At 31.2% G+C, this 144,179-nt stretch overlaps 13 protein-coding genes, 1 long non-coding RNA gene and 1 other non-coding gene across 25 annotated transcripts; 6 read left to right on the forward strand and 9 right to left on the reverse strand.

Annotated features, from left to right (window-relative positions):
• The first annotated feature begins 727 nt into the window (after positions 1-727).
• LOC109798932 (chaperone protein dnaJ A6, chloroplastic) lies at positions 728-5,784 on the forward strand. Of its 4 annotated transcripts, none has more exons than XM_020359380.3 (8): positions 728-928; positions 1,555-1,691; positions 2,037-2,178; positions 2,335-2,392; positions 4,051-4,093; positions 4,425-4,473; positions 4,558-4,638; positions 4,726-5,784. In XM_020359380.3, the coding sequence occupies exons 2-8, from the start codon at positions 1,585-1,587 to the stop codon at positions 5,566-5,568; spliced, it is 1,323 nt and encodes a 440-aa protein (XP_020214969.1). In that variant the 5' UTR covers positions 728-928; positions 1,555-1,584; the 3' UTR covers positions 5,569-5,784. The 4 variants fall into 4 exon arrangements, with proteins under 4 accessions (XP_020214969.1, XP_020214978.1, XP_029125327.1 ...); XM_020359389.3 differs by having other exon boundaries at positions 728-913; positions 1,584-1,691; XM_020359372.3 differs by having other exon boundaries at positions 730-928; positions 1,584-1,691.
• Positions 5,785-6,984: 1,200 nt separating this feature from the next.
• On the reverse strand, positions 6,985-7,069 carry TRNAM-CAU (transfer RNA methionine (anticodon CAU)). Its single transcript is given in 2 exon segments — positions 6,985-7,020; positions 7,032-7,069. It is a non-coding gene; the product is annotated as a tRNA-Met (tRNA).
• A 2,309-nt stretch (positions 7,070-9,378) lies between these two features.
• Positions 9,379-19,285, reverse strand: LOC109793717 (ATP synthase subunit B). Of its 4 annotated transcripts, none has more exons than XM_020354399.3 (14): positions 19,047-19,285; positions 18,896-18,962; positions 18,423-18,565; positions 17,988-18,089; positions 16,751-16,822; positions 16,560-16,651; positions 16,385-16,466; positions 16,183-16,275; positions 15,900-15,964; positions 15,200-15,212; positions 15,036-15,116; positions 14,031-14,139; positions 13,808-13,938; positions 9,379-9,518 (listed from the first exon to the last, which is right to left on the reverse strand). In XM_020354399.3, exons 1-13 carry the CDS (start codon positions 19,275-19,277, stop codon positions 13,838-13,840), a joined length of 1,251 nt encoding a protein of 416 aa, XP_020209988.2. In that variant the 5' UTR covers positions 19,278-19,285; the 3' UTR covers positions 9,379-9,518; positions 13,808-13,837. The 4 variants fall into 4 exon arrangements, with proteins under 4 accessions (XP_020209988.2, XP_020209044.2, XP_020209557.2 ...); XM_020353455.3 differs by having other exon boundaries at positions 15,900-15,967; positions 19,047-19,284; XM_020353968.2 differs by lacking the exon at positions 9,379-9,518 and adding an exon at positions 9,647-9,783 and having other exon boundaries at positions 15,900-15,967.
• A 1,379-nt stretch (positions 19,286-20,664) lies between these two features.
• On the reverse strand, positions 20,665-25,486 carry LOC109797720 (polyadenylate-binding protein 2). 2 transcript variants are annotated; one of them, XM_020357843.3, is made up of 6 exons: positions 25,289-25,486; positions 25,096-25,198; positions 24,097-24,167; positions 21,404-21,595; positions 21,147-21,274; positions 20,665-21,031 (listed from the first exon to the last, which is right to left on the reverse strand). In XM_020357843.3, the coding sequence occupies exons 1-6, from the start codon at positions 25,415-25,417 to the stop codon at positions 20,983-20,985; spliced, it is 672 nt and encodes a 223-aa protein (XP_020213432.1). In that variant the 5' UTR covers positions 25,418-25,486; the 3' UTR covers positions 20,665-20,982. The 2 variants fall into 2 exon arrangements, with proteins under 2 accessions (XP_020213432.1, XP_020213441.1); XM_020357852.3 differs by lacking the exons at positions 25,096-25,198; positions 25,289-25,486 and adding exons at positions 22,722-23,266; positions 24,248-24,399.
• Positions 25,487-32,164: 6,678 nt separating this feature from the next.
• LOC109813183 (ras-related protein Rab11A) lies at positions 32,165-36,530 on the forward strand. Its single transcript, XM_020377354.3, has 2 exons — positions 32,165-32,551; positions 35,829-36,530. Exons 1-2 carry the CDS (start codon positions 32,319-32,321, stop codon positions 36,268-36,270), a joined length of 675 nt encoding a protein of 224 aa, XP_020232943.1. The 5' UTR covers positions 32,165-32,318; the 3' UTR covers positions 36,271-36,530.
• Positions 36,531-38,140: 1,610 nt separating this feature from the next.
• On the reverse strand, positions 38,141-45,963 carry LOC109798068 (uncharacterized). Of its 2 annotated transcripts, XM_020358278.3 has the most exons (15): positions 45,696-45,963; positions 45,524-45,612; positions 45,057-45,123; positions 44,859-44,974; positions 44,218-44,284; positions 44,013-44,061; positions 43,805-43,890; positions 43,410-43,657; positions 43,253-43,308; positions 42,662-42,747; positions 41,857-41,949; positions 40,286-40,601; positions 39,580-40,094; positions 38,674-38,908; positions 38,141-38,589 (listed from the first exon to the last, which is right to left on the reverse strand). In XM_020358278.3, exons 1-15 carry the CDS (start codon positions 45,861-45,863, stop codon positions 38,339-38,341), a joined length of 2,442 nt encoding a protein of 813 aa, XP_020213867.1. In that variant the 5' UTR covers positions 45,864-45,963; the 3' UTR covers positions 38,141-38,338. The 2 variants fall into 2 exon arrangements, with proteins under 2 accessions (XP_020213867.1, XP_082927555.1); XM_083071429.1 differs by lacking the exons at positions 44,218-44,284; positions 44,859-44,974; positions 45,057-45,123; positions 45,524-45,612; positions 45,696-45,963 and adding an exon at positions 44,172-44,193.
• On the forward strand, positions 39,848-40,816 carry LOC114915139 (uncharacterized). Its single transcript, XR_003803045.2, has 2 exons — positions 39,848-39,989; positions 40,080-40,816. It is a non-coding gene; the product is annotated as an uncharacterized LOC114915139 (long non-coding RNA).
• Positions 45,964-49,712: 3,749 nt separating the features above from the next.
• Positions 49,713-55,184, reverse strand: GCL1 (GCR2-like 1). Its single transcript, XM_020356854.3, has 5 exons — positions 54,867-55,184; positions 54,609-54,787; positions 52,829-52,940; positions 51,417-51,887; positions 49,713-50,197 (listed from the first exon to the last, which is right to left on the reverse strand). Exons 1-5 carry the CDS (start codon positions 55,011-55,013, stop codon positions 49,877-49,879), a joined length of 1,230 nt encoding a protein of 409 aa, XP_020212443.1. The 5' UTR covers positions 55,014-55,184; the 3' UTR covers positions 49,713-49,876.
• Positions 55,185-57,795: 2,611 nt separating this feature from the next.
• LOC145956482 (uncharacterized) lies at positions 57,796-61,776 on the forward strand. Its single transcript, XM_083072088.1, has one exon. It carries the CDS (start codon positions 57,796-57,798, stop codon positions 61,774-61,776), a length of 3,981 nt encoding a protein of 1,326 aa, XP_082928214.1.
• A 9,304-nt stretch (positions 61,777-71,080) lies between these two features.
• On the reverse strand, positions 71,081-74,254 carry LOC109819063 (uncharacterized). 2 transcript variants are annotated; one of them, XM_029272927.2, is made up of 3 exons: positions 73,409-74,254; positions 72,682-73,257; positions 71,081-72,494 (listed from the first exon to the last, which is right to left on the reverse strand). In XM_029272927.2, the coding sequence occupies exons 2-3, from the start codon at positions 73,223-73,225 to the stop codon at positions 71,245-71,247; spliced, it is 1,794 nt and encodes a 597-aa protein (XP_029128760.1). In that variant the 5' UTR covers positions 73,226-73,257; positions 73,409-74,254; the 3' UTR covers positions 71,081-71,244. The 2 variants fall into 2 exon arrangements, with proteins under 2 accessions (XP_029128760.1, XP_029128544.1); XM_029272711.2 differs by having other exon boundaries at positions 72,682-73,263; positions 73,409-74,253.
• Positions 74,255-76,482: 2,228 nt separating this feature from the next.
• LOC109795204 (histone H3.3) lies at positions 76,483-78,144 on the reverse strand. Its single transcript, XM_020354646.3, has 5 exons — positions 77,996-78,144; positions 77,422-77,493; positions 77,255-77,331; positions 77,063-77,153; positions 76,483-76,973 (listed from the first exon to the last, which is right to left on the reverse strand). The coding sequence occupies exons 2-5, from the start codon at positions 77,491-77,493 to the stop codon at positions 76,803-76,805; spliced, it is 411 nt and encodes a 136-aa protein (XP_020210235.1). The 5' UTR covers positions 77,996-78,144; the 3' UTR covers positions 76,483-76,802.
• Positions 78,145-81,799: 3,655 nt separating this feature from the next.
• Positions 81,800-83,449, reverse strand: LOC109795194 (histone H3.3). Its single transcript, XM_020354634.3, has 5 exons — positions 83,299-83,449; positions 82,709-82,780; positions 82,546-82,622; positions 82,354-82,444; positions 81,800-82,263 (listed from the first exon to the last, which is right to left on the reverse strand). The coding sequence occupies exons 2-5, from the start codon at positions 82,778-82,780 to the stop codon at positions 82,093-82,095; spliced, it is 411 nt and encodes a 136-aa protein (XP_020210223.1). The 5' UTR covers positions 83,299-83,449; the 3' UTR covers positions 81,800-82,092.
• Positions 83,450-88,544: 5,095 nt separating this feature from the next.
• On the forward strand, positions 88,545-98,259 carry LOC109807313 (uncharacterized). Of its 2 annotated transcripts, none has more exons than XM_020369856.3 (14): positions 88,545-89,074; positions 90,224-90,303; positions 90,951-91,109; positions 92,131-92,344; positions 93,339-93,425; positions 93,500-93,639; positions 94,349-94,429; positions 94,538-94,602; positions 95,183-95,355; positions 96,063-96,193; positions 96,310-96,397; positions 96,894-97,107; positions 97,237-97,337; positions 97,449-98,259. In XM_020369856.3, exons 1-14 carry the CDS (start codon positions 88,907-88,909, stop codon positions 97,908-97,910), a joined length of 2,163 nt encoding a protein of 720 aa, XP_020225445.1. In that variant the 5' UTR covers positions 88,545-88,906; the 3' UTR covers positions 97,911-98,259. The 2 variants fall into 2 exon arrangements, with proteins under 2 accessions (XP_020225445.1, XP_020225495.1); XM_020369906.3 differs by having other exon boundaries at positions 89,057-89,074; positions 90,973-91,109.
• Positions 98,260-124,926: 26,667 nt separating this feature from the next.
• On the reverse strand, positions 124,927-127,787 carry LOC109800510 (homeobox-leucine zipper protein ATHB-6). Its single transcript, XM_020361292.3, has 3 exons — positions 127,198-127,787; positions 126,433-126,809; positions 124,927-125,815 (listed from the first exon to the last, which is right to left on the reverse strand). Exons 1-3 carry the CDS (start codon positions 127,256-127,258, stop codon positions 125,279-125,281), a joined length of 975 nt encoding a protein of 324 aa, XP_020216881.1. The 5' UTR covers positions 127,259-127,787; the 3' UTR covers positions 124,927-125,278.
• Positions 127,788-137,910: 10,123 nt separating this feature from the next.
• Positions 137,911-139,016, forward strand: LOC145956483 (uncharacterized). Its single transcript, XM_083072089.1, has 2 exons — positions 137,911-138,103; positions 138,349-139,016. The coding sequence occupies exons 1-2, from the start codon at positions 137,911-137,913 to the stop codon at positions 139,014-139,016; spliced, it is 861 nt and encodes a 286-aa protein (XP_082928215.1).
• Positions 139,017-144,179: the final 5,163 nt, after the last annotated feature.

The following is a 144,179-nucleotide window of genomic DNA, read 5'->3' on the forward strand; positions in this document are numbered from 1 at the left end:
ATTTTGTAAAAAAATACATAAAAAAATTACATGTTAAACAGTATATTAATACAAATTAAAAATATAAATAATATGTACATATATAATATACTTGCAATTAATATCACAAAATAATATATGTAATATTTACATAGATATTGCATTATTAAATATATAATTTAAAATTAATAATATACTATAAAAGTTATTTAAGTTGTATATATTACAAACAAATATATTAGAACAAGTAGTCATTGTTATATTTAATAAGACTCCTTGCTTTTTCATTAAGAGATTCAATTTTCATTATTATTTTTGTGATTTATGGTCCCTTAAAAAAAAATTTTTTTAAAAAAAAGTGGTTGAACCGGTTTGACCCACCGGTTCACCGGTTGAACCGGAAAATTGACGGTTCAATCCGGTTTGAAACGGGTTGACTGCATAACCGATTCAACTTCAGATTCGGACCGGCTGGACCACTGGTTCCCGGTCCAACCGGTCCGACCGGCTGGGTCGGTCCGGTTTTAAAACACTGATAAGAAGTATATAATAAATAATTAAACCATGTAAGTATATAAAAAAAACCACATATAAAAAAGAAATCTTTTAAAATTTAAATTAAATCAATAATACAAAAAAAAAAAGAATAAAATAACTTTAATTTTTAGTATCTAAACTTCACTGTCAAAAGCATTTCGAAACCAATCCAAAATATCTCATTAGGTATCTAGAGTAGAAGCAAGAAGTAGAGAGGCCAACGTTGTGCTAATGCCAAACGAAAATAAAAGGGTAAAAGAAAACTCCTAAACGAGGTTCTTTGTCATCCATCCAATAAGAGAGCCTCATTTCCAACACAACAAGACTACTACCCCATTCCAACTCGTTCCCCATTACACTGCCAAAAACGTTATCCCCTTCACTCCGATAGAACTAGGTTAAGCGCCAACAGGTTTCTCTTTCTTTTCCATTGTTGCCTGTCTCAGAATTATGACAATTTTTATCCATTCTTTCATTGTAGCTAGAGTATTCTTGTCGCTTTTGCTCCCTGTTTTAATTGCTTAACTACACAAAAATGTATATATAAGCCACATATTCCTTCTTCTTTATTCCCTACGTCTCTATTCGTGAAATTTCAAGTGTTGTTAATTACAGTATATTTTTTCCCTCATTCTTTTGGTTTCTGGTATATTAAATTTAACTAGCTAGTAATTCATTACTTGTTAGAAGGTTCACCGAACATCAGCAAAGTGTTTTTTATGCTTTGGATTAAATATGTTTTTAGTTCCAGATTTTTTTTTTCAACAAGTTTTTCAACAATTTTTTTTTTTGGTTTTTCGCCCCTAAAATTTTTCTCCATAAACAAAAAAATCTTGACTCGAAGACCAAAACTGAAGAAAAGTTCGTGGACTAAAAAGTTAAAATGAAAAAAATTCAGGGGCTAAAACTAGTAAAAATTTATTCAGGAGCTAAATGTGAAAACCGATAATAGTTCCAAGAATAAAAATATATTTAATCAATTTCATTATTGAGTTTTTTTATGCAAGCAGAATTTTCATTGAGAAATTTTGTATTTAGTGGGATATTGTCTTGCTGAAAATATATAGGATGGCCATTGCAAGTTTTGGTAGTACAACAGCTACTCAATGGGGAATTCGTCCTCAAATATTCGTGGGATCGACTGGGATGGGGAAGATTGCATCATCCAGGCACAAGTTAGTCCTACAATTAAATATTTCTTGACTGAATTTGTTGGCTTGTTGCTCTTGCATATGGAAAGGATATAAATCACTTTTAATATAGTTTTATCTATCACAATATCCATGTGATATAACCATTAGCTAGGTATAAAATGTGGTTTTTTACAATAATTGCCAGCCATATTAGTCTTCTTGTTTGGATATAGACTCAGATTCTCAGAATCTTGGGGTTGTTTATTATCCTACCTGTCATTGAATATTAATCTTCAGCCGTGGCTTATTCGGTGGGTGCCCCACAATTTTTTCAGCATAGTTCATTGTGCTAAAGAGTGTAATTAAATTAAATCAATTTCCTTGCAGTGTTACAAGCAGGATAAGCTTTCTGGCTACCCCAAGTTCGAGCTTTTCTTTTCGAGATTCCTTGCAGGTACTTTTTGACAAAGGTTCATCGCAAACTTTGCATCGTCGCAGGGGATCAAGGTTGATGGTTAGGGCAGCTGCAGTAAGTTTTAATTACTCGTGCATTTCTAAGCAACGATGATTTCCTTGGATTTTTCCTTACAATTGTGCCTTATGATAGCCTTCCTCCTTAAATTATATGACTCATGAACATTCAACATTCAATATGTTGACTCATCCAATGTGTGCCAATGTGCAGGATTATTATTCTGTCCTCGGGGTGTCAAAAAATTCTAGTAAATCTGAAATTAAGACTGGTATTTTTTCTGTCGTCCTTTCCCTTTTTGACTGATATGATATGATTATGCCTCTAATCTATCATCATCAATTGATATGTTCAAATATATTGTTTTTATTTACTTCACGAATTGCCATTTTTTAGTGTAGCAATGTGAAGGAAAATCAATCACCCTAATAGGACCAGTCCATAATCTAATAAATGATTATCTCTTTTCATATAGGTCTTGCTGCTTCCTTTAACCTTGACAAATTAAATTTACCTAAAATGCATGTGAAGTATGCAAGATAAGTACTGAAAACAAAATCTAAAACTTAATTTTCTCTTTTAATATGGCAAAAGGGTCTGTTTAGGCTGGTTGCAATTTTCGATTTTTAAATGTAAATTTCAAAACACAAGACATGTTTGTCTTAAATGTTGTTAAGATGGTTTTTAACTCAATTTTAAATCACTTTTACATCAAATTTTAAAATAGAAAAAAGTATTTGTGATTATGGCTTTTAGTTTTAAAAAGCATCTACTACCCCCCAACAGCACTATCATTGCTTGACACTCTCCACGTCTACTGAGGACATCTGCTATGTTGCTTCCTCAGCAGCATCTCCAACGATGTTGCTGTCACCACCATCAATCCCACTTGTGCGCAATATAGAGAAAACAATTTAGGGCCTATTAGGTTGTCATTCATTAGAGATCTGACAACTATGATTCGTTCAAAATTATAATGACATAGTCCATGTACTTTGTCATTCATCAGAATTTTATACAATACTGTTTCATATGCAAACACTTCCCAATGAATTTTCTCATTCACTATAATTCATTAATTTGGTTGGGGGGATGTACCCATGCACAATGTGTTACTCTGTGTTCTGCTAATGTTTCACGTGTTTGGGTTGATGGTAATTTCTTTACACACAACTTCAGAGGGGTAATGCAGTGATTCACTGAAAGGTTTGAGTTCATAGTGGTTTTGAAGATGATGAAAAGTATAGGGTGATGGCGTGAGACATTTGTGGGTTGTGCCTCCTATTATTTTTGATCTGGCTAAACACAGTTTGTAAAACTTGAAACTACAAAAAATACTAAAACTGCCAAACTTAGGTTGGGGACTAGAGTAATTATATTACTCAAATTAGTAGGATTTATTTTTGATTTATATAAGAAGAGCTTATGCTTGTTGGTAATACCTGAGGGCTTATTTTTTGGATGGTTGTTTATTTTCCTTTATACAAAAAATAAAAATAAAAATCATGGGTGTTAGCTTTCCAAAATCGAATATATAAATTTTCAAATTCAGTTGCTTTTTGTTGCCTTTATTGCTCTTTGGTGTTTATGGTGTGATAGGACTTTTCTGTAAACCAATAAAACAAATGCCAACTAGAAATCTGGTTTAAGATCCTCTAGGAAACTTGCCACCAAAACTTAACATTCAAATTATGCATCTTTTTCTTTTCAGTTTTTTGTAACGTAGAATAGATTTGCAGAAGAAGTTTAAACTTTAAAATTAGTAGATGGGAAGCATCAGTGATTAGGATAATGATAGATGGTTGTGATTAAGAAGTTATTACTAAGCAGTTCTTGTGTATGATTTACTTGACTATGCACAATTTTTGTGTGCGGATTTTCTATTGTATTATTTCAATGAGAAATTTCTCTATACTTTGGATATTTCAGCTTATCGGAAGCTTGCCCGGACTTATCATCCTGATGTGAACAAGTGAGTTCTTTTTGTCTCTTTCATATTGAACATCATCTACTTTGTGATACACTTCCCTTGCCTTGTTTCCCACTTTATTTTTTGTCTTTTAATGTTTTTAATTATTGTATGTGACTGTTGTTATGGACAAAGTGGTTTGGATGTCTTTGATGAAAAAGCGTGTGGCTTGTTCTTTTTTAAAATTATATTTTTCTGAACTGCTTATTGGATAAAATATTTTGACCTAGCACCTCTTCTCACATCAATTTTGCTAGGTGCACAATTTTCTCTTTCTTCATATTCGTTTGATTAATCTTGCTTGAACTATTTTGGATGTTCACTTATGCTGCAGAGAACCTGATGCAGAACAGAAATTTAAGGAAATTAGTAATGTATATGAGGTAAAACTACAACTTGTTGAACACATCTGGCCCTTGTGCATGTGTACTTGTAATTGATCTTTTGTAATTCAAATTCTTTTGCAGGTCTTGTCAGATGATGAGAAACGATCCATATATGACACATATGGAGAGGCTGGCCTCAAAGATTCAGGAATGGGCATGGGGGTAAGTTACCTCTAAGACGATGAGTTGACTTTGTTATCATATTATATACTCTTGTTTCTCAAAGACAGATCATCTTTGTGATTTTAGGATTTTAGCAGTCCTTTTGACCTATTTGAGTCGCTGTTTGAGGGCATGGGTGGCATGGGGGGCAGCAGAGCTTCGAGGAATGGAGCAGTTGATGGTGAAGATGAGTATTACAGTCTTGTTTTAAACTTCAAAGAAGCTGTTTTTGGGGTGGAAAAGGAGGTAGAGGTTCGACGATTAGAGAGCTGTGGAACCTGCAATGGTTCAGGGGCTAAACCAGGGACTAAATCATCCAAGTGTAGCACCTGTGGTGGTCAGGGTCGGGTTGTGTCATCGACAAGGACTCCATTAGGCATCTTTCAACAGTCTATGACTTGCTATTCTTGCAATGGGACTGGAGAATTTTCAACACCTTGCAATACATGTTCTGGGGAAGGTCGAGTGAGGAAGACAAAGCAGGTAAGTCTCAAGGTTCCTGCTGGTGTGGATTCTGGTAGCCGTTTAAGGGTCCGAAACGAAGGTAATGCTGGAAGGCGTGGGGGTTCTTCTGGTGATCTCTTTGTTGTTCTTGAAGTTATCCCTGACCCCGTGCTTAAGCGATATGACACAGATATTTTATACACATGTAAGGTGTCTTATATTGATGCAATCTTGGGGACTAAAGTTAAGGTACCTACTGTAGATGGCATGGTGGATTTGAAAATCCCAGCTGGGACTCAACCAAGCTCAACACTTGTTATGGCCAAGAAAGGGGTTCCCCTGCTGAATAAAAAGAATATGAGGGGTGATCAATTGGTAAAGGTGCAAGTTGAAATCCCCAAAAAACTGAGCAAAGATGAGAGAAAACTTATTGAGGAACTTGCTGATTTAAGCAAAGGCAAGACTGTTGCCACCAATAAGAGATAACTTGTTGAAGAACCTTTAAGTCTACATATTTGTAGCCTCATTTCCTTTTATGGATGTTAAATTATTGACCTTGAGATTCACAGAACTCGGGACATCTATTCATTTTTGAATTGTGGGATGGGTGAGCATATGTTGGTACATGTAGGTTACTACTGCTTATAGATAGGAAGATATGAAAGAGCAGAAGAAACGAAAATTTTTTATTTTTGGATTTTATATGCCTTTTGCAATTTTATTGGCTTTTTAAGGGTTAGGAGTTGAAGGACTATAGCTCAGGTGCAATGCCATCTTCATTTTGTTAAATGTTGCTTTTAAAGAAAATTGAAAATATATACTATATTATTTAAAGTTATTTATAAAGCAAAAACAATTTGTTAACATATTTTGTTTGCGTCTCTTAATTTTTGCTGATGTCAACTTCTGTTCTGGCGTTAGCAGTGATGATAACTTGATATGTGGAGGCCCATGACTGAAGGTCACATTGATTTACCGTTTTAGCAGTTTTTTTTCTTCTTCTTTTTTTCCCGCTTACATGATGGTACAACCAAACCAAGATAATCCTGAACCAACGATAACTGCATGTAGGGGTAGAAATATATCAAGAGTATGGTTCATATCATATTAATCGTGGAGGTAGAAATATCAGATACTATGTTTGATTAATTGTGGTTCATTTCATATCTAAATTTAGGTTCAATTATTAAATAATTTTTTTAAAAGCTTGTTTAATTAAAAGACTAGGTACTTCTCTTAATAGGTTTTTTTTAGTGAAGTTAAACAAGTTACTCTATTTAAATAATAGTAATAATAACAGCGACATATAAACTTGTAATAATTATTATTGTATTAAATTTATACAGTATCATTTCAAAGTTATACTCGTAGATTTAACTAAAGTCTTAAACCCATTAACTTAAATATAAGTTTAAGCATATTGCCTTCGATAATCTTCATGGTTCTTAAAAAACTGGAATCATGCGGAATTACAATTGCTTCTGTAAGCAACTACGTGAAACTTGGTGAGATAAACAATTTTACAATAAAAATTGGAGAGAATGTGTTATTTTGAGAAATGATAGCTACACCCTCTTTAACACTTTCTTACTAATAATTTTTTCATCAAATAATAAAGAGTGTTTTGAGATAATATCATTAGCATTTCTTGTTACTTTTGGGTGCAAATGGTTGCACTGTTAAAGGTGCTCTTGTTTAGAAAATATATATTTTTTAACGTAATTAAAAATATTTATTAGCAAGTAGGCTTTTAAATAAACTTTTAGATTGTGTTAGACCTTTAAAAAAAATGTATCAAGAAAATAAGTTAGAGAAAATGCTGGGTCATTGTGATCAGAGAACAACTTTGTAATGGATATAGAGCAAAGGATAGAGGAAAAATTATAATAAAAAAGAAGCAAATGGGGTGAGAGAGGCTCGAACTCTCGACCTCAGGATTACTCGAAAGCTATGAGACCTACGCGCTAGCCAACTGCGCCACCACCCCAATTGATATTTACTCAGCCCTATTAGGTTGAAAAATCAAAGCACAGTTATTATAATTGTCAATTTTGTTTCATGGATTTTTTTCAGATTAGGACAAGCGCTCTTAGTAAAATTTATTTTTGAGGAAAAAAAAAAGCACCGTTTAATTTATTTTTACTAAGTCCAAAATGACAAAGAAGCTGATTTTTTTTTTCAAATAAAGTTTGTTTTAAGTTTTGTGAAAAAAATATTAATTTTTTTTCCTTTCTTAAATGGGTGGGTGTATCAGTTATCAAATTTGACTAGATTTACGAGTTTTTAGTATAGTTTTTTAACATTTGATACCAGAAGCAACATTATATGATTTATGATCTAATTATTAGGTATAATAATTATTAGATATTATTATACTGATTTTTATAAAATTTCCTTTTAACGTGCATTTTACAATGTTAAAATTTCAATTGAATTCCAATTATTATTAATTTTTTATTTCAACAATTTAATGTGCTTATTCCGGCACGAGTTTTGCCATTATGAATGATAAGAATTCATTGTGTGGGTCTAATTTGCAATCGTTACAATTTGTTTGTGCAATCTTTATTAATTTAATGATTTACACTTGTTAAAATCCTTTTTAATTCATTCAATTGTTATTGTTCACGCAATAGTCATTGTTTGAAGCTATTTCATCTATTCTTGGATATGCTTATTTTATAACTCACATTATTATAATTATTGGCTGGATTAGTTATGAAAAGAAATTTTACAATAAGAGTGATAAAACTTTCACTAATATGCTTAGAATCCTAAATCCCAGGTTAGTGTTAGAATGTTTATTCACTCCATCAATTCCAGTTATTTTGATATAAGTATACTGTATATGAACTGTGATTAAGAATGTATATCTTTTAAGATTTTGATAATTTGTTTATTTTTATTTTTATTCTTTTTGTTATTGTGAATTTATAGTAGATATTTGTTTATTAATTTTTTGATATATTCTTTTTTTTTTTGGTATATATTTGTTTATTAATATGATGCTATATAAATATAAAAAGAAATGTTTATGAAAAAAAATTTTAACTTGAATTAACGGAAACTTTAACGTGAGTGTTAGAGACTCAACGTGACTTGTTTTTTTGTGTTTTTTTGTGCTCAACGTGACTTTGTCCTTAACTCCTTATATATCAAACTTTTATACAGAGAAAAAAAAAATACTTTTTAAATTTCTTTTATGCTTATTTTATGAAAAATTTGAAAACAGTTTTTGTCAAAGACGAACTTAGTAGTCTAGTACTCTTGTCAGTGAGTATTAAAAAATTATGGTTCGGTGAAAGTTTTTGCAGCTATAAGTACTTGTATGCTTTGAAATTTCTTTAAAGGAAAATGAAATGGAATAACAGAAACATTTTCTATGAACAACTATGAATTTTTCTAATAAAAAATAAAAAAATGGCGCAGACAATTTTTATAATATTTGCACAAGTTAACATGCACGTAAATTTAAATTACTAATTAATAATATATTTTGATTCCATTACCTACTTAACCATAAACATCAAAGTGAGTTTAAATTATAATTAAAAAATTAAATTAAATTAAACTTAACTTTTTAAATCAAGTTTCAAAAAATATCAACACTCTTCTAATTTTTGATCCAACTAAGATTTGCATGTAATTTATACTTAATGGAATGAGAAAAAAATTATTAAACATATAGACACTACATTTGAAACTAACCAACTAAGATTAATATAGACAATGTTAGCAAATTAGTCTCGATTGACTTGAAGAGACAGATATAAAGTGAGATTTCAGGTCTTTTAACAAATTCTGTACAATTGTTTCAAACTGCGACATTCAATGCTCAAATGATCAAATTCAAGCAAATCTCATTCACCTTTAAGAAAATTATAAGAAATAATTTAAAGAAAAAACTTACATTTGCACATATAAGTTTTCTCAGTCATATGTTATTATCTGATTACTCTAAAATTAAAGTTTCATTTCAATAATTCATGCAATCTTTTTTATATAATAATTTTATTTTACTTCATAATTTTATGTGAAATTTTAATTTTGATCTAAAACCAAAACAATAATACTCAATAAACCATAAGTAAGTTTTGTCCATAATATAGACCCAAAAAGAAAATGAAAAGAAGAGGTGCAATTTCCATTTTACATCTAAAGATGAAGATAATCATAATCTCCAACATGAGAATATGTTACCATTTCTAAGGGTTGAAAAAGTGGTCACCACAATGACATTTCCAACTCAATGGCTTGTAATTGGAGTACCTGTTACCTTGAAGAGAGAATTTTTTTGGGGCAAGACATGGCTGAACTCGGTTATGGCTACGCACTGATGGAACTTGAACTGCCATGCATGGATGACACTGGTTGCACTTGTTGTGACATGTTGGAGGACTTGAACCTATTCTGTTTTTCTTTGCACATAAAGGCTCCTGCACATAACATAACAGTACCACACAACTGAGTCATTTTCAAACCACACACACTCACAAAACCATGACTTTAATTAAAGTCTACCGGTGCATGTTGTGGTTGATTGAAACAAGAAACTGGACACAGCACATGGTGGAGTAGAAATGTAATAACAATAATAAGCAAGATAGTGAGGGTAGTGGAGTTCTGAATTGAATTGAGTGAAGCCATGATGAATGTCTATCATGTCATCTCTTGATGTCATTCCCAATCTAAAACCAGACACTAACAGGGACAAAATTCAATGTTAACTGAGTAGTGAGATTATGATATATACTATTTATACTTTGTATACCAAACAGTGATATGATTAAAATAGACCGTATAATTAGAATAATCTTTTTTATATAAATTAATTTTATAAAATTGAATTAGACTCAAATTTATATTTTTAACATGTTATTAAAATTTATTATAGGGGTTAGACTTATAAAGACTATCCACGTGTGTTTAATCTCACAAATTTACACACTAAAAAATTTGAGATAAGAATAGTACAACCGAAAACGAGATGAAAAAAACAAATGGTTTTAAAAAGTTATTTTTAGTGTTAGAGTGATGAATGACTTTTATTCTTGTGACCAATAGGTAGAAGAAAGAGGGGCTGTGGCGAGTGAGAGGGTGCAGTGAGCGACAGAAAAAGTGAAAGTAACAGTTCAATAGGGTAAACAAAATGGGAGAATCCACATCAGTATCAAGGACCCCTTGGCCAGTGTTCTATTAGTAGTTTGAGACTGATTAGAAGTGGCAGGTTTGAAAGCGAAAGGATTTTTGTGTGTCTCAGTGGGTAAAATTAAAAAACACTCAATGACAGGTGGTGGTTAAAATTGACATTTATTATGCTATCTAATTTTCGCCCCACTTCTTGGACAGAGTCATTGGTTTGACTGTGTTTCACTACAAGTTTTGTTCACGAGAGTCATTGGTTTGACTGTGTTTCATTAGAGTTTTGTTTACAAACCAAAATTGATAGTAAAAGTGATTATGTATTTGTGTGTTCTTTAATTTAGTAGAGTTTAATTCTATTATAGGAATGAAATCGTAATTAGAAGCATTATTTTATTTTGTGGACTAATGGAACATATGAGAGTTAGACTTCTTTATTATTAAAAAAAAGTTTTATTTAGATAAATTTTGTGTATGAAATAAAATAAATTGATTTTTTTAATAAATTAATATATATATATATATATATTAACTTTTGAAAAAATTAAATAATTTTTCTTATAAAAATTAGGTGTATAAGTTAATTTATTTCATGAAATAAAAACTCAATTTATTTTTATTTTTTATAAGAATTTATGAGAAATTTATTCAAACTGTGTCTTCATTACTTACATTTTATAATTAGGAGTTTCCGCCATATTATGACTAGTTATGCAAGCAAAGAGGTACTGTCGGCCAACCGAAACAAGAGTGTAGCATTATCATGGTGTAGAAAATTAATCTACTTGACCTAAAAGACAAAAAGAACTCAACTTTCTATATAAACAGAGTCGTATGAAAGTTGAAGAAACTAATAATGACCAAGAACCGACAACCATTCATTAATTTGCTCTCATAAATAGTACTCATACAAATCTAAGTCTCACTTGTGATATTTAGTTTTAATATTTTATGAAATTTTAGATCTTAATCAAGAATAATGGTTATACATTTTTGGAACAATCTATTTAATAAAAAATTTATATCTAATCTTTGTTGTGTAGGAAACTCATCAAAAATAATCATAGGATTACGAGTCAAATTCATCTTTGATTTAATAGGTTCAAGAATATTTGCAACAAAACTAGAAGAAGAAAAAAACTCGGACTTACATAAAATAATGTCAAAATTAAAGTAGTTAATATTTATAACTTTTTTTTTAAAGGAAAAGCTAATATTTATAACTTAAAGTAGAGTTTAGTGAAATTTGTTATAAAAGAATATATATATAAGATTTAAGCAAAATAAGTTTTTAAAGGTACATAGAACTGTCTTGTTTTTTAGATTCTTTTTTGAGGTTTCGAGATTCTTTACTCACTGTGACTCCACAACTTGCAATTAGCCAAAGCTGTCATTGGATCATTAACATGACATTGAGAAACAGAGAGATAGTGACAGTATGCTGAGAAGATAAAAAAGATGCATATGCTAAGAATGGAAAATATTTTCACTTTTTTCTACGGGATAGTGTCTTTCTTCTTAATTCTTACTGTCACTAAAAGAGTGCTGATGATCATCAAAAACAAGTAAAATAATATTTTGTTTCCGAGAATTTCCAATCGGGAATCAATTATTTGTAATTGACAGACCAAAAATGTCAAGGAAAACACAGGGACAATCATGTTGTCTCTGGCCTGTACCTTCTGAATCTTAAAATTAAGGAAACATGTTAGTTGTATATTTTTTATACAACTTAATATGCTATTTTAGGAAATGTGATCCAATCTTAAATTAATTAATAAAATCAATTATAATAATTTAATAATATATATATATATATATATATATATATATATATTAATACAAAATCATGCTGTAGATATGTGAGTAAATCTTTCTTCTTTTAAAAGAAAAAGGATATTTGACCCATTGTTCTTGTTATCTCAAAAATGAAAATACTGAGACATTCACACACCAACAATTCCGAATTCAACTGTGATTATAGACAGCAATTTGAATAATTGCATTATAATTAAAACAATGTTATGTATTTTGAATTTAATTACGATTTATTTGCTTCATGTTCTAGTCATGCATACTTAAATTTTGTCATATGATACAGGTGTGGACAGACGAAAAAAAAAAAAGGTGTGACATGCATTGGGCTTTATTCTGGCTTTTAGCTGCCAAACCTATTCGGTACTGAGTTTTCAACTTCTTCAGTTTCACGTGAATTTTCACACAGTTCAATTCAACGCTTGAAAGAATTTTAAAACATTAATTTAATATAATATTTTTTTTACAAGAATAGGTGAATAAGTTTAGATACTATTTAGAAGAACTGTTTAAATAAGTCTCAATAAAATTGATTTTGGTTAAAATTAAATTTGAAATAAAACATTATGTTTGAATGTTTTCATTCTAAATGCAAGTTACTAGTTATATTCAGTTACCTGATGTAAAAAGCTACTTAAAAGTTGTAAAAAAAAAAACTGATATAAAAAGTTACTTAAAAGTTATTTCAACTCGATTGATTTTAAACTGAAAATCATTCAATGTGAAAGTAAATATGTAAATATTTACCTAAAATCTTGTTAGTTGGTATTTCAACACAATTCTTAATAACTAGCAAGTATAGACACTCCTGCACTGTATAAAAAAATTATTTTTATGAATTATTATTTATAAGTAATTTCAGAATAAAATAAATAAATAAATAAGGGATATTGATGTAGGATAAGGAAGTTTTAGAAAGTTTAGCAAATAAACAAGGGTTAAAATAGTTTGTATTAAAATAAAAACAAAAATAACTATCAAAATGAATATTCTCTTTATATATCAAGGGATATTCCTTTTATATAATGTTATAAGATTCAATATAAAACTAAACATTGAATTAATCTAATGTAATAAACAATTTGTTAAGATCAATCTTTGAAAAACCATATATATTTTAAATGAAAGAAAGTATTTGAAGTTAGTTTAAATGTTTTTAATTCTTATAAATATGATTTTATTTATTTATTTTCATCTATTTTATTAGTTTTAATTTTTATAAATTTAAAAACCTTTGAAAACAATCTCTCTCACCACTTAACTGTGATGTGATATATATATATATATATATATATATATATATATATATATATATATATATATATATATATATTTGTTACATAGAAATATCGTTGTTCATTGCATTTCTCCTAATTTATTACCTTGAACTAATTGTTTAGGCAAAAGTATCTAACTTGGAAAAAAAAGAAAGAAAACAAAGAATACAAAAATACTAACTTTCTAGATATTTCTCATTGCTATACGGTATGAAATCTTTTTACAAGAAAATTGTTATGATTACCTGAATCAAACATAACTGAGCGAGAACAAAAAAGATTTGAAAAATAAATAGCTAATGGATAAAACATAACATACGTTTTTTATGTTTATCTTTTTGTGTCCTTTAATGATTGTGTGCGTGTATCCTTTTTCCCCTTCTAAATTCAACATTTCAACTTGAACTCGTCTTGTTACACTAACCTTCGTTTCATTAGGAGGACAAGGACACTGGGGTGAAAAAATTAGAATTGGATTGATTATTGATTACCTCATAGAGACACAGTTCAAGTTTTTATATTCACGAAGCATCTGACTTCAACTTTAATCTATACAATTCCTCATCTTGAATCACGGTTGGAATATTCCACGTGCCAAGAGGGTGCTCTGATACCTTTCCACCTAAAGGTTGCCAATAGATAATGGTACCGCACAGTTATCGACTAAATATATAACATACTGCTATAACAACTTGATTGGCTACAGCAAATTACCTTCTTTAGTGGCTTCTGCACATCTTTTCTGGTAGCTTAGAGAGAGTTGCGGGTCGAGTGATTTCAGTAAAGATTCATACTTATCTTCGGCCTCACTAATACACTTCGCCTGGAATTTAGAATTTGACACAATAATTTTTTAAATATATTAAATAAGCATATCTTTTATAGCTATTATGATTACACCAATTGTAAAATAGCACAGGAATAAAACAAACTCATTCATACATGCAAATAAACAATACTGATTTGTGTAAAAAGGTGATGTTATCGAAATTAGATTGATAGAAGTTTTCTTATTTCTCAAGATACAAGATGAGATATGACAGGGACATCCAAGGCTCAAACAAAAATAATTTTATTCCACTACTTATCCACAGATGCATTGTCAATGAGGTTCGAGTTCAAACTCTAATTGCACCTCCTCTCCCTTTAAAAGTGGGAGGAAGGAGAAATCCTAAAATTGATACTTCTTCACTCAATGCTTGCAACTTGAGGTTATGCATCATACTAAAAAGTAAAACGTTACTTTAATTCAGGTACTGAGTTTAACAATCCCGTAAGAAAATATGTAAGCTGAGAATGTGAAATACTGGTGGTTTATACTAAAACTATTCGACTGTAGATCAGCAAATAAAAGAGGATATATTTTAAGAAAAATGCTAGTAGCGGGCACTATTTTTAACACAAATCTCTGATGCTATTCCCCTTAAATAATTTTGAGCCCACTCTCTATTAGTAGGATTAGAGCATGGGATTTCACCTAGAAAATAGTGTCTAAAAATAAAGTGCCAAAAAGTGTGTGACGACATTTTTATTATTTTAGTAAGTGGGTATTGATCTCCCCTGTATACAAAATGAAAATGATGGTGGTTCAATTAATACATTTGAAATTGTTACTAGAAAGTTATCAGCTAACCAACAAATTTCAGCAGAGCATATTGACATTATATAAGCAAACGTAAAAATTCGCAACACCATTTGTAAACAGATCAACATACTCACCAGCATAGCTGGGGCAGTTGAAGCTCCATATATTCGGATAAACATGCGCAAAATATTGAAATTATTCTCTAAAACATCATCCTGCATGAGGACATTTAATCAAATTATGAATCAGACAACAGTATAGCAGATGGTGGTTGCAAATTTTGGATTGTTCAACTCACCTCATAATCATACCTGCAACATTATCAGGACAGGAAAATTATGTTGAATAAAATTATAAAATTGAAAAAAAAAACTAGGATAAAGCTGAAATCTATATATGCACACGTAACTACAGAAATGAAACTTGAACAACAGCAAAGGAACTACAAAAAAAAAATCAGGGTTTGGTCTCATCAGAAAATGGTGATGGGAAACAGCTTTCAAAAGTTTCAGTAATAAAAAAATGATGTCTAACAACTACATACACAAAATTGTGATGTCTGATATATTTTTTTTTTTTTGTATTGGACCTAATTTTTTGGAACCAATTGGTCTTATATTTTTATTTTTTTCGGTTTGACAGATTTTTATTACTCCTAGAGTAGAAAGGATGCCTTTAGAATCAAAAGAATGAAAAACAAAAAAAATTATTAAAATGTAATCATTTTCAGTGGGGCAAATATAATGCAACCATTTATTCCATCTAATTGCATTTTTTAATACACATATATATACATGGCAAAAAAGGGAACAAGAAGCAATTGCTGATGATTTTGCTGAATACCTATAACCAAATTCTTAAAACAATATAAAAGAAAAAGAACAAGAAAGGGCAGCATGTTTAGAGCAATTACAAAATTTTGTTTATGTATGAAATATGAATACATATATGAGATATTATGTTATCTGGCATCAACTGAAACAAAAGATAGTACTTACAGATCATCAGAAACTTCCACCAGGAACTCTGAAATTGAGAGAAACTCCATATGCAACTCCTCAACCTTCTAAACAAATTTAGAAGTACACAATTATCCTAAAGTCATATATTTAGCTAATATTTATGTCATCAGATGTAGAAATTTATGTTGCCAGCAATATTTCAGAACAAAATCAATTTGCAGCTCACAAACTGTGTTTGCATGTGTGCACACACATGTCAAGTGTTAGATGAATAATGCAGTATCACTCAATATTTTTTGCTTATCAGTTGTACTTGTACCTTTGCCCCTCGCAGTTGATAGAGAAGAAGATTCAGCACTCGGTAATCAAAAGACTTTAAACGAATAGCCTTCATCACATCTTCAACAAGAATCTGAATAGCAAATAATTTAGTAGATTACAAATAAGGAACTTTGATAAGGATTTGGTTGAATGTGTACCCATTCTCTGAATAGAAAGAAAAGTGCACAAATTATGTATACCTCCTCTTTGTTTATTAGTGCATAACAGAGCTTTCTTTCAAGAGCCCAGTACTCTTCTCCATGTCTAAATTCCTCTCTTATCCTAATCTCATCAAGCAAATAGAACATAGAACCAAATTAAGCTCAACCTAACTACTTCGCTGGAAATGTAAGGTATAAAATGCAGAATACACACCTGTCAGTCAAAAGGCCTTTGTGTTCAAGAATAGTCATAAGTGGTCTAACTGGGTCATTTGAGATGTAAGAAGCTGAAACATGAGTTCCTCTCTATGTGGAAAATTAAATTATATAAGAAAAATGAAAGCTATTACTTAAAAAATGAACAGTCAAATTTCCACTGCATAATTCCCTAATGCAATCAATCACCTCATCTTTTTCTCCAAATACAGACTTTCCATTGTTTGGTGTTTGCAGCAATTTCTCATTCATTTTATCCAGCTGCATCATAACAGCAACAGATTCTCAGCACAACTAGTAGCTTTTGCATATTGCATACTTACTATTTGAATTTATGTCCCTAATTCTCAAATAGTAACGGTAACAAAAAAAATTGTCAAAACATATGCTACCTAGTAGCAAAATAAGAAGAGCCCACTTCACCCTCATGTATTAGCTGTATGTAATATTGCATCAAGAATCTCACCTCTACAAACTCAAAGGCCGAGTAACCCACTGAGACACTGAGGTATATCCATAAAATTTGGAGAGTCTTAATGTAAGAAACAGCCATTGCAAGGCTGTGCAGGGTACTGAAGTCTAAGCAACAAAAAATTTAATTGCTTTTGCTGGAGGTGTGTATTTTCTGATTAATAGTATTCATGTGTAAAGTGCATTACATGACCTTTGACTTTGTTGAGATGAGATACTTGACAAAAAAAAAAGTTACAGACAAGATCATAAACTGGAGTTCAGTGCTTCTACCACCTAGGTAAACATCAAACATGAGCATACTGGAAACGGGAAGCATTATGTGCGCATTACAACTGTTCAGGGATGTTGACTGATGTCATTTTGACAGTTGAAATGATGGACCTTATATAGGCCAAACCCAAAACAACGAAGAGTCAAATGAATCAATGCCAATTATTGCCAAAATTACTTCACAATCAAGATATGCCTTGACCAAGTCACTCCGTAATAACAATAAATATTCATCATTTTCTCAATTTCCATAATGACGTTAATCTTAAACAGATGCCATGTTGAGTGCCTCTCAAGTCTCAACAGACAAAACTTATTGGTGTTGTTCTCTAATTAGAATTAGAGTTTTGCTTCAATTATACACGTTGACATTTAATGGATTCCTTTATTATGCATATTATCGAGGTAAAACTCCAATTCTGATCGAAAAACAACACCTATGGTACTGCATTTAAGTTTTATCCCTCTTTAGCAAGGTCAATCAATTCATGACCTGCCTTGCCTTTCATCAGGCTTAAGGTGTTCTATCTATTTTGCCTCCTAGCCACATGAACTTTTGCTCTTATTGATTAGCTCCACACGTGAGGTGGAACCCCATTTATGAATCTCACGCTTTCAAAACAATAATTTACTTGAAAAACTAAAAGACAGCTGATTTTAATAACATCAATCTAGCATCTACCTGATAAATATAACTCTCCGTGAATGAAAGAATAGGTAAGTATTTGAAGATTGACTGTGGCTTGCTTACATCCAATCCATGAAACATAAAATAAGATCTGCACTGAAAAAAATAAAAACTTCAAATTAATATCATAATCACAAAGCATTTTTTTATGGGGAGGCTCATATATTAAATAGTATCAAGCCTTCCACTGAATTACTCTCTTCAATTGTCTGTAGTGTAGAAAACTGCAATGCAGACCTGATATATGTACTTTATTCATCTATTAATCAATGTAGTAATTGATGGCATGAACCGGGTATTATTCAGATACCAACAAAGTTTGTTTAAATGTTACAAGATTGTCACATTTCCAAATTAATCAAGCATTATAAGTTTGTAGCAGAATACCATGATCACAGCAAAAAGGTTAATTTTTGAATATATACTTACAAAATCCTCAAGAGTAGAATTGGCCATTTGCATGGAATCCAGCTCGACCATGGCAGTGCTTTCATTACAACTTTGCAACAAACTGTACTCTTTCGTCTGATTGCAACTACGCAAAGCACTTCCAACAAGACTTTGTTGAAAATCTAATTGAAAGTAAAAAAATAAAAATAAAAAAAAATCATAAAACTAGAAATAAAACATCAAACAAAACATATGAAGGGAAAACCTGAAAAGTATTAATAAACCAATTTCACCTAGTGACTAGTGTCCTTTCCATTGTCCTTTCCATTTAAGAGAAATCACGAAATGGGAAAGAAAACTAAAAATGAATATCATAGTAACTGCTATAGTTACAACTACTCTTTTAACAGGAATCAAATAAACGAGACAGAAAATTCGATAATAATGTGGAAATAAATAGTAAACCTAATAAAAAATAAATACATATGAATATGATAGTAGCAACGAAGTACCGGAATCTTCTTGTTTGGTGGCGACAAGGTGGTGTTGATACGCGTCGTCGAGGAAAGCGGGTGAGAGCTGCAAAAGGAAAGTGAAACGATTTCAGTGGCCATGATGCAAATGCAAATTCAAATGCAAATGAAATGTGGAAGTGGAACTGACAGTGGGAATAAACTGAGAAAGCAAGCAGCACTTGTCGTTCATGGCAAGGTCTCCGCAGGGTTCGATTAAGAAGAGAATAAAATTAGCGAGAAAACGGTTAGAGCGGTGATCGTCTGAGTTTGAAACGCGCCGTGATTCCATGAATTCCAGCATACTCTGTACCTTTTCAAGTTTCCGTAACTCTTCCATGCCTTCGGACCCAACAAGTGCTTGTGTTGTGTGGTAAATCATAAATGTTATAATAGAATTATTCTTATTTCTTGGTTAAATGCCAAAAATAATTTGTCTGTGAATTCAAATTGAAATTAATTTATATGTATATGAGTATATCTTACTTTTGTTTGACAATTTAAATGTTAATTATATCAAAATTATTATTTTTTGGGTACACATATCAAAAGTTTTTTTAATAACTTTAAAATAAACAAGCACAAATTATCACTTTTCATCTCGTATACCTTAAACTTGTTTCAAAACTGAGTAAATATCTTGATTGTCGGTGTAGATCGGACAATTTTATAATTTAGAGAATAAAATAAGTAATTTATTTTGCAGAGTATATTAGGTGATTTCAATGGTTAATGAAAAACATAATCGATATTACATGTGCAGAATTTTTTACTGAAATATTTTTTTTTTAAAATATCCAAATAATACTTGTACCAATTTATTTACCTAAGTATATCCTTTTATTATTCATGTTCAGAATTCAATTCCTGAGAAACCAAATTCTGAGCAGTATTTTATATTTTTCTTCTTTTTTTTTGCATTTTTGAGTTTAAGCATGTGTAAATTCTGCATCTAGAACAGGCCGTTCCAGATACAGAATTTACACATGCCCTAAACCCAAAAATTCTACATGAACAATAAACAGGTTTACTTGGGTAAATAAATTAATACAAGTGTTATTTGGGTACTTTTTGTAAAAAAAAATAATATTTTAGTCAAAAATTCTACATGTGCATACATGATTTTTTTTAATAATAAAAATTAAATTTAAATCGTCGTATATTTTTTTTCAATCTCACCACTAAGTCAACGTTCATAATTTATGAATATGCTAATATAATTTATATTAAATAAAGTGAACATATTTATTAACAAAATCTAACTTAGTTTTTTTTTAATGATCTAACTTAGTTGATTAAAAAATTATTATAAATTCTTGAAATCAAGTTAGATTTTGATTCATAAATAATTAAGAATAAATAAATTATGAATATGTTAATATCATTTGTTAATTCAAGTGAAGACATTCATAATCAATTCACTCTTATGTATAATCAATCTATTCTTATGTATTAAACATGAGAACTTTCATTAAATAAGAAAATTTGTAGACATTTTTCTTTAATAAAAAGAGTCTTTAAAAAATTAACTTATTATCTAATACAAATTTTTACATATTTATTTATAAATTAAAATTAAATATTTTTTTAAAATAAATTATCAATAATTAAAAAAAAAAATCTCAAGTCACAATATAAATTATTTATCATAACTTAAAAATAATTATATTTCTTAAAATATTTATTTATACTAACTTTAAGTATAATTTATAAGTAATAATTTATATGCAATGCAAGAGTTAAAATACTGTTTGAAGGTAAATCAAGAGTAAATGAACGAGGTCATATTGTTTCATTCATAAGCGTGAATTGATCATATATACCAACACTTTATTGGATAAATTACACAGCAAAACATAATACATTTGAAGGCAATACTCTAAACCATATTCCCATAACTTGGGGGGGAAACATACAAGGCCATTAACGAAGCTTGATGATAATTGGGTAATAGATACTCCTCAGTCCTTAATCACATAGAACTCAACAACACGACGCGGCGTCACTAGATGCTACCTCAAGCAATCGAAGCAAAATTTATTGTTTCAGTACGCTCCCATCCTCGTCCGTATAAACATAACATCATTCTAATAGTACGGCATGTACCGACCTGGCCTTCTAAACCTGGGAACCTTTCTGCAGTTTGTATGTTAAATGAAAATAAAAAGTTAAGAAAACATGAATCAAGATAACTTGGCTTCACTTACGTAGATGCAAATGATGGGCATATAGCCATATAAGAAGTATATACCCGTATCCATAAGGGGAGTAAAAGTAAGGGGGAGGATATGGCCTCCTGAAGCGATACCCCATATAAGGATTAAAGCGCCTAGGACGATGTTGTTTCATTCCAGGAACATTGGTCCTCTTAGGCATAACCTGAAAATACATAAATTAAAATAAAATAAAATAAAATAAAACTACTAATTTAGTAGAATGGCCTCATGCCTAATTGAAACCCAATGTTTTGCAAGCATTTCATAGATAATAGCAATTAAAACAACGTGCCTTCAATTGACGGCCATGCAATTCAGATTCATTCAACAGGAGAGCCTCCTGAACTGCATCAGTTTCAAGGAATTCCACATAAGCAAAACCTTTAGGCTGGCCAAACTTGTCTGTCAAGATCGTAACCCTGTTCACTGTACCACAAGATTGGAAGTGTTGCTGTACTTCTTCTGGTGTGCATGCATAATCAACCTGCACAGCATAAATCAATTCCAAGGGATTTGGACGCCAACAATGAATAATATAACATACTAGTCTGGAAAGTGTTCACATCTGAATAACTAATCATAAAAGGAACTGCACTCATGGAGCACAATGTCAAGATAAAATGTGTATATTCAAGACTCTCGTTCTAGTAAATATATTACCTCAATATTTTTGGTTAAAACCCTTTTAAAATGCAAAATACAAAAAGGTTAAAACATAAAATTATAGATGCATTTTAGCTGTATTTAACATAAAATCATGTAAATGACTCGGGATAGTTTACATGAAATTCCAATTTTCTTAAATTACTATTTTGTCCCTAAATGAAGGAAAAGAATCATTGGCAGGCCTTCAAGTGTAGCAGAAAATAACTTGTCTCCCCTACAAACAAAGTTGATGATTTTTTATCTCTAAAAGGAGGCCAGGCCACCGTCTTAGCATTCTAATACATGAATGGCAGTTATTGTCTTCCACAAACTAAACACAAGTCCACATTTTCCCAGCTTCTTGGGAAATATCTTAACTTGTAATATAATCACCAGTTCTGTCTTCAATCCACCAAATCAGGTCAGTACATGGTATCCCAATCCCAAAACGATAACCAGACCAGCTCATGCATCCCATAAAAATTGCTTATTACAACTTACTAGTGTTTATACTATTTTTTTGGGCTCTTCTCAATCACCAGGGAAACCTTTTCATGCCTTCCACTATTTATTTTCCTCCTTAAAGCAAATTTTGATAACACAACCCTTTCCTGGTCTACAAATTAGCATGCAACAATAAGCAGATTTGATACACATTTCACAAAAAAAATTTGAAGCATTGCAACATCAATTTAAATAAATAAATAAAAGAAGCTTTAATAAATGCTCTATTCCAACTCTCTCTGTAAAAAGATGCAGTATGTGAATTTTTTCAGATAAGATAGAAGAGGGGAAAAGATTAAAAAAATAGATCATCATAAACAAAGCATAAAAGAGAACCTAATGTTGAACAAAAAGACTTGAAATGTGGAAGAAAAAGCCTTAGCCAAATACCAGGTGGTCTAATTCACAGAATAGAAAAAAGTTATTGAGATAAAGACCATAGAGAAACAGCAGTTGCCTACCCATTGGCACATCTGCTAAATGACACAACACATGCACCATCAACCTGATTGCATTCAGTAACAGGCCCTATGACTAGGCTTGCATGCCTAACACATACAGAGTGTTCTTCACCTCTTCCAAATAACCACAAGCTATCTCCTCTGGTAGGGAAGATGAAGCATCTTTAACACATTCTACCTCCAGCTGTACCAGGTTCATCCATCCCCATGAGATGTCAACAATTTCTTCAACATATGCTATACTTTTCCTTCTTTCATATTTCATTTCTTTCTTTTTTCTCAGCTTGATTCTATTTTTTTTATTCTGAGATGTTTTTCATTTTCTTCAGAAATTTTCATGCTTTTCCCCTCATTCTCTTTTGACTTTTTATCCCCTCTTTTGATATGTTATTAAACTTCATAAGTACACCATGCATTCTCTTTCCTCTCTATTACAAATTTACAAGCCTAAAAGAACACCAATTGCATAGGTCCAACCACATAATACAATGTAAGCATCCCAGCGCTAATTATAGAACTTGAGTAATAAGAAAGACCCTCCAAATCTGCGATCATAGTGAGACATGAAGTCAAACATTATCTCTGAGTCTGAGGGAGAACAGTACTCACACCAAAAGAAAATGTGTACAATTTTAAATATATAATAATAATAATAATAATAATAATGAATAAATAAATAAATAATACAAAAAATAAAAGAATCCAACATAAATGCACCTATAGTGTTTCGCTTGAGACCCAATGCTGTTGACAATGGAGATATCCAATTTAAACATTCATAACAAGGATAGTATATATAAGGATAAAAGGAAAAGTTTCATAAAAGTTAATATTTGACATTCCCAAAAATAAAAAATGTTCAGACACCTCTACTAAGTGCGTGCTTGTTTTAGCGTTTCATAATATATTTTCACGTCAATTCTGTCCGAAACGTGAAAGTTAAAACTACTTGCTTCCAATTTGACGTGAAAAATCAAGTTATTAACACCGAATCAAACACGCCATAAGTATCCTACATAGTAGAAGCAATGAATAAATATATAAGAGAACAAGCAGATTGTACGAGGGCATCTACATAGTACTTTGGTGAGATTTTTTATGAAAGTCAACCACCAACTTAACACGCTGATTTGCAATGTTGTTGGAACACAACCTTCATATGTACAGTGTAAAACTTGGCCTTCAACTTAACAACCTAATTTTCTATATTTACAATTTTGTGAAAGGAGCAGGTAACAATATTTCAAAAGGAAAACTGTCAATTAAGTGAATGGGAAAATTCACACATTTTCTATATATACAATTTTGTGAAAGAAGCAGGTAACAATATTTCAAAAGGAAAAACTGTCAATTAAGTTAATGGGAAAATTCATACATTGCCAACAAAAACAGAACGAGAATCTGTCTCCTCCTTGTTGGCCTGTGAAGCATCTGAACTGGCAGTATCTGCATAAGAGATTTAAATCAAGATGAAAAACAAACAAAATTGGAAGTAAATAAAGTAAACATGCAGGACAGGCTTTTACATTAAATATCAGTCAGATCAGATGATTTGGTAAGTTAATTGCCTGACTCTGCACCGTGTATTGTCGTACTTGTATTCTCTCAAAAGTTTAATCATTGCTTGAAAATATAGCAGTAAAGATTAACGAATATTTCAGAAATCACAGTAAATATCACGATTACAAGCAACACCTTAGCCCCAAAGTCACTCTGTCAGGTGAACAACCTAAAAAACGAATGAAATCTCTTAAGTCAATAAATTCACACACTACAAAAAAAGATGAAGGCTGTTAATTGCGAAACACAGGTAGCAGCAATAGGTTGCTAAGATGCAGCCATCATAGTAGGTAAACACAATCCCGCCACAATTAAATTATGGAATAATAATTCACATACAAAACATCATTTTTTATGTGTATCTCTCCATCATTAATAAACGTAACAAATAATGTGACAGAGAAGTAGACACAAAAACACTGATGACATTTTTGTACAAGTATCATTTCCCTAAATAATATCAGCATCTAGTAGTTGAATATTATTTGGGGAGGTAAATTTGAATGTAACCTAAACCTAAAACACCTGAGATCTAACTTTGAATAATAGCGAGTTTTGACTCACACAGTCAACATTCTACATATCACTAACCAGCCACAGTCATCGAGTCAAAAGGCCTAAACAAACATAGAAAACGCGATCGGCATGAATTATGGAAGGACGCGACGAACGAGAAAATCATTTTCATAAAATAGAGAGTCATTTCTCGAATTCATGCAGCATAACAAAATCAAATATCGTAATTATTTTTTCCGAAGCAAAACAATGAATCTAATCAAGCATAGAAAGCATTGAATGAGAAGAGAGAAGGTACCTTGAACAGCGCCCATCTCCTTCTCGACCTTGGCTTGCATTTCACGAAGAGCCGCAGATTCCTCTTCCATTTCCTTCAAGCGCTCCTTCATCTCGTCGAGCTCCTGAAACGAAACCAAAGCAATCAACACAACTTGTTCTTCTAATTGTGCAGAGGTGAAACTGAAAAGGGAGCTAACTAACTAGAGAGAGACCTTGACGGCGTCGTCGTCGGCAGCGGACATGTCAACGTCGGCGGAGCCACGGTGAGGCTCAGCGTCTCCGTCCATCTCTCCGACGTCGGGAATCTCACCACCGTACACCTCGTGCTCTTCCTCCTCCATTCTCACGCGCTGCGATGTGACGCGATGCCCACTTCCGATGAACTCTTAAATTGGGCCTGGCCTGGCCCCTTTCGCATGTATAATGCACGACGCAGCATCATTGTTTGGTTGATGATATATACACCTCCATTTTTTTATACATACACCCCCTTTTTAAAAAAAAAATATTAAATTCCTAAATTATTCTTAATATTATTTGAAATAAAAAAAAATTATTCTAAAAAGTATTTTTCAAACTTTTTCTTATAAGTATATCTTCTATTAAAAAAGATAATTAAAATTTTAAAATATTCTTAATTTTTTGCTTTTTTTTTTTAATTTTATATTTACAATATTTAATTTAGTACTTTTTTTTACAGATCTTTCTTTTTTTTTCTTTTTTTCTTTTTTCAAATTTTACATGCATCCTGTTATCTTTCCTTCACCCCACCTATTTTGGTAGCATGTAAAGATTGAAAGAGAAAAAAAAATGTGTGAAAAAAAAAAGTAGAAAATTGAAAGTTAAAGGTATAAAATTAAATATATATATATATATATATAATATTTTATAATTGTTTTAAAAAAATAAAGAAGGTGTACTTATAAAAAAAAAAAAATAGGAGGTGTATATATCATGAGCCTTCCGAAAAGAACTTTTCGTCAAAATAATTACGGAAAGTACTTTTCAGAATACTAAAATTATTATTCCGGAAATAACTTTCCGTCAAAATAATTATGGAAAATACTTTTCGTAACAATAGAATTACTATTACGAAAAATTCTTTCCAAAATATTAAGAGTGTGTGTATTTGTTACCATAATTCCGAAAAGAACTTTCCGCAATAGTAATTTTAGTGTTACGGAAAGTACTTTCTAAAATTATTCTGACGGAAAGTTATTTCCGGAATAATAATTTTAATATTCTAGAAAAAACTTTCCATAATTATGTACAAATATACCTCCGAAAAAAATTTTTCAGGATAATATTTTTTATTTCAAATAATATTAAGGATAATTTAAGAATTTAATAATTTTTTTTAAAAGAGGGTGTATGTATATATCATTAGCGTGATTGAACAAGAAAGTTAGATTTTGTTGGGTTGGCCCAAACCAAATATTGTTAATCTATTTTCTATTTTAAATATTTGATAGAAAATAACTTTTTATTTTTCTTTTTAACGTAACCATCATTCATACAATTATCTTAATTTATTATTGACTAGTATTTTAGTCTATATAAATTATTATTATATATAACTAAAATTTATAATAAATTATATATAAATAAATATTATATTTAAATATTTAAAATTTATATAATAGATATTTTTAAATATATAAATTATATTTTAAATTTATAAAAAATAATTTATATTATAACATAATAACAAAATCTACCATGACCGAACTTTCAATAACTATCATTGTGGTGCATGAAATTTAGCTAATTTGGCAGCTTTTTTTTTTCTTTTATTTTCTATTTTTTAAAATAACAAATTGTTAATGACTTTTTCATCCTTAATAAATTTAATCTTTACATTTTTATCTTTACTGAGTTAAAATAAAAAAAATCATGCTTGAAATATGTTGGATCCAACATATTTGATTCGGTTTTCAAACTTGAGCTTTTTCTAAACATTAGCCAAACCGCCTTGGGTGCAAAACACGCAGGTCACCATTTTAATAATGACCCATTCTTCACCAAATTGTCATTAACCTAAATTCTAAGGGACAAGTATGTTACTAATAACCTAAAATGGATATTATTTTTTTTAAAAAAGTCAAATAAACTTAAAACAAATCCAACATGTAACAATAATTACTTCTCAAATCTCTGTTATTGTTATATCCAATGATATTTATTATTTTAAACATGGTATATCACCTACTTGCTTAATCAAGTTAGCATAATATTATTTTTATTTATTGATATTTTTTTTTAAATTTTAATTTTAATTTATGAATAGTTATTATAAATAAAAAGTGAATTAGATAATAAGTTGAAAATTTTCCTAAAAAAACTTTTGTTAGAACAAAAATTCTTAAAACATTTTTTTACAACATAAATATTCATATTTAATATATAAAGGTTGATTTTATATCATAGTTTTCTTTATAATCATGATATTGGTACTATGTGTCAAAAATGTCCCACTTTCAACAAAAAAAGTAACAAAAAATAAACTTAGATTAATTTGACTAGGTCAGACTAATAATTTATAGGTTCAAGACCTATTGAATCAATTAATTTTTATATTATTTTTTAGTTTTTGTAATATATATATATATATATATAAACTTTTTAGGGGAATTGCTTTTACTTTATTTCTTGGTGTGTTTTAAAAAAAAATACATATTTGTTTTCATGTTTTTTTTTCACATGATCTTGCTTTTTTAATTATGTCCACCTTTTATATGGGTGATGTGGGTGTCATCTCATTGTTGTCCTGGCCCACGATAAACCATAACAACTCTAAGCCCTAGAGTCTCATCTGAACCCTAACCTTTCCCTTTTTTTACTAAAGACAATACTCCAATTTGACCTACGTAACATGCTAATTTGGATTACAAAATAGGTGACTTATAAAAAATTCAAGTTAAGGTGAACCAACTCATTTACAAGTTGCAACCGATCTCGACTCATTTAACACCTTTAATCAATACATTTCACATTGTCAATAAATAAGTAACTAATCTCCATAAAAAAAATAATTAAAAAAAAATACTTGACGAACAAAATGATAAATAATTGTTTAAAAATATATCATTACCAAAATTCAAGTTTTACACAAGTAATTAATTATATTCTTATTTTTCATTTTACACTTATCAAACTCAATAGTTAATTTTATTATATATTTTCAAATTTATTAAATAACTTTGAATTTGTTTCTATGCTTTCAACTAGTTTACCTATTAATTTTTAAAAACATACTTATAATTCTAAAATGACATTATTACATTAATTATGTGTTAAAATAAGTCAATTCACGTACTTTGATTGTTTTAGCACAGGTTATCATAAAAGTGAGTAATCTCAAATAGATTTATCTTTTTATAAGTTATCAAAATGGATTATTTAGTCTAACTCCCCAATAAATGAGTAAAGTGTAAAAAGTGAATGTCTGACTCAACTTAAATTATTTACAATCTATAGTTTTTATTGGTCAATGAGATTTGTTGATTTGTTAGGTTAAGCCAAATTGGTCCATCATTTTGTCTAAAATTATATAAATTTTTTTTTTTAAAATACATTATACTAATTTAGGAAGGTTAAGTTCTTTTGGGTTCTTTAATTTGAGAGTTTTTCCTATCCTTAACCCCTTTACTAATTTTTGATAACTTTATTTTTTTACAAGTTAAAACAAATATAATCCAAATTAATTTTATATTAGTTAGATTAGTTGGATCACGAGTTGTTCGATGTAATTTTAAAAATGATATAAAAGTTTGATAATACATTAATTCATAATAGAAAATTTTAAAACCAAGTGAATAAAAAATAAAAAATAAAAACATAGAAAAATTAAAAATAGGTTTGGGAGACTCATGAAAAATAAGCGAGAGTTATCATTCTCACAAATCATCATTATTCCAATGATTCATAAATTAGTATTTTTGTTTTGTTATCAATGAAAGTGAAAGGAAATATTCGATATGAAATGAAAAGTAACAAAAATTAATTGCTTTTGTTGTTTAGATGGAAATAGATTAAAATTTGAGTTGCACTGAACTTTATTACTCAATTTGGTTAGGTAATATTTAGCTCAACAAGTTTTATTTGAGTTTGACATAAATATTTTTTTAATTTAAACTCGACTTGATTCAAGTTTACGAACTACTTAGTTCAACTCATGAACTTGAATCGTATGAACCAAAAGTTAAAATATTTGAATCCTATATATTTTCAATTTTCAATTTGTTAATAATTTTAGATAAAATTATTATTTGAGTTTTGTTAGACAAAATATTAAGGTATGACAAAAAAAAACGTAATTACAACTAAAGCATGCATAAATAAAATTTACTCACTTTGCATAAAATAATAAATAACTCAATTTATAACCATAAAACGTCAGTGTTAATTAAGTTTGAAAAGTTCTTTCAAATTTTAATAACATGTAATTAAATAGAGAATTAATTAAATAAGTTATATATTTACATGTTGAACTGGTTCATAAATTAAATGAATTAAATTATACATAATTTAAGTTCAACTTATTTATTTTTCAAAATTAATTTTTAATTTAAATTTAACTTATTTAGCTCATGAATCAAGTTTGATTAGTTAATTAATTATCAAATTAAATTTTAAACTAACTTTAAATTAATTTGATTTATTATCACTCTTACTATGCATATAATAGTTAAAAAAATGAAAAATTATAATGAGTCTCACATTAAAAGTTAATCCATCAAAACAATAAAAAAAATTACTAAAAAATTAGCACACACATTTCAAAGCACAAAAGTGTTCATTACAAAATTATTTTACTAACATTTATAATTTAAATATCAACATTATAAATAAGATATTATTTATCAACTTAAAAAAGCATATTAAACTTTATTTTCTCTTCATTGTTTCTCCTGCCAAACAATCTAAACATCTTTTAACTCTATACTTCTTTTCTTTCATCCCTTTCATTTCCTTGTCTTTCACTTTTTTCTATAAACCAAACACAAACCAAGAAGTTGAAGGCAAATGAAGTTACAAGTTAATGCTCATTTTAACATTTTTAGATCTACGAATTAGGTTAGGATAAAAAAAAAGTACAAGTTAAAAAACTTTCGACCTATTATTTTCTAAAACAAATATTCAAATTATGCAAAAAAATAAATAAATAAAAGACCAAATTAGTTTGGGTTAATAAACAATTTTAAATTAAAATTATTAAAATATTTGATACTATAAATTATATTTAATTTTATAAAAAATTACAACTTATTTTTATTGAATTGGCTCTTATAAAAATAAGATGATATTTATATAGTTTCATGTTTAAAGTAAAAATCAACTTTCGATCATTATTTAAAGATTATAAGTATCAAATTACTTAATATAATAATTTTTTTATTTTATAAACTCTAATTTACAATATAATAACATGTAAATAAATGTATTGAGACGTTAGAATAATTATGCACTGTCAATTATTATGAACTAAAAAATTCAATTATTAGAATGACATAAACCAGTGCATTTTTAATAAGATGCAAATATGCAATCATATTTGTAATATTATTTTTAGTAAAATGTCCCTAGCAAGATAAAAAATTTAAAATATTATATTAAAAATACTTAAAAAAAGATAAACATATATCACTAAAGCATTAAATACAAATATTTAAGAATGCTTAAAAAAATGTTTAAAAAGTCATTGTACAAATAAATCAACAAACCACGGCGTTAAAAAATATTTTGAAATAAAAATAAAGATATATAGAATATTTCAAATATTATATCCAAAGAAGTACTCCAAAATTCAAAAGGTAATGGTTATATGTTTATTTTAATATATTATGTATTAAAAAGTCTTTCATGCAACTTAATTAAATTGATACAAACGAACACATGTGAATTTCTTTATAACATAGATCTCTATCAAAGAGGGAAAAAAATTGTATATACAAATACACACGTGTAGGTTCCTTGAAATGAATGGGTAACAAAATTAATTCTGCTTATGAGTTAAGAGACAATGTAACATTTTTATAACTTTTAAAAGATCTTTCTATAGGTTGAAACCATGAAAGAGTATCGAATGCAATCTAAAAAAAAAGAAAGAATGAGTGTAATTTATTGTTTATCTTATATAAATTGTGTAAAATCATAATAATATTATAGTCCAAATTCTCATGTTTGTTTACTTATAGGAATAGTTACATAATTATATAATTTTTCAAAAATAATAAAAACATTTCAAATAATTTGTCATATTTATGCACAGACAAACAATAATTTATTTAATATATGTCCGTTAATAATGTTTGAAAATTTATATTTTTCATACATTAAAAATCTGACAATTTAAAATATAATAAATAAATTTATTATAAAAGTTACTACCAAATATTCTCGTACATTACACTAGTAATCCAACTAAAAATAACTAATTAAATATATATACAAATAATTTTAAATATAACCTCTCAATAGATGATACTTTATAAATATTAAATTTAATTACTATTTTTTTAAAATAATCTCGTACATTTGGTGAACCAACTAGTTATTATGAACTAAAAAAAACTCAGTTAATAGAATCACAAAAACATGTGCATTTTAAACCAAAAAAAAGAAGAAAGAAAAGCAATTTCGTTTATAATATTAATTTTAGTAAAAATGTAGCAAGATAAGAATTTAAAAAAAATCATCATGTTAAAAATACTTAAATAGGTTAAATGTATATCACTAAAGTATTAAATACAAATATTTAAAAATACTTTAAAAAAACAAATGTTAATTTTTTTTTGTACAAATAAATCATCATCAGACAATAGCATTAAAAAATTATTTTATATTTGACAAACAAGTCGAATTGCCGTCAAAACGGTCAATGAGAGAACTCCGTCCAATGCCGAGACATTCGCTTTTTGACACCGCGATCACTGTAATAAAGCTGTTCCCAACTATCTTCCTTTCCCTTTCAAATTTTCAATACATATTATTTTCTTTTTTAATTCGAACAAATCAAGCGCATTGGGACCTTCACCCAATAGAATTCTGCCACGTGTCACACAAGGTCCACTCATGAGTCATAACAGTCCTCCTCCAAATTAAATCTGAACCAAAACCGTTTCTTAATTAATCCATCATTCATTATTGTTCAATTTCAATCCGAACCAAACCAGATTCAAAACTGAAAGAGCAGAGAAATTTTGGTGAGTGTGTGAAGAAGAAGTGGATTGGAGAAAAACAATGGCTAGCGGAGGAGGTTACGGAGACGCGAACCAGAAGGTAGATTACGTGTTCAAGGTGGTGCTAATAGGCGATTCCGCGGTGGGGAAGTCGCAGATTCTTGCGCGCTTCGCCAGAAACGAGTTCAGTTTGGACTCGAAGGCCACAATCGGCGTCGAGTTCCAAACGCGCACTCTGGTAATCCAGCACAAGAGCGTCAAGGCTCAGATCTGGGACACTGCGGGCCAAGAACGGTTCTCTATCTCTTCTTCTTTACTTCTACTTCTGTTCGACTATATATACTCTATCAATAGTATCATCCTTTATTTTCTGCTTATTTCGTTTCGCTGTTGTGCTTCTTTCTCTGAACAAAACCTAGAAAAAAATTAGTGCATGATGTTGATTTTGTAGATCTTAGCTATTTATTGTATCTGTGTGCGTTGCTGTTGCTTGATTTGTTTTTGAATTGACAATTATTTTGTTCGTGTTTGTCCGTGGTAGTTTCTGATCAGTGCATAGCTTCAGCGGAAGATTGCGTAGCTTAAATTTTAGTTAGATGATATAATGGTTTGGAGAGTTGATCTACTCGTCTGATCGAGTGATCGTGGCCTGCGGAAGTATTCTCGGTTCCGTGTTTATCGTGTCAACTTTATTCGTAGTAGTGAGTGGTCAAGCTTAGTTTGAATTTGAATGTTTTGCATGTGGAGACTAGGGAGGATGTTGAACAGCGGGGATTAGTTTTTTCTTGTGCTATAACCTAATTGCATGTTGAGTTTGTTGACGCATCCTTGAAATAGCTTCACTGATGATGACTGTAGAGGTCAGATTTAAGACCTAATTTCATTTGTGTCACTATCCTTGACAATCTTTTGCTCAAGTTGCCTTTGTGCCTCTGGTTTTGTCTAGGTTTGCCTTGAGATAAGGTTGTGCATGGTTAGTTTTTTTTATAAAAAAAAATAGAACCCAAACACAATGGTTCCGCTAACAGTTATTTTTTCTAAAGTGTATTGGTTGATTTTATTTTTTCCCTTTCGGAAAACTTTTTATTTATTTATTTAAATGAGTCGATTCAGTTTAATTCGTTATTCATTTTATGCTTATTAGTGGAGTTGAAACACTCCATGTTTTAATATTTTGTTTAAAAATTTAAAATAAAATACAAGAATTAATATTAAATAATAAAATAGGTGGTTCATAATTTGAGGATTTGAGTGGTTAAGTGTAATTAACTTATTTGAGTGGTAAGAATAAAAGTAAATTTCAATTTTATTTTTTATTATTTAAAGATTTATGGGTAAAGTCATTAAAAAATGTGGAGACAAAAAATAGTTACAATTCGATGTATTTCCTTTATATATGTGTATAGAGTATAGATTTTTTTAAAATTTAGAGATAAAATCATCTAAAAATGGAGTGATGAAAATGATTACTAACCGATGTATCTCCTTTATTATATATATATATATAAAGGATTATAATAATACTGGTGTAACTTTTACTAAGTATTACACTGCTCAATAACTTTATATTAAATATAAATTTTGTAAATTCAATCGCTAGATTAAAAGTTCTTTATTGTTAGGCCATATATTTAAAATTTTATATTAATCCAAAATGATTTGATATTTCATTTTTATAAAACAAAATTGATGTAATATATACATTTTAAGATATACTAAAATATGAACACTTTGATTACCTTAAAGTGTTATTTAATTTTAACAAAATTTGATATACACATATAAAGTGATATGAACTTTCAATTTATAGGTTGAATTTATAAAATTCACATTTAATATAAAGTTATTGAGCGGTGTAATACTTAGTAAAAATTACATCGGTGTTATTAGAACTCTCTCTCTCTATATATATAGATCATATATGGTTTGTTTTTTATAGAACCAAACCAAACAGTTTTATAAAGTGTTTCAGGTTTTTTTTCTCAAAACAGATTGGTTTTTATAATTCGGTTTGGTTCATTTTTTTTTGGCATACTTCTATGTTGAGTTGATTTGAGTTCCTATGTGCACTGTGATTAACACAGAACTAAAGCATGAAAAGGAATCAGAGATGATTCCTACGTATCAACCCTAGCATACTACTTAGCAGGTTAATGGAATTTATTTCGGAATAAAGAAAAATCTACGGAAAATTATTCACAAGTTAAAATATATGTGGTGTCCGACTGCCCTTACAGTTTGCACACCCTTTTGTAGGCATATTAGAACTTCACTGGCTAGTAACCATTCTTTTAGAACCTTCGTAGTCCGTATAGTATGCTAATAGAACTTTGATAGTGTAATAATTGCATTAAACTATTTACAATAACCTAATAAAATCCTTAGAAATGATTCCTATGTAATTTTTTTTTAATATTACTTTCAAATCAGAATATCATTATAGTTGCCCATACTTTTGTCGTGCACTGCATCATTTAAACTAGTTCCATCTTCCATGTCCTATGCATACATTATAAATAAGAAACATGTATTGACAAATTTTCCATTTCTTAATCTGTGAACTGAAATAATGGGAGAACCAAACATGCTCTTAGTAGGTAGGCCTATGCCTTTGATATGATTTTGGTTCACCATGATGGAGAACCAAACATGCTCTTAGTAGATATGCCTATGATTATAAGCATTTTTACTATGTTAAAAACCATGTTTTGCAATTTCTGACAATCTTTTTGTAAAGTGATCGCTGTTTATGGTTATGAATGCATAATTGCATGTGTAGTATAATCTGATTTCATTCTGTACATGGGAGAGAAATGAAATTTACAAACACAATTAGGAAGATGTTGAATCTTTTCTCCATTATTAATTAGATATCATCATTGCTCAATGAGATTAAGCTTTAAAAATGAATATTTTTTCAGTATGTTAGTAAAACAGAATCGTCGGTGGAACTAGTATGAATTGATTATCGATATATGCAAGAGGTTTGCACTTGAAGGAGTTGTGAGTAATATTGCTACATGTTTAAAATTAAAAAAGTATCACGTTATTAGTTCTTTGGCTTCCTACAAGCATCCTGTCCTCTATAAGAGACTCTTATTTGAAACATGGTTGGATACTAAATGTGGGTATCATTCTCAATGGGGTTTGAACCGTGGTTTGCTTCTTTGCTGAGTACCGGTCCCTTTTACAAGATCCAACCTCATATAGTTTATCACTTCATTAGTTCAATCCTGTAGAGACTCTGGTTATGAATAAATATTTGGCCATTATGATTGAGTATCTTTCTGTCCGGGGAAATCATTCATTAAGTCATGGGCATAATATTAGACTTGACATGTTTGTTTGTAAGGTTTTGATTTTTTTGTCCTGGTTAAATTGTAACGTAGTATGCACATGTTTCCCTAGTCATTTTAATCTGTTGGCTTTTGTGTCTATGCTTCAATCTTCACATTATTGTCATGTTTATTTCTGATCATATAATCATAGTACCCAATGCCCATGGTTAACGTACTAGTACACCGAATACTGCTTGTAGTTTGCCCTGATATATAAATGGTTTATTCTACAGATATAGAGCGGTCACAAGTGCATACTACAGGGGTGCTGTTGGGGCAATGTTGGTTTATGACATCACAAAACGTCAAAGCTTTGATCACATACCTCGTTGGTTAGAAGAACTGCGTAACCATGCTGATAAGAATATAGTTATCATTCTTATAGGAAACAAAAGTGATCTTGAGAACCAGCGTGCAGTATCCACAGAGGATGCAAAAGAATTTGCCGAGAAAGAAGGGTTATTTTTCTTAGAGACCTCAGCACTGGAAGCAACTAACGTTGAAACAGCCTTTATGACTGTTTTGACAGAAATATTCAACATTGTCAACAAAAAGAACCTAGCTGCTGATGATAATCAGGGAAATGGCAACTCAGCATCTCTGTCTGGTAAGAAGATTATTGTTCCTGGTCCTGCACAAGAAATCCCCAAGAGGAGCATGTGTTGTCAGTCCTGACTTTTCTTTATAATTTGTTTAAATTTACTAGATTTCATGGTTATTATCACCAATTTTTAATGGTTTGGTGCATTTCCTTTTGTATATTTTTACATTATTTAAAATTTATTTTGCATGAGTTGCTGATTAAGAGTTAAGACCAGCATAGGGAAGTACTTACAATTTGCTTGGTATAACGTACGTAAGAGATAAAACTTTAAGTGTGTTGTTTTAGGTATTTTTTTGTATTATTTTCAGTTAAATTTAAAACTTTCATCTCATTAGTTTTTTTTTTTTTTTTTTTTAAAGATAAGAAACATTATAAAGATGATCGTAATGAGAATTGAATCTAGTTCCTGATACTTCTAACTACCTTGACCCCTACCCTCTCAACCACTAGGTTAATCCTGAAATTTTAAAATAAAACTTTTGTTTGTTTGAAAATTAACACAAAATACTACGGGTACTGATTTAAGTTTTATCCTTTGATAGGTGTGGATTTGTGACTTGAAATATAGTTAGTTATAAAAAGTCATACCCATAGCCTAATATATCTCGATGCCTGTCTGTTAAAAGTAAGTTAAATTATACTTTTGTTTGTTTATCTTATTTATAGATTTATTTTCATCTTTTGTCTATTAAAGTGTTCATTTTAATTTATATTTTTTATATTTAAATTAATTTGATCATTTTAAAAGAATGATTATTTTCAATTTTTTGATATAATTTTAAATCAAAATATAAAATTTATAGCATTAGATTCATTTATATAAAAATTATAAATGCAATTGACTTTTGAATCCAAAAAGAGTACACTTAGTGAAAATTGTGTGAAAATCTATATATAATAAACAATTAAAAAATAATATAAAATTATATTTTTTGATTTTTTTATTTAATTTTCATCATGTTTATAACATATTTGATTTGAATTTAAATTGTATTTAATAATTTTCATATAATAGAATTTAAATCTATACTTATTATAAAAGAAATATCTTATTTTTTGTATACATGTTTTTTGGACTAACTTATTCTTAGATTTTTAAATAATAAAAAATAATATTAAAAATTAACTAAATTTAATATTTGAATCCAAGACCATGAGATTTAAAGACTAAATACAATATCAATTAATTTAACAAATATTAATAATTTTTAAACACTTTTAAATAAATATAAAGACAGAATGTCTCAATCTCACTAATCAGTTATAAAAGGATTTAAAAAGATTAAACTTATCTAAATTTAAGAGATAAATCATCAAAATAAATCCAAAAAATAAGATAAAGAATCAAAATAATTTAATCTAAAAGTACTATAATTAAGTAAAAAATCTTTTTTGAGAAAATCTTGGATCAAATAGCTCATCAGCACCAATTTTTCAACTGTTCTGAGATGCTCCAATCTTTGGGAGTACCAGTCATCAAGTTGATTTTTAGTTGTACTTGCCGGGGAGTCTGATACAAGTTTTAAAACAATGATTTCAAATTTATTTTTAAACAGGTTGTAGATGTGCTGAAAACTAATTTTCAGATTGTATAAAAATATTTAGAAACTAAATTTTGAGAAAGATTTTGTAAAGAAAAAAATACAAAAGTGCAGAGGGTTGCGGAGACATTAAAAAAAAAAAGGATGTATAAATAGAATCCCTAAAAGATAGAAGTAAACTGAGACCTCTGCCCATAACTAAAAATCTTGGGCTGCGTTTAGTTAATGTCCAGCCCATATCACGGATAACCTATATGCAACCTGGAGCAACTTTCTAATACTTTAAAATGTCATGCTGGTTTCAGGTAAACTTCCTAAACGTTATGGAATATGGAATATTGGTACAAATTTGAACAAAGCTTGCTAACTTGGCTATAAAAGAACAGGACGCACAAAAAAATGTACACAAGAAAAACTTGCAATTTTCACGGGTGATGCGAAAGCCTCAAATTCTATAAATGTTCTTATAAGTAGGATGGGAGTTAGGAGGTGGGAGCCATGACTAAAAAGTAAGAAGGATAGGAGATGTGAATAAAAAAGTAAAAAACCTAGATTCACTACTCATAGTAATAAATAATCAGTGATAAATTATGCACTTTTAACACCCAGTAACTTCCACCTCATCTTCATTTTTACCGTTTGCTTCATCTCCCTTGTCATCAGATGGTTTGTCCTCATGCATGGAGGAGTCCTTTTCTGTTACAGTGTCTAGTCGCATTAAAAGCCTTTCGAGCAGTTCTTGGCATTCCAATGCACCAACCATCACAGTCAAACTTCCTCTACCCTTCCAGCATCCAATGGCTATTGTTGACTCATCCACTTGGGGGGGGCCTGTAGCAGCTCTGTTCCCTTCAGAAAAAGGAGGAGAAGGTCAGATAGAGAATCAAGTTAATGGGCATTTACTCTCTGCAATTGCATCATGGTGGAGCATACCTTCACCCAAAACTACCACACAACAACCAGGCATTAGGTTTGTAGCCCTTTCACCAAACTCAGCATCCACAAAATCTGCAAATTTTACAGCTCTATACTGCAGAAGATGCTTGAAGTCTATAACCGATGCACTTAGTATCTGTTTGGAGATGTGAGGGAGAATAAGGGGCAATCCTTCAGAAGTGATCCGGAAAGCACATGGTGCAGACCTGCCTTCACATGACGATTGTCTTTCCTGTATGATCGGGGGAAGTATATTTCACTTATTCACATGAACAAAAACTAATCAAAGAACTCATTTCTGACTGACAGGCAAGGGCTGATTAATAATTATTTATTTCATTGCAAAGTAATTATTAGGTTTTCAAAAAATTCTGAACTATCTAGATTTTATTTTACAATGTCAATAATTGAATATCAATTCTCACGGCTAAACGAAATCACGTAGTGCAGTAGTTTACCGTGATTCATAGCCCATAAAATTCAACATGTATTCCAAACATAATCAAGAAAACCAGAAATAGAAACCATTAACTCTGTACTCAAAGTCATGCTTACTACTGCAATATCTGTGTTTTTATGCACTACCTTTACCCACACAAGTCTCAACCTGATCTGTCCTTAAAGGTTATTATTCTCTCTGCTGCATTGGAATTATTTAAAAGGATTTTGCTCTTCTGAAAAGAGAAAGTAAAGGCGTATCTATCTTTTGTTTGAATTAAAGTGCATATTAAATTTAATCCATTTTGAATTAAGGACAAAATACATTATTACTTTCTTAGTTTACACACGTTCCCACTTTAAAGGAGTCTAATTTTATTTGAAATAAGGACCTTATGTTATAAATAAATCAAATAAAAAAATTATAGTAACAAAACTTTTAAATCGAGAAGAAAATATACTTACAAAAATCTTCAGGCCAACAGAAGTTATTTTAAGTTGCTGCCCCACTGAGAAGTTCATCTCCAGAACATCCTTGACTGCCTTGGAGATATAGTAAATTCTTTTCACGTGGCTTGTATCATTGTTTCTTGTTACAAGGTGACCACTGACTGGAAACTGCTCATCAATACCATAAAATGCCTTTATGCTGTTAATGATTACTTCATCTTTGAAGAAGAACACAGGGTCAATGCCTCTCCATTTGCCCTGAAACTGTAGTTTTCTTTTGCCTGGAGTATTCTTTGTTATGTTTTCTACTTTGCAGGGATCTTGGGCTTCCTTGAAATCCACTTCTTCCCATGCAACAGAACTAACTTTCAAATCTGCTGCATTAGGTTCATTGTCATTTATATTAGCCTCCGATATTTCTTCAGGTATACTTTCCAATGGATTAATCTGCAATTCTTGTACATCCTCATTGCCCGGGTTTGCTGTGTCAACAGGTTTACCAACTTCTTTTCTAGGTTTTATCTGAATTGCTGCATAAAAGGACACACAATCAAAAACCTAATATGGAAAGCAAAGGCACGCATCAGAATACACATAAAATAGGTAAGACGTTAAAAAGGACTACAGCAGAGAGGAGTTATTCCCAATATTGGTTAGGATTCCCTGACTATCTCTGTCAGGATTGAGAGAGGAAAACAACTGAAATCAAATAAGAAATTACCTGGCAAAGGAGAAATTTTCTGTAATACAGCAATAAAGAAGGCTCCAGTATTCTGATCATGAGGCACTAACCTCATGCACCGCTCTAGTGGGAAATCAGAATCTTCCTCAATAAATTCATGCATCACAGGATTCTCCGCGGCTTGAACATCATCTTCAGAATTTCTATTAACATCATCAGTAATAATATCATCTCCAAGGCTATCAACAACATCCTGATAGCTTCCGCCATTTGGAAACATGCTGGGAAGAACTACACCTCTATGAGACTTAGGAACATCTTTGCAAGAGACTAACCACTTACCCTTGTCACATACCTGCACATATGTTAGAATTATGTTATGGTATTTGTCTTTGAGGGAATATATCTATCAAGAATAGAGGATTATATCTTTGTTGTTTTTGTCTTCACACACATCTTTACAATGGCAATATATTGTCCACTTTGGATTTTTACGCTCATAGTTTTACTTTAGATTATCACTCAAAAGGCCTCAGAACTAATGAAGTATGTGTGTTTTATAAACTCTTATTTCTCTTCTTGTTTTAACGATGTAGGACTTTATTTATATCCCAACAATCCTCCTCTCAAACAAAAGACTTAACCTCCCGATCTAGCAGAATTTGTCTTTGTATTGTATTTTTGTTAGTTATTTGTTTGTATGGATGGGTTATTAGTTGTCACCGAATCCAACTAGTAGCTCTAATATTACTGATAGGGTTTATGTTATGGAATTTATCTTTGAGGGGATATATTTATCAAGAGAATAATAAGGTTATATCTTTGTTGTTTTTACCTGATTATTTCACACACATCTCCACAATGATAAGATATTGTTCACTTTGGACCTAAATCCTCATGGTTTTGCTTTTAGTCATCATCCAAAAGGCCTCTCAACCTTAAACCTTAAACCCTTTTAGAGTACCACATTTGAATTAATTACACAATAATCTAACATCTTCTGCTGGAAATGCATGTTCAAGTTGGGTAAACATTTTTCTATTCAGAAAGTTTGAAACTCAATGTTTTAACATGAATGTAAAAATGGGTATAACTTGATGGACATAAGAATAATCAATTATAAAGAAATAACCACCAAACCACGATTAAAAAAATAAGCCAACCAGAACAATAACAGTCCAAAACACCTTTCACTGATGAAGCATACAATTCAACCAACCTGTGACGAGCTGTAAGGAGATATAACAGTCAAACCATATACTGTTTTCTACCCATAGCTGCAGTATGAGAAGTATACCATATTCAATAATACTAACATTGATTATAACCAGACAAAAAGTGGGGAGGGGAGACAGGAAATTCAGACAGCCCCACTCACACAGCTTTCCTTCAAAACCCTTCCAGATGACATAAGAATATTGAAATAGTTTAATTCATAATAAAAAAAAATGAAGGCATTATCGCCTCCTAAACTACAGAAAGAGGAGTCTTGCTCGACTTTGCCATGATTAAGCCAATCAATATAGCCATTTCCAGACATTACATGTTTTATCTTCAAAACTCCAATCCATAAGGCAATAAATAATTAAATAGTCACAGAAAACACAAACCTTCCATCTCTTGAGACCTGGGCGACGAATAAGTTGGGGAAGCTGACTAGAGACATCTACAAGTTCAATGGACCCTGCACATCTCCGCAAAACCTACAATTGGTGAGGGGAAAATAAATTAAGCCCAACCCCTCACTGTATAAAACACTAAAGGGCTGCAAGCAATGTTAATTCGATTAGATACCAAGACTGAAGCATTGAACATAAACCTTGTTCTAAATACGGAAAATCTCCGAGTATTTTTCCAATAAAAAAGAAAACTCTGTTGAATAAACAAAAAGCAAATTCTTATGTTATATACTAATTATAAACCGGAAACATTTCAGGTGGAATTTGTCCTTCATAATCACAAGCTACATTCACAACCACATAAATCTTTGTAGTAATAAAAAAGAATGGACATCAATTAGTAAATAACAAATAGGAATGAGGCATGTGCCACTAGAAGATAGATGCGAGTGTAAGTGAACTATTGATAGCTAGCTCCAGTCAGCTTTCATTAATTAAATTACACATTGCTATCAAATACTTTCTTCAAATCAAGGTCCATGTTTAATAAGAAAAAGTTAAAAACATGTTATCTATTAGATATCTAAGAAACCAACCAATTGATCCCTAATATTCCTAAACTATTTAGATGGGGCAGGGGGCTGCATCAATGGAAGAAACAAGTTTACATATAAAAGTACGAATTATTTACTTGATCTTTCGAAAATATAGCACTTTAATTAAACAGCCCACAACTGGACAGACTAGATAGCATGGTTGGCACCAATATAATTACAGAGCTTTCAAGGTTCATTACCTCTGCAACAACAGCTTCATTCTCAATAGGATTCATTGAGCACGTTGAATAAATCATTCTTCCACCAACTTTAAGTAAAGATACACCTAAGAACATCAAAAGAGTGGTTGAGTTTGTCAAAATCGTCTCACAAGCCAAATCTCAACTCCCATGCACCCTAATTCATGTATATTCAGCTATGATAATAAATAGCAGTTGATCCTAATATTATCTTTAAAACATTATGAACCAGGGCAACGAGAGGCAGTCTGTTTAAGCTACAAAAAAATACAAAATGATTTGGTTGTGTAAAATGAACAAGAATGCTTTTCATCTTCAATAGTCAATACAACTTCTCTGCTAAATCACCCACGAGTGTATCCTTATTATATCCATAGAGATAGCAATTGAGAAAATAAGTGTTTGTTTTACCCATAAATGAACTATTTATCAGCATGATACAAATTCCCTAATCCCTACCCAATAGACTAAAACATGATTATGATTTACCCAGCTTTTTTGTCTTACATCAATCACATCTAAGCACGAAACATCAAAACCAGCAAAAAAAAGCTAGATCCTAAAAACAGGTAGAAAATAATCAAAATATACCTCGCATAGCAATTAGAACTTGTAGGTTATGAAGCCCATTCCCTGTACCTGTGTTCCTTTATACAAGAAAATCACCCTTAAGAAATAAAAAGAAAATGGTGGTTGAAGAGAAAAGAAGAAATGAGAAGAATGTGGCCAAGTAAGGAATGAAAATTACCATTTCCTCCAAAGATCAGGTGCCTTACGAAGGGTGCCATCACCACTACATGGGACATCACACAGAACACGATCAAATAATAGCTGGTCTTGCCGATTTGGCTCCATTTTATCACAATTTCTATTTAAAAGACATCCTGGGAAGTGTTGAGCTTCATGATTGGTGACAATTAGGTTGGCTGTGCACATCCGTTTAGTTTGGTGAATGAGAAGATTGCATCTTTGGATATCTAGATCATTTGCTATAACCTAATTATCAAACAAAGAAAGAGGAACGGATATAGTTTGCATATGAAGCTTGATGAGAACAGGTCATATTTAGTAAACTATTAAGTATGGAAAATAAAATAAGGTTCACCAGTAAAATACATAATAACATTATATAAAGACACAAACCATTCCGTCAGGCAGAGATCCAACTTTAGTTGTTTGGTGTAAAATCTCAAGCAATTGGAATGTTTTTGAACCTGGTGCTGCACACACTGAACAAAAGCAACAAAGAAGGAAAATACTTAGAAGCACTGCAATTTGCATTGCAAACAAGCAAAACAGCAAAAGAGCTAGAAAAAATAACAAGTACTTCAGTGCAATACAAGTTGCTTACTATCAAGTACAAAATGGTTTGAATGTACATCCAAGAACAGGGGAGGTGCCTGCATAGCAAACAAACATTTGTGAGCACAAGTTAAATCTTGAAAGGTTAGTTCCTAAAGTAAACTACATGCATAAATCCATCGATATTTCTAAAACAAATGCTAATCACTTTGTGTGATCATGAAGAATGATAGACAGCACGTAAACTGGCCCACCATGCTGACAGCTTCCTGCCTTGTAATATTTCCAATTTCATTTTCTAGCTTTAAGAATTCATGAAACCTGAAAGATTAACACAATAAGAAGCAGTAATTGACATATTAGTCATAAAAAATAACTTGTACACATAATTAAATTCAAATAGTTAAGTGTTTGGCAGAATCATGCATTCTAATATAAGGCAAGATTGAAAGAATCACAATTAAATGCGACAAACCAGTCCTGCAAGAGTCATCAGCATATGGACATCATAGATTCATAGAAAAATAATTGACAGAACATCAAGTCATAATCATAGTTAACACAATAAGAAACAGGAATTGACGTGTTAGTCATAAGAACTAACTTACATGCATAATTAATTTTAATTAATTAATTGTTTGACAGAATCATGGATTCTGATATAAAGCGAAAAGCCGAAAACATAATTAAATGTGACCAATCAATCTGACAAGAGTCATCATAAGCATCGTCATCATAGTTAGGTAATCAACCAAACATCAAGTAATAAACATAACTTATCAATATGAACTGCTGGTTGTTGCATTGTTACTGAGAATTGAGATCTACATATCTAATCTAACACCAAACTTAAATTGGTTCAGTTCACGTCATTCATGTATGAAAACTTATTTACCTCCCAAGTGTTTGATTCTTCCTGAGCTGCTTACGGGAAAAATTCGAATGCCAAGCAAGATTCTCAGGATACCATGGCAAAGGTACAATAGCCTCCGTATTATCCCCTTCCGCAACCTATATATAACAACAATTCAGGACCAAAATGCAGAGATCGATAGACTTCAACCACCAAAAGGAATTGCTGTTGATGACTTACCTCGGCCTGAAGAGAATGCATAAAATCATTCTCCAGTTGGGACCGAATATCCACACAAAACCGGCTACTGGAATTGCCAAATAAAAATAATTACAGAACTGAAAATTGAAATATGCACCAATGTAAATTGAGAAAATAGTTTGTGCACTTACGGTGTAAAGAAATTTTACACCATCATATCCAATCACAAATTGTCACGCATGAAACGCTAGTTGACTTTTACATCATAATTTCTTATTGACAGTGTGAAATTAGAAATTGGATTCAAATGGATCTGAATATCATTACTACGCATGTGCAATTATTTTGTATTTTGAAATTCCGTTACAGTTGGTTAACTAGCTTCTTATTTAGTTCAAGTTAGTTACTAGACAATTGAGCGGTTGACACAAGTTCAAAATTCAATAGCACTTCAGATTAAAAAAAAAGAAGTGAAATCGATAGAATAGAAGCAAATAAATAATTACGTGGAATTGATTCTGAATGCTGCCGGCAAAGGAGTTCTGAGAACTTGTACGAAAGCATCCCATTCTTCTGAGGACACGATTCTCTGATCCTGAAAAAGAAAAATGAAAGAAATGAGCGAATGAAGGAGAAGAAGTTACTAAAGGAGGATGAGATGAAGGAAGCACTGGTTGCCTTGTAATAGTGATCGAAAGCGGGGTTTTGAGTTTCATAGGGGTTGCTGATAGGAATAGGATCTGAATATGAATCTGATTTAGGACGTTTCGACTTCCACACGTTCTCCCTGTTCTCCTGGAAATGCTTTCTTTGAGTGCGACTCTTCCCTCCTTTTCCTCTCCCCATCGCCTTGCACTTGCACTTGCAGTTTCACACCACTACACTGCTAGTGTTAGTGGCTTAGTGCTACCTCATTCAACTAGCGTTAAACACAATGGGCTTCGGTGGGTCTTTCTCTTTCAAACACAATAGGCCCATCCTCTACTTTTCAATACTACCCTTTTGTTTTTGTCTTTTTTTCTTTTCTTTTTTTAAGAATATCCTCTTGTCAAAATGGAAAGTAAAAGAATAATACAAAATATGAGGATTCAACGTATGCCTGAAAATATAGTTATATTTCTTTTTCTTCATTTCTTAAATAACCGTGAAATTAATAAATAAAAAAATTTACAATAAAAAATAATAATTTCACGAACGTACAAAGACGAATATTTTTTTTTTAACATTATACTTGGGAGGGAAATATCTATAATGTATGTATTCATAGTCCCCGACAAAATTTAACTTTCGTGACTATTTTGTATCAATAGCATGATTAAAAAAATATAGTTATATGTTAACTATATTACACTAATTAATACCAATTATTTGTGTTAATTAATTATTAATGGTTAAAAATTATAACATCAGTTTTTTTACACAAATTAGAAGTATTTTTCTAAAGCTTCTTTATTAAAAAGTTTTTTATTCTTAGTAAAAAAATTCTTTAAAATATTTTTAAATTTATATTCAAACATACTTAAAATATTAAATATTTATTCAAATGGACACTTCTATAATTCTTCTTGACTCGCAAGTTTATTTTTATCTGAAATCAAATTTGACAGGTTAATATATAATTATTTGAAATTATTGAGTAGCTAATACTAAAAAATTTGGTAGGAGTGAGAGTAATTAGTACTTTTCTTTTTCCTATTATTACACATTGAATATTTCATTCAACAATCTTGATATATGTAAAATGAAGAAGTTCTTTTATAATATTTTTTCGCCTTTTTCTTTTAAGTTACTGTCATTTATCTTTTTGACTCCTATCTATTTATTGCACATATATACACAATTGAGGCACTCCTATTAAGTATATACTCTCCATTTAAAATGAATTGTTACCTTCGAAAATTAATTCTACGCAATTTACTAAATATCCATTCCTCTTCCTTTTAAAATCATTCTGGGTTGATTTTCTAATTATAAATACAAATAGTTATGTAACCATACTATCATTCTTCATCTCACATATCTTATTAGTTAGAAAAATTATCCATACACACTTAATATTTGACAATAAAATTTGCGGTAACTATTTGCATGAGAAGGCTACTTCTTCCAAAAGTACATATTTTCTTAAAGGATAGTTTCTTTCACTCTTTGCAATTTATATGAAAGAATCAACTACTTCTATGTAAATAAGACTTGGAGTTGATTCCTTTCTAACTCATCAAGTCAACTTTGTTGTTGCTCCTTCCTCTATTGATTTTCTACATTTGATTTTCTACATTGTTACACTACCTCCTCCTCGTCAACTTGTGATGACCCTTTTAAGTTTAGAACTTCTTAGGCATTAAGCGTTTTATTTTATTTTGTTTTATTGTTAGACCTTTTTAATTCAATGCAATTGTTCTGCATGGTTTTGGAGAGAATCATATTTTTTTACCTTTCAAATTGTGACTTGATTGATGAAGCATGATTATTTTTTAAATTAAATTTATTAGTATCTTCTTATTAATATTTTTTTATTTAAATTTTGTTGAGATGGTTTGATTATGATCAACATTTAATCGTGAGGTCTAACATTACATTATTGATATTGAGACAAAGGTATCCATTAATTCATTCACTCTCAAATGTTGATTATCATCTAGTCAAAACTCATTCATTTAAGTTATTATAAGTCTTTGTTAAATTATAGTTTTTCTCAATACTTTTATTTTAATCAAGATAATTACCAATATATATATATATATATATATATATATGTGTGTGTGTGTGTGTGTATATGTATTTGTGTGTGTATGTATAAAGTGAAGAAGTTCAGCAACTTTTTTTTCTCGCTCAAATTGAAACACATTTCTCATTCAATAATTTATTATCTTATTAATTGCATGTCATTAATTGAATTTGAAATATAATCTAACTTAAACCCATTAAAATTATTAATGTTCTTGATATGTATTTAACTCACATTCACTCACATTATGCATATGTTAATGTTTCCAATGGAGCACTCAGCTAAAAAAAATGAGAAGACACATTTTGCATTTGTCCATATTTCAATGAAGCACTCATTCACATTTTGTAACTTTAACTCCTAAACTTCTTGCTCGTTCATCCTTTTCTATTTCCAATCAAACTATATATATTTTCCTACCATGAACAAACCAAAATTACCTTCGTTTAACCCCTCTTCATTGTTACTAAAACTACCGGTATTATTCTAGATTTTCCTATGTATTTCATCATATACTATTTGAGTGCAAATTTACATTATAAAAAGAGAAAATATGAGATGTCATTGACTTCAACCACTACAAGTCGTCATTACTTAAACTCCAAAGGCTAATAGAATGTGATTGCCTATTTATGGATGAGATCATAAGTAGTAGAAGATGAAGAAGCTAACAAACAGTGAAACGTGCGGGAGAGGACAACATAAATCATTTCATTGTGTAAAAAAATGCATTTCATTATTACCATTTTAAAGATTTTTGAGATTTGCTTTTGTTGAATTTCAAGTTGTAATTTTTTTGGTTATGCTATTGGATTTTTATGAATTGAGTGATTTAAGATCATATTCGAGGTTATCAAAATACTTTTACAATTTGATTTTGTGTGTATTAACATTAGTGATTATGGGTAATGAAATGAACATGATCATACTAAGATTATATTTTGGGAATGTAATTAAAGAGATGAAAAACATTCAGATTTTGAATAATTTTGTGATTAAAGGTTGTTGTTATGCTGTCTATGCATAATGAGTTGTGTTTGTTTCAGACCTTTTATTATTGAGAATAACAAGGAAAATTCAAGAGAAAAATTGTTGAGACTTCATTTTTTTTAGTCAAATAGTGCTTTTATTGAAAGGCATGTATAAGGTAAAAGGCAAATGTGATGGTAATAATTTGAAAATATGTTACTTTAAAAATTGCAATTTAAGAGCTTCATTAGATTCATGCAATTACAATCTATCTTTTTGTTGTAATGATATTCTCCATTGGATTTGTATAATATTTATTCATGGTTAAAAATAATAGTGAAACCTATTATTTGTAATATAAGGCATAATGAGTCATGTCATTTTTTTAAGAAATTACTTTCATAATAATTTATCTAGTTAGTTATCAGGTTGATTAATTATATATATATATTTTATCCATTTCAAAAGCATATTATTATTATTTGTTTCAAACCACTAATTTTTAAATTATATTTATTCATTATAACACAAAAAATAATTTATATATTTTAAAATAAGCATATATTAATTAATATATTAATATTTTTTACCACGACTCTACAAACTAGTTAATTTCTAATAATCTAAATCTAATTTAGTTCTATCAATTTAGAGAAGAAAAAAAAAAGATGAAGTAGAATTTTTATTTTTTCTATTTTAGTCAAGCAATTATGGTCACTATTTTAAAATAAAAATATGTAATTTTTTTATTTTAAAAGATAGAAAATATTTGTCCTGATTAATTGAATGTTTATTAATTATATAAAATAAGATCCAAAAATATATCATTTACTTAAATGGTGTAATATTTAATAATATAATATGTAAAGATAAAAATTATAAAAGATAAATATGTAAATAAAAATTATTAAATATATTATATAAAAGATATAAAAGATCTTCATTTTTATTTTAACGTATAATTAATTACTTTTATTTAATTAAAAGTGCAAGGTAAATTTTGTATCTGATGAAATATTAGATTGCAGAAAAAGGCAATCGGTACGCAATATCACCTAAATTCTTTACAGCAGCGGAACCCTATGGTGAGTTTGCTATATTCACGCCAGGTTCATGTTATGTTACACAATAATTCAGTACTATCTGTAGTGGAACGAAGCATCTATAATTCATAGCCTGGAAACCTTGAGTTTTCGGGTGCAAGCAGATCAAACCAGAGGCATGCTGTGCCAGCAAGTCCTTGGAAAAGTGAATAGCCATTTGCAGCAGCCAGAGATCTTGCATTGTCATACAAGAAGGAAGAGAATGATTTTGCTCTCTCTTCGTATATACTCTCTTTAGTGAGTCGATAGAGGGATAGGAAGGCATAGGCATTTCCAGATACCCCATCAGCAAGTCCCACCTTCTTCACCAATCCACTCTTCCACACAACTTCCCCTGCTTCTATTGCAGCATCTCGTAGTTCTCTGTCATTAGGAAATAACTGCAAAGGAAGACATACCCAAGTTTTGTTAATTGTCAACCATTCACATTCATTCTTAAAGCACCACTTCTACAATGTATCTAATTTAAACAGAAAAGTCAAGAACATCAGGACATGCAAAACTTATATAGATCCCGTAAATATGGACGACCTTTTTTAAAATTTCTCTAATAAATTTTTTTTTTTTTAATTTTCAGTAGAATAAAGTTTCAACTCGATAATTTATGTTGACTTTTAATATAGGCTCAAAGTGCATTAAAAAATTTCTCTACGGGAAAAAAAATTTCCTTGTTTTTAGAAGAATAAAGTTTTACTTTGAAGTTATTTATGTTGACTTTTAATAAAACGTGATTTATTTGAAGTAATCTATATTGACTCTTAATACAAATCTTTAAAATATTAAATAGATTGCAAAACTGAAACTCTAATTTCAATTAGAAAAGAAATATCTAAAGAAACTCCATGAACCTAATTGAAAAGAAACATCTAAAGAAACTATATGAAACTTTTGTTAGAAAAAAATTAGTAATACAATATAAAACTTTTGTTAGAAAAAACTTAGTAATACAATTTTAACTTGATGCTAGCGACTTCTTTATTATTAAAAGATGTTTATTACAAATCACAAATTTCGTAAAATTCGTATTAAGAGAAATTCTAAAGTATCCTTAAAAAGTTAAAGGATTTTGAAACTATTTTTGTTTCTTTTAAATATGTAAACATTCGAAATTTTAGAATAATTTGATTATAATTATTAATTTCTTAAAATTCTTAATATATATATATATATAAAATGAAACGTTTGAATTTGTCAAAAATATTTTTTATTTATTAGAAATATTATATATATATATATATATATATATATATATATATATATAAATCGAGATTTTTCATATTTGGACGTAAATTTTGAGAAACAAAGTGTTGTTAGAGTTTTTCTTTAATTTAGGATTTCACTTTGAGGACTTGACAAAGATCACCAATTCACCATTGAGCACCGGATATCTAGGTCAAACCTTGACCAGGTTATCATCAATCATTAAGTACTATATATTAAAGTAAATTTTTAATTTTAATAAGAGAATAACACCCCACACACACACACACAAAAAAAAAGTAATGAACCAAAATTGTCTTTTTTTTTTTTTTTTTTTAACCTTTTCAACACATGCCTTATGAAGAATATTAGAATAATTTGTTTTGGAAAGTAATTTACCTGTGCTGCTTTGGACAAAGTGATGGCCATGCCAGTTGCCCCATGACCCCACTGCACCAACTTATCCCTTGGATTCCCTTCACTTGAGGGGTAGTTTCCACTGTGAGGGAAACGCTTACTCATGAGGTACTTCAATGTTCCCTTGACATCCTCAGCATCCTCACTAGGAAGTGGAAAATGAAGCAGCACATGAAGAATACCAGCAAGGCCATTTGCTGCACCTAAGTATCTAGTTCCGTGCCATCTATACATCAATGGACAGTCTTTAATATCAGATGCTCCTGCTCTACCACCAGCCAACACAGCATCAATAATAGGCATCAGAATTTCTTTGGGCACAGCATCTTCTCCCAAGTGTTTGTTCACGAATAATGCACCCCATAAGAATCCAGCTCGCCCATACAGAAGATCATATGACATTCCAAAACCACCTTCCTCTGGTCCAACTGGGAGGGCTCTCTCTTTTCCCACCTACACATTAATCCCATCATATATAAATGGTAATGAAATTTGAACTTAAAATATTGTGTAAATTATTAAAAATTCCCAGGTAAGCCGACTCTAATGGATAAATAATAATGAATGAATGTTGCTATCAGTGGATGCCAGACAGTGTGAATGCTCAGATTTTTGAGGATGAAAACCAAGTTTGAAAAAATCCTGGTGTAGGGCATAGCCATACTTGGACATCCGTGTCCCTGATCTAAAGATTCCAACAAATATGAAAGCGCTATTCTTTCGCCTTGTAACATTTTTGAGCATTGGACCACGGATGACTACAAAAGCAGGTCCCATGACGTGTACAAACAAATTCGTCAAAATAGAAAAGAAAAAAAAAAGAAAAAAAGCAACGGGTACAAGGGAAATGAGTTTTTTTTTTTTTTTGCTATTAACGTTTGATTTCAAACATATGTTCGGGGGAAGAAAATAGATAGGGTAAAAAATATAGATATAGATAATGATACAATTTTTTTTATTTAATTGAAGAGAGAAGTTAACTGGAAAAATAAAAATTCAAATGTACTTTCACTTCATTTTCTTATTTAAATTTAAATTTTCCAATTTTTTTTCTTTCCGTCGAGAAGTTTTGAAATTTAAATCTCAATGGTATTAAAGAGTGAAAACTAAACAAATAAGTTTATAATTGTTTCACTAAAAATAAATTCAATAATAAATAATATGTAAGGCTCCGGTGGGAATCCAGAGACTGCTGAGCAAAAGAAAATTCTTCAATTTTATAGAATGCAAAACTAATTACTTGCTTGTTATGAATGTGACAATATATAGTCAACCGATGATGAATAAGAGTCAAAATATGTAAGGCAAAATGGTCCATTAAAAGACAAAATATCTTGCACATGAGCACAAATGAAATGTTGTGGACGTATTTTCATATTCTTGATTTTACTTACCTCAATGAATAGACCCAAAAACTGGTCACGCTTTGGAAGATCCTCCATGTAATAGGCAACGACAGCACCAAGCGCATAAACGCCTCCTCTACCGCACAAAAAAGTCACGTGTCTGTAACAGAACAAAACGTCAACAATAAGAAGACCATGCCCATGTGAATTGTGACTCGAAGAATGGTTCCTAAGTTTGTCTAAAAATATTAAAAAAAAACCTCTATGAAAAGGAACGCTAACTAACAAAATGCAAGAAACAATACGGCACATTTTCCCATTCTCGTAAACTACTAGAAAAATCATTGAGTTAACGTGTATATGCTAGGAATTCATGAGTTACCAATACAAAGTTATTTATGTTTTTTTTTTTTCAATTTAAAGGTTTAATGAATTAGTTTAATAATGATTTGATCAAATATTTTGTATGAAAATATCCAATTCATGTTCGAAATGCTAATAACATTCTTAATACATTTATATTATTTTACTAAATAAATTTTATACGAGACATCAAATAACACAAAATTTATTAAACCCATTATTTATTTAATAAAATTAAAAAACAGTTATAAAGAATTATAATCATATTATTAATATAAAATATCTATCTATTTCAAAATATATATATATATATATTAAAAGATTATAAAATGTCTATAAATTTTGTTTTATATGAGTTATAATTATGTTATTAATATAAATTTTTTTATCAATTTCATTCTTTTTTGTAAGGTCTTTTTTTTTTATTTTTTAAATCGTGTTTAAACTAAAAAAAAATAAACTTGAACATGAGAACTTATTCAAGGTCGGAATTTGGTAACATTGGGAACAAAACTTATTAGTGAATGAATGCTCTCACTTGAATTGAAGTGAAAAATTTCAGTCCAAAATATCTAAACTTGAGTATTAAAAGATGCGGCTAGAATTTCATGTGTGGCAATGTGTCACCCTGAAATGACTAGCCAGCTGTTTTACTTTTTACCAAACTGGACTGACACCAACAGCGCGACCCATTCGAATCACCGTAACACAATCGGAATCCATCAAGTTTGCCTCAAACTAACGCCACTCTTGGCATTGTAATCTCTCAAACTCTGAAGCTCCAATCCAAATATCAAATGAACCATTATAGTCATGTCTAAAAGAAATTTTACTATCCGACAATTCCTCCGATTATTTTACATTTTCAACTATCATGTCGGATTAATCATACTTTATTTTATTAACTTTGTACTCTGATTCTAAATCACGCCACCAATAATATTTGTTTAAAAGTAAACTGCACTAACCATTATTCGCCCAAAACACATAAAGCTAAATTACTAAAATCAAGTGTTGAACAAAATATAATAAAATAAATTGAAAAATTAAGGATAATTAGATAAAACATAATTATGCGGTCACTTTAAAAAACTATTCAATATGAAGATGATATATATAATTTATTTTATAAAATATAATAAAAGAAATTATTTCTTAAATTTTTAAATAATAAAAAATAATATTAAAAATTAATCATTAGATTCAAAGGGAAGATTTTTAAGTTTGATGTCAAATACAACATTGAAAATCTTTAGATTTTGATAATCAATGGATTTAAAAAATATTAATAATTTTTAAATATTTTTTTCTTCTCTTATACACTTCACGGTAACTAATTATTGTATTATTATTATTTTATTACAGTATATCTCTTTTAATTTTACTTTATTATTTTTAAAATAGAGAGACATGTCTCTTCTCTCTCTTTTTTCGAAATAATAAAACTAAAAATAGAGGAAAATACCTAAGGGAGTCACGTGCAGCCGTTACACACGTGTCAATAATCTCAGTGCACAATAGCAAGTCGTTCCGGCAACCGGTAATCTGGTACGAGCGGAAGCAAGTGAAGGCGGTGCCCAAGAGTCCCGTGTACACCGTCGGATCAACCACTTGATCTCGCCGATTCCAAGTCTCCTCCACCACCTGTCGTAATTTCACTACTTATTTTTTTATAAATAAAAAAAAATAATGAAAATGAAATGCAAAATTCTGCATCACATGCCTTGTCCTTGAGCGAAATCGCCGCTCTGAGAAACGTTTCAGCGGGAAGCGAAAGATTCGTGGCCGTCAGATTAATGGCTTCCGCGACCAAATCGGAGGGCTCGCGTTTGACCTCGTCGCGTCCACCCTCAAGCACCGAAGACGTCATTGCCAAATGCCAAATGAAAGAGCAAACTCAGCGAAGTGTTAATTTCTTATAAGTCGAAGCAGAGGATCGATTCAAGAGTCACGCGGCATTGATACGCTAACACGATCCTATTTATCATGGGTTGCCTTCACCTGCAAACAAACCAAACGTGTCGAGCAGTGGTTCCATGCGGTGGCGGTGTATGGAGACCCGGTGCGCCCGCTTGCCACGTTTGCACACCATGCGAATCATATGCTGTTATGGATAAGATTTTTTGCCCCTCTCTGTGGGCCACTGGGCCGCGGAAACGAAAGTACAAAACTGTGTCCCTGCCCAATTAAATAAAATTTAATCAAAAGTATAAATTTTTTTTATACTAATAATTAATTATATTTTTTAATTATATCATATTATTATTAAAAATATATATATATTTATAATAATATAATATTATTAAAAAAAGATAATTAATTATTAATATAAAAAAAATTTACATTAAGAATATATAAATGATTAACTCATTAAATAAATACTTCGGTAATTAAAACACTGAATTGCTAAGAAGGTTACTTACGAGTGATTTGGTCCGTTTTTCCCATGGTTTATTTAATTAATTCTGTGTCCTTTCTATTTGTGGTCGACATTTGAAAATTGAAAGTGTTAACGTGATTAATACCTAATTTCTGTCTAATCAAAGTGTGAGCATCACATGTTTCAAGATAGGACATACGAGTATTATAAAACAAGATAGAAAAGCTGACTAATATAATACTAATTAATACTGCGCATCGATTTTTAAGAAGAAATTTACTAATTTATTTTTTTTACTATTCTAACTCGCACTATTAAACCCAGAGTTTAACGTGCCGAGTTACGTGCCGAGTTATTGGCTTTGGGGGATGGTTTAACGTGTTGTTGGGAAGGTGGGTTTCGGAAGGTGAAATGCGAATGTGATTGTCTAGGAGCTGCTATGCTGTTTCAAGAGCGATCCATGGATAGGGATTACCTGCATAATTACTATGATGTGATTCGTCGAATTAAGCGCTTGCTAGCTAGGGACTGGGTTGTTTACGTGAGTCATATACCTCGAGAGATAAATTCAGTAGCACATACGCTGACTAATTGGAGTGTACGGAACATAGGTTCCAATGTATTTTGGAGGAGTCCTCCAGAGTTTGTCCTGTTACAGTTAGGGAAAGACTCTATGTCTTGAGTTGTTTGCTGTTTTTAGTTTTCATTCTTTACCAAAAAAAACAAAACCCAGAGTTTTTATTTACACCATTAAACCAATGATTGTTTATATATTTAATTTTTCTAATTCCATAAAAAAATTATATTCTTAAATTATCCTTCATTAAAATGTGACATAAAGAATACAAGAGACATTAAAAATATAATTTCAATTAAATAAAGGGTAATATAAATATTTTTAAAATATATAATTATTTATATGTCAATTTTAATATTACTCTCGATTTTAATTATAAGTAAATAGCACAAACTATCGAAACTAATAAAAATAATTAAATTATATATTTCTAATTAATTTTACTATAAATTTAAATTTTATTTCAAAAATATTTTTTACTCAATTATTAGACACTTGTTATATAGGGAATAAGTGAATCGTTAAAAATAAAGCTAACAATAAATTAACTTCATAAAATAAATTTATCCTTAAATAACTTTAAAAATGATTGATTGTTGTTTATAGAAAAATTAATTTATTATTTATAATTATAACTAGTAAAAGTGTAAAAAAAAAAAAAAAAGTTAATTATAACTATTATTTCCTTCCTTCCTGTTTAATTTTCAGGTTTTTTTAGTTAAATTTTGTTTTTATTTATCAGTCAAATAAATTTGCTATAAACTGATAATCATAAAGTTCATAACTTTGAAAAATAAAATACTGAAGTGATAATATATATATATAGAGAGAGAGAGGAGGGTTCAATTGACACCAATATAACTTTTACTAAGTGTTACACTGCTTAATAACTTTATATTAAATGTGAATTTTGAAAATTCAACCGTTAGATTGAAAGTTCATATCTCTTAGATCATATATGTCAAATTTTGTTAAAATTAAACAACAACTTGAAGATAATCAAAGTGTTCATATTTTAGTATATTTTGAAATACATATTGTACCGGAGAGACCGTATCGGTCACGTGGGCCAACACGTGCCATTTCGTCAGACACCCATGCATAGCCACGTACAAGCATCACCATCAACGTCGGCTCGGCATGAGGCCGAGAACCGACATCAGTCTGGTTAATGCAATATCGAGTCGGCTCGGTCAGGTACCGTTCCGACATAGAACATTCTGGAAGTATACAGGCTGCCGTATACGGACTAGACGGTTCGGTCATTTGCCGTTCCGACTAGTATTGATTAGCCGGCTCGGCCTCTTGCCGAAGGGTTAAGCAAGTCATTACAGTAATCACAATCAAGAAAGGTAAGTACATGATTAAAGCCTAACGACTAATTAGTACCGTATTACCTAATTTGGTAAATATCAGAGAGGGCCCATCACGCTCAGGCCCATGTCAGATGCTATAAATAGGTCACACGTAACAAGGTATGTCACTGTTCATTTTTACCCTAGATATTCGTGCATATACTGACTTGAGCGTCGGAGTACCCTTTGCAGGTACCTCCCCCATCCCTTGGAGATATCGTTGGAGCTCTTATTCGGTCCCCTTTCACCCAGAAGAAAAGGAGTGTGCCCTTAGACAGGTACATTTTGGCGCCCACCGTGGGGCCGAACCGAGAGCTATTCCGAGATTATTATTGAAAGAATGGTGAAGACGAGAAAGAATAACGTTGAAGAACACCAGTCCGAGGACGAGCATCAGTCAGGAGCCGAGACGACGGAAGAGACAAACTTGAACAGTATGATGCGACAGATGAAGGAGGAGATGGCCGCTATGAAGCAACAGCGGGAGAGAGATGCGGCCGAAATGGCTGCGCTACGGGCGGAAAATGCCGCCCTCAAGAACCAATACCACGATCCTACATGGAAGCCCTCCGAGACAACCCACACTCAAGGGTCGTTCCATTCGCATGGCCAGCACACCTCGGTCCCTTATACTTCTGTTGCCCCTGCCGCCCACGCCTCGGCCAGCCGACCAATACAACCCATGCCGGCAGGATCACACCGACATCCCTTTACACCCAATATCATGCAGTCCACCCTCCTTGACAATTGGAAGTCCTTGTCTCTCGACAAGTACGACGGAACCACCGATCCAGATGAACATGTTGACGTGTTCTTGACTCAGGTCACATTAAGCACAACCGATGACGCCGCCCTGTGCCGAATTTTCCCGACGTCGCTAAAAGGACGAGCGTTGAGCTGGTTCACTCGGCTCCCGGCCAATTCGATCGACTCATTCGGCACCTTAGCCTCTCAGTTTACCATCCAGTTCGCTACAAGCCGACCACACCAGTTGACTTCTCTATCACTAGTTAGCATCCGCCAGGAGAAAAAGGAGTCTCTCCGGGCGTTCATGAGCCGATTCAACAAAGCGGCATTAGAGATCAGGGACCTCAACCCAGCCGTCGCCTTACACCATCTAACCACCGCGTTGAAGCCAGGTCCCTTCGCCAACAGTATTTGTAAAAAGCCACCGGCAAACATGGATGACCTTCGGCGCAGGGCCGACAAGTATATGCAGATGGAAGAACTAGCCGAGTTTCGCAACCAGGCCAGGGCAGAAGTGGTGAGCAAGACAGAAAAGCCAATAGAAAACAATTTTTGCGGTCGTCCAAAAGAACTCGTACCCCGCGAGCGGCCACCCCGTGGTCCGAAGTATACACAGTACACACCACTGAACACCAGCCGGTCAGCAGTACTAGAACAAGCATTGGCTTCAGAAGTACTGACTATCCCGAAGAGAGCATCGACCCCTCCCCGAGCCGACACAACCAAATCCTGCAGATTTCACCGCAATCGTGGGCATTCAACTGACGAATGTTCAGCCTTGAAAGACAAAATTGAAGATTTGATCAAGCAAGGACAGTTGCAAGGTTTTGTGAACCGTCCCGACCGGCCCCGACACGGCGAACAATCACAGAGGCGTGACCATTCCGAACACCGCAGAGCAGAAACGCGCTCGTATAGAGAGCGCAGTCGGTCACGGGATAGGCATGAAGAACAACAAGCAACACAGCCACGGCGAGTTATTAACACCATTGCTGGCGGATTTGCTGGCGAGGGCTCATCTTCGTCGGCACAACGAAGACACCTGCGAGCTGTCCGACACGTGCATGCCGTGGAAACAAACCGTTGCCGTTTGCCAACCATTACCTTCACCGAGGCCGACTTCAAGGGAATCGACCCAGATCAGGACGATCCGATGGTGATCAGCGTTGAAATTCACAATTGCATCTTCCGTAAGACATTGGTTGATCAAGGAAGTTCAGCGGACATACTATATTGGAATACGTTCAAGCAGTTGGGAATTCCAGAGTCCGAACTGGTCCCTTACGATGAACCTTTGGTGGGATTCTCTGGTGAACGAGTAAAAACAAAAGGATATATGAAGTTATCAACACGATTTGGGTTCGAAGGGGCGGAATACCGAGACATCTCGGTTAAATACGTGGTCGTTCATGCAAGCACCTCCTATAACATTCTGCTCGGTCGGCCATCCTTGAATCGGCTCGGAGCAATCGTGTCTACTCCTCATTTAGCTATGAAGTTTCCGGCACAGTCAGGACGGGTTATCACGGTGCACGCCGATCAAAAAACTGCACGCGAATGCTACTTTGCCAGCTTGCGGCTACCGAAAGCGCAAGACGAAACGATCAAAGAGCCACAGAAAGTCCACTCGGTAACCCAACAGTCCTCCATAGACCTCGACCCCCGAATCGGGCACGACGAAAGGGTTGAGCCTATTGAAGAGAGGCAACCACTCCAAGTTGGAACCCTTGATACCCAACTGACTTATTTGGGAACTGTTCTGACGGAACAAGAGAAAGCAGCCATCGGACAGATAATACTTGATAATCGAGATCTATTTGCATGGCACCCCTCCGATATGCCGGGTATCGATCCAGAGTTTTTGTGCCATAAGCTCTCAATTAGTAGGGAGGCAAGGTCGATCGCCCAGCGGCGTCGGAAGACCGAAGAAGAGAAGAAGGCGGCAATCGATGCTGAGGTAGCCAAATTATTAGAAGCACAGTTTATACGGGAGATCCACTACACGACGTGGCTGGCTAATGTGGTCATGGTCCGAAAGCCGAACGGGAAATGGCGTATGTGTACCGATTACACGAACTTGAATAAAGCTTGCCCGAAAGACGCCTACCCGTTGCCCAATATTGATCGTCTCGTAGATGGGGCGTCTGGCCACCGGTTCCTATCCTTCTTAGACGCGTATTCGGGGTATAACCAAATTCGCATGCACCCTCACGATGAAGACAAAACAGCATTCATCACCGAGACAGCCAACTTTTGCTACCGTGTAATGTCGTTCGGTCTGAAGAACGCCGGTGCCACATACCAGCGCCTGATGAATAAAATTTTCCATAGTCAGATTGGTCAGTGCCTCGAAGTTTATGTTGATGACATGGTCGTCAAATCTGATGAAGTTTCTGCCCATGTACGCCACCTGGCCGAGGTATTCCAAGCACTCAGACAACACCAAATGAGGCTGAACCCCGAAAAATGTGTGTTCGGCGTATCGGGTGGAAAATTCTTGGGATTCATGTTGTCCAGCCGGGGCATCGAGGCAAACCCAGACAAGTGCCAAGCCATACTGGAGATGAAGAGTCCCACCACTCTCAAAGATGTACAAAAGTTGGCAGGGCGGCTGACTTCGCTTTCACGGTTTCTTCCCCGGCTTGCCGACATATCTCAACCTATCCTCGCCCTGCTGAAGAAAGCAAAGCAGTTTACATGGACTCATGAATGTGAAGAAGCGTTCCAACAGTTTAAGCATCGTCTTAGTTCACCTCCCATACTGTCCAAACCTACTGCCGGCTCCGACATGGTCATTTACCTTGCCGTGTCAGGGCATTCGGTCAGCGCTGTCTTAATACAAGAACAGAGGGATCAAAGGCCGATATACTTCACCAGTCGAACACTGCAAGAAGCCGAGAAGCGTTACCAGTTAATCGAAAAGGTAGCTCTAGCGCTCGTCTACACGGCTCGCAGGCTCAGGCAATACTTCCAGAGTCATAGAGTGGTTGTCCGAACCGACTGTCCGATTGCGAAAGTTCTTCGTAAACCGGAAGTCGCTGGCAGGATGATGGCCTGGTCGGTCGAACTCTCAGAGTTTGACATATCGTTCGAGCCGAGAGGACCCATCAAATCACAGCATTTGGCCGACTTCGTCAATGAGCTTACCCCAGCAGGTAGTTTTCACGACGAGCCGTGGACAATGCATGTCGACGGCTCATCCTGTGCACAGGGAAGCAGGGCGGGAATAATTCTAGCCAGCCCATCGGGCATCACGGTCGAACAGTCACTCCGATTCGGTTTTCGGGCATCTAATAACCAAGCCGAGTACGAAGCACTGCTGGCCGGTATGAGACTAGCAGCTGAGATGGGTGTGACAAAGGTCGTATGCTGTACCGATTCAAAGATCGTGGCCGAACAAGTCAACGACAATTTTCAAATTAAGGATGCTAATTTGTTGCAGTACTACCACCTCTTCCAGAAGCTCAAAGAGGATTTCACTGACGTACAAATCCGACACGTTCCCAGGAGCACCAACGAACGAGCCGATCAGTTGGCTCGGCTTGCTAGTAGTCGAAAACCAGGACAGCTGTGAACAACCATTCACCTGGAAGTCCCTGCCCCAAGTGTGGCGATTGAATGCATGGCGGCCGATACTGACACACCGAACTGGATGACTCCTATTCGGAACTACATCCTCCGACAAGAGTTGCCCACCGATCCGAAGGAGGCAAAAAAGCTTCGCACACAGGCCGCTCGGTACTCCATAGTGGCTAACGACCTCTACAGGCGAGGATTCTCCACTCCGTTGCTTAAATGCATTGATAACTCGCAGGCGGATTATGTGATGCCGGAAGTTCATGAAGGTATATGTGGGTCTCATTCCGGAGGCCGTACCCTAGCTGCAAAAGTGTCACGAGCTGGTTATTATTGGCCAACTCTGAAGGGGGATTGCGCTGAGTTCGTCAAACGTTGCATACAATGTCAGCGACATGGAAACCTCATCCATGCCTCCGCCGCCGAGCTGCACAACATCAGCTCTCCATGGCCGTTTGCCTTATGGGGCATTGACGTACTTGGCCCGTTCCCCGTGGCAAAGGGATAGGTTAAGTTCCTCCTCGTGGCAGTAGATTACTTCACAAAGTGGATTGAGGCCGAGCCGCTCGCCTGCATCTCCGCTGCTAACGTCCAAAAGTTTGTATGGAAGAACATCATCACCCGTTTTGGCATCCCATATGCCATCATCTCGGATAACGGCTTACAATTTACAGACAAAAAGTTCAACTCATTCCTCGAAAACCTTGGCATTCGGCATAGATTCACATCTGTGGAGCACCCTCAGTCAAACGGCCAAGCCGAAGCAGCTAACAAGGTTATCCTGACCGAATTAAAAAGAAGACTCGGCTCGGTAAAAGGAGTGTGGGCCGATGAATTGCCAGAGGTTCTCTGGGCGTACCGGTGTACACCACAATCCACTAATAGAGAAACACCCTTCCGCCTCACATACGGCACTGATGCGATGATCCCGGTTGAGGTTGGAGAACCATCTTTCCGGCGACAAAGCTTTCAGGAGGAATCTAACGACGACGCACTCCGAGCCGAACTCGATGTCCTCGAGGAAGTGCGGGACAAGGCACAGGTGGTGGCCGAGGCATGCAAACAGCGAATGACTCGGCGCTTTAATTCCAATCTAAAGCCGAGAACTTTTCACGAGGGCGACCTTGTGTGGCGAGCAACGGGGGCAGCCAGGCGTAACTCTTCTGAAGGAAAGCTCTCTGCCAATTGGGATGGACCATTCCGGATACGACATGCACTCCACAATGGGGCGTACAAGCTAGAAGAGCTGTCCGGCAAGGTTATTCCAAGAACCTGGAATTCTACCCACCTAAAGACATACTACAGTTAAATTCGAATTTGTAATACTCGAACTATGTAATTGTATCGCGGTGCACTCTTTTCCTTGACCAGTCTTTTTCCCTCTTAAAAAATAGTGAAAAGAGGTTTTGGCCGGCAAGGTTTTTAACGAGGCATCCATTTATCAATAACAACACGATTCAATCACTCATGCTTCAATTAGATTATTCAAGTCTTCCCTCCCGAGATATCTCTCGGCCAAGGATGTGGCTTTAATTAAATTATTCAAGTCTTCCCTCCCGAGATGTCTCTCGGCCAAGGATGTGACTTTAATTATTAGTCTTCCCTCCCGAGATATCTCTCGGCCAAGGATGTGGCTTTAATTAAATTATTCAAGTCTTCCCTCCCGAGATGTCTCTCGGCCAAGGATGTGACTTTAATTATTCGTCTTCCCTCCCGAGATGTCTCTCGGCCAAGGATGTGACTTTAATTATTCAAGTCTTCCCTCCCGAGATACCTCTCGGCCAAGGATGTGGCTTTAATTAAATTATTCAACTCTTCCCTCCCGAGATGTCTCTCGGCCAAGGATGTGACTTTAATTATTCAAGTCTTCCCTCCCGCGATATCTCTCGGCCAAGGATGTGGCTTTAATTTAATTATTCAAGTCTTCCCTCCCGAGATATCTCTCGGCCAAGGATGTGGCTTTAATTAAATTATTCAAGCCTTCCCTCCCGAGATGTCTCTCGGCCAAGGAGACGGCTCACGCAAATTAAGTTGTTAATCACCACAAAAGTTCACGCCAGTTATAACATAAAGAACGGAGAAATTTCATTAAAAGAGAAGGGTACATTATCAATAGGCGCTATCGGCCCCATAATACAAAAAAAAAAAAACATTTAAGACACTACTTCTGCCTCCCCCTGAACTGGACCATCCTCAGGCGCAACCTCCTCGTTCAGAGTCTCCTCCTCGTTCGGCCCAGCTGGCCGAGCCGGAGCCTCCTCGTCGGCTTCCCGATCAGGTGGAATGGAGGTCATATCCACCAACTTCCCTTGGAAAAAATCTTTTGTCATGTCCAGGTGGAAGTCAGGAGGAAAGTCGCCGAAGTAGCAAGCCTGCCGAGCAGCTTGAGCAAAACCGGCCTGATGCTGACTGAGAACCTTGGCGCGCGCCTTTTCCTGATAGGCACCAAAGGCAGCCTTTTCAGCATCCAACTCCTTGCTCAGAGCTGTCACCTTGTCAGTCTCGCCCTTCAGAGCAAGTTCGAGACGCTGTACCTTTAGGGCCAAGTCATCAGCGGTTCTTCCTCGGCGATCCACCTCGGCCTGGTACTTGCTACTAACCGTCTGGGCGTCGGTCAAAGCAGCCAGTGTCTCTTGAAGAGACTTCTCCTGCTCGGCTAACTGTTTGCGCAACTCGTCAGCCTCACCGTTCGGCTGCATGACAATACTCTGTGCCATGGCCACAGCGCGCACTTGGAACTCACAAAAGTAGCTCCATTTCTGCGCCGAACTCATTCGGCTCAGCAGCCCCTGGCCTACCTCGGAGGTCAGGTCTTGACTCAGAAAATCCTGAGCGTTAACATTGCCAGCCAAGAAACTTGGTGCCGACAAGCTTTCGGGAACAGGGGGGCTGGCCACTCGGCGTTGTTTTGCCCGGCGACTCTCCTCCTCGGCCCTAGAGTCAGGCCTTCTCTTTTCAGGTTGGGGCCGGGTGGTCTTCTTCGGCCGAGACGTGGGTCCGACCCCGCTACCTTGACCAGCTGGTTGATTCACGCGTGCGGCGGGCGCAGGCCTATTCGCGGTATTCGATGCAAGTTGGTTCCGAAGCAAGTTGCGGATATCCAAATCATCATGAGCCGCCATTATACCTGCACATCATTAGTCAAAATCAATGAGAACACTTGAATTCAAACAAGTAGGAAAAATACCATACCAATTAATTCTTCGACCACATCGGCCGAATCAAACAATCGGACAAGAGGACGGCATGGTAAGGGCCGAGGCAACTTGTTTAAAAAATCAAGACTTCCTCTCTCCTCTGGGGACATGCGTGACTTGGAAACCGTGTCATACTTGCGCGGCTTCCGGGTCCAGTAGAAGGGAAATAGCGGATTTCCCTCAGCGTCAAAGAAATACTTGTTCCCTGGTTCCGGCCGAATCATCACCTTCATAAATCTCACTTTAAATTTTTTGTAGGAGGTGGTGAAAGGTTGTAGTAGACAATCACTGTGGCGAATCAAAGACAGCCACTTGGCCTTCCTCGTCGGCCGAGAAGTATAGAAATGCAAAAATAGATGTGGAGTAGGAGAAAGACCGAGACCCAGACACAAATGCCTGAACCCTTGCATAGCGGCCCAGGTGTTCGGGTGAAGTTGACTCGGCGCCACATTCAACAGCCGAAGTATACCCATGAAGTAGTTGTCAAAGGGGAGAGATATCTTCAAATCCCGGAACATATAATCATACACATAGAAAAATGGGTATTTAGAAGTCCCCTGACTCAAATAAACAAAATCCGGATTTGACACCCCGTCGCCTCGGCATGGTTGAAAGAAGATGGCAGAAGGCTCCTCATCTTCAGGAAAGTCCAAAAACTTCACGGCCGATACAAAATCCACCAGAGATTTTTTACTTGTATACCGAGAGTATACACTACCAACCTCACCGTGCACCCATGAATATCCTGGAGTTGATATCGGAGGGAACACTCTTGATGATTCTCCACCCCGACTAGGTTGCTCATCGGAACCTACAGCTGATGCCGAATCACTCCCACTTTGAGAATGACCGGACCCAGAAGCCGACTCCACGAAATTGTCCCCATTAGATGCCGAAGCCGATGGTGCATCCCGGTTCGGCGTCGCCCTTAACCTAGATTCCCCTTCGTCCCCAGAAGAGTCAATGTTAACAACACCCAAATTAGCCATTACGTACCTGATGGTTGAGCTTTACCTATCGTTGATAATACTCAAAACGCTTCCAAACAACTTCGGCTCGGAGCAGCTAATGAATTCGCACGAAAGAACCATCACCTCCCTACCCTTATTTATAGGCATCTCTAATGAGCACCTGAAACGACACCCCCTCGTGCATACCGTTGGATCATCTAGATCCAACGGTTCAGGATACGCGACTCTTCGCATGCGTCATTAATGCCCAACGGACACAACCCTTCGCCTCCCGCCGCAACTTTGCATGCGTCATTAATGACCAACGGTTATATCCCTTCGCTTCCCACCATAACTTCTTGCATACGCCATCAAATACCCAACGGTTACAACCCTTCATACCCAACGGTTACAACCCTTCATACCCAACGGTTACAATCCTCTTTTTATTTCATTAACCTTTCGCGTCGCTTCGCTCCTCAAAGGCTGGGGGGCTTGTGTACCGGAGAGACCGTATCGGTCACGTGGGCCAACACGTGCCATTTCGTCAGACACCCATGCATAGCCACGTACAAGCATCACCATCAACGTCGGCTCGGCATGAGGCCGAGAACCGACATCAGTCTGGTTAATGCAATATCGAGTCGGCTCGGTCAGGTACCGTTCCGACATAGAACATACCGGAAGTATATAGGCTGCCGTATACGGACTAGACGGTTCGGTCATTTGCCGTTCCGACTAGTATTGATTAGCCGGCTCGGCCTCTTGCCGAAGGGTTAAGCAAGTCATTACAGTAATCACAATCAAGAAAGGTAAGTACATGATTAAAGCCTAACGACTAATTAGTACCGTATTACCTAATTTGGTAAATATCAGAGAGGGCCCATCACGCTCAGGCCCATGTCAGATGCTATAAATAGGTCACACGTAACAAAGTATGTCACTGTTCATTTTTACCCTAGATATTCGTGCATATACTGACTTGAGCGTCGGAGTACCCTTTGCAGGTACCTCCCCCATCCCTTGGAGATATCGTTGGAGCTCTTATTCGGTCCCCTTTCACCCAGAAGAAAAGGAGTGTGCCCTTAGACAGGTACAGATATATTACGTCAATTTTGTTTTATGAGAATGAAGTATCAAATCATCTTAGATTAATATAAAATTTGATATATATGATCTAAGAGATATAAACTTTCAATCTAACGGTTGAATTTTCAAAATTCAAATTTAATATAAAGTTATTCAGCAGTGTAACACTTAATAAAAGTTACACCAATATCATTTGAACTCTCCTCATATATATATATATATATATATATATATATATATATATATATATATATATATTAAAATTTAAAATGACATTATAGTTAAACTTAAGATTTACATGATATCTTGAAAGTTACTTAATATTTTTTTAATTTTAGAAACTAATATTACAATCATCACCATTTCAAAAAGACTAAAATAATTATATATTATATACTATTAATAACCTAACTTTTTTTACATTGAAATATGAAAATTAAATATTAAGAATCACTTTAAGTAACTAAAGTTTAAAGAAGTGCTTTATTTTTATTTATGATATGTTCTAGTAGATTCCTTATTGTATGTTTAAAGAACATAATTATTTAGATATCAATAAAGTAAATTTAATAGTCATCGTGAATTCACATAAATAATATAGGATTTGATTGAAAGTTTAACACCTCATGCAATTAATGCTAGTCTTGAGCATAAGCTGGTTGGACAACCACCAAAATCTCATTATTGGAGGGGCACCATAAAAAAATGTTATTTAGTCAATACAATATAAAAAAATCCCATAAATAAATTATATAAAAAGAATTAGAGAGTAAAATAAATAATTAATTAATTAATAATTATTCTTTTCACCAATCAACAAAAATTTGTCCATGATTTTAATAAAATAAGTCAATAATATTAAATGTAAAGATAAAAATGTGATGTATTATTAATATATTACCTTTTTTTTTCTTGATATGGACTTCTGTAGATATTAATGTAAAATCATAAATAGAGGTCAATGTAATGTATTATTAACTTATTTCTTCTATTTTTTCCCTCTATGTAAACTTTCACAAGTGTTAATATAAAATTGTAAATAAAGGTTGTCTTTAACTTTTTTTCTTTCATTATCTCTAATTTATTTAGTTCTCTTTCTATTTTTTAAAATCACTGTCTATCTTACTTCATTGAAATCTTAAAATCAAGTCATGGACTTCCATCTCTTAACTGAACTTTTTTGCGACATGTCACTATTATTGATCCATTTTTTAATACACAATGCCCTCATGGAATAACTTATAATCTTGTATGACTATAGTGTATGTTTAGTCATTTTATTTGACAATTGTATGTTTAATTACTTGTACATTTTACATTTTTAGGTCTAGGAACTGAAATCATAAGTAGTATCCAGATAATTATAAGAGTATTTATTTTTTCAATTTGCTTGGAGCACAAAAGAACTCAAGACTAGCCTTGCATACGAACATAAAATCTTATTTTTGATTGGTATACATATTCAAAGACCCTAAGTTCATCAAGTAAATTTTTTATTAGACTGGACATTATCAAACTTCGACTAACTATTAAATGAATAATTAATAATATTTAGTTTGACTTTTAAAAATTTTCAGCATTTCATTGTTTCTTTAGCCGGTTGTCATGGGAATATCATCCACTATTTATCATTGTATTAATAAAAAATAAATAAATAAACATTAAAATTTAGTTTTCTTTTTATAATTTTACTTTTAAAAGCTTTTTAAAAGAAAATTGAGTTTCTTACCGCCCTAAGCAACAGGTATTAATAAATGAAATAATTCAGCTCATTGTAAACCTGAACGTAAAACAAATTTCGCGAGTCTATTAAATATTTCGAGAAAATAATACGGTGGTTCCTATTCAACCAAAATAAAATAGAATAAGGTGGTCCCAAGATTCGCTTTCAATTTTCTTTTTTCATATTGTTATTTGTACATTTTTCTGTGTCCACTTAAAGACATCATCCATTGAAGAGTTTTAAAAACTGGTAAAGTGCAGAGAAATTGTGAAGAAAAGGAGTTTGCGTACAAATTACTTTATTGTTTCTCATACTTTTCCACGACACCATAAACCGGTAACTTCCTCTTTTTTTCGTTTATTTTTTAATCACATTACTCACTACATTAATCTTATAGCATTATAAATGTGGAAAAAAAATCATAATTCAACTTTCGTAACCAATGAGAAATGGTTTTAAGAAAGGAAAAAAATAGTGAAATTTAAAAAATTAGTATTTTAGCAAGTGTAATGTACAAGTTAAATAATTATTATATTTAATTAAAATTTCTAATAAATTATATATAAATAAATATAATATTTAAATATATAAATCATATTTAAAATTTGTATAAATAAATATTTTTAAATATATAAATTATATTTTAAATTTTGGATAAATAATTTATATTGTCAAATAATATTATTTTATTTATTGATAATTTATTTTAAAATTTTAAAATTTAATTCATAAATAATTATAATGAATAAATACCAAATTAGATATAAGAAGTTAAAATATTTATAAAAAATCTTGTTGAGAAAAATTATAAAATTATTTTATAGATGTTCATATTTAATATGTAAGAATTAATTAATAAAAATGTAATAACATATTTTTATTTTTATTTTCATAATCACATATTTTTATTTCTAACAACAATTAAACCCTTATCCTTTTAAGTGATATTAACTACACTCACACAATTCTATTGACTCGGTCAAAAATTAAATCTTTCATATTTCTCTAAACAATTTCGGATAATATTTATAATCTCTCTTTTTTCATAAATTATACTGAATAAGGAGATGTGCTTCGTATCACCCCTTTTATAGACTGGTGCAAAGCATCTCTTCTTTTAACTTGACGGGAGGAGGATTATCGTCACTCCATGTGTTTCATGAAACAAATCAAGTAGCAAATAAAATAGTCAATTTTTGGATTAACCTTTGAGTATAATATTGATGTTTTTATGTTGTTAAACCTTTTTTTGCTTTCATTGTTAGAGCTGATATTGGTCAAACTGTATATCATCGTGATTTTTAATTGATCATGGTTTTCACCCCTTATCTTAACCAAAAAAAAAAAAAACTACATTCACACAACTCTATTGACTCGATCGGTCAAAAACTAAATCTTCAAAAGTATTTCTCCAAACAATTTCAGATAATATTTATAGTCTCCCTTTTTCCATAAATTATATTGAATTATATTTTTGTGTCTCTATTTTTGTTAGTATGTAATTTTGATCTCTTTATTTTAATATAGAGACATTTAGTTTCCTAATTGTAAAAATATGAAGTTTTGTTTTTTCAAAAAAATTAAAATGTATTAATCGTTAAATTTTAATATTCATTTATATTTAAATGATATAATATTTAGTAATATAATATTTAGAAATTAAAAAATTAAAAAATTAGTCATGAAAATAAGATATATCAATAAAAATAAATATCAATAACTTTTTAAAATTAATACAAATAAATATCTTTTGTATGTTATTTTTTAATTCTTATTCTTGCATATTATGTTACTAAAATCACGTTACTTAAATAATGACAAATTGACTAAATGTCTCTATATTAAAATTGAATGACAAAAGTTGTAGATTATCCAAAATAAAGAGATCAAAATTATAATTTAATATATAAATTACTATTCACGGTATTTTTAATAGACTTTTAAGTATCAAAATAACTCTAAAGGAGTTCTTACATGTGGAAATGATTTTAATTGCTTTTATTTTTTTTATCTAAACTATTTGAAAAAACAAATTCCTTTCATTAACTATTTAAACAACATCGAAATTTTAGAGGATTTAAAGGGAAAAAAAAAGAGGTTAAACTTAAGCATTTTTCTATATATATATTAGACTAAGTTATTGTTGAATTGCATCATTAATCAATATTTCAAGATGTTGCTACTTTTATATCTTGTAAGTGATAGAAGGCATAAATACTTGTATCAACCTTGTGTATCCTGATTCCTGGTATCATGTTATGTACCCTTAGTTAGTCTATATCATATTTTACATAAGTCTCTTAGATGGAAATTATACTATACGTCACTTTTAGCACACTAGAATAGACAAAAACACAAAAGTGACCAACAAAATTATGGGTCTTGAATAGACCTTTGTAAAACTTCAGAAATTATCTAAATAACTCCAAAGCAAAAAAGAAACAAAAATAAAATTATAAACACAAAGTCTAATTAACATATGAATCAATTCTCACAAAGTTATGGTGTCACGTTTGTAAATGTTCCTCATTGGATGGTTCCTTTCGGTGATTATGGTAACCTTTTCTTCGAATAAGGTCCCCAAATCTTCTTAGCAAAGCTCTTCGTTTCCTTGAGTTTCTGTCACCCTCGGGATCATCAAAATGTGATTCATCTAGATGGTCAAAATCATCAGGGATTCCCATTTCTCCATCGTGACGTAATTCTGAATCCGATGAATCCACTTCATCAAATATTGAACCTCTTAATGTGTCATCATCTGTATCCTTGTTGGTCTCTTCGTTCCCCACCTTGTTGTTGTGTTGTTGCTTGTGGGGTGTTATCATATCCTTCAAATTAAGACTAAAAGTTTTGTTCAAACTCTTAGATTCTTTATGCTCCCTATGATCCATTGAGGGATGATGTGCCTTTGCTTTTCTCCCTGATTCCTTATCCTCCTTGCCACCTTCTTTTGGCTTCTCAACATCTTCGTGTTTGAACTCCTTCATGGATGATTCTGATAGCATACGTTTCAACTCTCTAATATTCTCAAATGACGCAGCTTCATGGATTTTCAGCATCTCATTCTCGTGGACAAGTAGGTTAAGACCATCTTGTAGTCGAGCATTTTCAGCCTTTGCAATTTCCGCAGCCTCTTTTGCGACATTAGCTTCATTCAAGGCTTGTTTTAGTATATCACGTAACTTTTGATTTTCATCCTTGGAAACTCTTATCTTGTTTTCCGCTTCATTTAGCATCTCAATAACTCTAGTGGTTTCTTTTTGTGAACGTAACCTTTCCTCTTCAGCTCTTCTAATGCAATTTACAAGCTCAGTTTCCTTCCCATTCCATGCCAAAAGGGACTCTTCAGCCTCTAATCTCAATCTCTCAGCTGTATTTTTGTATCTATCAGCTTCTTTCCTAGTTGCTTCTAGAAGTACCTTGTACTTTTCTTCTGTGCTTCCTAACATTGTCCTCCAACGCTCTGCATCCCCTTTGGTGTGTTCTAGTTCCACTTGGCTCAGGGTTAGTTTTGCCTTTACCTGGTTGGCTTCTGTTGCCACTTCTTTGAGTGCAAATGCCAAATCATCCATGGCCTTCTTGCTATTTTCCTCTGCTTCCATTGCTAACTTCAATTCATTTTTAAGTATATTTATCTCTTCAAGCGTGGTTTTGGCCTTCTTGGGTCGTCCTTCATCATTGAACAACTCATCTTCTAGCTCGGCTTCAATTTCCAAGCCCTTTACACTTTTTTTTCTAGAAAAGCTATGGTCCATCACTACAAAAAATCAAAGAATTAGATATCAAGTTTAATGACAAAATTTATTTTTTTCATCACCTATCTTAGGGTCATTAAAGTTAATTAGCGACGAAAATTCATTTTTCATCACCAATAGCAGGACTATAAAAACGCCAAAACGCCTAGTGATAATTTTATTATTAATTTGAGACCCATACATACTCACCAGGAGTTTTGATGGTTTGGGTGGCACTCACTTGAAGAGGCTTTAGTTTTTCTTCTAGAGAAGTGATTTCAAGCTTTGATTCTTCAAGCAAAATCTTATTTTGCTCTAACTGTTTTGTTTGCATTACCAATGTGTCAAACAAATTTGCTTCTGATTCTTTTCGCTTGTCTAGTTCAGCCTCCAACTTTTGAATTTTCCTTCTATAATCAGACAATATGGCCATTACATTAGCTTCAGATGATCTAAGATAATCCATCTCGTTCCTCATGTTGTCCAACAAAGCATCTTTTGCTGACAATCGTTGTTTTGATGGTTCAATGTTGTTGTCTTTAATACCCATGTGTTGTTTTATTACATGTGGATCTGAAATTGTTCTCTTAATGGATAACGCTTCATCAACCCTGACATTAGTCTCCTTAGCAACCTTTCTCATTTGTGTCAGCTCATTGAAGGCTCGACTTCTCTCTTCATCAGCTTTTCTCACTTGCTCTGCCATCAGATTCAATTTCTTTTCATATTGTTCCACGTAAAGTTGTTGTTGCATCTTCCAAACCTTTCCAATTTAATTTTCACAAGCTATACCTTCCAAAAACAACGACCATATTTAGAACAAATATCAATAAGCATGGTAATTTGTAGATTGAAAGAGTATATTTTTTAACCCTCATCATGATTACAATCACAAACAAATTAACAAGAAAAGAAATAGGTAAGTATTGACGATTACAATCAAAGAACGGGCAGGGATGTTGTTCCAAATTTAGTTATTCCAAACTGAATTTAGTGCATGAAACAAAGTTTGAGGTAATGATTGAAGAACTGCAAAATATCCTTTAAGAGCAATGCGAGGAAATGAGGTGAATGGAAATTAGGCATGTAGAATAACAAAGATGAATGTTTGACCCTAGATAACTTTACATTTAAGAAACTTCTATTATAAGATTATGGAGAAAACAACACGAAAAAGTCGCAAGATAAGAGCATACAAAAGAATTTAGTTAGAAATGTCCGAAGTTGACGGAGTTTCCTCTGAAACTGATGTCAACGTTGGATCATAAAATAATATGTTAGTTATGTGGTAAATGAAGATAAGAGAAAACTTTGAAATTTTTGGATATAGTCATTCAGCCGACATAAGACGTAATCTACGCTAAACCAATCAATGCTTTTTAACCTTAAAAAATGAAAATAATTTTTCATAATTTTCTTAATAAATTTCATCCCTCAACCGAACTAATATAATCTTAAGTAATGATGTGTTTAACATATTAGAAAGAAGAAGAAAAAATAATATCTTAGTAAAAAAAGGATATAGGTTATAGGCTATTTTTTATAATAATTTTTTATCCAACTTATATATTGATGATCGGTAAGAAGACATTAAATCTTGTGTAAAAGAGGATTAATTAATATAAACCATAATCAATGTGTACCTTATGAACAACCTTTCTTTCCTTACAAAATATTTTGGCCTAAATTTAATATATACAACCCATTCTAGGTTACAAGAAAATTCTACAGCGCCTCCTGCTTCATCATTCACCATCCTGTATATGGTATTAAGAGTTATATCAACACTTTTTTGACAGTATTTATTATTTTCTAGTTAAATTTTTTTCAAAATACAAAAAACATTAACTAGATTAGTTAGGTTTACAAAAAATATTATTTTCAATTGTTAATGTAAGCATTATTTCGACCGGTGTCAAAATAATATTTCACTTTTAGAAATATATGATGAAAAAAAAATTAAGGATTTATGCTTAGTTCTTGTATATGATTTGTACTTAGCGGATTACTATAACTGGTTAGCACACATAGCACTATATACTCCGTTGACATTAACCATATCCATAATACTACTGTAGAGAAATATTCCAGTTTTTAAATTGTTAGAGTTCGCCATAAATATTTATAAAGCGAAAGCGAAAGTGTACTATTAACGAGCAAAGTCAAAATATTAATTCGTTGGTTTTTTAAATATAAATTCGTTGTTAATATATAGAAGGAAATACCTGGCTGAGAGTACAAGACATGTCCCTCTTATATGATTATTAACTATTAAGTGCACGTTTGTCACAACCTTACAAGATCGGTAAATTCACCTTTATATAGGCCTTTTTACTACTAAATATCGTATGAAAAATGATATTTCATCAGAAACTTACTAAAAAATATTCTCCGAACGTTTAAAACTTTAGAATATTAAAATTAGAGAAACATTTTATCTAAAATTATTGAGAAGTGTAAATTATTGAATGGTTCAGGACATTTTTTCGAAATATATAGCAGTTGTCATATTGTATAGCCTTTTAGTCTTTTAGACGAGTGATATGAGGTAAGTCACAACCTTGGATTCTCTGTGGTTCTATCAGATCGACCTTGACCCAACAAAGGACTTGAATATACAGTCATACCAAGCAGACTATTGATAGATTGGACGTGGCTATACAGACTTAGAACTAGCAGCTTTGCCAAAATAAATAGTAACTTTGTTTGAAAAACTGTATTTTTATTGATAAAAATTACAGTCAGTACTAAAAGATTCACAATCAATCACTCGCACATTGATTAGATGAGCTAGACGCCAGTGTCTTTTTACCAGAAACAATCTCTCTTATATTTATTTATATATAAACTAAAATTTATAAGAAATTATATATAAAAATGTTGACCAAAAAAAAATATAAAAATAAATATTATATTTCAATATATAAATTATATTAAAATTTGTAAAAATAGATATTTTTAAACATAAATTATAATTTTTTTTATTATAAATATGTACAGTATCATTTTTATTTATTAATAATTCATTTTAAAAATATTAAAGTTTAATTGATAAATTATCATAATAAATAAAAATCAAATTAGATTAAAAAAATCAAAGAAAAATATTCTAATTAAAAAAATCCCTAAAAATGCTTTCATAAAAAAAATTTGTTTAATATATAGGAATTAAGTTCATATTTAATATATAAAAATTTATATATATATATATATATATATCATTTCTTTTATTATATGTTACATGTCTCCGTTTATTTTGACTCTCGAGACAATTATATAATTCAAGATCACTTATATAGCCTAAGCGTACATAGATAATCGGATTCGAGGGTAAAATAGTTTTAGTAAAGAAAACATAGAAGACTGGGTTTTTTATAAAAGCGATCACTATTCTCACGAAAAAATCTTGGAATAATCTACCCTCTTCTTCCCTTTTGGGCGTTTCTTACCTAATTTGCCAGAGCGACCAAAAGACAGTCGGTGGGGAGCAGATCAATAACAAGCAAACTGATAAAAAAGCTGGTGATCATTGCAAGCAAAACTGCATAATTAAGATACAAGTGACATTGTCAAACACACTATTCTTGCTGACTTGGTCTATCCGGCGTCATTCCACAAGACATGTAACTTCTTAATTTTTGCTTGATTATTAAGAAAATAATAATCCATTCATTGAATCATCATCCCCATTACCTATATGAGTAGTTCAATGTAACTCAGCTGCGTTTAACACAACGATATAGTTCTCAACCCTGCTAAATTCGACATTAGATCCTTTTCACTCATCTTTTTTCTTTACAGAAGAAACTTAATTTACATTTACGACAATCAAGGTCCATATATCAATAAACAAGACAAATTGGTTGATGTCATATATTAGATTTATATCCGACAGATTTCATTGACGCCCCACACGTTATACATACTTGTACATGCACGTATATTCTACAAATAAGTTACAGAAGACCGGTTATTATGAAACAAGGTGAACAATAATTACAAACCATCAACTTGGACCAGAACAAGCACAATAAGCTTAGCTTAAACCAAATTAGATGGCAACTTAATGTTGTCCAATACAATTCCAAAGTGGCTGCACATCCAGACAAAACATTTTCACAGACACGTCTCCAAAAATCAATTACATAACAATTTCTTGCAGAGAAGACAGTCACAAACCCTTAACAGTATTTGTCTATATAACAATTGATCGACTACCAGTAAAACACCTACTTCCCTACCAACCTATCCTTTGAATAAAGAAGAAATCTGAATAACAAAACACCATCACGAGCAGCCACATCTAAACAAACACCAACCCTACCATCTCCTCAAGCACGCTCCCCACGGATCCTCCTTGCTAGCTGGATATCCTTGGGCATAATAGTCACACGCTTGGCATGAATGGCACACAAGTTGGTGTCCTCAAAGAGCCCAACGAGGTATGCCTCGGCAGCCTCTTGCAACGCAAGCACAGCATGGCTCTGGAAACGAAGATCAGTCTGAAAAAACAGCAAAATCCCAAATTAGAGGCTATTAATCAAAAAGACAATGCTTTTAACACAGCAGCAACCAAAAAAATAGAGAATACCTTGAAATCCTGAGCAATTTCACGAACCAACCTCTGGAATGGGAGCTTCCTGATAAGAAGCTCAGTACTCTTCTGGTATTTCCTAATCTCACTGTTTCAATAACCAATTTCATCATTAGATACATATAATGTTAAAGAAAAGCAGACAAAGTCAACCCAAATGGCTCCTAGCAGATATATTTCAACACTGACCGAAGAGCAACAGTTCCGGGACGATATCGATGTGGCTTCTTCACACCCCCAGTTGTTGGTGCAGACTTACGCGCAGCCTAAAATATAACAGAGAAAACAACCTGTTATAAATCAATCTAAAAACCCAATATTAATTATTATTTAATCATCATGATTCAAAAACAAACCTTGGTTGCAAGCTGCTTCCTGGGAGCTTTTCCTCCAGTTGACTTACGAGCAGTTTGCTTTGTACGGGCCATCTGTATCAACGTCAATTCAGAAAATATTGATATAAAAAAACGTAAGAGAACACAAATTCTGGTAAATTAGAGATCAAAGATAACACTCAGAATCGGCCAAACAGATACATAAATATAGGACGTCTAATTCCCTCACACCCACATCGAATTGCTAACTTCTAGTTGAAAATCGTGCCGTATATGCCATTATAAACTAGATGACCAAATCAACGCAATGGAAGTCTAAAAACCCTAATTTAAACTATTAAAACGAGGGATACGGAATTTGAAACGAGAAAAATCCCAGCAATTACACATAGACATACGGTGTGAAAGAAAGCAGAAACAAAGAGAAAATCGATTCCATCGTCTTACAAACCCTAAACCAGACTCAAACGCTCATTCAAAAAATCCAATAAACCTATGACAAATTCGAACTATGATAAAACGACAACGCCGAGCAATTCTCCAGAACGAGCAAAAAAACGGAATATAATATACATAAGCGCGAAGGAGCACTAACCTCAAACGACTCTGGTCTCTTGTTCAGAAACTGAGTTGCAGAATCTAGAAGAAAAGAATGTAAAGGTTCAAATTGTTAGGAATGATAGGGCTATATATAGGGTGAAGATGGGGGCGTTGGAGATTGATCGGACGGATATAAAATGCCATCCGTGTGTTTTTGGCCGTAATTAATCGAACGGCTCCTGGTGTCAGGAACTGTGTTTTCTGAACTTGAATAGGCGGCTGCGATGCCATTTGGGACTCAAGACACGGATCGTGAAATCTAATTGCCTACTTTCTATTGGTTGCTTTCACTGACAATTGCAGCCACGTTGGATTATGTATTACGGAGTAGTCTTTTTTTCTTGCCCTTTCTTTTTGGGCTGAGGCCCATAAAGCTTCCGGAGGTCCTCTTTTAGGTGCACTTTTTTTTTTCTTAAAAAAAAACATAACGAGTATTTTCCTTTTTCTATTATCTTATCTTAATTAATTAATTAATATATATATATATATATATATATATTGCAAAGAAATTCTTTCATATCCTATCTTAATTAATATATATATATAACAAAGATATTCTTACATAATATTTTTCGTTCACTTTTTCAGTTATTTTTCTAATTATAAATAGGTATAATTATCTAATTAAATTGATATTTTTCTTCTCAAATAATTTTATTAGTTAGAAAAATTATTATATAATCAAATTATCATTATTTTTCTCAAATAATCTCACTTATTAGAAAAAAAATTATTCATAAATACTTTTTTTTGGTAAAGAAAAAAAAATACAGTTTCATAAATACTTGATATTTGATAATGAAATTTGTAATAAATTTTACTATTTTTCAAAAATACATTTTCTTAAAGAATTATCTCTTTCGTTACTGGAATTTATATGAAAGAGATTATTATTTCTATAAATAAGATTTAGAATGGATCTCATTCTAATTCATAGACAACTCTGTTGTCTCACCTTTCTTTGTTGATTTTCTATATCATGTATAGTCTCTTCCTCATCGACCCTTTTGAACTCAAAGTTTCTTTCTCACAAAAACTTCTCATTAAAACATATAAACATGAGTATTTTATGTTTAATAAATAAATAATTTGATAAAAAATATAAATTTAATATTTTTAATGTAATTAAATATTAATTAATGTTACATTGACGTTTCATTACTAATTATTAATATACTACTTGATTTTAAATTTAAATAAAAAGAAAAAAATAATTATAACTTATATAATATTATCATGATGAGAAAAGGTTTAAATATTATATCATACGGATTATAAAATAACTTGAGCCTACCACATGTAACGAAACTAATATAAATGTTTAACTTTTTTTAATTTCTTTCACCATTCATATATTTATTATCTTAATTATTATCGAATTGAATAGTTCAAATAAGATTTTAAAATTCTCTCATTACAGGTGCAAAACATTAATATATCCTACCTATTATTCATTGAGCACAAAGAAGAAAAACTCATAACTAAGGAGGTTTTCATGAAGAAAAAAATGTTGCAAAAAATATTTTAGATTATTATTGTAAAAAGCACCAAATCAAATTTCTATTTGATTTTTATAATGTTGTATTATATTGTATTATTAATTTATAATATCTATTAATTTTGATGAATAATTTATAAAATAAATATGATCAGATTTTTTTTACTCACAAAATTTAAATATGAAACTTTGTCCGTGACATTTGACATCAGTTTTAATTTCTGACCAAAATTTTTATTTTGTGAAGAATTCTGACCAATATATTTAAAAAATATTTATTTATTTATGTGTTTTACGATGTAAAAATAAATAAGTCATAATTCTTTAGATCCAACAACGTGGAGGGTGACATGTAAAAAGGACTTTTTTTCTTCAAAGTTTAAAAGTCATACTCTATTTTATTCTCTTGCACTCATTTTTCTCTTAAATTTAATGTTTAAAGACATTTCATCAATAGAAATTAATGCAGTGAATGATAATTTGTTCATTAAACATTTAACATATATTTCAATTTTTATGTTAAAAAAATGAGGAGGGTTCAAATAACATCGGTGTAACTTTTATTAAGTGTTACACCACTCAATAACTTTATATTAAATATGAATTTTGAAAATCCAACCGTTAGATTGAAAGTTCATATCTCTTAGATCATATATATCAAATTTTGTTAAAACTGAACAACAACTTGAAGATAATCAAAGTGTTCATATTTTAGTATATTTTGAAATATATATATTACGTCAATTTTATTTTATGAGAATGAAGTATCAAATCATCTTAGATTAATATAAAATTTGATATATATATATGATCTAAGAGATATGAACTTTCAATCTAACGGTTGAATTTTCAAAATTCACATTTAATATAAAGTTATTGAGTGGTGTAACACTTAGAAAAAGTTACACCAGTGTCATTTGAACCCTCCTCTAAAAAAACATATATTTAAAATTTAGACGTGTGACAATAAACTCATCGAAAAGAAAAAGTCAATTCGATAATGAATATGTTTTAGAAGAGTTTGCCTTTTTACTGTTTTTTTTTACAAAGTATATTTCCTAATGAATTTTTTAAAACATAAAAAGTATTAAAGAAACTTTGAAAAATAATCAATTTACAGTTGTGTTTGGTATATAAATTGTTCTCAGATTACATTATTTTTGATAAAAAAAATATATTACAATAAATTTTCCTTTATATTGTGGATAAAAGATAAAATATTAGAAGCGGGTTGTTTAAAGTGAATTGAAAACTTGCACTTTTTAAAGTCATGAAATAGTAATGCAAACATTTAAGCATGTTGAGAAGAAAGTAGACAAAACAACAAATAGAGCACAGTATTTTTACGAGTATTTTTTTCAATAAGTTATTTGTAGTTCAAACTTAAGTGTTGTTTGAATTGTCTCTTTAAACAATTTTCTTAAGTATATTTTCAACACAAAGTCTCTTCGAGCTTCAACATCAAGTACTATTTCACAATCAAATCTCTATAAACTCAAACAACAAATATTTATTTTACAAGAAAGTCTCTAAGTTCAAACAATAAGTATTTTCTTACAAACAAATCTCTCTAGGTACAAACTACAAGTATTATTTTTACAGATAAATCTCTTTAGACTCAAACCCAATAAATTTGTTTCGTCTTCCTATCAAAAGGTGATCCAATAAATTAAGAATAAGGGGCTTCATAGAAATAATAAAAGAATATGTTTAGTGCAATTGCTTGCAAAAGAGTTCTTATTTCTTCATGATCATGAAACTTTTTATATAGTAGGTCAAATTAAGATAATCGTTGTAACCCCTTGAGTGTATCTCACAAATTTAATTCATCTATCATGTTATAGGTTCCTCAAGGTAAAAAGTGTTTGTTGATGCATTAAATATGTTTTATTAAATTAACACTTATTATCTAATCAAGAATGATACTTATAATCTTTAGAATACCAAATCGAGTATTTGTAATGTATGTTAACAAGAATTTTGTTTTGTATCAACTTTTGCTAACTTTCTCTATGATTTCAAGGATTTGTGTCATTGATTTTGACTCAAAGTATGTCTTAATTCTCTTTAATAGATTTGTAAGTTTCAAAAAACTTTACTTTGATGTGTTAGACATGTAAAAAATAATCATTGGTCATTATAACAGTGACGTATACGTTAAAAAGACACAATCCAATATACTTCTCAATTCTCGTAACAGTGACGTATGAGATACAAATTTTACAGGTAAATATTGGTAAAATAACAATCACTATGAATTCAGCTGTGATGATAATCCGAAATCCAGTAAACAAAACACGATACACTAAGCTTAGACTAGATTAGATGGCAACAGAAAGTTGTCCAATACAATTCCCAAGTGGCTGCAAATCCAAAAAACGAGAAAATTTAAAGGATCCGGAACTTTAAAATAATCAATTACATGCCAAACTTCTAAAAATCAGACCTTAACAAACCTTTAGCAGTATTTGCCTATCACAATTAATATGACTAACAGTAAACACCTATTTTCCCCTAGTAAACTATCGGCTTCGACAAATAGAAATAAGAGTAACAAAACACCATCCGCAGCCACCCATCTTCACAAACAACCCTCAAGCACGCTCACCACGGATCCTCCTTGCTAGCTGGATATCCTTGGGCATAATAGTCACACGCTTGGCATGGATGGCACACAAGTTGGTGTCCTCAAAGAGCCCAACAAGGTATGCCTCGGCAGCCTCTTGCAACGCAAGCACAGCATGGCTCTGGAAACGGAGGTCAGTCTGAAAACACAACAAAACCCCAAATTAGAGTCTATTAATCAAAAAGACCATGCTTTTATAACAGCAGCAACCAAAAAATCAACACAATACCTTGAAATCCTGAGCAATTTCACGAACCAACCTCTGGAATGGAAGCTTCCTGATAAGAAGCTCAGTACTCTTCTGGTATTTCCTAATCTCACTGTTTCAATAACCAATTTCATCATTAGATACATATAATTTTAAGGAAAGCCAGACAAAATCAACCCAAATGGCTCCTAGCAGATATATTTTAACACTGACCGAAGAGCAACAGTTCCAGGACGATAACGATGTGGCTTCTTCACACCCCCAGTTGTTGGTGCAGACTTACGCGCAGCCTAGAATAAAAGGAAAAACAACAAGCTATTAGCAAACAATTTACAAACCCAATATTAATTATTATCATCATGATTCAAAAACAAACCTTGGTTGCAAGCTGCTTCCTGGGAGCTTTTCCTCCAGTTGACTTACGAGCAGTTTGTTTTGTACGGGCCATCTGTATCAACGTCAAACAATAACTTCAGAAAAATATTGATCAAAAAATATAAGGGAACCCAAATTCTTGTAAACTAGAGATCAAAGATAACACTCAGAATCGCCCAAACAGATACATAAATATAGGACGTGAAATTTCCTCACACCCACACCTAATTGCTAACTTCTAATTGAAAATCGTACGGTATATGGCATTATAAACTAGGTGACCAAATCAACGCACTGGAAGTCTAGTCTAAAAACAAACCCTAATTTATGCTATTCAAACAATGAATACAGAATTTGAATCTAAAAAAATTACAGCAATTAAACAAAAACATACAGTGTGAAAGAAAGCAGAAACGAAGAGAAAATCAATTCTATAGCGTTACGAACCCTAAACCAGACCCAAACGTTCGTTCAAAGAATCCAATAAACATATGACAAATTTGAACTATGAGAAAACCTCAACACCAAGCAATTTCCCAGAAGGAACGAAAAAGCGGAATCTAATATACATAAGCGCAAAGGAACACTAACCTCGAAAGACTTTGGTCTCTTGTTCCTAAGCTGAGTTGCAGAATCTGGAAGAAAAGAATGCAAAGGTTCGAATCGTTAGGAATGATAGGGTTATATATAGGGTGCAGATGGGGGCGTTAGAGATTGATCGGACGGATACAAAACGCCATCCGTGTGTTTTTGGCCGTTACAAATCGAACGGCTCCTGGTGTTAGGAACTGTGTTTTCTGAATTTGAATAGGCGGTTAAGATGCCATTTGGGACTCAAGACACGGATCGTGAATTCAAATTGCTTACTTTCTATTGGTTGCTTTCATTGACAATTGAAGCCAAGCCACGTTGGATTATGTATTACGGAGTAGTTTTTTTTCTTGCCCTTTCTTTTTGGGCTTCAGCCCATAAAGCTTCCGGAGGTCCTCTTTTAGGTGGACTTTAACAAAAATAACAATAATGGGTATTTTCTTTCTTAATGTATTAAAAATCTTATCTTAATATTAATATATATATATATATATATATATATATATGTATATATACCTATTATAAAGAGGATATTTATATACCTATTTTATATCTATTACCTATTTTATTATAAAGGGGATATTGGGGTATGTAATTATTTTTTGTCTCAACTTTTTAATGGACTATTATACCTATTAGATGTAAAAAATATATATATTCTCTCTAAATGACTACATAATACCTTCTAATATTTTGTCTGTATATAATTATTAGAGGCATAAAGTATCTTGACCCCTCTAATATATATAAATATAAGAGTTAATCACCTATATTGTCAGTATAAAATTTTTTTACACTGCAATCAATTATATCTTTTAATAGTGACATGACACAATTAAAAGATATAATTGGTTGTCAGTATAAAAAAACTTTACACTGACAGTGTATAAGTGATTAACTCTAAATATAAATAATGTGAAAAATTCTCTATAGTATTTTTCGCTTTCTCTTTACAATTATTTTTATAATTATAAATATGTATAATTATATAACTAAATTAGTATTCTTCTTCTTCTCAAATAATCTCATTCACCATAAATTTTTTTATACATATTTGATACTTGACTATAAAATTTACAATTAATTGGTACCTCTAAAATTAATCCTATGCAATTTAGGGAACAATCATTCATATTCCTCTTAAAACCATTCAAGTTAAGAAATATCCATTGAGATTAAGGTTTTTCATTCATTAATTCATTCATTTATTCTTAAATGTTGACAATAATCTAATCACAATCATTCAAAATATAAGTTATAGCTTTTTTGTACTTTTTGTTTTAAAATATTTTTTTATTTTATAAAATAATTTTATTTAAAAAATATATATAAAGATTAAGATAATCATAAAGCATTACTTTTATTTCCATATATATATAATATATATATCAAAAAAAGCACTTCAACTTTTTTCTCGCTCAAATTCAAACTCCTTATTGAATAATTTGTTGTCTTGTTAATCGAATGTAATTAAAATTCTCCACATGTATTAATGTTTTCAATATGCATTTAACTCACTCATTCACATTTTGCATCTATTCATATTTTAAACAAAGCACACAGTTATAGAAAAAAAAAATGAGGTCACATTTTGCATTTATTCATATTCCCAATGAAACACTCACTCACATTATGCATCTTTAAGTTCCAAACTTTTTTGTTCATTCACCTTTTACCTTCCCAATCAATATGCATATTTTCCAACCATGACCAAACCAAAATTACCTTCATTTATCCCCTTTTAATTTTCATTAAACTACCTTAATTGTTTTAGATTTTTATGTGAATTTCATTGTATATTATTTGAATTTATACTTATGTTAAAAAAATATATATGAGATTTCATCGATTTCAATAGCTAAAGGTTGTTATTGTTTAAACCCCAAAGGTTAATGGAAGGTAATTGCTTATTTGTAAGTGAAACCATGAGTGGTAGATGAAGAAGAAGATAAAAATAGTGAAAACTGTTGGAAGAAGGCAATATAAAACATTTCATTGTGTAAAAAAATGTATTTCGTTATAGATATTTTTAAGATTTTTAAGGTTTGTTTTTGTTGAATTTGAGGTTGTAATTTGTTTGGTTAGGTTATTGAATTTTTATGAATTGAGCGATCTAAGATCACATTTATGGTTATGAAAATACTTTTGCAAATTGATTTTGTGTGTATGTGTTTATAACATTAGTTATTATGGATAGTGAAATAAACATATAGATGATAAGATAATATTTTGAGAATGTAATTGGTGAAATGAATAATATTGAGATTTGCAACATTTTATGGGAATGTTGTGCTACTTATATATAATGGGTTGTGTTTGTTGCAGACCCTTTGTTGTTGAGGATAACAAGGAAAATTTAAGGTGTTGAGGATAACAAGGAAAATTTAAGGAGAAGGTTGTTGAGTAAGACTTTACTCTTTTTGTATCAAACGGTGTTTCATTAGAAAACATTTATAGGATAAAAGATATATTTTAATGTCCCTTCTTTTATTGTAGTACTATTTTTCCGTGGATTTATATTAATATTTATTCAATATTTCTACTGTAATTAGAGCACATATTGCAAGATGTATAATGAGACAGTACATTTTTTTTTATTTAAGAATTGCTTTTGTAATAATTTATCTAGTTAATTATTAATTTGATTACTTTTATATATCCTGTATGTAATCCAAAAGTATATTCATTTATTTTGAGTTTCAAACTACTATTTTTTAAATTATCTTTACTCACTATTCACTATAACTTATTTTCATATTCAAAAATTAATTTATATATTTTTAAATAAATTTATAACAATTAATATATTCATATTCCTTTGCATCGCACATACTAGTCGAAATCAAGTATTTTTGACCTGTTATCAAATTTCAACCATTAATATGACCTTGGTGGTTGGACTTAGTATGTGTTTTGGATAATGATTATGCTACACTACATATTCATTATTCCAACACATAAAATAATGGATTTTCTATTACTTCCTCTTTATTCATATTAAAGTCAAAAAGTTCCTAAAAACTTTAAACAAATTTTAATTAACTTAAGAATGCTATCATTCTAAGCAATACCCTTAAAGTGGTGATTATTTCCAATAGACACTGTCACTATTAAGAGTAGTTTATAAAGTAAGATTTAGTTTTTCACATAAAATCAGTACAATAAAATGAACTTAATTAATTTCATTAACATGTGTAAATTTATATATTTTTACTTATAAGAGTCCAAAGGGACTACTATACAAGGATTTGTTTCAAAGATATAATATTACATTTCCAATAATTATATTTTTAGGAATACTGTTGTTCAAAATGCTATACCCAATAATATTCAAAAATGTGTTTGAGTTTTAACATTCTCAAATATGATTTAAAAATTTTAATCGACTAAAATAATTAAAAGAAAAATAGGAGTTGAATGAGTGGGTTAAATATAACTTCCCACATTCTCATGAAAATAAAAAATGAAGTAAACTATGTAATATTTATTTTATTGAAAAAAATAATACTTAAAAATATTTTTACAAAACTTCAATTAGACATGAGAATATGCATTCCCAAATTCACATCTCCAAGAATGAGTTTTTAATATGTGAAACAATGCTTTGTGTTCTACAAATAATAAATGAACAGAAGAAAAATATGTAGAAAATAAAGTGAAAACTAAAGTTGTTTGATAGAAAGAAAGTACATGACAAGTAGAATGATTTTTTTTTTTGTCTAATTTTGATCATTCTAATTAAGAAATGCATCACTTTTATACTTCAAAGTTATTAATATTAATACTTTATAACAAGCGATAACATATAAGTAAATTAAATGAAAAATATAATATATTTTTTTAGATGTGTTAACATTGTTAATTGTTTAATGAAATAAAACATATTATTTTTAATTAAAGATTTAATACATCATTTAATTTATTTACTCTTTTAGATAATTGTTAATTAGGTCTCCAAAATAAATAAAAAAATTGTAATTGAAATTTTAGTTCTTAGGATTTGAGATTTGTTTATAATAATATTTTTCAATATCTTCATACTAACACAGTCACATAAAATTTTCATACATCATCATCAATGTGTAACATGCTTTAATCTATTTATAAAAATCTTCACAATCTCCTTAATCATAAGAATTATTGACTAAAATACTTTAACAAATAAATATTAAAACCTAATTTTCATTGATGATGAAATTGAATAATAACATGATTCTTCGAGTATGAAAATATAAAAAATATTTAGTCAAATTTAATGGATTATAAATTATAAATATAAAAGTAGTTTCACCGTTAAAAACAACGATTCAACTTTATTTTTCTATAAAAATAAAATAAAATAATTAATTAGTATCAGTCAATTATTCGACTACAATGCAATTTTAATATAAAATTTGTGATTAAAATTTATACAAATCAGTTTACATTATGTTAAAATAACTTAAAACTAACTTCATTAAAATTAGTTTTGCAAAACCTAAAAAGAAAAAAAAAAAAAGACAACAGATCCTATTGAAGTTATGCGGATATACAGAAGAATTATAATAATATCGGTGTAACTTTTATTAAGTATTACACCTTTTAATAATTTTATATTAAATGTGAATTTTGTCAACCTATTGATTAAATTGAAAGTTACTTATTCTTAGATTATATATACAAAATTTTATATTAATCTAAAATGATTTAATACTTCATTTTTATAAAACAAAATTGACGTAATATATACATTTGAAAATATACTAAAATATAAATATTTTAATTATTTTTAAGTTGTTATTTAATTTTAAATTTTTTTTATATAAACATATAAAGTAATATGAACTTTCAATCTAATGATTGAATTTACAAAATTCATATTTAATATAAAACTATTGAACGATGTAATACTTAATAAAAATTATACCGATGTTATTATAATCCTCTTCATATATGCTAGAGGGACTGAGACACTTTGTGTCTCTAATAATTATACACAAATAAATATTAGAAATTGTAGAAGATATAATTTTTTTTTTGTATTTAAGGGTATAAAGGTTCACTAAAAAATGAAGAGAAAAAAATAGTTACTAAAATATATCTTCTTTATAATAGACTTTATAATAGATATAGATTATATATATATATATATATATATATATATATATATTTATTTATTTATTTTTTGAAAGTGAAAAGCTACGCGGAAACATTTAAGCTCACTATTAAAAAAAATAAATAAATAAACTCTCTTACAGGGAATGGGCAAAATGGCAAATTGACAAGAATATTCCGTGAGGGAGAACACTTGCAAATTGCAATTAGCAAAAGCGAAACGAAATCGAGGTGCGTTTCTCGCCGGAGAGGAATGTGGTGCTAACCGTCATAACTTAACTTAAACCCACACCACACCCCGCGTGGAACTCCTTTCCACGCAAGAAACCCATTAAACGACGACGCTTTAAGGGTCTGTGTGCGGGTGCTACCAATCACACTTTACCTGGAAAAGAAAAAAAAACGAGAAGAAGAAAAAGTCAGTGCAGCTCGCGATTCCAAATTCGCGACGCAACCGATCTATGATCTATCATCTCTCCGATCAGTGTCGGTGATTCCACATCGCGAGAGAGAGATGTGGGTGTTTTACCTGATCTCGCTGCCTCTTACGACGGGCATGGTGCTTTTCACGCTTAGGTACTTCGCCGGCCCTCACGTGCCTCGCTACGTGCTCTTCACCGTCGGATACACCTGGTTCTGTTCCCTCTCCATCATCATCCTCGTCCCCGCAGACATTTGGGCGGTACCGTTAATCACTCCTCCTTTTCAATTTCAATTTAGTTCTCCTTGTTCTGTTGATCGGTTGCTATTACTAGATTTCGTCTTAATCCTCTTTGATAGAATCTCTTTCTCGCGTTAAGGAATGTGGATGTGCTTAATTCCGCTTCGTAGGGTTGAGTAACGGGGTTTTTAGGATTGTTTTGCCTAGCATTAGGATAGCATCCCTTTTGAGCTGTTTCCATGCGTGTTTTTTGTCATTAGTGCTGGTTTTAAGGTGTGGTTGCGATCGCAGACGCAGTATCGTCGCAGTCCTTGATGTTGCGGGAAATTGCGGCGATGCGGCTGCATTTGCGGTTGTGATGTGGCCGCGGAGAGTTTGAAAGATGTTGCTGTGATGCGGTCATGGAGAGTCCAAAAACCTTGATGTTGTGGCCAAAAATGACGGTTGTGGACTGTTTTTTAAAACACTAGGCATGACCAGAGGCATGACCAGAAAAACAATGTTGAGTCGGACGTGTGATTTGGTGATTACTATAGAAAGTTAGAAACAAAACCGAAAATGATTCACAAATATGGGACAAAGTTGCTTTACAAATCTCAATTGAGGAACAAATGCATCGGTTATATGGAGCTTTATAGATCATAAGGAGATGCTGGTAATTGTACATCAGTGCAGGTGAAAAATGCATGGATTATAATTAACACTGCCCAGACAGAAGTCTTCATCTTAGATTAGAGGAAGCCTTAACTGATAAAAAGGGCTTGGATATGGGAAGTTTTGAACAGCTGGGTTTTAAAATCAGAAGACGGAAGAAATATGTACAATTATGAGTTTCAGAAAGATTTGCTTTCCATTGGTGTGATAGTGTCTGTCCATTGTTTTAACAGAAATATTATGCTACCTTCATTTCATGGACAAGGCAGCTTTGTGACTTTTTGTTCTGCAATTAAGCTCGTGTCTATTAAATTATGGTTGTTATTGCATCTTCTTTCTTTCCTAATTAGTTCATCTTGACTGTTCTTCAGCTTCTACATAATTTTTTTCCCTTTTCCTTTGAAAGGAAGGTTTTTGGGACTTTATATTATTACAAGGTGAAAATAATTGTGGCTAATTGAAGAACTATATGTTCATTGGTGTCATTCATAACAGTTTTTTTTATGACAAATGCAGACAATGTCTTCTAACCATGAGAATGGAGGTATTTCTTTCTTCTGGAGCTGGTCATATTGGAGTACGTTTTTGCTTACTTGGTATGCTTCGTGTAATTCTTTTATGATTATATGTTTGCATCACTTTCATAGCCCTTTGCATACTTCAAACATGTATTTTTTAGTAAGGCAAGTAAATTTTACTTCATAATGGACAATTTTTTTTTGGTTAATGGTCCAAAGTTTTTTAAAATTGTTCGATTTATCACGAGAAACCTGCTTTGCTATCATTGTCTGTCAGTCAAACATTCCTCCAGGATCCTTGTTTTGAGTTGGAGGACTATGTACTCTGTTATGTATCTGATATGTAATATGTAATATGTAATTGGATCAAGCTAAAGTAACTCTTTGATGTGAATGTCTCTCTAGTCTTCATAACATCAACACATATTTAATCATCAATTTTAGTTTCTTTTGGTTCAAACCATCTCTTCTCAAGTGTTAAATTCCCCAATTTGTAAGACATGTATGCATTTAACATTTTTCCTATTACACAACAGACTTTGACCCATGCTGGCAATATCTATGAATTAATCAACACGATATAGTTATTATGTGAAGTGTAAACTTTAAGTAGTTTTGTATATTTGCCATCTCATATGTTTGCCTACACAGTAAGCATGGTTTTTGCAAGGAAGTATTTAGATGATTTTTTACTTATCAGAGACGCAATTATTTATTCTAAGCAGGGCTGTGGTGCCCCTTATTCAGGGTTTTGAAGATGCTGGGGATTTCACTGTATCAGAAAGATTAAAGACTAGTGTACATGTTAACCTGATCTTCTATCTAATTGTGGGATCCATTGGCCTTATTGGACTCGTTCTCCTCATTTTGACACACAATAAGTGGTTGGTTCTCATTCTCCTAAACTTGTTTAATTTATTTATTTATTAATGTTGATTTTAGTTTTTTAGTTGTAAGATGCTAGCTCAAAGTTTTTGCTGCCTAGATTTTTTTATTTTTATTTTTAAGTTAGATTATTATTTGCACTTTCTCTGGTTTCCTCAAAGACACTTGCATGATACCTAATTTCTTCTTGATTATATACTGTCATACATGGACATGATCTGTTTGTAATGTATGGTTGTGTGTTTTGTTATGAATGACTGATGTATTTGTGAATTTGAGCCTGTATAGACATCAAACTCTGTGTTTGTGTTTAAGTGGATAATAAAACTCCTACAAACCTCTTTTTAAGGGACTTTTGTAACACACTACTCTACTTGATATAGCTCTGCTTTTGCAAGTTTGAAAATCTAACTTGTATAATCCTTTTGAAACCTGTGCATTTACTCCCACAGGGTAACACAATGCTTCTGTTTGTTTAAAAATTTCTATAAAATTCAATATGTCATCTTTACAAGATGTTGGGTATATAATAAATTAATAATATAGTTAAATCATATGCTGAAAAGTTGTGAGAACATTTGAAATCAATTTCAATTTTTTATTGTTTTCTTTTGGATACTGGTTCCTGTTAGGGCCTAGGGAGGTCCCACCATTAGAGTGGTGTCTAAGGATTCCTCTGGAGGGTTCAAGGAGGGAGTGAGAGTGTTGAACCCTCTACCAGAAAATAGCAACCAAATGACCTAACTAGGCTCATGGGATAAAAAACTACTTTTTTAAAATTGTACATGTAGCTCATGACTTTTCAATAATCAATATCTTGTATGAATGATTTTTCAAGCCCTGAACTCATTATTTTCTACTCTCTGGCCAGTTATAAGTTTATTTTTTGACATGTTGATCATGGCTGGCAAGTAAGCATGCGATACTTTTTTTTTCTTCATTTTTATTTTTGAGTTTTAAATGATGCAATATTTTTTTCTTCTTGGAATGATTTTAGTTGGTTCCTGCTTCTGTAAACAGGAAGGGAAGTCTTTTGGGATTTGCCATGGCTTGCTCAAATACTTTTGGACTTGTTACTGGTGCATTTCTTCTTGGCTTTGGTTTAAGTGAAATTCCTAAAAGCATTTGGAGAAATGCTGACTGGACTATCCGCCAGAAAGTTCTTACACACAAAATTTCCCAAATGGCCGTCAAACTGGATGATGCTCACCAAGAACTTTCAAATGCTATTGTTGTAAGTGGTTCATCCAAGTTTTCAGCAAAAAATATTTTATAATTTTACTGTTGGATATTACTATAATTTATTTTTGGAAATTTTGGTTTTTGGATAGAGCTCAATATAGTCAGTCGTATTTTGTCCATGTAGCCAAACCATCTAGAGGGATAAGGCTTGATTATAGCTGTTTTCCTATTGTAATTTATACAATTACAATTAACAAGTTTGGAATTTTTTTTTAATTTTCACTTGTAAACAAGCAAGATAGAACCAACTTTTCGTGAGTGTGTGTGTGTGTGGGGGGGGGGGGGGATGTATCAAGTGGGACTAATTTTCTTTTGAGAGTGAGAGGAGCAAATATGATCATTATGTAACCTAGTGTCGTCAAATAACTGCTATAGCGTCACTTCACTATAGTGCTGTGGTCTTGTGGAAATCCTCCAATCTGCTATTGTGACATCATTGCTGTCCACCAGTCCCAGTGTCTCACTCCCCCCACTCATCCAGAAACTCTTAATTTTCTCCCATACATGTTATGTAAACCCCAGTTCATGTAAGGAAGGACTCCTTTACTGTCTTTTGTGTTTAACTTCTTTTTAATGTTTTCATCAATATTTTGTCTGGAATGTTTGAACTTTTTAGTTAATATTATGTCTTTTTTTTTTTTGTACTTTATTTTTGTTTGCATACAACTTTTTTATTTTATTATATATATATATAATTGATTTATTTCAACTGCTATATGTCTTCCGCTATTTACCTATTCACTATATAATATAGTGGAATTTTTGCTTTCCACTATTTTCTTCAATCTGCTATTGCTAACACTGATGTGACCTTTTAAGTAACTTTAACCATGGCCATCTATGTGGTTATATGATTAAGATGTACACTCATAAAAATTAGTCCTTTTATTTGATACACCCCTATAAAAATGTCTTGTTTACATACTCTTAACTCCTCACATCCACCAAAATAAATATTGGAGTTTAATGATTGTTTATTTCTGTAGGTAGCTCAAGCAACATCCAAGCAGATGTCCAAGCGGGATCCTTTGAGACGTTATATGAATGTCATTGATGATATGCTATCTGAAATGGTATTGAGCTTACATTATTTGATTACAAAACCTGGATTATTTTCTTTATTTAGATCTAACCTTCAAACTTTCAGTTTAGGGAAGACCCTTCCTTCAAACCACAAGGTGGTCGATTAGGGGAAAATGATATGGATTATGACACAGATGAGAAGTCAATGGCAACACTAAGGCGTCATCTTTGGGGAGCTCGTGAGGAGTATTACAGATATAAAAGGTAAAAACATGATCGATTTGGTTTTGGTCTCGAAGTGGTAATACTGTTATTCTCTTGAAAAGGTGTTTTTGAATCCTTTACAGCAGTTGTGGTCAATTCAATTGTTATATTCTTACAAAAAGGAAATTCACCTATTAGACCTATATATTTTTTGTTCATATTAAAGATAAATTGATAATGCCATTTCCAACTGTTATTCATCAGATTCATGAAAATCAAATTGCTGTTCTTTTCATGGCTCACACATATTACTTTTAGTTTTTTTCCTATTAAATTATATATCCTGTTGAATCTTACAACTGGGCTGGTTAATATTTCTGCTCATTAATTTCAATCCTTTGGTTTTACTTGAACTTCGAAGAGTTTCATCTTTGCTTTTGTAGCTTTATATTAACATGAAAGACCTTGTAAAATCTGTTGGAAAGCCATCTTAATTGAAGTGTGCACTTTTGGGACATCAGCCTATAGGGGGTTGCAATCCCACAGTTTTTCCTAATTATTTTAATTTTTAAAAAACATTTCACAGAAAATTAAAATATAACCAAACACGTTTTCTAAATATACCTAGGAATAACATTCCAGTTAAAATATTCTTGGGAATGCAATTCCCGCGGATGTAATATAATACTTTGAAACAAACGTCTTGTTGGAATTTTTCTAAATTCCTTTACTGATAGCCAAACATTTTGCAATATTGTTACTTGTGCAGCGAATATATGACTTATGTATTGGAGGCACTTGAATTGGAAGATACAATAAAGAATTATGACCGCCGCAACTCAACTGGATGGTTTGCTTCTAATTTTACTTTCTTTTCTTTTCCAATTCAAAATCCTTGTACAATGTATTACATGTTCTTCCTCCTCACCTTAAACAATTTTTTCTGCTCTAATTTCAGGGAATATAATTCAAGCATTAGACCTGCTCGGACTGGCAAGTTGGGGTCCCTATGTGATACTTTAGGTAATAATGAGAATTACTGGTGAACCCATTGTTTCCTAACTTCACTTGATCTTTCTTTGCTGAATCTTGAATGGCATTGACCAATTTTAGTTTGTAAATTTGTTTCCAAGTATTTTTTGCGATACCAGGAGCATTTTACCCTTTCTATGTATAAAGATATTAATGAAAAGATAAAGCTACATTTCCTACTTTCTCAGTTGTACTTGCGTCCTATGAAAATGAATACTCCTATATTATAATTCTATTTTACATATTTTTCTTGTGGTACAAAATTGTATATACATATAGTACAAATTAAACTGACCTCCCTTGGTTTTGAAATGAGAGGATTTTAATGTAGTATTTACAGACCTGGTGGGTTGTGGGAAGTCAGCCCAATTCGCTCATACATATCTAATTACCTATGTTGTTTTTGGCTTCGAAGTTTGTTGAATTTCATCTCACGTATGTCTTACCTTTCTTGATTAGGGTTCTTGCTACATCTTGCATTATATTATATAATCATACATTGGTGACTCCTTGGAGTTTGGAATATTTTGGTTAGAGCTTGATATTCTAAATAAATGGTGATTCTTTGCAGAATTTTTCTGGAAATGCATTTTAAGGAAACAAGTTGAGAAAGGCCTGGCTGTTATACTCGGTATCATGTCTGTAGCAATTCTTTTAGCTGAGGCAACTCTTCTGCCTAGCGTTGATCTATCGCTTTTTTCCATTCTTATAAAATCTGTCGGAACACAGGAGGTCCTTGTGCAGGTAGATCAAATATGTTGGTAATTTTTTTTAACGTAATGGACATTGAGATGGTGTATATTTATTTAAAATATTTTTTCATATTTTCAACAGAATTTTTGGATGAAAATTCAGTTCAGAGATTTTGGAAATCATCTATCATACTAAAAAAACTTTAGTCTTATCATATTTCATATTAACTTTTTTGGGATCGAGTGAACTGTTTTTCATCTATCTCCTTTTATTTTTTGAAAGTAACTTTCATCCTTTTGGTTTAAGGCTGTATATTGATGCAACCCCATGCTCGAGGTTTTCACCTACTGGGGTTTGGGAAGTGTAGATGTATGCAACCTTACCACTGCTAATGGATAGACTGTACATAATGCACAAATTGCTAATAGAATAGTATCACATAATGTGTCTTTGCTTGGATAAAATGCTTTTGATTCTACTTTGCTACTATACTAGTATTATTTAAAATAATAAAATTTGAAAATTAGTACAAGCTTCTTTTTGAATCGCACCTCAATGTTGTATTATCTGTTCTTGCATCACAAACAAAGCTTCATCATTCATGTTGATTTAGTGTTTAATGTGACTAGTACCCCAATATTGTTAAAAATATGAATATATTTATAACAATGTGAATCATGCATTATTTTATATATTTGATTTACTCTTTGATCTTTGAAGGGCTGTGCAAAGTCATTTACATTCAATTTCTTATCCAGGTGTTTGCTTTTGTTCCTCTTATGTACATGTGCATCTGCACGTACTATTCATTGTTCAAAATTGGAATGTTGATGTTTTACTCACTGACACCCAGACAGACTAGCTCAGTCAACTTGCTTATGATATGCTCGTAAGATTTTATTCATTTAGTTTAACAATCACTTATTTTTGTTACGGCTAACTTTTGTTTATTGAATTGCCTTTAATGTTGAATGAATACTAGTTACATTCTATCGTTGTTCCCAGGATGGTTGCTCGTTATGCTCCTCCTATCTCATACAACTTTCTCAATCTCATTCGTCTTGGTTCTCATAAAACAACTATATTTGAACAGGTATTCCTCATATTTTATGAATCCATTGACTGCCAATTCTCTTGAAAGTGTTATTTTTCTTGCCCAATACAGCAAAATTGTGGGCACTGGGCAGGTTTCATGTGCTGTCTACTATGATACTTCCTTTTCTTGCTTATCTTTTTGGGTCATATATCAAATGACTTCCTAATAATCCTACAAATTACCATTCATGGTTATAATGGTTTGGTGCATGGCATATTGTAGCTTCTAAGTAAAAGACACTGCATTAACTATTTTCTTCATTGAGTTCATTGACCCAAGTTTATTTTCTTCTTTTTTTATGTTCTTTTCTTGTTCTAATGGTTTTGTTATCTTGTATATAGTTTTACACACCTTTTATGATATTTAATAGTTTTTCTACGGCTAAGCTAGTAATTGCTAAATTATCTGAACTTCTGCATCAACACGTATTTGCTCCTTTTCCCGAGTATTATTTATTTATTTTAATTGGTGCGTGGTGCGGCTATGATTGCAGAGAATGGGTAACATTGACAACGCAGTTCCTTTCTTTGGGGATAAATTTAACAAAATCTATCCACTTATTATGGTTATATACACCCTTTTGGTTGCAAGCAACTTCTTTGATAAAGTATTTGATTTTCTGGGAAGTTGGAAGAGATATATTTTCAAAACTGAAGCTGAAGATATGGATGGTTTTGATCCATCAGGATTAATTATTTTACAAAAAGGTATGAAATAAAACTTTCCATTGTTGTTAAAAATTTAGTTCATGTTACTAAATGGCAAATCATATCTGAATGAGTGAAAACCAACTTTTTGATACTCATGGTTGATGACTGATTTCATATTATTAATAGAGCGGTCTTGGCTTGAGCAAGGATGCAAAGTAGGGGAGCAAGTTGTTCCACTTGCAAGGAATTTCAATAATATTGATATTGAATCGGGCACCAATTTTATGGTATGTTGTCATACCTCCCAAATAGTGGGAGCAATCCTGTCTGACTTGTTTCATTTGTGACTAATTTCTTTTGGTAAAATACAGTTTTCATCTTATCTTTTATTTATTCAGGAGAGGAATGGTGTTGAAATGAAGACAACTTCCAATTTAATTTCCGATGAAACAAATGGAAGTCCGTCAAAAACTTTGAAAGAAGACACAAGCAAATATGGCTCGAGCAGGGAAGCCCTCACCAAGAAGTATGCTGCCATTAGAGAGCCTGGTGGACCGACATCTAAGTTGAAGTCAGAAGAGAAAAAAGTAGCATCTGCTGATTCCTTGTTGGACGAAGGCCATACTAATTCTAGAAATTCAGCTGGAGTGCCATCTTCAGCTTTGACTTCAACGTGGCAATCGATGAAGACGGGCTTTCAGAGTTTCAGGGCGAACATGGGAGCTAAAAAGTTTTTACCCTTGCGACAAATACAAGAAAACAAGGTCTCTCATGATTCATCATCTGAGTCTCTTGATGAGATATTTCAAAGACTCAAACGACCATCTTTAAACCAATCTATTTACAATGACGACGACTAAGATGGTGGCCCATACTTACAAGTGATATCCATAATTTTGAAAGGACTTGCAAGTGTAAAAGCGTTCTAGGATTGGGAATGCGGGTCCATATTATCATGTACAGTAATGGGAAATTTTAAATGTTGTACTTAGAAAATGACAATTATACTTGATTTCCCATGCAGATCAAAGAGGGAAAGATAGTGTGCTATACGGAAACTCCTATACGTTGAAAATTCAATCTCACACAAAAGCTTGCTGATCCTTAGAAAGAATACTTCAAATTGTACCAGTGGACGGTGTCAACCGATGTTTAAATGTTTTGTATGGTTTTTAATGCATAATTTCATTTCATAGATGATTACTTGGATGGGACTGCATTAGTTTTGTGCAATATTTTCCATGTTTTGCTCACGAATTTAGTACTTGTTCATTTTTGTTGTAGATTATAATTATCTAGAACAAATATAAAATCCTTATGCGTAGACTTTCTCGTTGAGACGAGATGATATGTAAAGCAAAATGAGTTGGTGCAGTGCAGCAGTGATAGCATCTCTACTTTATGTTCTGCGCAACATAGTACGTAGAGTTGCAACAGTGCAAGATTTTTCCCATTTATATTCGCTCAATATAAATTAGAAAAGCCTCGTTTTTTTTTTGTTCTATGACTCTATGAGGACTGTGATCTCATTTTCATATATATTATTCTTATGCACATTGGTTTGCCCTCTCCCCAGTGCCCACCCTTCGCATAGCAATTCATAAAAAAAAAATTTGAGATCAAGTTACTTTTGGTCCAAATAATTTAACTTATATATGGATTTTAATTTAAAATTATAATCTTATAATTTATTAATGTATTTAATATAAATACATCGACTGTACAAGGGATTTGAATTTTTAAAGTCATTGTCATGAATAATAAATTTATTGATTTTTATAATAAGTAAACCATATTAATACAGTAAATCGAAAGAGAATCGCTTGCAGTCACTAAGCAATATTAAATTTTACTATTAATTTTTTTGTATAATGTAAAAATTAAGGTAAGAAATAGTCAATATTGTAAAAAATTTATAATGTCAGTACATGAAATTATGAAAATTATTTTTTTATTAATATATTAAGATCATAATCGCTTGCAGTCACTGAGGATTGTTTCCTGCAGTTGAGATCCAGTGTTTTTAAAACCTTTTAGTGCATTTGTTGTTAACATTTTAAAATATAAAAATTAAAATCAATGGTTGAGTTTTATATAATCATTTTATCTGCTGGTATATATCCAATTCCACACTCAAATTAAATCCTTTCTCCTTTTCATTTTTTGTTTACTGAATTTGTTACTGCGAGGAATCATGGGGATTTTTATAGAATTAGAATTTAAAATATTTGAAAAGCATAATGTTTATAATATACTAAAAATAATACTATATATTTCATAAGAAAAATAATTTTAAAATCATAAAAAAATCTACTAAGAATATTTGTTAACATTTCTTATTCTTAAATTTAATTATTTATCATATTTAATAAGAAAAAGTTTCAAAACCTAATATAGGTGTATTGCCAGTATTGGGTGAGCCAATGAAAGTACTATGATCTTTTCATACTGTTAAAACTGTTCAATCAATTCAGGAAAATTGAATCCCCGCATATTCCCGTTGAAATAATTTTGTTGAAAATAATGACAAGAAAGTAAAAATAAAAAAAAAATCTAAGAAACATTTTTGTTTTAAAAGAAACAATAAAAAAAAGATATGATATATATATATTGATAATATAATTAATAATTATAGCAACTAAAATATTGTGCAGTAGAAAAAAAAACAAAAAAAAACATTATTATTAGTTATAAAACAAGTAAGAATATATGGATAAATGAAGGGGTGAAAGAAAGAGAACAAAGTATATTAATGATATAGAATTCTAATATGTAAATTACATACCATATACAAAATTAACACTCAATTTCAAATTCATGAGAGTTACTATGACTATTTCAATCATTTCCTATATCATCAGATCGGGCTGCGGCCTGCGGTCGCTTCGTGCAATGTTTTAAAAATCAGTTTCTACGTAATGATCTGCTCACATTCGATTTAGCAATGAATAATTAATTCCACCAACAACAAAACTGTAAACAGTTCTAACTAAGAAACTGATTAAGTGGGCGGGGTAAGTATGTGATATCGTATGCCATATTGTGGGATGTTTGAATGATGACTTCGTCAAAAATTATTGCCTATTTTTTATTTTTAATGTAACCTGGTCAATTTCTTGAAGCAATTAGTCATAAGAATTTTTAGTTTGATTTTTTTTGGAGAAGAAAATTTAATTAATTAATTTTTTAGTTTTAATTAATGATCAGATAATTGGTATAGTTGACTTACTAGTGATTCAAACCAAAATAATAAGTAAATGAAATTTTACTTGTAAGTAGTATTTTAGCAAGTGGATGTTAAATGTTTATTATATATAACTAAAATTTATAATAAAAATATTATATTTTTATATATAAATTATATTTAAAATTTATATAAATAGATATTTTTAAATATATAATTATATTTTATATTTGTGATAAATAATTTATATTGTAATACAATATTATTTTTATTTATTATTTTTATTCTATAAATATTAAAATTTTAATTCATAAATAACTGTGATAAATAAAATCAAATTATATAAGTAGTTAATAAAAAAATTCTAAAAACTTTTGTAAAAAAAAAACTTCTAAAAATGTTTTAAATAAAAAAGGTTCATGTTTGTTCCAATAAAGGAATAGTAGTAGGAGAATCCTTAGTAATGCAACCTATAGGAGAACTTAGTCATCATCCTAATCTAAAATATTCAAATGAGTATAACTTGTCCTTTGTAAAACCTTTTTTCCTATATATATATATATATATATATATATATATATATATATATATATATATATATATGACTGTCATATTAAGAACACAATTTTTTTTTCCTCCAATTTCAATCCCTTAAAATATGCATGGATATTATCTCTATAATAAGTCTATGATATACATTTATAATTGTATTTGAAATTGTGTGAGAATCGCATGAAACACAACCTTGAGTAATTCTAAAGGAGTTAACTCAGTAAGAAATCCGTGAGTAACCCTAAAATATGGCCTTCTCGATCAGATGATGATTTGGAGGGTACAGACCCTTCATACTCGTTTGTTAATAGCGTGAGAGACCTCTGTTCGACTTATTTGATCAACTGGAGACATACTTAGTTAAATAGAGAGTTGTTTGGTCAATAATTGGAGACCTTAAAGCCAGGTACATAGTCCTCCAGACTCGAGTGTTTTTGGCACGAAAAGTCTTTGCTTGGCTTGTTTGATCAATTGGAGATTTGGAAAGTACATAACCCTCTAGGCTTGAGTGTTTGTGACATGAAAAGTCTTTGCTTGGCCTTAGTTGATCAATTAGAAATTGAAAGAGTACAATGTTTAATATATAAGTTTTGATATTAATAGTTGGATTTTTATTGTTATTCTATCGAGCAACACGTTTATAACTACAGTTTCTAATTTAAAATTTTGAGTCAATTTTTTTTAAAATTAATATTTATATCTATTATAAAGGAGATACAAAAATATATAATTTTTTTTTCATTTTTTATTAGACTATTATACACCTTAAAAGTAAAAAAATTTAATAATTTCTCATATCCTCTATATATGAATAATCACCTACAACCATTTAATAGCATTGAAATTTGTGGAGTTATCTTTCAAAATTTTGATATACCTAAACACATGTACGTAATTTTTCTCAAATTAAAATAAATAAATCACATTTTTGAATGTTATTGTAAATAGAATTCTCTCGTAAAAATTAACATAACAAAAGATCACCTTCACGTAAAAGACTGCTACTAAAATTTCCACATAGATTATTGTCTGTTTGCACGTCATTTTCAATCACATATTGTATCAAGAAATTGGCTCTTAGTAGCCAACATCCAGAAGATGGATAACATTGAACGCAGTCAAGCACAACAATCTCGTTCTTATTTCTCACACATTAAATAATTAATACCAACAACAATAATTGTCAATACATATAGTTTCCTTATAATAATAAACTTAAGACCAACAACGTGAGAAAGCAAGAAGTTTCGCGGTACACATACGTGCACGTGGTATGTGTTGCCAAAAGCAGTGCCTCTTTGACCACCGAACTTCGCTTATAAATAACAGTACGCGCAAGAAGAACGTAACGTAAGTAACTAATTTCTCATCGAATTCCAAAAATGATGAAAAGGTGCGAATTAGGGTTTGGAAGGTGCAAGGAGCACCCAAACGATAAGCAATCACCGGGTGTTTGTTCCTCTTGCTTGAGGGAAAAGCTTTCGCAGCTACACAACACGAACCCTATCATCGATCCTCACTGTTTTTCTCCCAATCATTATTCTCCTTCTTCGCCTGAACCTTTCTCAGCGTGTCGCGTTCCTTCGACTACTCAGCGGAGACGCATGCGGCGGAACGCTTCGCATGCGGCGGAATCCGCCTCCTGCATGGTGGGCTTGAACTTGAGGAAGAGCAAGTCGCTGGCGTTCGCTACCAAAAACAGAACGAGAGAGAGAGAGAGGGATGTGAGTGGAATAAGGAAGAAAGATGGGTTTTGGTCAAAGGTACTCAAACTCAAGAGAAAGATTTGATGTCAACAAAACTTCTAGGTATGCTTTAAACTCATGAAATTGTATTCAAAAGTTATTAATATACATGATTATCAAAGTACAACTTTGATTTTTATTAGAAAATGATTGAAAAATTATAGCCAAGTATTTGTCGATCCTAGTCGTAGTTTCACGAATTTCAGAAGTTGATATTTGTGTTTCAATTAGCATCTATGTATATGTGTGTCATATTATTGTTTTCCTCCCTCCATGTTAATTTGGAAATTCTTGTATTATTTGAGTAAAGGAATAATATGATTCAGTTAAGTATATCAAATAAGACTCGAGTCGTTTTGCTTTTTTACTTTTGCACTTCATTTCATCACCAAGTATTAAATTTCCTTTGTGTCGACAAAAAAGAAAATGGTTGCAAAATATTTTATTTTGATTTTTCATTTACACAAATAGGTTAATGTTAATGTAAAAACAAAAAGAAAAAAAAGTCCCATATATAAACTAAAAAAATAATTGTTTAGTATATTATCTATATCTTATTATAATAAAGGAATAACTTCATTTGATATCTACATTTTTCCTCATGTGATTAAATGTTTATTACATATAACTAAAATTTATGATAAATTATATATAATAAATATTATATTTATATATTGATAATTTATTTTTAAAATATTAAATTTTAATTTATAATTAATTAGGATAAATAAAAACTGAATTAAAAAAAATTAAATAATTCTTAAAAATTCTCTCAAAATTTTAAAAATATTATTATATAAGATAGTTATTCATATTTTATATATACAGATTGATTAATTTTTATTCTTAATAACCACAAATATACTCAAATAATTAACCACATATGACTATAAAAATAAAAATAAAAACTATCTATTATCGTAAACTAATAAAATTTTAAAAAATATTATTTAATTTTATTTTAATGCAGACACAGATTAATTCTTTTTCCTGCAAGTTAATTACTCTGAAGCTCTTGGTGACAACTCACATGGAATGGAGTTAAAAATCTACTTTATTGAAGGATACTGATATCTGATACGCCTCCCCACTGTAAATGTATATCTTTCTTAAGTTGTTTTGACATTTGTTATTCTTTCGATCACTTCCTATGTGATTGCGAGAAACCTACAATTGATCTTTCCTCTCAATAATTAGCATCAAATTCTTAAATATCTAATTTAATAAAACTCCAAATTTGATTAATAGTTGGATTCATAAGATGATATCAGAGTCTTTATTAATAAGTTATAAAAAAAAATACAATCTTTATTTTTTTCAAAATAAAAGTTTACAAGAGCTATAGAGGACTACAAAATTCAACAACTTGATGCAAGTGATTCAAGAATAAAGATTCATATTTTTTGATGTCGAACTCCCGCACTAATTCTGTATTAAGAATCAAGGCAAATCCAAACCGGCACTAAAAGAAGATCAAATCAAACACAATAAGGTGAACTGTGTAGTTACTCCGTAACCTAATTATGATTTTAAAGACTATCTTTAAAAGAATTGTTAATATTTTTTTTTTCTCTTCAAATAGTATATTTGTGGCGGCTTCATTGGAAATATTGGAAGTACACTGTACAGAATGAATAAATTTTCAAAAAATTTAGCGGATAGAATTTTATTATAAAGATCATAAGTACGAATTGAAGAAAAAAAATATTGTATGATCGCTGGAAAATTGAAATATTAATTTTCTCAAATTCGTTCTAGAAGGGCAATGTCAAGCTGGAGCGAGAATAAATATAATGCAACCTATCTTTTCATGTCATTTATTTGGTTTTATTAATTATTTAAAAATCGTAAAATTATTATTTTGTTTGTGGTTCTATAGTATAGGATGGCTACGGATAAAGTTGAGATAACGTTAATCGAATTAACTGATTTAAATAGCATATGCAATGATATTTCAACGCAAGCTAAAGAGAATTTTAGTATTATTGCTAAAAATAAAATTACAAGATTACGATAGTCTGAATTTAATTGCTTTGTTAACCAGATCTATTGCACTGCAAGGTGCAAACGCTGATAAGATCAGGTTTCAGATTAAAGAGAAACGTGAAAAAAAGAAACAAGTAGGATATATTATTGATCATTTGGTTTGACTCTTCTAAAACAAAGAGATAATATACTTTAAAATTAAATATAATTATAAATATTAGTTAAAAATTAACAATTTCAAAATGTATGTTGGTTAATATGCATATGCATGTACATACAATGCATGTTAGTTGCTATGCGAGTCCAATGGGCTGTTACAGCTGACTTAAGTTGAGGCTCATGATATATACAGCTCCTTTTTTCTACAAGTACACCTCCTTTATTTTTTTTTTAAAATTATTAAATATTGTAAACTTTTTTTTTAATTTTTTAATTTTACACCTCCAACTTTTAATTTGTTACTTTTTTCTTCTTTTTCACATACTTTTTTTTTCTCTTTTAGTTTTCACATGCTACCAAAATAGGTGTAGTGAAAGAAAGGTAAGGGGGTGCATGTAAAAATTGAAAAAAGGAGGAAAAATATGTGAAAAAAAAGTACTAAATTAAATATTGTAGATGTAAAATTAAAAATTAAAAATTAAAAATTAAAAAATTAAGAATATTTTAAAATTTTAATTATTTTTTTTTTAAAAAAAGGAGGTGTACTTATAGAAAAAAGGAGGTGCATATATCATGAACCTTAAGTTGATTGTTGAGCCCAATTAAGTTATGGCCCAATAAAAAATTGTAAACTAAACGAAAACAAGCATGTAGAAGCCTTGGACCCAAAAACCGCGTTCAGAGATCTATAGGGTGCCGTTGGGCCACCTTTTCATGTGCAGTGAAGGAGATAATAAGGTAAATACTTATACTCAATAAAATGCTCTATATTTTGATATTTTTAACTCATTATTTTTACTCGCGTGAAAAATAAAAATATAGAGTTATTCATAAGTATATATGATATGTTTTGATAATTATTAAAATAAATTCGCTTCCAAAATATTTTATTTCTATACATGACACATGCATTCATTAACTTAAATACCTGCATGAATACATATTTAAAATTGATCAATATATAAATGCATCAATAGATAACAATGGATAGATGTTCACCATTATTTGTCGTGATTTGAGAGTGTCCATGTTTGTGGATTGGGATTCATGGAGTGGACGCAAGACAGGTGAAAAAAAAAAGAAGAAAAAAGAAAAGAAAAGGATGTGCTGACTTGAGAATATTTCAGTACGTGGAGGATAAGTTTGAGTTAGAAGAAAAGACATACTCTATCCTGAAAAAAAGAAAAAAAAAAGTAGCGGGAGGAAGAATATGAAAATTTTCAATTAATAATGTGTAAATTTACACCATAATTTAATCATAAATTGTTACGAATATATGGTAAAATAATTATTTTTTATAATAGTTACTTGAAAAAAATCATATGATTGATGTTTTTTACTCTTGGTTAAAATTTTGTTTTGTTGCGTTTCGCTTTCACGTTGCCGTCATGTAATGTCTGGACGTGACTTTTAGATGCTCTTTGTGATGCGTCTACTTCCCACCAACCATGTCTATCAACAGTGAACCTTCATCAGCCACCTTTCTCAGTTCTCACTTTCCCAAGTCCCAAATTAATTGCAGCTTTCAACTAAACCTTAATGCATTGTTTGGAACCAGAAAACGAGGATCAAACGACAGTTCATTTATTTTAATATTACGTCTAACGGATATAAATAACCTGACATTGGTTTTGAGTTTTTCTAGCCCCACACATTAGAATTCACTATGAAAGTAAGAAAATAAAGAAAGAAAAATATTGTTAGTCCCTCACTAAAATGGATTTTTTTTTTCAATTTTAGTGTGAGCTAATAAAAAACAAAGAGTTAAAAAATCAAAATTAGTATTATATCTTGTTTTTATTAAGTTCTTTTTTATGTTCTTTTTTCTTTTATTTCATACCAAACAATTAAATAATTATCTGAACTATAAATTTTACTTTTAAAACAAGTGTTATGGTCAAAAAAATAATAATGGTCAAGTATTGCTAACACAGACACTTTATTCTAAAGTGACTGAATGAGCATGTAATGGAATTTTTAATAAAGAATTCCTTTGGCAATATTAATATTATATTTTTAAAAATAAAATAATTGAAACATGTATCGATTATAAATTTATAAACATATATTTTAATATTCATTTACAAATTTATATTATAAATTCTGCCTTTGAAAAAATACACAGACTATGACTACGATTTTACGAGCAAGTTAATGGTGTCCTTTGGCATCATCTCACTCTTATGGACAAATTTAGCAAGTTAATGGTGTCTTACTGTCTTTAACGGGCCTATTTTAACCTCGATTAAGACCCCATCAGGCCCACCCTTGGGGCCCAACAGCTGAGTGCTGTATTTTTTTTTTTGTGGGCTCCACTTAAAGGGGGTGCGTCCCTTTCAACTGAAGCGCATCTCCATGGAAGTATCAACACTCAACTTTTGAACGGGATTTTGTTTTTGAAAATATAAGACTTGTCTAACTTATTCCAAGTAAAATTGAGGTTAAACAATTATATTAAAAATGATTGGTGCAAATAAGCTAAGCATTTCTAAAATCTTAAACCCCAAACACATAATGTTCTTATCAAGCAAAATTTCAGGTGTTGGAAATTTGGATTATTATTGGGTGACTTGCAAAGGACTTAACTTTTGTAAAGGTATTGAATTAGTCTGATTACCTATTTAAGGTCGGTTATAATTACTTTATTATGTTGTTTTTGAATTTATTTAGATTATTTTTTTTGTTAAGGTAATCGAACAAAAAATACAGAGCATAAAATACCAATTGAATACAATATTGTACCATTTAAGGTTTTCTGTTTTTAGTTATGAAAAGTAGATTAATGGAATGGTTTGGTTCTAAAACCCTCTATGATCCTTTAATATTTATTTATTTATAATAAATATAACATATGGGTTTTATTTAAATTATTGGGTTAAGAGAAGTTTAAACCCAAATAAAATAAAAACACAAAATCTGATAAGATGGTGGCATGAAATGTTTTGATAGTAGTAAAGGTGTGTCACAGATTGTCCGTAATTCTTATTGTTTTGTCTTTGAACACTCGAAACAAATTGGTTCATGAGTAATAAGGTGTTTCCCAAGTTACCCATATTATCTTTCTTAATTATCATGTCAGAAAAGATTAATTTTTTTTCTCATTGTTTCAATTTCTCACATACCATGCTCCAATTTGTCTCAATGTCATCATGGAAACCCAAAACAAGTGTTTCCCATTGTATATTAACTCACCCTTCTATACTTAAAAAAATGTGTTTCTAAAACTAAAACAAGACCTAACGAGTGACAAGTCCAAATGAAAGGAAAAACAATGAAAACAACTAGAAATCAAGCTATATATATGAAGTACAAACTAATAACTTATTCTAATTAAAATGCAATGCACACATAATATGAAATGCGTTGCATCACCTGTCACCTCTTTACCTTGACATGATAAAGAATCACCTCTTCAACTCAACTAAAATTTTAACAAGTATTTATAAAATTTTTGTTTAATTCTCATATCTAATTGAATTTTCTCTACAAGTCAGTAAGTTTGATTACTATTAAGTGTGTGTTTCATTTACTGTTAAAAACTCATAAAATCACGTTCAATAAAAAATATAGAAAATGTTATTTCTTAATTTAATGTTTTAGAATTAATATTTTTTTTTCTTTCAATGAAACTCAATGATAAAACAAATATGTTCTAACAAATTGATTACTTAATAGTACTAAATATGATTGATTCTCATTTTTTTTATTCAAAAATAAATTTCCTCAAAATTTATCATTAGTCCATGTTAACATATATTACTTAAAAGAATTTATTTACAAGAGTTTATTATAAATATATTTATATGATTAAATTAATAAACAATCATAAAAATTATTTATTATAATTTATTCACGTATAAGAGAAATTAATAAATAAATTCAACCAGTTAAACATTAAAAAAAAACTAATTAAATCTGATAATAATGTGATCTTTATTATAAACTTACAGGTGAGTTTAATTTTCTACTAAAAAAACACACATATATATTAAGAGTTGAATTTTGGAGATGAAAAAAAGATTAAAAATTTTATTTTTGATGATTTTTTAGTTTTCAAGATAAAATAAATAATAAAACTATATAAATATAATATTTTAATTTATTTTATAAATTTATAATTTATGTTGTTTTTATTTCATTCTCAAATATATTTTTGGAGAGATAAGAGAGGTATAGCTAAGAGCCAGTTTATGAGCCGAGTGTAGTTAGCTTAAATGGCTCACATGACATTTCACAGCTTGCAGCAGTGCCAGGGACAAGCGATGTGGACGTGAGTAATATTTTAAACTTGTTTAATAAATTAATTACTTTTTTAATGCATAATGATTATTATATAAATTATAAAATTAATTATCAGGATTTGCTTTTCAACGTCCTGTCCCCACTCCCGATATACGACACATACCGAACCCCATTTTTTTAATCTATAAATAGGCAAAATGGGTGTCGCCCTCATGTTTTCTTTTCTGGCTTCCAATCAAAACAAAAACTTTGATAAAAGAAAATTAAAATGTGAAAGATATCATCAGAGTTTAAAAAAAATCCCAGTAAAATGTTAGTTGCTGAAATATTAAGAAGTTTAGTTTATATATATATATATATATATATATATATATAACTAAACATAAATAGTTAATATTATAAGTGAGTTGGTGCTTACATGACCATTTAGCTTGTTTTAGCTTATAGGCAAAGATCCATTAACCATAAAAATACAATACGACAAAACTAATTTTACATGTTTTCTATATTGTTTTGGCTTCAAATTTTTTACCCACCAAAGTCTAAAAAATTAAAACTCTGACCCATAATACCAATTTATATGTCTGTTGAGTTTGAGAATGCACATCCTATTTAAATGGTAAAAAAAAAAAAAAGGGCTATATAGTATGAAAATTATCTTTTTATTTTTAAAGAGGTCCTGAAATATGACAAAAACAAACCTAAGATGAAAAATTGTTAAATAATTAAATCAAGTACTACCTTTTTGTCTCACAAGTATAACTGTTAAAACAAAACAACTATCCCAAAATTAAAAACACTTTCTCTATATACAAAGTTGAGGTATAGCACATCAACATTTGTTGTTAAAAATGTTGAGCGCTACTACACTAGTATTTGTTGCTTATATTTAGTCAAATGGTGAGATTTTTACTTCATCCATATTTTTGCTTTCATAGAATGATCATCTTGTTCATTTTAAATTCATATATCAAACCCTCACAAAGGATCTGAAATGAAAATGGTGACTAACACCCACCAATTCTACATTACAAGATTTGGTCTAGACCATTTTTAATTTATTAATTTCAATAAAATCGGGATTAGAATATCTGACTGCAAGGCCATATTACTATGAATGGCAAAATATGGTGTTGGCTGTTGGTAGAAAGAACTGAAGATACTCCACACCAGTTAATAAGACATTCCATTCCATCAATACTTTTAATAAACCACCTCACTCAAAGAAGTCATATTACTATATATGTTTTCCTATATATCCTAACTAGCTTTACAATATTAGGATTTTCGTAGTTCTAAATTTTTATAATGGTTTAAATATATTTTTAATTTCTTAAATTTAAAGAATTTATTTTTATTCTTTAAATTTTTTTTTAATTTTGTATTTTTAAAACTCTTGATTTAATCTCTTGAATCACAAATAATATATTTGATAGTGACAAATTAAAATAATTATACAATATCAACCGAGTTTAATGTGATGTTATCACTAATAAATATACTAGTAGATAAATCTTGTGCGACAATGTTCAATAGATTTTCTAACAAAATTTGAATATAAAAATTAAAATAATGTTTTTTTAAATTTACAGGGACTAAAAAGATTAATTTAAAATTTGAAAGATGAAAAATAAATTTATCTTAAATTTGATAAACTAAAAATATATTTATGTTATTTTTTATTAATGAAAATCAAATTCAGTAGCAAGAGAATTCATAAATATTTATGTACCTTGTTCAATCAATTAAATAGTCTCATTGGTTTTGTAACGATTCGCCTAGCCGTCGCACAACAACACCACACAGAATAAAATATGCATATAAATAGAAAATATATGCACATAGGTCTAGTCTGGGGCTCAACAAGTCAATATACAAAATTCAGCAAAATAGCTACACTAAGTAACGATAAACAACAAAACATCAACTCCATCTGCCAGCTGCAGTCCTGCTACTATACTCTAACCTATATCCCTGCTCTGCTCTCATATACAGTATGATCATTGCAGTCCAACCCACATGAAAACAGACAAGGGTAAGCTAGTAAAAAGAATCAGCATATAATTCAATTATAAACAACTTCAACTAACAACACATCATCAAATTCAACAAAGTTGACATACAACACATAACAGCTCACATCATTAAGCAAAATCAACATCTAACAGCCTATGCGTCGTCACACATTTCAACTAGGAGATCTCCTCTAGTCTTAGTGATCAACAGCTTAGCCTTACGGCCTACACAGCTCAGCTATTTTAAACAGCATATTCAACACTCAGCACAGCTCAGCTTAACAGCATTAACAGCTTAGACAACATACAACACAACTCGGCACAAAAACATTCATCAGCATAAGCATCATACAACATAAACATCGTACAACACAACTCAACTTTACATCATACAATATTAACAACATTAATCAGTATAGTCATAAAAAAAAAACACATCTACGCCCGGCGCAATAGGATTTGCGCCCGGCCTAGACCAACCAGAGAGCTCCAAGGCTCTTATGAGCCCGGCACAATTCTAATTGCGCCCGGCGCAATAGAAGGTAGAGACTCTCAAGAGTCTCACAAGCTTGACGTACCAAATCTGCGCTCAGCGCAAGTAAGGCAAAGACCTCCCCAAGGTCTCACGCCCAACGCAATTCCAATTGTGCCCGGCGCCACCCCTGGCAGAGACCCCCATGGAGTCTCGACGCCCAGCGTGATTGAATCACGCTCGGCGCCATGCTAGTACCCCAAAATTGTGAGTCCTGTATGATATCACACCTAGCGCAGTTCTCCCACGCCTGGCGTGAGCCATCCAGGGACTTCCATTCCCAAGCTCGCCCGACGCAAACAACCTTGCACCCCGCGTGCTTGACCAATGGAACTCTCTGATGGTTACACGCCCGGTGCCAAGAACTACGCCCGACGCAATAACGAACAACAACCCTCAAACTTCAAAAATTTCACCCAAAACCTGCAAAATCAACCAGCTCAAACACATGCAATCCATCCAATGAACCACATTTTCAGCATACAACCCAAAAATCAACACTTTATCAACATGCAACCATTAAACACTCAAAAAAAATCCCAAATTTTTATCATTTTTCCAAAAACCCCGAAAACAAGCACTCTTCGTAATCGACCTTCAATCACCACGAATCAAGCAACCTTGAGTTACTAAACTCATTACCAAGAATATGCAATGGAACCTAACTTCCCTTACCTTAGAGGAGAAGAATCCGAGCTTCCGGGAAGAGGAGGAGAAGGAGAGGAAGCTTGGAAATGGGACTTCGGGAAGAAGGGAATCGGCACCCTCACCTAGCTCCGCACACCTCTAATCAGCACCTACAGCCACCAAGGAATTTAGAATCCGAACAAAGCAAGTGAATGGTAAGGAAGAATGAGAAAGAAGGTTATGTTGAGAGGGAGAGAAATGAGAACGGGAGAGGGTCTCAGAAGTTTTATTTTTTCTCTTTTATAATTCTTATTTTCAATATATTATTTTAATTGTTTAGTTATTCTTAAGTAATAAAAAAACTATGTGATCACATAAAAAGTAAATAAAATAAATAATTTTAGAGAAATATAATTTTAATGCAGTTAAAATTTTGAGAGAAATTAATTTTTGACAAAGTCGATAAATGCTCTTGTCAATATGATAATAAATAAAACAATTCAAAATGAAGATAGATTAAAAAAAGATGTAATTATTATTTAAATGAATAAATATATTTTCAACGTTGTCCACATAATTTCTAAAAGAAACAATTCAAATCAATAAATTTGTTATATGTTTGGTTTCATATATTGAGTGTAATATTAATTTTTCACATTTCAAATATTTTTTTTTCTTAAAGAAATTCTAAACACACTAATTTTGTGAACATTAACTTTTCTTTTCATTTGACACAATATTAGTGTCGTAAAGTATTCAATAAATTTGCCGATAATTAATTATAATTAGAAAATTTAGTTAATCAAATTTAATATAATCTTCTTTTCAATAACATTTTTTTTAAAATACAAATTTAAAATCATATTTAAAAGATATGTGTTTAATTATACCAAAACTTTTATTTGAGTTAATAACTACATATTTTTGTACCCGTACAAATTTTACACACACACACACACACACATATATATATATATATATATATATATATATATATATATATATATATATATATATATATATATATATATATATATATATATATATATATATATATATATATATTAGTTACTAGACTTTTTTTTTTTTATAATTAAGATACCCTTTAACTAGAAGTTAAGCATTAATATTTCAAGATATTAAGATTTATATAAAAAGTTAATCTCTCAATAAAAAAAATATTTTTCTATACATACACAGCAGAGTTTAAACTCTCAACTCTATGATTATATATGTTTAAGATATAAATCAAGATCTATGACATTTTGTGTAGCAGTATAGTTGTCAAATTATCTCATGAATGGATCGATCCTAGCGTAGCGAGTTCATCCTTTGGAATTATTGGGGCATTCATTCCAAAGCATCTAGAATGCCCAAGTAAGGATCGATATATATATCCTGTTGCTAACGTGATGATTGGGCAATGGTAACACAAAACATGTTGTATATGCATATATATCCCATTGTTTTTTAGGTAACTGGAAGCCATTAAATTACACCCAAGGTTTGAGATGCTGCATTACTTATCACGAGAAGAAGTGGTCCAAACTCCAAAGCGTGAGCACGATGGAGAGGTAACAGTGAAGAAGTCAAGCATGTTCGTCGCTTTCATGATTTGTGATCAACACTGGCGTCTGCTTCCCATCCACTTTCCTAATCCTTTCGTACTGTCCTTATCACACCTCGTGCCTTCTTCCAAGCCACTTCCTTTCAACATAATATTAATTCTTCATAAATCAACTACTACTACTCCTTCCTCTTCCTCTTCATATGTATTTATTGACTCTTTTCTTTCACACATTTTATCTCAATTAATGAAATTAACTCACAGATAATTTTCATTTTAGAAATTAAGTTTTTTTTTTCTTCCTTTCAGATTTAAAAGTTCATAAAATAAAATAAAATCAAAGGAGAATCCAAGGAACATGTGTTTAGAGTGCATATCAAATGCTATAAAAAAAAATAAATTAAATGAAGTTGTCGATGAGTATTAATTAATTGGCTTCTTTTGCACTAGCTTATTAAATTATAAAATTTCGAGCATTATGTTGATGTTAGAGCACTAACTAAATATTCTTTTAACTAGCTTTTTCAAACTTTACACACCCACCAAAAATTTGCAGAAAAAGAAAATTATAAATGCTTACTTTATTAGTTAGATTACTTTCGAAGAATGTAAGTGCTAAAAATTAAATAAGTATAATAACTCGAGAGAATCTCTCATAAACTAGAATGCAAAGAACTAAACAAATTAAAGAGTGAAGACTTGAGTGTTAATATAATTTTTTTCACAATTGCAAGTAGCGTGTTTGTAAAGTTTAAATAAACTATAATACACTTATAACCTCTCCTGGCAGAGATTAAAATTTTGATTCATCACCCTTCCACTATAGACCCATCCCCTTGGGTTTAATATATCTCTTACTATCTTTCTTTTAAAAATATTGATGTTTAAGATCTCTACATTAACAAACTGAAATATCTAATTAATAGATAGTAATATAGTATAGTATTTAGTTAAAATTACTGTCATTTAATATAGTATATGTAAGTATAATTTATTTTTTGTTGAAGTGATATTTAAACAGGCTACAAGTATAGTAAATTAATGAGACTTAAAAATCAGTAAAAGATCAATACTTTTAAAAATAAAAAGCTAAAATGTTAATAGTTTTAAAATAGAGATGAACCAACATCAATAATTAATTGATAGTTTTATGATCAACAATTCACTAATCAAAATAGAATTGTATTCAAATTTTTTAAGTAAAATTTAGAATTTGAGTCTTAAAAATGAAAAAACACGAGTCTTCTTTACATACAATTGACTCTCAAATCTAAAGTCTATATTCATAAGTCATTTTTTTTTTTGTTTTTCCTAAAATTGGCATTGGTTGTGGCCAGTGACGGATCCAAAAATTTTAAGTAGTGGGAGCAATACTTACTCATATATTTGTAATATTAAAAATTTTACATATAACTTTTAAAAGTATAAATATATATCATAATTATTTTTACAGTTTTTTATATCTACAATTATGATTAAGGATGGAAATAAATCAGGTAAGACTAGATTATATTATAATTTAATAGATTTGAACCTAACTTTCTTTAAAATTACATGTCTTTAATATGACTTATTTATCTGTCATAGATATTTTTTAAATATTTGGTTAGAATTACAATTTTAATGACCTACTTTATAATAATTTAACACTAATAAAACCATAAAAATAAATATGTTAAATTTTATTATAAAAAAACAAGTTTAATTTATTTATGATATAAAATGTTTTTAATATCTGATATAAATTTTTAGATGATAATTTATTTTAAAATATATTTTATAATATAAATTCAAAATAGAATATAAATCTTCCAACCTTTCTTATTTTGATATTTTTAATCAACGTATACAATAAATAGAAAGTATAATAAATAGAAAGTATAAAAGATAAACATATATACATAGTGCAAATTTTATTTTATTAAAAATTAATTTTTTTAACATATTACTTTATATAAGTGAACATTAATATATATATATATATATATATATATATATTATAATTAAACTTTTTTTTAAAAACTAATTCATTATTAATGTGTATTCTTTATCACATATGAAAACTAATCTCCTTCAAAAATTTTAAAAATATTATTAAAATAGAAATTTTATTTTTTAAAATATATTATTTTTTAGATAAAAAAAATATGCATAAAATGGTAGTGAGAACAAGTGCCCCCACTATCTCCTATGGAGATCCTCCCTGGTTGTGGCTCACATTTGTTGCAATTGAAAGCATAACGGAGAGAAACTCCACGAAATATGTGTTTGAATTACAATTTCTTTCAACTCTGAACTCATAATTCATCATTCAATTTTTTCATTTATGCATTGGAAGTATAAAATTTTTGTTCACCGTCATTCTAAAAGTTTTAAAACACACTCCAAAGACATTAGTCAAGTTTTTTTTTTTTTTTTTGAAAAAAAAAACCATCAACTTAACTAATGAATATTTCACATCAATAAAACGGTGAAAGAAAAAAAAAGGAAAAAGAAAAACGGAGGATAGTAACTTTACTTTTTATCTTGGTCGAAAAATATATCACATATATATATACTATATTTCGTGTATGATGCACTGTACTCAGAAAATATCTTTAAGGAGTTGCCTTGTATCTTGAAACACCGTTGAAAAAACTTCTAATAAATGATCTTGTAGTGAAACAGTAAGACAAAATTATTTGGACCATTCTTTAATTAATGTCGATTAGACCTTAAATCAAGCTGTTCTCTATATTTTCTATTTATGTGCCATGTTTCCTTTCTTTCTTTATATGAAATAATCTTCCATTTTTATTTTCATCAGATCCCTATATTAGTTGATTGACGATCTTGCATGGTCAGTCTTCATGTACCTATATGTTAGTTTGGAAATTTCCCGTAACTTAGAATTAATTAATTAACATTGCCATTATATATATGTATGGCTGTAGTACCAAGATTACGACTAGTGCATAGCAGCATTTAATCTAGAAGCAACTCACATAATGAGCATTAAAGTGCACATCACAACCACTCCCGGGCCCAGAAAGAAATTGATATTTTGTAGGTGAGCAGTAGTCATATTCGTTACATAATAGCCACAACAACTTAAGACATATCTTACATTCATTAGCATTTATCTATATATGATACTTAACAAATGTCTACATATTAGGAATTAGATAAAATAAGTATAGTTTTGTGAACTTTCATTCTCGATCACTATAGCTTTCCGGGGGAGAATATCTGATTATTACAAACCTATATACTTAACGAAAAAATAAAAAATAAAAAATGGTTGACATGCACTTAAGTTTTTCACCTTGGATATGAAATTAAAAGGAAAAAGAGTGCATTCACTAGTACAAAAGAAGTGTACTACGTCGGATATTTTAGGCTTTTTACGTCAGAAAACGTACCGACGTAGAAGCGGGAGACGTAAATTTTACGTCGGGGCTTCAAATCCGACGTAAATTTACGTCGGAAATTACGAAACCCGACGTAAAAAAGTCGTAAAAAAACAAAAAAAAACTTAAGAACGCAGGCAGAACGGCCCGTTCTGCTTGGAGAACGGCCCGTTCTCCAAGCAGAACAGCCGTTCTGCTTGCAGAACAGGCCGTTCTGCTTGCAGAACAGGCCGTTCTGCTTGCAGAACAGGCCATTCTGCTTCGTAGAATAACAACAACAAAAACGTCCACTACCTACACAAATAAAACAACCAAAAAATCGAATAAAATAGATAACCAGAGTAGCAATGCTAAGTAGAAAAGTGCTAACGAAACCTTGTTTCATACCTGAGGAGCAGCAACAATGTGCAAATGAGTAACAAAGAGTTCATCCCTCTGCAAAAAACAAGAAAACGATTCAGTAACAAAGAAGAGGGAGAGGGTGCGACGTAAATTGGACTTTTTACGTCTGACCTTCCCAGGTGCGACGTAGATTGGACTTTTTACGTCGGACCTTACCAGGTGCGACGTAAAAAAGTTCGCAAAAATTACAAAAATGCCACCGTATTTTTTTTACGTCGGATTTTCGTATTTCCGACGTAAAAGGGGTGACGTAATATGCTTATTTTCTACTAGTGATTACAATTACAGAATTATATACTCAATAGAACAGTGCTATAATCAAAGTGCGCACGCACTCCTCTCAATTCGTCACTCATGATCATTTTCATGATTGAGCATAAAGTCATAAACTCTCGTATAAAGAATGCAAAGGTTCGTACGAATAGGGTGGGAAAAGGGGTTTTGACAATCATTTTCTTATTTCCTAGCCTCACCCCTCTACGTCCTAGTTCCCCATCATTAACTATTTCAATAATACCCCTCATCTACTATAATTCATTCATCGTGTCTCATATTCGACGAATGCAACTATTCAAAAAGTATATAGATCATATAATAACAAAAACTAAATTATAATCAAGCAGTACCTATACTGGCTAATGGCTATACACATGCATGCACCTATTAATTATATATCTTGAATGATTTTTAGTCATTAAAGGGACACGAACCTCTTAAATATGAGTAGTGTTTCAGTCGGATTTATGAAGTGCCATATATTCAAATTAAGGTATTGTTAATGAGTAATTGAATAGTACTGGTTATATATCATCTAATAATCATTTTAAATATTATCAATTTCTTAAAAAGCTTAATTATCATTTTTTATTTTATTTTATGTTAATACTCCTATATTTATTAGTGTTTTAGAGAGATTGGTTTATCTTTGTTTGCAAATTGAACAATCTTTATCTGAACTAATTACATAATAACTTCATGACGATATTAACTGAAATAATTAAAAGAAATATATTTCTGGTGTTATTTTTTGCTGTGAGAACAAAGTGGAGCATGCTACCTTAGGTGTAACCTGTCCGGGAAAACCCAAAATAAAGAGGAAAAGTGATAGTATAGTGGCGATAATTAATTCTGCTAATGGAGAAGGTTATCAAAAGTGGGTATAATACTAAACCTAAAGTAGTGGAGATTTGAAAAGCTAATAAACAAACATCATGAAGCACCTGAAACGAGGGAAAAGAAAGGAACAATTATGCGATATATTCTATGTTGTTAAGAGTATGTAACAAATTACAAGACAGGAAAAGAAAATGTACAATATGATTCCATTCCTTTACAAGCCAATTAAAAAAAATGAAAGTTATATAACTAAATACATGGATTAACCGATATGGTATTATTTTAACTTACCTAGATATGCTTGGAATTTTAAACATGTAACTAAATTTAAATATTTAGAGGAAAATAATTATGTGAAATCTATTAATGCAGCAAATATGGTTTGATTTCCAAGGCATGCAGAATTTGGGGGGAGTTGAGAAGATATTTGTGTGTGCACACATAGGAGTGATAAAGTTGATGGGGTGTGTCCAAACAGAAAAATGTACACATACATTGGTGGAATTTTCTACGTGACGCTGACCCTTTTGAAAATGGGCATGTTCCATTTTCCATGCACTCAAGCAAGGGACCCATGTCACATGGCTCTACCAATACGGCACTCAAGGGAGGACCCACACATATGTGTTGTGGGGACCACGTTCTTTCCTTCTTTTGATAATGTTTTTCTTCGGTGGTGCCGAAGCTACTCTTGCAACTAGTTTAGTCTATTCTAAAAGAGAGTGCAAAAGCAATTGATATTGGAACCAGTCCATGTTTTGTTTGCTATACAATATGGCCTACGCTCACGCTGCGGTGCTAACAAACATCCCCAGTTTCCTATATTACATCATTATTGTAATGATAACTAATGATAACTACAAAAATTAACGTAATCTGACGAACCATCTGGTCCTACCACCTCTCCAACTTGGACCTGCTGACCTCACATTTAAATACTATTTCCCAGTTCTGATAGTGATAGCCATCCAAAACCCATGCTTCTGCCTTCATCATATCACCGTTTACATTATTTAAAACAAAAATTTATTTTTTTTCTACCCCTTCATATTCAATGAATAATGATATGTAGTTAAATATTTAAAGATATAATTCATAATTCATAATAGTTTTATTCAATTAAAATAAAATTATCTTCAATAGAAAATACCAATCATCTGTACAAAGAGAAAAATGAATGAATAAGATATAGGTTGTCACAATTTAATCTTTAGTCTTATTTGACTCGAGATCATTTGTTTAAACTAGATCTCACTTAATCAAAATTTGAAATATTAAGACATTTCAACGTAATATGTCAAAATCAATAACAATAATATGAAAATTAAATTTAATTAAGTCCTTAAGCACTCACTAACATAAAAATATCGGTTTACATAACATTTTTATATACAATTCATATAAAAAAAATGCAGTAATAATTTTGTAACTTAAACTAAATCTTTTTACACTATTTTAATTAAATAATTGACAAAAAAATATTTTTTTCACATTGATTCAAATTAAAATTGGTATAAAAAAAGATGTTGGATGACATTAACGATGTCATCAAAGTCAAAATCTTTGGCTCGTTGTTCGTTGGCTGCTTATCACATTCTTCGGCAACACCTTCAACTTTATTATGCACAATTTGTTATTCTTTGACACGCTCACATAAAATTTATCATTTTTTTTTCTTTTTCATAATTTTAGATTGGTTAAAATGTAATCGATGTAAAAATAATATGTATATTTTAAGACAAACTCAAAATAAATAATAATTAATTAATTATGTAAAACATCAATAATGCATAATTTTAAAAAAAATTAATATGACTGTGCATTTAGCTTTCATTACAATAAAATTTGTTATTAACGACAATTATTTAATAACAATAATTTAATTGCCGTCATATATAAAAATATTAATGACTAATATATAATAGCCACTAAAAATATATTTATATTACATTAAAGTTTACTATTAGCGATAATTATTTATTAGAAAAAACTTAAGTCCCATATCGATTAAAAATAAGATAATTAAATAGTATATAAGTAAGTAATAACTATCATCTTACAGATTCATTTTATAGGGTTGACTTCTAATTTACTATTCTAAATTAGTATCAAATCACTCCTTATTACCAAATTCAATAGTGTTATAAAACAATTAGAGATAAACTTTCACCTTATAAATCTCACATTTCTTAAGAGACAAGATAAAATAAATTAAAAAATATAAATAAAAGATAACTCTCATCTTACAAATCCCATATCGAGTAGAGATAAAAAAAAGTATATAAGTTATGAATTTAAAAAAAGAAATCATAGGAATAAATTATTTAAAGTAAAGAGACAATTGAAAAAAATAACTTTTAATAGCCTTTAAAATGGCTACTAGAATTGTCACTAAAAAAAAAAGTTTTTCCGATAATTTAGTAGATCTCTACCAGCATTTTATATAAATGTCGATAATAGTATTAACGACACTGGATATACCAGCCTTTATTTAAATGCTGGTAAAAAAAATAATAATTATTTATATGATCGCTAAATAATAAATTAATTGTCACAAAAAATTAATTTTGGTGTAGTGTTTTGTTTTGTAAACTAAACAATAAATGAGGGGAGAACGAAAATAAATTTGGTTATTTGTTACACAGGGAATGTGGTAGGATAAACAAGAGTGAATCTCACAATTTTTTTTCACTCTTAACTTTGCAAGAAAAGTCTTAAAAAAAAAAGTGGCTTTACAATTTGTGATAATCGGTTAATAAATTGCATTTATTAACTTTTTAAATCTTTCTAGTGATTTTAAAACCGTCACAATAAATTTTAATTATATTTCTTAACAAACATTAATAAATAGAAAACCACCATGCAAACATTTAAAATCGATTAAAAAAATTATAACTGATTAAAAGTCATTCTAACATATATAAATTACACAAGATTGATTTTTATTATAAAAAAAATTATAATATCATTTTATTTTTTATTTTTATCTTCTCTTATTCTTTTTTCTTTACTGATTTATTTTGTCACGTATATCTATTTCTTCATTTTTCTGCTTTATTTTTACCTCATCTCCGTAAAAGAAAGAGCCTTAAAAAAAATGGGTGTTGTGATTTCGTGATCTTGTTCCTGAGGAGGGACCACAAGGGAAATTTTGGACGTTGTGAACTGCTCCCATCACCGTACACGTGTATGGTCCAAACCAGCTTAGAATTTGCATGTACTTCACTTATCTTACGGCCTATCTGCGAAAGTTAGCACCACGCCATGTGCAACCCTGCTACGATATCAGAGAAAATCCTACAATAAAATGCTTTCTTTGTTTTTTATATTTCCTTTTTATAAAGAAAAAAAAAAAAGACAACTTGCTTTTGCCTGAAGAAAGCAAATGCAAAATAACGTGGCCAGCTCCATTTCAAAAGTCCATTAAAAAAATTGGAAAATATGGTGTAACTTGACTTTTAGTAACAAAAATAAATTTTGAACATGTCAGTGAGAAAGTAAAGAGAAAAAATTACAAATTAATAAATGATATATTAATTAAGTATTTAAAATTTGATTTATTAATCATTTTCTTTGGTTAAAAAAGTGACGAATGTTACGAAACACTAAAAAGCTGTGGCTCCCGTCAGACATGTTTAATCGGGATCCAATCATCTGGCACTTCTTTTAAGGGACGTTTTCTTTAATCATCTTTGTCTTTTCTGTTTTAGCATTGGATTTAGTGAAGGATCTTATTAATCGATGTACTCAGGGAATCAGAGAATGTTTTTTAAAAAGTAAATAATATGTTTTTATGAATTTTTTTATATATATATAAGTTGTATTGTAAATTACTAAATCATGAAAGTTGTGAGAAAAAAAATACTACTTTTTATTATTTTTTTAACTAATTTTTTTAGAACACTTTTTAATATTTTTTAAACAATTTTAATTACTAGTACTACTTCAAGGATATTATTTAGTATTTATTTTTATTTGAAATAAAAGACAGATATTATTTCCTTCATATTATATGTTTTGTCTTTTAAGATAATACATTTTTTTTTCTAATTAGTATTATCATAAAATGATTTTTTTGTTGACAAAGTCATTTTTATTAAAAAAAATGAAATATAATTTTGAATCTATTTATGTATTCATATGAAAATCGTGAAAATAAAATAAAAAAAACTAATTAACTCTTATATATTAAATATCAACCATTATCTTACACAATAGAGTTTTAAAACTTAGTCTTCAAAGATTTTTAGATACTTATAATTTAGCATGTGTAATATACATATTAAATATTTATTATATATAAATAAACTTCAGAATAAATTATATATTAAATAAATATCATGTCTAAACATATAAATTATATTTAAAATTTTAATACATAAACTATATTTTAGATTTATAATACATAATGTATGTTGTAACATAATATTATTTTTATTTATTAATAATTTATTTTAAAATGTAAAAAAATAGTATTTTAAAATATATTATGTATAGGTTAGATATTTATTATAAATAATTTAAATTTATAATACATAATATATATAAAGTAAATTATTTTATATATTTATGTATAAATTAAATTTGAATCTTTTAAAGTAAATTGTTAATAATTAAAATTAATTTTGTGTCATAATATAAATTATTTATCCTAAATTTGAAGTATAATTTTTATGTTTAAAAGTATTTATTTGTATGTTTTTTTAAATGTAATTTATATTTTTCAATATAGCATTTACTTGTATATATAATTTTATTATAAATTTTAATTATATATAATAAATATTTAATTTATAAAATATACATACTAAAATAGTAATATATTATTAATCTTAAAAAATGATAAATATTTAAATAAGTGTTATTCTCTTAATTTTACTATTTTGTAAAATTATTATTTTATTTTATCTATTTATTATTTTTTTTATAAAATAATTTAAAATCATACTTATTATAAGATATAGGAAGTATTAAATAAGTAAACTCGTAAAATTTTAAAAGATTTATATGTAGAGGGATGTTCTCGTTGAAAATAGAATGATATACTGCACATAAATTTTAAAATTAATTTGAAAACTAAGATTTTGTAATATATAGTTTAACTGATCAAATAAACATAATAAAAGCAAAGACATACTTAATTCATGGCCGTCTCTGACTGGTTCAATTCCTTACTGTAATTCATTTTTTATAATATATATTATGTTATAGAACGAGATTTGTGGACTGACCTGCATTATTTGTTTAAGCATGTAGATCTGTATTTGAATGAAGCTGTATTCCACAAGTCATTTTTTTTTTTGTGAAATACTTGATTTAGAGGTTAGCCCAAATGGTTCCTGTGTTAGTTTGAAATTGCATCATAACTTTTTTTTTTTTTTTTTTAATGATATAGGCAAATGATTTTTCTTTAGCTGGAGGACTTTGGTGACATATAAAACTATGCAGTAGTTTTAAAGGTATTTTTAAATAAAATATTAGAATTAATATGTTTAATTTCAATTTCATGCTACACTTCCCAATGCCCTGCAATCACCAAGGTCAATATCAACTGCGGCAAACAATTTGAAAAGAAAATTGAGGCGAAATATTTTTTTTTCCTATATCTGGTTCAAAATATCATGTTTATTTTTAAAACATTTTTCAATTTTATCAGCTTCACAACACATAATCCTATTGTGTGTTTGGTTTGGTAGTAGAAACTTTGGTAAGTATAAAGTACTAATTGTGGTGAGTTCATTAAAAAATAACTATTTATTGATTTCAAAAATCACGAGTATACTACAAAAAATACTTGCTACTTGTTGTTTTTAGAATTCTTGGTGAGTTAAATTTATCACCAACCCAAACATGGTTTTTGGATTTGGTTGAAGTTAATTTATAATTTGATTAACTTACGAGTAGAAAATTATAGTTGTGAACAAAATTATAGTTAATTTATCTTAAAAATAAGAATTTATCACTTTATAAATTTTATTATGTATAATATTGTTGTTCTTAATGGACCAATAAATCCTAATATTTATAATCGCTATTGTACTTATTTCATAATTCATAACATCTTGCTCCAACTATTCATGAAAGATGTGATTCAAATATCAATAAAAGTCTATCTTACTATAAGATACATTTGATAAATTGATCGATCATTAGTTAAAGAATCCGTTCAAGATACAAGTACGATATTTAATTACTAGAATAACAATATGGTAAAATTTATTTTTTCTTTCATGTTACTTCTACCTTTTTTTTTAATCTTATTTTTTATTACATCATATGTCCGCCTCAATCCACCCAAAAATGGGTGAACTTAATCACTACCTTTATCTTTTTTTCTTTAACCTTTACGCAGACAAATCATTTAACCGAATTTTATTTTTATTTTATCATTTCCTCTTCCATAAAAAGTAGTACTACATGGTTATTATAATTGGAATTTAATTTAATTTTTACAGCATAGTTTTGCTTTATGATTGAATAATAGTAATTATTCATATAATATTAATATATGATATAACTCCATGCCACACGGGCGAGAGTCATAATTACCCGCAATCAATCGTCATCTCCGACCCCACGCCAACGCCATGCAGATCCATTCTTTCGCAACTCTTGGCTTCTCTGCACACTCGCAACGCACCGTTTCACAGCGCCTTTCTGCGTTGAACACGAACACAACCGTTCAATATAGCGGTTCCCTTTTCTCCCTCAGTTAGCTCCACTGCTCTGGACAGTACCACTGCAGCGTCGGCGCTTGTTCGTCGGAGAAGAAATTGCAGGCCTCGTCCGCGCTCAAGAAATTGTGCTCCTCCATCTTCACGTACTGCGCCTGATACGTTTTCTGGAACTGAAAATAGTTCACCGGAGCTTGTGGCGGCGCCGTCGACACCGAGCAGTTGAACTTCAACGGAGAGGACTCGGGAGAGAGTAACAGATGCTGAGTCTTGGGACTGTTGCTGTTGTTGTTGTTGTTGTCTTCGTTCAAGATCGCGCTCGAGTCGCTGTCGGAAGAACCGTCTTTGAAGTCCACTTGCAAGAGCGAAGCCGCTCCGACACCGTTGTTGAAACACTCGTAGTTCAACTGATCCTCCGACTCCGAACCTGGAACCGAGGTTTCGCATGATGGGTCGCTCTTACTTTGTTGTTCCGTCGTTTTCTCTTCTGTCTCCGGCATCATCGTTATCTCCTCCTTCACGGAATATCCGCTTTCGGTGTTCCCTTCTTCCAATCTTGATTTCAATTCCTTAATCTACAAACACCAAACGATTCTAAATTACTCACTACAACCACACTAAACTATGCCCATGCTTCCACAAATCTTATTTGTTCTTTACCATACTTTTTTCTTTGATTAAATTACACCCTTATTTCTTAAAATCTGTGAAATTACACAATATTAATTTCCTTATTCTTTTAAGGTTTAAGGTAACTTCATTAAATAGACTTTAAGGTTATTAATATAATGTCTAAAGAGGAATATTTATCAAACGAAACAATTTAGACGGGTCGTGATAATAAAATAGGTTTAATTAATTTGTTGTTATAGTTCCATTAATTTTACATAGTTCATATATATATACTAATTTTTTTTATAACTTTAAATTTTAATGTTTATATATATCATTTTTTTAATTCAACGATAAAATTTATAAACTATATAAAAAAGACTAAAAAATTATTTTTAGTTATAGGAAATAAAAAAAAAAGATGAATATATCTATAAAAAGTTATGAAGCTATATAGAGAACAAATAAAGTAATTAAAAAATAAGAAAAATTAGGGATGCAAGTGTAATTTGAGCATAAAGGATGATTATGTAATTTAGTAAAAAAATTTATATTGATGTTTGTGGAAGTTCTATTGTACCTGTTTCCGTAGCGCTTCGTTGTTCTGATTGATGGTGTCGTAGTTGAGCTTAAGAGCATCATAGTTGGCTTTAAGAACACCATAATCTCTTTCCAATTGTTTGGTTTTCCACCTAGCTCGACGGTTTTGGAACCAAACGGCCACTTGTCTAGGTTGCAACCCGAGTTCTTGGGCAAGCTTCACCTTTCTTTCAGGTTCAAGCTTGTTTTCAACCTCGAAGTTCTTCTCCAAAGCCTTGACTTGATCCACACTTAGTCTACGCTTCTTCTCAGATTGATGCCCCGCTTCTTCAACGCACCCTTCCTCGTCGAGTCCGTCAAGCATCGATTGGAACTCCCTACCATACATGTGATGGCTGTTCCTCGGACTGTGTTCCTCTACATCAATGCAAATCACACTTAATCATTAGTATAATCAACACAAAACACTAATAGTAGTAGTGGTTAATTCTTTCACAACCCATATCATTCTATGCACCCCATTAACTTATTATTGCTCTTTTTCTATCACTTGTTTTATTTGCATCTCGAATTAGAGACCAATCTGACTCCTATTTCTATAACTGTGGTTGATCTGAGGAGTAATTGTAAATAATAAAAATCAAGTTTTATTACATCATATATTCCTTATAGTAGTAATATTTACTCCGGGTGTCAAAGTGTAAAAAAAGAAATCAATTTTTAAAAGATAAACACACATGGGTCTTGGATCTGTAGCTGAATCTACAAAGGAAAAACAATAAACAAGTGTGAATTAATGAAGCACCTGTTGAAGGACAAATTGTGATGAGAGGAGGGGAAGAATCTGAGCTGCCAAGTCTCTTCATGATGAGTTGGAATTAAAGATGGGATCTTATTAGATGAAGAAAGTGTTTTGATCCCCTTTTATTGTGTGTCAATGTCTTAAGATCTCAAAAGAAAGCTGAGAAGTGGGAAGCTAAGACAAGGTTTTTTCACTCAAAAGGAACCATCGAAAAGGAACTATCCTGTATCAAACAGCACCAATATTTACAATCTTGTAAGCAGCTATACAAGTACCACTTATCTCCATCAACACCACGTTGTCCCTGCTTTCTCACCACTTCTTTTCCCTCTTCACCCATCAAAAAATTCATACACGCGAAACTAAATAATCCCAAAACGCGAAAATATAAAAAGCACAAAAATAAGGTACTAAATTTTTCTCGGATGGATCATTTTACATGGTTGAATCACGTTAAAAAGTAAGAGAGACTATAAATTTTCATCACCAAATTAGAGGGTGTGGAAAAGTGAAAGGTTGAAAGGATTGAGAATGAGATATGAATGGCGGGTTTGGAGTGGTGAAGTAGTTTCACATCCCGGTGGAGTTTCTGAGTTGCACTCGCTTTATATAAACTCAACCGGGGTTAGAATCTGACTGGGGTTAGGTGGATTGCTACTGCGGTTAGCTTTCAAATGAACCCAAATTGAAATTCAATCTAAATGCAACTTTTTGTTTACCCGTTGTAGCCCGTCTTCCGGTTTTTTTGACCATTTTGTGACGGTGATATTTCTTCAGGTAATATTAAATTATTAATTAATTAATTAATTGTTAATTGGTTGTATACAGGTGCCTTCGTAAACGGCTCGGCTTCCCACATGGCTCGGTTCCATGAATTTCAGCTAACCCAAGATTTGGATTTCGTCAGCGTATCACGCTCTTAGCAGGAAAATTTTAAATTATTCTGAGTTATATTAATTAAAAACAATTTTCACATAAAATATTTTATCATAGACTCAAATATCTTCTTAATTTTTCAAATATGATATAAAGTTAATTTTAGTCTTTTAAATTAAAAACTTTTTTTAATCTTAAAAATTATTTTATATGTGACATAAATATAATTTTAATCTCTTAAATTTAAAATTAATATTTTTAATCTTACAACTTAAAAAAAATATTTTATAGCATGTTTATTTGTTTGATGGAGAAGTCTCAAACTCGTGTTTATTTGATTTGTTTATTCTTTGTTGCTCATTAAACATAACATTTAAATGTGAATAAGTGAATTATAATGTGTATTTAAATATGTTATTAATTTTTTTTCAAGTGTTTTTAGTTAATTTATCAAATTAAACTTAAATATTATTAAATTTATTATATAAAATACGCTTTTTACGATTATTAATAAAAATATTATACTAAATTCTACAATTAGGGATGATAAAAATATTCATACCAGTATGTATTTGTAAATAAAATCTATTACGAATAATAAATTGGTAGTATAAATGAATACACACGAGTAATGATAGTATCTAAATCCTAAACCTTAAACCCTAAAAAATCCTAAACTCATAGATACCTGTTTAATAAAATTTCTTAAATATTTTTATATATAAAATCATGCAATCCTAAAATTACACCCTTTTATTTTTTTTCCATAGTCAGAGCAACGCACACTTTCACACACAACACAAAGGGGATAAATAAACCCTCTTAATTTGAATCCCAGCTCTCTAATCCATTGACGACAACAGTTATTTTTTTTATATCAATAAAATTAACGTTAAATGCAAGTTTAAAAATTATCATCAATTTTTTTTAACATTTCAATGCCATCAAATACAAACTTAAAATTATTTGTAATGATTTTTTTATTTTTTTATTTCTAAAAAAATTTAATTAACCATGAATATTCATGAATACTGCAAATATTTAAAGAGTTTATAAATATCCGCTTAATGAGTACCTACACGAATATGGGGTGGGGTACAATTCATATTTTTATCTTGCAAGACGAGGACAAATATACTACTACCCACCCCCACGAACCCCATTAGGCCATTACCAACCATATTTTTGATTGACTCAATTTGTTATTATTTGTAATGTTACTATTAATTTTAAGGGACTAAAATATTTTTTAAAATTATATGAACTAAAAAAATTCAAAACTATATTTGAAAAATTAAACATAATTTTATCCCATGTTTTAAAAATTAAAGACATATTTAAGTGTTAATGCATTATAATCAGCCTAATAATACAAATTTAGATATTTTTATAATACACTAAATTTAAATTTGGAGGGACTATTATTATTATTATTATTATTATTATTATTATTATTATTATTTTCTTATTTGAGTGTTACATTAATTGAAATAATAAGGTATTTTAAGGTTGAAAATCATCTAAAAAAATTAAAATAAATATTTAATATATTTAATATTTTCCTGATTATTAGAATATCATACGCATGGGTTTATTCTTCTGATTCAAAACCTTTAAATTTGGATTTTTGAATGTGTTTATCCCTTCCAATTCAAAACCTTTAAATTTGGACTTTTTCCATATGTAGGGTTGTTATAGAAATATTTTATGCATATATATGAGTCAACTTAACTTTAATTATGGTCATCTCATAAACAACTTCACTACCTCAATCCCTAAACTCTAAAATAACAATAATTACAGTTAAATAATAATTAATTATATATAACATATAATTAATTAAAATGCTTAAAACGTACAATTTTATATGAATTTTATTTTAATTTCAATTTAAATGTTTTTTAAAGCACAAATTAATAGAATGAAATCAACAATTCCAACATACAAAATTAAACTGCAAGCTTCCCTTACCTCAAATCACCAAGAAGAAAGATAGAAGAAGGAAGAATGATGAAGAACACAATCCTCAAAGCTTTCTACTCCACACGATACCACCAACACTTAATTCTTAGCTTTGAAGTTTTGAATCACAACCCATCAACACAAATCTACACTTTGGTGACACTGAGTTTCAGGGTGTTGCCATTACTTTTAATTACCTATATGTTGTTATGTAGATTGTTGTTTTGTGTTGAGAAATTATAGGATCTAAAAGTTCCTTATGAACTAAGGTAGTTTTGGGGGTTTCTTTGGACAGATGTCCAATTTGACCACAATGAAGGAGGTATATAAAGTTTATGTTTAGAATTAAGCTTCACAAGTTCCATTCTTTAAAAAAATAGAGAGAAAATGTTTCAAAGAGAAGTGTTATGGTCCGTAAGTCTCTTTCTTCTCCAAACCTTCTCTAGTGAGGTGATTTTCTTTCCGAAATCTCCCCTAAGTTTTTTTGTTGTAATTCAGATCAGTAGGAGCCTTGAATCAAGTTGTTGATCTGTTCGGAGTTATGTTGTGTTTTGTTTGGAGTTTTATTTTTCTCCTCCCTCATTTCACTTCACTTTCGAGGTATAATGAGAGGTTGGAAAATTGTATTTAGTTGAGTTGTTAAGTGGTTGAATGCTTTATGAGATAATGTTATTTGAGTCTTTTAGATTCGTATATGAGTTGGTTCATTTGATGTAGATTGTATGTTAGGAGTTGAGGGTTATGATTTTGGGAAACACTATGTTGAAAAAAATTGATGTTTTGGTTTAATTATGAGTTGCATGTTGGAAATGGTATTGTATGAATTGTACATGTACATAGCACATGTATGTGTATTCTACTATTGCACATGTTGAAAATGTGCTCGGTTTCAGGTTTTTTGAGGTGGATTTGCGTTTTGCATTGATGTAAAACACTTTAAGGAAGGATAAAAACAACATGTGAAGTCAAAAGAAGGAACATTTCTCTTTTGATTTTAGAGCCTATCTCTCTAACTTTTTTCTAAATTGATTAAGGAAATGAACTTACAAAATTCAAATTTTAAGAAAACCTTATATACTTTCTCCTAAATTTAATTAACTTTAATATCAATTCAAGACAACTCCTAAACAATTAAACTTATAAAAATTCTTTAACATTAGAATTTTAAAATGATAAAATAATAATTGACATAAATCATTTATTTAATCAAATTAAACAAATAATAATAATAATTCACAATGTTACAAAATTTGTCTCTTTATATAAAAGCTAATAGACTGTGTGATATTATAGAATTCATCACCTTAGCCTGTCTACTTGCCAGCTCAGTAAATAACACCTTATGCATATAACTTATCAAAACTATAGTCCCCCATCCTTACTAAAATTATTTTCTTGGATATCAAAACAACAAAATAACTGTTTGAACCTTCTATCAATTTTTCTATCATCATAAAATTCCTCAATAGTCAATAAAAGTTATAAAATCCGCCTGACTATCTCCCAGAACTCCTTAAAAGATTTATTAAAAAGAGAAAGATATTTTAATTGGTGAAATTGTCGAAACAACTATTGTTGATTTGATTTATCGACAACAACCTATTGCAGATATATAGATAGCCAAATAGTAAGGCATGTTAAAAAAAATAAAATGAAACATCAAGTTATCATTGGTCATTTCATTGGTAATTTTGAACCACTAGTTTATTTAATTATTTAGAATTTCAGCAGTTTCGTTGTTGAAAAGATGTTGTTCTATATATCATTATCATCATATAAACTTCTTTCTCTCGAGTTAAAACATACTATACTCTTATCAATGGTTACACTTATTAATTACCAATGACTTTTAGCCATTGATAAGGAAAGGTTTACTAACAAAACCTGTACCTTGATAAAAAAAAAATCATATCGGTAAATGTCAAAGATTATGTAGAATATTTTTGGTTGAAAAAATAAAAAAAGTAAAAAAAAAAAAGAAACAATTTAAACCATTTCAATCTAAATTAGACCAAATTTGATATTAAAAGTGATATAATTAGATGACAAAATAATAAACAACTAAATTACATAACTAAATTGAGTAAATAGTACTTTTATTAATAATACAATTTTATCACATTATTATTATTATCTAATCACAATATGTTATTCTCACATTTATTATATTTTACAATAATTAATTTAATAGTTTTATTAACAATTATTCTTGATTAATTAAAAGTTTACATGTTTTTGTATTGACTATATATACAAAATAAACTCAACAAAAAAAATTTCAATAACAAAATCGATCTAATTTTTTAAATGATTGGGTTGAATTTTCCTAGTTAAATTAATTGAAAATATTATCAAAACTTGATTTAGAAATAAAGATAAAAGGTAAAAAAATATTAAATATTGACTAGTTACGAATGTAGTGTGTAAATACAACTTCATTAAAAGGAAAAATGGAGAGAAGAGTAAATATTAATAATATTTAATTAGTAAAATGAACTAATAAGATTTAACTCAATTACTTAACTTATCGTAAATTCTTCATATTAAATTTAAAATTCGATTGATAAATTATGTGTGTGTGTGTTATACTCACCAAAATGTACATTATAACTTATAGGATAAAAGTATATTAAACTCTATCTAAACACAACACCTTAATTATAAAATAAGACTTCGAGGAATGACATTTCATCAACAAATTAAATAATTACGGGATATTTTTTAAAATATAAAAAATAATTTGATAAGAGAAAATAATAATAAGAAAAAATTATGTTGTATAAATTGTAAAAGTATCGCACTATCCTAAATCCTAATTCTACATGTCATAAATCCATCATGAAATATTTTTTGTTATAACTCGATACTTATCTAGTTTGTGAGGTTTAGCTTCAACTATTCTCATTTTTTAAAATATAGTATATGTGTGTAATTATTTTTTATTTATGGTTTAGATTTGATCAATTTTAAAGGAAAACACAAATCATCCGATTTCTTTAATTTTCTTAACTTACAATCAATTGATTCGAACTAAAATTTAAATTCGATGCAATGTAGAGCAATTTGACTCGAATTGGTTGTCATGGTTTAGCCTTACTTTTATTTTTAAATAGAGAAATTACTAAACAAATGATAATACATAAAAAAAATAATAGTAAAAAATAAAAAATAAAATATTATTAGTCACTAATATAGTTGTTAGAATAGTGGATTAAGCTTAACTCAACCCTACAAAACTGGTTTGTAAGGTGAGGGTTGCTTTCCATTTTATATACTATTCAATCGCCTAATCTCTAGTCGATGTGGGACTTGAGTTTTTTTCAATAATAGTAATATTAATATATATATATATATATATATATATATATATATATATTACATAGATTTATAAAGAAATTAGTAAGAGTGGAAAATCGTGTGTGCAAGTACATGATTAAGTGGACTTGTTATGTGTGATATACGTGACTTTTGTTTGCAGTTTTTACATTTTTTAATATTATTTTTAATTATTTTCTAATCGTTGGTGCTTAATTATTCTTTATTTGATTGATAGTTGTTCAAACTCGGTTAGAAGATTGAGTTCTATTGTTTCAGAAAATTCATTTATTTTCAACTATTTTTACTATAATTATATTGATAAAAATAAATTTACACAACTTGATATTTATATTTATATAAATTTACTCAAATTGTTAAGAAAAAAATATTTGATTTTTTTTAATAAATAAGTATTAGAATTGGGTTTTTTTTAATATATAAGAAACAAAAATATAAAAATGAGTGATATCATGAAATTATAAATAAAAATACATATGCACAACTTCGGTTTAGATTTGATTCAAAATCAGAATTTCAATCTAAGACAATAAAAATAGCTTTGCCTTTTCTGTCTCCAAAGTGATAGATTTTCACAAATTTTGTCCTCCAATAATTTTGTCTCTTAGTTTACAAAATGTTATAAATTTTGCTCCCACATACTTAGCCAACCGTAACAATTCAGACAATTGTGTCACAATTTAAAAAAATAACTGTCACATAAATGTGTGTGGTATAAAATTCATGATATTTTGTAAATTAATTGAGAGACGAAATATGAAAAAATCTGAGAGAGAGACTCATGAGATTATATAACCACTATAATAAAATGAACTTTTTGTGACATTTAATATGATTTTTACTGGTAATAAAAATCGCTACAAAATCTTTTACTGACATTTCACATATTAGCCATTGTATGCAGTATCATTAAAACATTTACCGGCAATTGTTCTATATACTGGTAAAGACAATCATAATGGTCGGGAAAAATGTATAATTTTTTGTGTCATTTGTTACTGGCATTTAAAATTGTCGTTAAAAGTTTAAGAAAAGATTTATAATACTCTTTAATTATCTTATTTCTAGTCGATGTAAGACTTGTAAGATGAGTACAAATACTCTTTAGTTACCTTATTTCTAATTGATGTGAGACTTAGAAGATGAAGGTTATCTTCTAAGTATATATTCTTTAATTTTTTTAATTATCTTATCTTTTAAATACTAACTTAGAATAGTAAGTTATAAAACATATTTGTAAGGTAAGAGTTATCATTCACTTATATACTCTTTAATTATTTTATTTCTAGTTGATGTGGGACTTAAGTCTTTTCTAACAAATAATTGTCGCTAATAATAAATTTTGATGTGATGTAAATACATTTTTAGTGGTCATTATATAATAGTCATTAATATTTTTATTAAATAATAAAATAGAGATAATTAATTTATTATTATTAAATAATTGTCGGTAATACTAAATTTTGTTGTAGTGAACTTTAGAGATAAAAAAAATATAATTAATCCAAAAAAAAATTATTCGATTTCTAATTTATTTGATTTTTGATTATTCATATTTTTTTTAATTTTTTTAATTAAATTGGATCGATCGATAAATTTCAGTATGTAAATAAAAGAACGCCTTTATACTTTGAAAAAAAAAATCTATAATTATATTATCCTATTGATTTATGGATATAATTATTTCTTCGTAATTTAAAATTTCTGAATTCGTGATGACTCCATGAGTATGATAAATAATGGCTGAATGAACATCAATGGCATCTTCAAGAGATTCTATAGAATATGGATGATGTTAGGCTTGCCAAATCATTGGTTTGTTCTTTCTAAAGAAATAATATTGTACTCCTTTTTTCTTATTGTGACACATATTGTACTTGACTTTGTAATTTTTTGTTCAAATGTTCCCATTGAAAGAGAAGAAAAAAAAATTCTGTTAAAGTACCTCCTGATTAAATACAAATTCCCATTGGTTCGTACTAATCCTACTTGTAGAAAAAATGGTTAAACAATTAAATAATCTGACTGAAAATAAAATAAGTACTTTCTGAACCGAGGCTGCTTCCCGTGACTCTCTGTATTTCTATGGATTTAATAATTAATCAATCATAATATATTATTAATGAATAATAAAATACATGATCGATATTGTTGTGATATTCTTTTTCAATTTTAATATGAAAGCTTAAATAAAAAAATTGTTAAATACTAATTTTGATGTTAAGACACCAATTTTCCTTGTGATGTGGGTTGTAGTTATCCCTGTGATGTGTGTGAAAGATACGATATATCAATAAAGAATAGAAAGTTAGCAGTTAGGTAAATATTTAAAAATAATTACGTATTTTAAAATTTTAAATTTAAATATAGTTTAATGATTTATATTTATTGTTTTTTTATTTTTATTTTTATCATTAAAAGTGTTATTGTGAGAAAAATGTACATAACTTTTTTAATTGGTCATGTAACCACTAGATTACTTTTAATATTAACCATCTTTGTATAGTTATATGATCCAAATTTAATGTTATTATAATCTAAAAATAAAAACTGTTTTCTTTACACGTGTAAGTCAACATGTAAAAAACAGAATTTAATTTTAATATTTTATTAATATAAATATTTTTACAAGGTCAAATAATTAAAAACTGAAATATAAATGCTGAAATTATTATTAAAAATCAATAAATTTTAGCTATATAATATGTGATAAAATAATTTCCTTATAATGTGTACATTATAATTAAATTAATTTTAAACTTATTCATTAATTATTTTTATATACAATAATGGAAATAAAAATAAATCATTTTATTTTTCCAATCATTAGAAATTTAGACTCATCTGTCACTAGGACGAGTCTGGCTGAACGTAGTAACTAGTAAGTTAAAAATTATTCATTATTAAGATTTCATCATCAATTATTAAGACAAATGAAAGTTTTTCATCAAGTGATATCGACATTTCAAAATATCAGAAATAGCTGTGTGATTTTTTTGGGACAAAACCTTTAATCAGAATTGAGATATATGCAACAGTACTGTGATATGAAAATATGTTCAATGAGTTAAATGATCCAATTCTTCGATTTGTATAATCCAACTTGGGTGGAGGATCCACAACAAGTTAAAGAAGAAGTGAAGAACTACTTTAAAGATCGATTCTCGGAAGGAGGTTGGAGAAGACCAAAAATGGACGGGGTTGTCTTTAATCAAATAACATAGGCGGATAATGATGATCTAGTAAAAGTCTTTCAGGAGTCAGAGATAAAGGAAGCAGTGTGGGAGTGTAATGGAAGTAAAAGTCCTGGCCCAGACGAATTCAATTTTAAGTTTATCAAACAATGTTGGGACATCTTGAAGGAGGATATCATCAGATTTATTAAAGAATTTCATACGTTTGGGAGACTTCCGAGAGGGTCAAACCCGTCCTTTATTGCACTTGTGCCAAAAAAAGTGGACCCCCAACAACTAAGTTAGTACAGACCTATCTCGCTCATTGGCTGCATGTATAAGATTCTGGCTAAATTGCTTGCAAAACGTCTAAAAAAGGTTCTCCCAAAAGTAATAGATCTAGCTCAATCAGCCTTTGTTGGAAATAGGAATCTTCTCCATAGGGTGGTCGTACTTAATGAAATTGTGGATGAGGTTAGAAGGCAAAAGAAGTCATGCTTAATATTCAAAGTAGATTTTGAAAAAACATATGACTCTGTGAGCTGGGAGTACTTGAAATACATGATGCAGAGGCTTGGTTTTTGCGATAAGTGGATAAGTTGGATATTGGAGTGCCTCCACACAAGCACCGTGTCTATTTTAGTTAATGGGAGTCCTACAAAAGAGTTTACTCCACAGAAAGGTCTCAGGCAGGGTGACCCACTAGCACCATTCCTGTTCACTATAGTGGCTGAAGGCCTTACAGGGCTCATGAGGATGGCAACTTCTAAAGGTAAATTTGTTGGGTATCAAGTCGGGGAGAAAAAGGTGCCAGTCAGCTTATTACAGTATGCAGATGACACAATTTTTATCGGAGAGGCAACCATGGAAAATGTAATTACAGTCAAGTGCCTCATGAGGAGTTTTGAATTGACATCAGGACTCAAAGTCAACTTTCACAAAAGTAGTGTAGGCATTTTAGGTGTGAACAACAGTCTTACAGAAAGGTATGCAGACTTGCTAAATTGCAAATCACTCCACTTTCCATTCTCATACTTGGGTCTGCCAATCAGGGCCTCAGCTAGGAGTTCAGTTACATGGAAACCAGTACTGCAGAAGATTAAAGACAAGCTTGCCAACTGGAAACACAGGTTCGTATCTATGGCTGGGAAAGTCTGTTTGATTAACTCAGTGCTATTAGCTATCCCCCTCTATTACTTGTCTTTCCTTAGGATGCCAACATTAGTACATAAAAAGTTGATAGCTATTCAAAGGCGATTTCTTTGGGGCATGGATGAAGGAACAAAGAAAATCTGTTGGGTAAAGTGGGAAATGATCACGTCTCCAAAAATTCTATGAGGGTTGGGGATAAAGGACATGAAATGTTTCAATGCCTCTCTACTTGCAAAGTGGCGATGGAACTTATTCTGTCAAAAAGATACCTTGTGGAGTCGCATCCTTGACTCAAAATATGGTGGCCATGGTAGCTTGGGAGGGGGACGGCGAGGTCGACAACATAGATTCTGGTCTGAGTGGTGGAGGGATCTACAAAAATGTTGTGGAAGTCATGAGCAGTCACAATGGTTTGATAAAATTAAGAGGTGGAAAATTGGGAATGGGGGTGAAATTAACTTCTGGGAGGATGTGTGAATAGGAGAAGAAAGTTTGTTGCAAAAGGTCCCTTGGGTGTATGTCAACTCAAAGCAACAAAGTTATAAGCTGACTGACATGGGCTGCTGGGAGGGAGAGGATTGGCACTGGAAATTCCAATGAAGAAGAAACTGGCTAGAGAGAGATCAAGAGCAATGGACATTCTTTCAACATGTAGTCTCCACAGTGGCCTTGCAAAAACATGCTAAGGATAGATGGGTGTGGCCTATTGATAAGTCAGGATGCTTCTCGGTCAGCTCTACCTACAAGGCATTACATGATCTCAAGTACAATGGTCAGGTGGACGACTTATTGTCTCACATTTGGCATATGAAAATCCCACCTAAAGCTGTGATCTTGCAATGGCGTCTGCTACATAATGCTCTTCCTTCAGTTTATAATCTTCTGAGAAGAGGCATCGTCTTGCCTCCTCTAGACTCAATGTGTGTGATGTGCAATGAGCAACTAGAGACATTACCGCATCTCTTTTTCAGTTGCCCAATTATTGACCAATTGTGGAAATACTGTTTTTCTTGGGCTTCTATCACCACAGTCCAGCCTCAAACAGTGAGGCAACATTATTGTCAGTACCCACAACTATGTTCTGGTCTTCGCCAAATGAAGGGTTGGGATATCGTTAGGAGTGTTGTTGTATGGTGTATTTGGAATGGGCAAAACAACAAGATCTTCAGAAGAAGGGTGACTGCGCTAGAGGATTTGAAAGCCAACTTACACATTACTGTGTGGTTGTGGCTGAAGCTTAATGACCTCATGGACTTTACCTTTGATCAATGGATAGCGTGTCCATCCCAATGCTGGCAAAATGGGTGGAGAAGTCAAGTCTGAGATTTGATATGGTGACCAGGCGTACCTACCAGGCTACATGTGGTCTCTATTGGGATAAACTATACCTAAATATGTAAACCTTCTTGATTGCTGCCTAGCTTTGCTCATAAACTAACTATACCTTACCTTGTATTTCACTGTAATTGTGGGTTTGTGGCACCCCTAGTGCCACATATTCAATATATTATTGGCTTTTTCAAAAAAAAAAAAAACCTTGTTTACATATGATATATCAAGAAACAAATTGAGTTTTGATGGATGGAAGTTATTTTATTAAATATTGGGATGGATTATTTGATTAAGTTTTGTTTTGTTATGCACAATTTTTTATGAGAAAGTATATATGTATTAATACTATATAGACACAAGTGATTGTTAAGTCTCAATTTTACCTCTTTTTGGATGAGACTTATTGAACGAATTCCACTCATCCTCTGAACCATTGCAATATAATTGTTCTCTTTTTGGTTCTTTTTGTGTGCAGATATAACTAACCCAAATTTAGCTAACAATACCTTAATACACCTTGTTTTTTGTGCAGGTATTGAGCTAGGGACTTGAGGATTGAAGACTCTTAGGATTGGAAACCTAAGAAGCTAAGGAGCAGAGAAGAGGTTCTGCGCCGGGCTCAATATAACCCGCGCTGGGCGTGACAAAAACAGAGTATTTCATCTCTGCCAGTTATATTGCGCCGGGCGCAAAAGGAATTGAGCCGGGCGCAAAACGAATTAAGCCGGGCGCAAAAGGAATTGCGCCGGACTTGTGTTGAGACAGAGAGTGCTTGACTTCTCTGGAAGAACTTGTGCCGGGCGCGAAGAATTGTGCGCCGGGCGCGGAGAATTGTGCGCCGGGCGCGGAACCCTAATCTAATCTCCCAGGCTCGTATTTGAAGCCATTTTCGGGGGAGAAACCTTCATTCTCACATTGGGCGCCTCCAGGAGCTGCGGAAGGGATTCCCAGGGCTTGGGATCGTCCGTGTGCGGATCTTTCCTTCGGTTCTTCACTTCCTCTTCCATCTCTATTTTGTATTTGCCCTCATTGTTGTGAGTGGTTTCACCTATTTTGTGGGGTTAGATGTAACCAACGTACTCTATTGTAATCTTTACGGTTTTAATGATATATATACATGTTGTTTTATTCTTTATTGTGTTTGTTTCTATTCGTAATGGTTGCTTTGGATTGATCACCCTTTGCATGATTTAAGGTTCCATGGGTATTGGAAAATAACCTTTGAAACTAGTTCTGAAACATATGCCTAGTGGTGATTGTATCTAGGGATAAAGCTTGACCCATTAGTAGTCTTAAACCCGAGCCCGTAATGCGGGTGTAGATATTGGGTACTCAAGGGATTGATATTCAATATCCGCGCCTAGGCTCTTTCTCTAAGGGATTAGGTTTGAGTAAACTCTTGGGTTGACTAAGCAATGAATTCAACAAGAGATTAAGGATACATTAGTGTTACGTTTGGTGAAATCTGACCCCCACAACCTCACAATACCACAATACCATTCCTTACCTTTTCCACTCACAAAACAATATTTATTTACAGCTCTCATTCCAATAGTCACAACTTTGAATTCACTGCACAAACTATGAAATTGGAATTATTCTTTAGTCACGAATAGTCAATAAATGCTTATATTACCTTCTAATCCCTGTGGATACGATATTTTTACTACTTGAACGACCGGTATACTTGCCGTGTTTGAGACCGTTGATTGAATCAAACTGATTTACAATTATAACAAAAGTACTTCAACGGAAATCTCAACAAGTTTTTGGCGCCGTTGCCGGGGATTAGAATGGCAATTTAGTATTTATAGCTATTTGTGATTTAATCCTTTACTATTTTTGTTATTCTTTGTTAGCAATGAATTGTTGGAGCTAACCTGTGTACTCTAGTCTTCAGCTTTCTCTTGTATGCAAGGTACTGCTCAAATTGGATTCACCAATCCTTCTGAGTCATTGTTGAGCAATCATGAGGTTGCACACGGGGCAAAAAGGAACAAGAGCAACAAGAGCTGAAGGAGAATCAGAGCATTTCAAGTTGGTCACCGTCAGGCTCGGGACAGTAAACAAGCGCTTCCTGGGAGGCAACCCAGAGATCTGACTTTGTTTATGTGTTTGTCCTTTCATTCTGTTGTAGATTTTAGTGTTAATGTTTGTTATGCATGATTGTTTTGTGTACATGTTGTTTGTGTTATATGTTGGTTTGTGGTATGTATTGTTTTGTGTTAGATGTTGATTGTTAGAATCATGCTTGAGTGGGTAAATATAGGGTACATCTTGTTGGGAGTGTGAGGAAGAGGTAACTCTGTATCTAGGTGGAAATCAGGCCTTATCTCAAAGTAAATTTAGGCAAAACTGACCATATCAGGGTTATGCGCCCGGCGCGCTTCACCTCGCGGCCAACGCAAGACTCAAATTGTGGTCTCTGGAACCAACCACGTCGGGCACGTTTAATGCACGCCCGGCGCGATATCAGATTTTGAAGCCTTGTTGAATTTTACTGATATGAAGCCCGGCGCATCTGTGTTGCGCCCGGCGTAGGACATTCCTGACAACCCATATTTATCTGTTTTCAATCATGTTTCTTTATGTTCTGTTGTATGTTGTATGTTTGTGTGCTTTATGTTGCATTGTTATAGTTCATTTCCGTGTGCATGCATGTTGTGCTTAATTTTGGTCTAAGGATATTCTCCATTTTTGCTATATTTGCTTGGTCATCACTGTGTATAATTTTTGTGCTCACCATGTTCTTTCATGAGTACACTCTGCAATCACTTCTGGTTACCAGGACTTTCAGGTGTATACTAGTTGGCCTGGGGACCAAGCTCCTAAGTTTGGGGAAGTGGAGCTGCTGAGGTTGATGGAGTTGATGATGGTGGAGCAGCTCTTGGAGATGAAGATGACCAGACCCCATAGATGGAAGCAGATGGAGCCTACCTTAGTTTACCTTTGTCTATTGCAATTTATTCTTCTGTCTTTTATTTTCAGTATTTAACTGTTTTTATATATAGTCTTTTTGATGATTACTTTGTTGGTTGTTTTGTGAATAGTCTGCCTTAGCATGGTTTTTAATCTTGTTGATACTTGTTTTGCTTGTGGTCGATTCTGGATTATAGTTTGCTTGATGTTTATGTTGTGTGTACCTTAGACATTTTCAAGTCACATTAGATCTTTAGTTCATGACTAGTTGCATACGGGTTTCAATGTTAATCATAGAACTGAGCTGAGTTTGATAGTTTGTGGATGCATAGCCGGGTGAGGTTTGAGCCTAAATACCTATGAGTGAACTACGCTTAGGTTGCATGATAGACTTTGCTTGAGTTTCCCTGGTGGTTTGCTTATGTTGTGCACTTATATGATCAAGGCATTTACATTTCCATATTTTGTTAATCATCTAAGCCAAAAAGCCATATCCACTTTCCACTTGACCCATACCTTCCTAAGCCTAAACACCACACCTTCCACTTGTCCCAAACCATGGAAAATTAACCATAACCTTTGCCTTGGTTAAGAGAGCAAATTGATGACATCAAATAAGTTTGGGAGAGTTGAAGAATGAGGAAATTTGGGAAGAAGAAAGTATGTGGTCAGCCATTACAAAAAAAAAAAACAAAAAAAAAGAGAAAAAAAAAAACAAAAAGCAAAACAAAAACAATAAGGCTAATGGCTTGGATCCGTTTAGGGGCATGTGCTTAATTATTGTAATGGGGTATGGAGAGGGATATCATTGTAAAATCTCATTTGCTCTCTTAAGCTATAGCACCTTCAATCCTTGAAAAACCATAAAACTGCTACTGCTTGACCCAGAATTGCCCTAATAAAGACCTTGTGATAAGTGTCTGCATTTGTTTTACCACTGGTTTCATTTGGAAACGAAGAGTAAAGTTGAATCATGTGGCGTGAGTAGTAGACTAGAGAGAAACACTCACCCTGATACACTAGTGTGCATACAGAGAAACACTTTCCTAGTGAGGATGTATACACAGATAGTCATTACTCTTCTCAGCTCTTTGATCTCTTTTGAAACCTTTGTTTGCACATTGTCATGTTCTATTGCAATAATTGTGACTGGAGATTCATCTTAGGTTCATGCTTGCGAAAAGAAAATACAAGCGAACTAGGATGTAGGATTTGACTCACATGCATTACTTGTTATTTGCTAGATTAATTACCTTTTGCTTGAGGACAAGCAAGTTTCTAAGTTTGGGGGAGTTGTTAAGTCTCAATTTTACCTCTTTTTGGATGAGACTTATTGAACGAATTCCACTCATCCTCTGAACCATTGCAATATAATTGTTCTCTTTTTGGTTCTTTTTGTGTGCAGATATAACTAACCCAAATTTAGCTAACAATACCTTAATACACCTTATTTTTTGTGCAGGTATTGAGCTAGGGACTTGAGGATTGAAGACTCTTAGGATTGGAAACCTAAGAAGCTAAGGAGCAGAGAAGAGGTTCTGCGCCGGGCTCAATATAACCCGCGCTGGGCGTGACAAAAACAGAGTATTTCATCTCTGCCAGTTATATTGCGCCGGGTGCAAAAGGAATTGAGTCGGGCGCAAAAGGAATTGCGCCGGGCTTGTGTTGAGACAGAGAGTGCTTGACTTCTCTGGAAGAACTTGTGCCGGGCACGAAGAATTGTGCGCCGGGCGCGGAACCCTAATCTAATCTCCCAGGCTCGTATTTGAAGCCATTTTCGGGGGAGAAACCTTCATTCTCACATTAGGCGCCTCCAGGAGCTGCGGAAGGGATTCTCAGGGCTTGGGATCGTCCGTGTACGGATCTTTCCTTCGGTTCTTCACTTCCTCTTCCATCTCTATTTTGTATTTGCCCTCATTGTTGTGAGTGGTTTCACCCATTTTGTGGGGTTAGATGTAACCAACGTACTCTATTGTAATCTTTACGGTTTTAATGATATATATACATGTTGTTTTATTCTTTATTGTGTTTGTTTCTATTCGTAATGGTTGCTTTGGATTGATCACCCTTTGCATGATTTAAGGTTCCATGGGTATTGGAAAATAACCTTTGAAACTAGTTCTGAAACATATGCCTAGTGGTGATTGTATCTAAGGATAGAGCTTGACCCATTAGTAGTCTTAAACCCTAGCCCGTAATGCGGGTGTAGATATTGGGTACTCAAGGGATTGATAT

This window comes from Cajanus cajan, chromosome 3, assembly GCF_000230855.2.
Source record: "Cajanus cajan strain Asha chromosome 3, NIPB_CcT2T_4, whole genome shotgun sequence".
Classification (NCBI taxonomy): domain Eukaryota; kingdom Viridiplantae; phylum Streptophyta; class Magnoliopsida; order Fabales; family Fabaceae; genus Cajanus; species Cajanus cajan.

Excerpts from the sequence above, each read along its gene's own strand:
- LOC109798932 (XM_020359380.3), top strand. The coding sequence starts at position 1,585 with ATGGCCATTGCAAGTTTTGGTAGTACAACAGCTACTCAATGGGGAATT. Across the intron at positions 2,179-2,334 it reads TGATGGTTAGGGCAGCTGCA|GATTATTATTCTGTCCTCGG; the intron begins GTAAGTTTTAAT and ends GCCAATGTGCAG. Across the intron at positions 4,474-4,557 it reads AAATTAGTAATGTATATGAG|GTCTTGTCAGATGATGAGAA; the intron begins GTAAAACTACAA and ends ATTCTTTTGCAG.
- LOC109793717 (XM_020353455.3), bottom strand. The coding sequence starts at position 19,277 with ATGATTTACCACACAACACAAGCACTTGTTGGGTCCGAAGGCATGGAA. Across the intron at positions 18,963-19,046 it reads TTTCTCAGTTTATTCCCACT|CTCTCACCCGCTTTCCTCGA; the intron begins GTCAGTTCCACT and ends TTCCTTTTGCAG. Across the intron at positions 14,140-15,035 it reads CAACTGCCCCAGCTATGCTG|GCGAAGTGTATTAGTGAGGC; the intron begins GTGAGTATGTTG and ends TCTAAATTCCAG.
- LOC109797720 (XM_020357843.3), bottom strand. The coding sequence starts at position 25,417 with ATGGAGGAGGAAGAGCACGAGGTGTACGGTGGTGAGATTCCCGACGTC. Across the intron at positions 24,168-25,095 it reads GGAGATGGGCGCTGTTCAAG|ATACTGCCAGTTCAGATGCT; the intron begins GTACCTTCTCTC and ends TCTCTTATGCAG. Across the intron at positions 21,275-21,403 it reads TGCATGGCCGTCAATTGAAG|GTTATGCCTAAGAGGACCAA; the intron begins GCACGTTGTTTT and ends ATGTATTTTCAG.
- LOC109813183 (XM_020377354.3), top strand. The coding sequence starts at position 32,319 with ATGGCTAGCGGAGGAGGTTACGGAGACGCGAACCAGAAGGTAGATTAC. Across the intron at positions 32,552-35,828 it reads GACACTGCGGGCCAAGAACG|ATATAGAGCGGTCACAAGTG; the intron begins GTTCTCTATCTC and ends TTTATTCTACAG.
- LOC109798068 (XM_020358278.3), bottom strand. The coding sequence starts at position 45,863 with ATGGGGAGAGGAAAAGGAGGGAAGAGTCGCACTCAAAGAAAGCATTTC. Across the intron at positions 43,658-43,804 it reads GATCTCTGCCTGACGGAATG|GTTATAGCAAATGATCTAGA; the intron begins GTTTGTGTCTTT and ends TTTGATAATTAG. Across the intron at positions 40,602-41,856 it reads CAGGTCTCAAGAGATGGAAG|GTATGTGACAAGGGTAAGTG; the intron begins GTTTGTGTTTTC and ends ACATATGTGCAG.
- GCL1 (XM_020356854.3), bottom strand. The coding sequence starts at position 55,013 with ATGACGTCTTCGGTGCTTGAGGGTGGACGCGACGAGGTCAAACGCGAG. Across the intron at positions 54,788-54,866 it reads CGATTTCGCTCAAGGACAAG|GTGGTGGAGGAGACTTGGAA; the intron begins GCATGTGATGCA and ends AAATTACGACAG. Across the intron at positions 51,888-52,828 it reads TTTTGGGTCTATTCATTGAG|GTGGGAAAAGAGAGAGCCCT; the intron begins GTAAGTAAAATC and ends ATTAATGTGTAG.
- LOC145956482 (XM_083072088.1), top strand. The coding sequence starts at position 57,796 with ATGGTGAAGACGAGAAAGAATAACGTTGAAGAACACCAGTCCGAGGAC.
- LOC109819063 (XM_029272927.2), bottom strand. The coding sequence starts at position 73,225 with ATGCAACAACAACTTTACGTGGAACAATATGAAAAGAAATTGAATCTG. Across the intron at positions 72,495-72,681 it reads CCAAACCATCAAAACTCCTG|TGATGGACCATAGCTTTTCT; the intron begins GTGAGTATGTAT and ends GATTTTTTGTAG.
- LOC109795204 (XM_020354646.3), bottom strand. The coding sequence starts at position 77,493 with ATGGCCCGTACAAAGCAAACTGCTCGTAAGTCAACTGGAGGAAAAGCT. Across the intron at positions 77,332-77,421 it reads GGAAGCAGCTTGCAACCAAG|GCTGCGCGTAAGTCTGCACC; the intron begins GTTTGTTTTTGA and ends GTTATATTTTAG. Across the intron at positions 77,154-77,254 it reads CCCGGAACTGTTGCTCTTCG|TGAGATTAGGAAATACCAGA; the intron begins GTCAGTGTTGAA and ends TTATTGAAACAG.
- LOC109795194 (XM_020354634.3), bottom strand. The coding sequence starts at position 82,780 with ATGGCCCGTACAAAACAAACTGCTCGTAAGTCAACTGGAGGAAAAGCT. Across the intron at positions 82,623-82,708 it reads GGAAGCAGCTTGCAACCAAG|GCTGCGCGTAAGTCTGCACC; the intron begins GTTTGTTTTTGA and ends CTTTTATTCTAG. Across the intron at positions 82,264-82,353 it reads AAATTGCTCAGGATTTCAAG|ACTGACCTCCGTTTCCAGAG; the intron begins GTATTGTGTTGA and ends TTGTGTTTTCAG.
- LOC109807313 (XM_020369856.3), top strand. The coding sequence starts at position 88,907 with ATGTGGGTGTTTTACCTGATCTCGCTGCCTCTTACGACGGGCATGGTG. Across the intron at positions 93,426-93,499 it reads ATGATATGCTATCTGAAATG|TTTAGGGAAGACCCTTCCTT; the intron begins GTATTGAGCTTA and ends TCAAACTTTCAG. Across the intron at positions 96,398-96,893 it reads AAACAACTATATTTGAACAG|AGAATGGGTAACATTGACAA; the intron begins GTATTCCTCATA and ends CTATGATTGCAG.
- LOC109800510 (XM_020361292.3), bottom strand. The coding sequence starts at position 127,258 with ATGAAGAGACTTGGCAGCTCAGATTCTTCCCCTCCTCTCATCACAATT. Across the intron at positions 126,810-127,197 it reads CACAATTTGTCCTTCAACAG|AGGAACACAGTCCGAGGAAC; the intron begins GTGCTTCATTAA and ends GCATTGATGTAG. Across the intron at positions 125,816-126,432 it reads ACGAAGCGCTACGGAAACAG|ATTAAGGAATTGAAATCAAG; the intron begins GTACAATAGAAC and ends TGGTGTTTGTAG.
- LOC145956483 (XM_083072089.1), top strand. The coding sequence starts at position 137,911 with ATGCCTCTCTACTTGCAAAGTGGCGATGGAACTTATTCTGTCAAAAAG. Across the intron at positions 138,104-138,348 it reads AGTCATGAGCAGTCACAATG|TCTCCACAGTGGCCTTGCAA; the intron begins GTTTGATAAAAT and ends TTCAACATGTAG.